The 120,876-nt window shown below is 46.8% G+C and overlaps 3 protein-coding genes and 1 long non-coding RNA gene across 10 annotated transcripts; 3 read left to right on the top strand and 1 right to left on the bottom strand.

The window, feature by feature from the left end:
• Positions 1-12,853: 12,853 nt before the first annotated feature.
• LARP1 (La ribonucleoprotein 1, translational regulator) lies at positions 12,854-71,202 on the top strand. Its single transcript, XM_059062981.2, is given in 20 exon segments — positions 12,854-13,746; positions 46,739-46,800; positions 47,067-47,132; positions 48,074-48,248; positions 49,179-49,307; positions 49,385-49,419; positions 49,421-49,592; positions 49,690-49,852; positions 50,675-50,819; positions 55,390-55,564; positions 55,667-55,836; positions 58,041-58,433; positions 59,219-59,342; positions 59,466-59,671; positions 60,134-60,240; positions 61,101-61,252; positions 63,776-63,920; positions 65,581-65,690; positions 65,865-65,992; positions 67,515-71,202. Coding segments are annotated over 20 exon segments (3,306 nt in total). The 5' UTR covers positions 12,854-13,307; the 3' UTR covers positions 67,725-71,202.
• A 1,277-nt stretch (positions 71,203-72,479) lies between these two features.
• Positions 72,480-100,442, bottom strand: FAXDC2 (fatty acid hydroxylase domain containing 2). The gene is made up of 9 exons (XM_059062948.2): positions 100,228-100,442; positions 87,368-87,415; positions 85,217-85,308; positions 84,982-85,085; positions 81,569-81,690; positions 76,087-76,292; positions 75,495-75,600; positions 74,929-75,095; positions 72,480-74,151 (listed from the first exon to the last, which is right to left on the bottom strand). The coding sequence occupies exons 2-9, from the start codon at positions 87,413-87,415 to the stop codon at positions 73,995-73,997; spliced, it is 1,002 nt and encodes a 333-aa protein (XP_058918931.1). The 5' UTR covers positions 100,228-100,442; the 3' UTR covers positions 72,480-73,994.
• On the top strand, positions 81,412-82,879 carry LOC136794068 (uncharacterized). The gene is made up of 3 exons (XR_010840296.1): positions 81,412-81,772; positions 81,923-81,982; positions 82,823-82,879. It is a non-coding gene; the product is annotated as an uncharacterized lncRNA (long non-coding RNA).
• CNOT8 (CCR4-NOT transcription complex subunit 8) lies at positions 83,827-119,476 on the top strand. 7 transcript variants are annotated; one of them, XM_067032015.1, is made up of 12 exons: positions 83,827-83,942; positions 85,163-85,497; positions 85,977-86,161; positions 93,011-93,095; positions 96,569-96,608; positions 98,295-98,360; positions 111,909-112,090; positions 113,235-113,428; positions 115,487-115,648; positions 116,382-116,526; positions 117,196-117,306; positions 118,983-119,476. In XM_067032015.1, the coding sequence occupies exons 7-12, from the start codon at positions 111,974-111,976 to the stop codon at positions 119,130-119,132; spliced, it is 879 nt and encodes a 292-aa protein (XP_066888116.1). In that variant the 5' UTR covers positions 83,827-83,942; positions 85,163-85,497; positions 85,977-86,161; positions 93,011-93,095; positions 96,569-96,608; positions 98,295-98,360; positions 111,909-111,973; the 3' UTR covers positions 119,133-119,476. The 7 variants fall into 7 exon arrangements, with proteins under 7 accessions (XP_066888116.1, XP_066888117.1, XP_066888118.1 ...); XM_067032016.1 differs by lacking the exons at positions 96,569-96,608; positions 98,295-98,360; XM_067032017.1 differs by lacking the exons at positions 83,827-83,942; positions 85,163-85,497; positions 85,977-86,161; ... (1 more) ...; positions 96,569-96,608; positions 98,295-98,360 and adding an exon at positions 100,476-101,107.
• Positions 119,477-120,876: the final 1,400 nt, after the last annotated feature.

Raw genomic sequence — 120,876 nt, 5'->3', positions numbered from 1 at the left:
TAGAGACACATTCTTTTTCTCACAACCTGACCCCTATATGCCAGTCAGCATCTAATCTGGACCCTCTGAAGAAACAGTCGGCTGTTAAAATGCCCAAAGAAACCATGTCTGAGAGACCATGCTGGCTCCTATGTGCTACCTTTCTAAAGGCTTTTCTTGAGCCCTTTATATTATACATGTATTTTTTTTTTTGCCATAAATGCTGACCTTAGACATTGATCCCCTCATGAAATAGGACTCCGCCATACCATTTTATCATTTTTAAAAATTGTGTTTGGGACCTCCCTGGTGGTCCAGTTGTTCAGACTCGGCGATTCCATTGAATGGGGCACGGGTTCAATCCCCGGTTGGGGAACTAAGATTCCGCCTGCCATGCAGTGTGGCCAAAAAAAAAAAATGTGTTAAATTTACAACAATATACTGTACAGATTTTCTCAGTTTTGCTTTTTTGTTTTACTGTACAGATTTTAAATTTATAGTTTAATGAGTTTTGACAAACATAAACCCCTATGAATTACAAGATTTTGATACACAGTCAGCTAATTTAGAGAAATTGCAAGAGTCCACAGAACTGTTGGAAAGAGTATGGAGTTTGGAGTCAAGAGACCTGGTTACCAAGTCAAGCCTCACATTAACCAGCTGTGTGACTTTGGGCCCGTGCCCTTGCCTCTCTAGGCCTTGGTTTCTGATCTGTACAGTGAAGAGGCTGTCTCTGGGTCCACGTGGCATAACAGGTATTGAACAAAAGTCACACAAGATTCCTGACATTATGCAGAGCTACTGTGTCCTGCTGATATTTGCAAAAGTGAATGTGCATCGCCTGGATCCTGCCAATCAAATTGCTGAAGAAGAGAAACTGAAGAAACAATCATTATAACAATGAACAAAGATGGCAGAAATCAGCCAAACCAAGCCCTACATCTTGTAGGAATGTACCAAATGCTTGTAAGTAAACCCTTCTCAAATTTCTTTGCTCTGGTACATTAATAAAAGAAGATTCTGAAAGGATTAGCTTCAACTTCACAAGTACCCAAAACACATTGTTTGCCAAAAATAGGTTGAGTTTAGTTCTTGTGCTGTTTGGAATCTAATGTGCCTTGCTGAAAGAGGAAAGGGCTTCTCTGACAGCATAAGATGAATCCCTCCCATTTAGATAGCATTTTTCACTTTTCAAAGCCTTCTTGTCTATTTTTTATTTGCTCTGTACATCGGTTCAATGACAGAAAGCAGGACAGGGATTATCCCTCCCCTTTTTTCAGGCGAGGATCCTGAGGCCCGGAAGGAGGAAGTGAATGTTCTTACAGTCACCAGCGAGCACACCCCTCTGATTTCCCAGCCCTGTGTTTTTGGGCTGTGCCCCACTCTTTTGCAAACAAATCAACCAACCCTGAGAACAGAGTCCAAGAAGAACTAAAAACAATAACAAAACCAAGAAGAACATTCATAGGTGGCAGTTAACAGTAACAAACGTTTATGGCCTTCCCACTAGGTATTAACACTTGCAGTTCTCCCAACAGCCCAACGAGTGTTCTGTCTGTTTTACAGAAGAGGAAATGGAGGCACCAAGAGGGCTCCTGGCTTGCTCAAGCTCACAAAGCAAGGAGGTTGTGGAGCTGAGATTCTGCCCAGGCCACCTGGCTCAGAGCCCTGGCCCTTCGCCCCCATGGTACACTGCCTCCTATTTCACTGTGCTGCTGAGTAAAGAGCTTTGATTTGACAAAGCTGTTGATTGACAAGATGAGCAGCTCTGAGAGGGCGCGAGGCCTTTATTCTGGGCACTTCGAGTGGAATCAAGGTGATGGTGATCATTACTGAGCACTGTTTAGGGCAGGTAGGGTTTAGGCAGAGGGCTGGTCAGTTGTCCTGGAAGGTCCCTTCTAACCAGAGAGTGCAGAGTTTGACGAAATCTCTCATAGATCCCAATCTTTCAGTTCATGACATTGACAAGTCCTCCTGGCTCTCAAGCTTCTGGCTTGAACATCCTCTCCCAGCCCGTCCCGCCTGCCAACCATCCCCTCCTCGTGGATGCTGGGATCAGTGAGTTGGGAGAACAGGTGGCCGTGCATGGATCATCCTGGAAATCTGACAGCATGGTCTCCATCCCAGGGACTAGGGAGCAGGGACAGCAGAGCACTAAATTACAGGGTGTCTGCCACCTGATTAAATCAGTGCAAGTGTCCAGTGCTGTGGAGATGCAGCACGCCAGGCTCACTCCTGGTCCCAAGGCCCAGATGTTAGTCACAGAACCATAGAGCGCCCAGGGCCCTCAGCAGCCCCTCATCCAGCCACTGCATTTCACATGTGGGGATACTGAGGCCCAGAGAGGAGGGGAAGCAACTTGCCAGAGACCACACAGCATTCCTTCAGCAAAATATTAAGGGTCTGCTGTGCCAAGCACTGTGCTTGTGACTGGGAATACTAAGGGTGAACAAAATAGCCAGGAGCTCCAGGCTCACAGTTTACATGTTAGTGGAGGAAATGGGAAAAAGCAGAGATTGTGATCTGTGCTATGAAGCACATGAAGTACTTCAGCCAAGTCGATCAAGGAGGTCTCTCTGGGAAGGGGCCATTTAAGCTGAGGCTTGAAGGATGAGAAGTGCATGCTGTTTGTGTGCGTGTGTTGGGAGGATGTGTTCCAGGCGGTGCCCCCAGGCAGGGATGAGTTCCCCGGCGTTTGAGGAGCTGGCACAGGGCAAGGCGGGGGAGAGGAGCAGAGAGGGGAAATTTGAGGTGGATGGAGTCTGGAGCACACGGGGTCTCGTGGGCCGAGATGAGAGGTCTGGAGTTTATATCTGTTGCACTCTGAAGCCAGTGGAGGGTTTTATGCATGGGAGTGGCAGGTGTGCGGTAACATTTCCTGCTTTTCCCAGTGGAGGGGCTCCTTGGGAACCCTGTCACTCTGGAGGCTTGCAGAAAACACGTCAGGCAATGCTCTCAGTGCAAAATGAGCCCGGCTAAACCTTGTCTTTGGTGATCTCTACGCACTTTACCCACATTAGGTAATTAGGCCACTCACGTTATTTGAAGTTCCCTATTCCTACCACGTGTCACAGATCCAGAGACTCAAGTGCTATGGGACGCTGTGGGAATTGGCAAACCTCTCTGATCCAGTGACTGTCACTGAGTCAGGCAGTCAGGCAGCTTCATTAGTTTGCCGCAGCCTTTCCCCGTCTCATTTCTGCGGACCAGCACTCATCTTCTTTGCCATAGAGGTGTGAAATGTTAGAAACTACCATCAAGACTGCTCGGATGGAAGGACATTTAGTTCTAGATGGCCATAGTTAGGAGGTCGTAGTTCATACTTTGGCTCCTGTGACCACACCTCCTTCCTGGTGCCTTGAGCAGTGCAGTGAGTCTTCAAGGATGATGACACAGATCAGTAATCCAATCATCAAACAATGACAATGTGACCTCCTGAGTCACATGACCTCATCTGAGCTAAAGGGCAACTCATTCCTTTCCTCTTCTCAACCAAGGAAAAGGCCTGACGGAAGTCTTGGCTGGGAAACTCATAAACCTCCCTGAAGGTCGCCAAATGCCAAATCAATTTGCCTTACCTCCTACCCTCCCTTTTAATCTAAACAATCCCCACTCTCCAATTTTAAGTCCTAACTCAAGTACAGCCACCTCCAAGTGAAGTCTTCCCTAACTGCCTTTTCCCTGTCCCTCTGGCCCTTGCTCCTCTCTGCCTCCCCTTTAGTCTCCTGAACTTGTCTGTACCATGTATTTAGTGACTGGCATGGCGTCAGCCTGTGCAGGGATCTAAATGAGGGTAGTTGGCTGGGAGTAACAAACACCAGAGGAGGCTGGGACCTGAGGCTCACTAGTGTGTGCTGGGCCCATCTAATCACAGTTAAACTCAATTAAAAAAAAACAATACTGTGTGGGCCAAACAAAACATGCTGTGGGCTGAAATTGTCCAGCGGGCTGGCAGCTTGCAACAGCTAGAATGTTATCTGGAGGAGAAGGCATTGCATTCAGAATCTTTAGAAGTCCTGGAGCTGCCACCAACTAGCAATGTGAGTCAGATAAATACCTAATCTTTCTGAGCCTCAGTTTCCTTATCTGTAATTAGCGTAACACTGGCTCTGCTTTCTTCATAAAATTTGAAGAATGGTTGCCTTGACTCTATGCCAGTGACCACTATCCTTTTTAATAATGACAGACATTTATTCAGCACTTACTATTTGTCAGGCACTGTTCTAAGCACTTTATAAGTATTAACTTACTTAGTCCCCACAATAACCCTAAGAGGTAGGTGCTGTTATCATCTCTATTTTACAGATGAGAAAACTGAGGCAAAGAGAGGTGAAAGAACTTGCCCAAGGTTACAGAGGTGGTGGGTGGCAGAGCTGGGACTATAACACCCTTACACAAATACTGGTTCATTTTATGTTCTCTGAATTTCATCAGGCAAGTATTTCCCTTTTCACCATTTTATAGATGGAGACACTGAAGCTCAGAGAAGTGAAGTAACTTGCCTGATATCACACAGCTTGGAAGTGGGCAAACCTGAGCTTGAACCCAACTCTTTGACCCCAAACTCTTTGCCCTTTTTTCTGTGCCATATGTAAAGGACAGGCAAGTGGTCTGTGAAGAGAACAGTGTGCTGCTTTAGGGAGTTTTGTTCCCCAGGGCAGAAAACATGTCTTGCCCTTTCTTTTTTTTTTTTTTTTTAAAAAAACTTTTTATTTTATATTGGGGTAAATCTGATTAACAATGTTGTGATGGTTTCAGGTGCACAGCAAAGCAACTCAACCATACATAGACATGTAGCCATTCTCCCCCACACTCCCCTCCCATCCTGTCTTGCCCTTTCTTGTTTCTACTCCAGTCCCTAGCTCAGGGCCCTTCTGTCCTGGAGGTCAGTTATGATCATGTTGCCAAGAAAATTGCTTTCTGCCTTCATTTTGACTGCTGATTCCCACCTGCCCCCATGAACTTGGATGTTTCTTGACCCTGGAATGTTTAAACGTGGTTACCTTCGTTTGGCTATGAGAGTTTTGCATTTTCAATGTGTGCTATCTCTGTTTCCTGTGGTGTGATGCAGGGGTCTGGAATGGGAAGGGAGAGAGCTAGGCTCTGATCTTGATTCTGCTGCCCCAGAATCCTGGAGCAAGTCACTGAACTTCTGTGGGGCTCAGTTCTTCAGCTGCCAACTGGGGACAATCACATCTGTCCTCTCTCCGTGAAAGCCCTTTGGGAAATGCAGTGTGGTACAAATAGAAGGTGGGCTGCTGTGAGGTGAGGCATACCATAGGTGCTCAATAGATGACACCTCACTGACTATGTGGAGGGGATTTGCAACGATGTGGAGACAATACTCATAATACATTGTTAAGGGGGAAAAAAGCAAAAAATAAAGCTGTTGCATGGGCAGTATGATCTCAATTATGTAAAATACAAACAGAAAAGAGACTAGAATACACCAACTTGCCTATGATTGCCTCTGGGTTGTGAGCTTATATGTGGGTTTTGCTTTGCTAGACTTAAACTTTTTTTTCTACTTGCAAAAGTTAGCCCATTTTGTATTATATTTTATCATTTGAAAGTATATATATAATTTATACTTATTATATATAATAAATATATTTATTATATACATTATACATTAAGTGTTTATATATAAATAAATATATAAAATTTAGTGCTTGGCCCTTGACAGTGTTGCTCTAGTTACCAAAACATGGATGTGCTCAGGAGTGATCCTGCATCCGTTCACTCATTCATTCCTTTGTCCAGAAAACATACTGAGGGCTAGCTGTATAAAGGCAGCACTGATGGTTACTAGAAGCAACACTAAGAAGAACAGGGAGGGCTTCCCTGGTGGCGCAGTGGTTGAGAATCCGCCTGCCGATGCAGGGGACATGGGTTCGTGCCCCGGTCCGGGAAGATCCCACATGCTGTGGAACGGCTGGGCCCGTGAGCCATGGCCGCTGAGCCTGTGCTCCTCAACGGGAGAGGCCACAACAGTGAGAGGCCCGCGTATCGCAAAAAAAAAAAAGAAGAACGGGGTATAATCCTTGCCCTCAAGAAATATATTATAATCTAGATGGAGGATAAGGCATATTTATAAGTAATCATAATTGAAGATAGAAAGTAGTAAATGCTTTAGGGAAATTGTCACTAGGAGGTAAGAGATGGGAGAAATGTATTCGAACTATGGAGACTAAATAAGATTTTTGTGAAGAAGTTGGCATTTTGTGCTGAGCCTTGAAGGACCAGTAGAATTCTGGACAAGTGGAAATGGAAAGGCATCACTGGCAATAATAAAAGTAATGAAAGGTAATATTTACTTAGCACATACTATGTGTCAGGCATTGTGCTTTTAAATTACACACATTCTCTCATTTAAGGCTCACTGAAGCTCTGTAGGGAAAGTAGTATTATCATCTCCAACTGACAGATGGGGAAACTGAGGCTTAGAGAGAGGATGGATATTTTCCCGAAGTCACGAGGTGGTCAAGCTGGGATTCACGCTCAGGACCTCACAGCTATGTCAGAGTGAGAGAAATAACATGACTTGAGGCAGGAAAGCATGGGACCCACAGGGGATTAGACGGGAGCTTCCTAAAGGCAGGGAATGTGTGTCTTGCCCTCCTTTCCACGTCCAGGGCCTGGACAGTAGCTGGCACATTACAGATGCTTAATAAATATTTGTCGAATGAAAGAATAAAACAAACAGTGAGTGGTCCACTGTTGCTGGAGCGTAGGCCTGTGTGGCTAAAGGCAGCAGGACAGGCAGGGATGTGCATGCGGAGATTTTAAGCAGAGGCAGGGCCCGTCAATCAAAGGGCCACAGAATTGGCTCAGGCAGTGTGGTAGGCTGCGTGGGAGGCAGGAGAATTTAGTTGGTGGGGAAGCTCATCAGGAGACCACGTGAGACAGTACAGGAATACCAGGGAGGTGAGTGGGGCTGGGGGAATAGGCTGTGTAGGTGGAATGGAGTAGAAAGAGGCATGGGATGGTGCCTGTCTCTAACTCAGTGGTGAACGTGTTAAAAGTTGATTTTCTATCAGATCTTCTTTGCAAATCTGTCCTCCTCTTTTACCAGACTCGTGGGGTGGCTTGGGTGGCCTCTGAGCCTACTTCCTCATCTGTAAAATGGGGATAATCACACTTACAGAAAAGGGTTGCCCTGAGGGTTAACCATGTATTATGGGAACAGTCAGTACCATCCCCTACTCCTTAGCCCCCTTACATGTTAACTATTGCTTTTTGCATCTATTTGACAAGAGGAGATCTAGGCTGAGCCTCCTCTTGTGAACTGAAGTAAATTTCTTAGCGTGTGCCATAAGGCCCGAAAGTCTTCAGGTTTTGGAAAACACTCTCTAGCTGATACTGTTTGTTTGGCCAGTACCCCTCCCCTCCCCACCCACTCTTCCATGTTAGTATAAAGAGGCCTCAAGCCCAGAAGCCCCTGGTATCAGAAGAAGATAAGTGATACAGCCCAAGTTCTTCCAGAAACAAAAGGTCCTTTGGAAAACCAAACTCAAAGAGGAATAAAAGTGAATGTCCAAGTATGTTAAATTTTCCTTCCGACCAAGCACAGGTAACAAGCACAGATAAAGGAACCATCCCCTTTTTACATGTGTTCCCCCCAGAAAAATAGTTTCAGGGAAACTGTATCTTTCTTTACACCCATAAGCTCAATGGGCAGGTATTACGCTTCCTGTTTTGTGAACAGAGAAATGGAAGCCCAGGAAGGCTCAGGAGGCTGTCCCAACTCATTCAGCAAAGCCAGAGATGGGACCGGGTTATAAACCAGGTCTCCTGTCTCTAGTCCCTCATTCAGCCTCCTTGTATCTCTTTAGGAAGTTGTCAGCACCGGGGCAAAAAGCACATAATTACAAATAGATATTTGGACCCACTTTATTTATTTATTTTAAAGCAAAGGTTTCCTTTTCTTTTTTAAATTTAAATTTATTTATTATTTATTTATTTTTGGCTGTGCTGGGTCTTTGTTGCTACATGCAGGCTTTCTCTAGTTGCGGAGAGTGGGGGCTACTCTTCGTTGTGGTGCATGGGCTGCTCATTGCGGTGGCTTCTCTTGTTGTGGAGCACGGGCTTTAGGCGCACGGGCGTCAATAGTTGTGGCACGCGAGCTCAGTAGTTGTGGCGCATGGGCTCTAGAGCGCAGGCTCAGTAGTTGTGGCACACGGGCTTAGTTGCTCTGCAGCATGTGGGATCTTCCCGGACCAGGGATTGAACCTGTGTCCCCTGCATTGGCAGGCAGATTCTCAACCACTGTGCTAACAGGGAAGTCCCTATTTTTATTTATTTATTTATTTTATTATTATTTTTTATGATTATTATTTTTAAAATAAATTTATTTATTTTTGGGTGTGTTGGGTCTTCGTTTCTGTGCGAGGTCTTTCTCTAGTTGCGGCGAGCGGGGGCCACTCTTCATTGCGGTGCGCGGGCCCCTCACTGTTGCGGCCTCTCTTGTCATGGAGCACAGGCTCCAGATGCGCAGGCTCAGTAGTTGTGGCTCACAGGCCTAGTTGCTCCGCAGCATGTGGGATCTTTCCAGACCAGGGCTCGAACTCGTGTCCCCTGCATTGGCAGGCAGATTCTCAACCACTGCGCCACCAGGGAAGCCCCATATTTATTTGTTTGGTTGCACTGGGTCTTAGTTGCAGCAGGTGGGCTCCTTAGTTGCAGCACATGGGCTCCTTAGTTGTGGCATGTGAACTCTTAGTTGTGGCATGCATGTGGGATCTAGTTCCTTCACCAGGGATCAAACCCAGGCTCCCTGCATTGGGAGTGCAGAGTCTTAACCACTGTGTCACCAGGGAAGTCCCTGGACCTACTTTATAATTTTTATTTTTTAAATTTGATTTTCTCTCTCTGTGTGTCTGTGAGTTTTAAGCCTAGGATGTGTTGAAGCCACGGGCACAGCACAGGCTGGTCAGATCCTGGGAATTCCCTGGTGGTCCAGTGGTTAGGGCTTGGTGCTTTCAGTGCCATGGGCCTGGGTTCAATCCCTGGTTGGGGAACCAAGATCCAGCGTGGCTAAAATAAAAAAAAAAAGTCTGATCCATGTTGCCTTCTGCCTAAAGTATATCTGTTTAACTTCTTCTTTTTTGGCTTGAGGTCACCTATTGCTTAATTACTTGGTTCCCCCCAATTAGAAATTACCTTTTGGAGAGACAGGATTCAACTTTTTTAGTTTACCCAGTCCTATGTATTTGATGAGTTCTCCATAAATACCTGTGGATATGTCAATGAAGGGAAGAGGGGCAGCCTTACAGTGTGGTATGGGGGGTAAAAACAGGCCTGGTAGTTAGCTGCTGCCTGGGACCCTAGGCACCCACCTTACTTTCTTTTTCTGAACTTTAGGTGTTTTCATTTGTAAACAAAGATAATAACAGCTTCAATGCCTGGCACATAGTAGGGATACAATAGATATTTGTGGAAAAAATTAATACCTATCTCATTGGGTTATTGTGAGGATTAAATGAGATAATGTATGTCAAGTATTTCTCATAGAACTTAGCATGTAGTAGTTACTTAATGAAAGTAGCTACTCTGAACAATTTGGTTGTTAGTAGTATTTAGAACTGAACACATGCATATAGAATGCCACAGCAGGTCAGGAATTATAAAAAACAAGAACTGGACTTCCCTGGTGGTGCAGTGGCTAAGAATCTGCCTGCCAATGCAGGGGACACGGGTTCAAGCCCTGGTCTGGGAAGATCCCACATGCCGCAGAGCAACTAAGCCCATGCACCACAACTACAGAGCCTGTGCTCTAGAGCCCACAAGCCACAACTACTGAACCTGCGTGCTACAACTACTGAAACCTGTGCTCCGCAATAAGAGAAGCCACCGCAGTGAGAAGCCTGCGCACCACAACAAAGAGTAGCCCCACTCACTGCAACTAGAGAAAGCCCGTGTGTAGCAACAAAGACCCAGTGCAGCCAAAAATCAATCAATCAATTAATTAATTTAAAAAAACTGAATTCAAATTGCAATTCCATCATTTCCAATAGAAAAAGCTACTGGGGCTTCCCTGGTGGCACAGTGGTTGGGAGTCTGCCTGCCGATGCAGGGGACACGGATTCGTGTCCCGGTCCGGGAGGATCCCACATGCCGTGGAGTGGCTGGGCCCGTGAGCCATGGCCGCTGAGCCTATGCTTCCGGAGCCTGCGCTTCGCAACGGGAGAGGCCACAACAGTGTGAGGCCCGCATACCGAAAAAAAATTAAAAAATAAAAAGCTACTGGATTTAGGATCAGGAGATTCAGGTGTGAGACCTGACTCTGCCATGGACTAGCTGTGTGACCTTGGATAAGGAACTTGACTTCTCTGAACTTCAGTTTCCTGAAAAACAAGGGGACTGAGTAATCATTAAGATTCCTTTTTCCACTCTAACAGCCTCAATTTAAGATGTGGTCTCATGCAGGTTACCTTCTCTTACCTTCTCTGGCCCCAGTTTGCCCATCTGTAAAATGGCACATGAGTGTTTAGGAGCCCCTCTCTGGGGCACGGCAGGCCCAGTGTGTGAAGATCTCAGTGCCCCTCCAGCCTGCACACAGGGCCAGGTGGTGCTTGTTCAGCTCAGACTGAGTACTGGGTAGCATGAACAAGTTACTTGTCCACGCAGAGCCCTGGTCCCCTCACAAAGTGTATGGGGGCACTTCTCCCCTCTACCTCTAATTACAGGAATATAGGACTTCCCTGGTGGTGCAGTGGTTAAGAATTTGCTTGCCAATACAGGGGACACAGTTTCGATCCCTAGTCCGGGAAGATCGCACATGCCGCGGAAAAACTAATCCCGTGAGCCACAACTACTGAGCCCGCGCGCCTAGAGCCTGTGCTCTGCAACAAGAGAAGCCACCGAAATGAGAAGCCTGCACACGGCAATGAAGAGTAGCCCCCGCTCGTCGCAACTAGAGAAAGCCCGTGCACAGCAACAAAGACCCAACGCAGCCAAAAATAAAATAAAATAAAAAATAAAAGGAATATAGAAAAGAATGACCAACAATGACCATTATGTCCCCTTTTAAAAAGTTCAGAGAGGTTCTAATGTGAATCCTCTTCAGGAAATATTTATCAATAAATAAAATAAAAAATAGTGTATTCTGGTGACAATAATTTACCTTCTGATTAAGGGTATATATATATAATGTAATTATGAAGAATCCTGCTTTAATTCATCAAGATCCCTTTAATCATTTAACCATTAGCTAATGGCCTCAGTCTCTATAACATACACAGCATTTTGACTTACATTGTCTCACCTGACTCCTCACAAAAGCTGAGACAGTAGAAGCAAGTCAAGCTTAATTTACCCCCATTTTTCCACCAGGGAAGCGGGGGGCCCAGAGAAGTGCTGCAAGCTGGCCAAGGTGTGGAGGCCATGTTATGGAAGAGTTGGGATTAAACATCAGACTGCCTGGCTGTGCCCAGGAGCACCCCTCCCCCAGTAGTCCTTGTTACAACAACCCTACAACTGGCCTCACCCCTTGGGGGCAGTTTCAGGAAGCCTTTTAATAAGCTTTATCCTCTATCTAGCAGGTCGGGTGTTCTAATCCTTCTTTTGGAGATGGCCAACACTTTAGGCTGTTATGTCTTAAGCAGGTGGGATCACAGCCAGCCAGAGGCCAGGACTTCTCCAAGTGAAGTGTGGGACCGCAAGCACCCAAGGGGTCTTGCTAGACATGCAGATTTCTGGGTGCAATCCCAGACATGCCTGATTCCAAATGCTTTGGAATCTGCATTCAAGGTTTTCCCTCATCATCCAAAGCAGCTGATCTAGGCTAACCTATGAGACAAGCAATTGTTTATCACTTAAGTTGTTTTACTGTCTCTTTCTCCACCTTAGAATGTAAATTACATGAAGTCCCTGTAAGTCTGGATTATTTCCAAACCCTGTTTCCTAGAATCCCTACAGTAAATATTTAATTGAATGTGTACTAAAATTTGAAACGCCTGTCATACACCATTCCTTCACTTTACACTAGGGAAACTGAGTCCTAACTGCTGCAGAGTTGGTAAGGGGCAGAACCAGGGTCAGGATAAAATCTCAGATCTCCAGAGTCCCAATCGGGCATTTGTTCGTCTCCGCCCCAAGCAAGCCTCGTAAATGAAATCCACTTGAGAAAAAAGACATTTTCTGCCCGTAAATACTCGGTTTCGGAGCTTAGCCTGGTTGGGGTCTGTTGGTAATTCCCCGTTCATTTTCGTAGGCGCCCAATGCCCCGAAGGGTTAAGGGCCCGCCTTCCAGGCCAGGCGTCGAATCCAACTCCGGGCAGTGTCCCGGCCGGGGCCTCCTGGGAGGAGCCGAGCACAGTCCACGGAGGTGAGGCCGGCTGGCCCAAGGTCACTCAGGCGGGGCCTGGAAGGGGCAGGCCCACGGGACGCCAGGGAGCCGTTAGCACCCACCTCCATCATCCTGTAAGTGGAGGGTAACGTTAATGTCTCCTTCCTCGGAATCTAGAGCACCCAACCTAAAGAACGCGAGCAGGCCCGGCCGGCCGCGTGGTCCACTCCCATGTGCTCCACCTGCGGCCGCTCTCACGCGCTGGCTCTTTAAGACACTTCCCCCTCTTTACCATCCCTTCTCTCCTGCCCGGCTCGCTGCCGCTGCCCCCGCCCCCCCCCCACGCTCCCCCCCGCTCCCGAATTGCATCAGGCACGTGCTCGCCCCCGTCAGGTCTGAGTACCCCTCACCCACCAGCCCCGAGGTGCGCCGAGGAATCGGAGGCGAGGGGCGGGGCAAGGGGCGGGGCTGCGAGGCCCTGCGCGCGCGCTCCCGCCGCCTTCGCCCTCCCGTCGCCCACTGCCGGCCCCGGCGGGCGCGGCCCCGTTGCGCCTTCCCCTCCCCTTGCCCGCTGCGTCGCGAGGCGCGCGCCCGCCCGCCGCCTGCCGCGGATCGCGTGGTCAGCTCGGCTCGCCGCGCCTCTCCCCCGTCCGTCCATATTGCTGCAGCCCCCGAGCCGGGAAGCCCGGGCCGCCCCGGCGGCGGGGGGGAGGGAGGGACGGGACGAGAAGCCTGCCAGGCTCGGGGTGGGGACGCCTTGCGAGGAACGGGCGGGGGGGGACGCGCGCCGAGAAGGCCTGGACCGCATAGTGGGGGGCCTTCGTCCCCCCCCCCGCCCGGCCAGCGGGCCTTGGATCTACAGCGGCTGCATCCGACCCGGAGGGGCGCCGCGCCTAGCGTGAACCCCGACCCCTTCGCCGCCGGGACTGGGGCCCAGCGCCCCCCGAAGGAAGGCGTCGCGGGCGCTCGGAGAGCCAAGTTCGAGGCGGGGGAGGCAGCCTCGGGCGCGCCCGGCTTCTCCGGGGGGGCGGGCGCGCAGATGGCCACTCAGGTGGAGCCGCTGCTGCCGGGGGGCGCCCCACTCTTGCAGGCCGAAGAGCACGGGGGGCTGGTGAGGAAGAAGCCGCCGCCGTCGTCCGAGGGCAAGGGCGAGCCCGGGGCGAACGACGTCGGAGGGGGAGAGCCGGACGGCGGCGCCCGGAGACCTCGGCCGCCCTGCGCCAAGCCACACAAGGAGGGCACAGGGCAGCTGGAGCGCGAGAACCCGCGGCTGCCGCAGCCGCCTGGCGCCGAGGGCCCGGCCGTCAGCGATGGGGAGGAGGGCGGCGGCGGCGAGCCGGTCGCTGGCGGAGGAGCTGCCGGAGCTGCGGGCGCCGGGCGCCGAGACTTCGTGGAGGCCCCTCCGCCCAAGGTGAACCCGTGGACTAAGAACGCGTTGCCGCCGGTCCTGGCCACCGTGAACGGACAGTCTCCTCCAGGTAGGTCTTTCTGCTTGGTATCCTGGGTCCGGGGCCTCTTCCGGGGACAGAGGCGTCCCCTCCCCCAGCGGCCTCCAGGGCCCGGGGGTCCGCCACTGGTCGTGGTGACTCGGAATTTATTATGATTATTATTATTATTATCTCCTGGCTCATTCGGGTCGCCGTGCCCTGTCCCCCAACATACTCAGGAAACTGCCCCTGCCAGAGGGCCCGGCCTCCGGGAGGCTACGGCCACCGCCTGGGCCTCAGCGGTTAGTGGGCAACGGCGTGGTCCGGGCCTACCTCGCGGGGAGAGGGTGGGCGCTGGTTTCGGTGAAAAGGGTCCTCTCCCGCTACCGCATGTTAGTGTAAGAGACGGTTTCCAGCCTGAACCTTCCTGGGGAAGCCCCCTCTTACCACCCCGCCCCATGCTTCTCGTTTTGGTAGCGTTGCGATCGTCCCCATGTTGTAAATGTTTAATGAGTATATGTCATAGGCAGCAAAACGCCCGGCGATGAGTTCATACCGACCACACGGATTCGGGATTTAAAAGTTAACAAGTTTTGTTCTCGAGTAGATAGTATTAGGCGGTAGAATGGCCATTGGCGATGGGTTCAGGGGTCGGTTACGGGCAGAATGGGGAGAAGAGGAAACCCAACGTGTCATTGAATGCGGTGCTTTCCCTCCCTGATCCCGGGGACCTTCCGTCTTGAGAGGGAGCCGAATGGAGAGCGTGCGGGGCATCCAGTGAGGGGGAAATGTGAGGCGAGTAAGGGGGCATGCGGCGACGCGAGGGGCGTGTGGCGGCGGGGGAGGGAGTGGCAGGGCCGGGAGGGCGGGCGGGTGACAGTTGGGCGCCCTGCGCCGCGCCGCCGACACGCGGGCTGCTCGCGACCGCTCGGCCTGGGCGTTCGGGGCCCGCCTCGGCGGTCGGGGTGGAAGGCGGGTGCGGGCGGGCGGCGCGGCCGGGAGTGTGCGTGTGCGCGGGTGTGAGTGCGCGTTCCTCCTTCCCGGCATTCCTCCGCAGCCGGGACAACGTGGTGCCACCCCGCGCGGCGAGTGGCATGTGACCGCCGACCGGCGCTCTCCGCGCCCTCCCTCTCCCTCCTCGGCTTTGGGTCCTTTTGGACCCGGCCCCCTGGGGAAGGTGGGAAGTCCCCACGGAGCGTTGTCAGTGGCGCTGGGGGGAGAGAGGCGGTGCAGAATATGGAGGTTCGGCTCCGCCTTCCTTTGCCAAAAATAGATCGTCGGCTTTGGTAGGGGGCGCGCCCGCCCTGCTCCCTTTGCCGGCGCGTAGAGGCACAGTGGGGCTGGATTCTTCGGTTCAGGGTCTTTTTGTAGTGGATCGGTGTTAAAACACACTTGGAGCTAGAATGATGGCCTGTGGCCATAGCCGCATTGCTTTTTCAAAACTCCTCCCCTTCTGTAGTGCTGATTGAGGCTGACTGGTTTAAACCATCAAAATGGGGAAAGGGAAGCTTAATGCCTTCACATTCAAGGGAATAGAATCCCTTGTAGTCCTAGGGGAACCAGAACAGCTAATTCTGAAAATGGCATGTTGTAATTTTTATTTCTTTTAAGGTTGCTTCATTTGGAGGAGGGGACATTTGGCGTTTACTAATAGTACCTCAAACCGTGTTCTCTTCCTTTTGCCCTCCTCCCCTTCCCCCCGTTCCTTCCAGAACCCTGTTATGCAAAGGGCAGTGCTGAAACCTCCATTTTCTTGCAAATCCCTCCTGATCCACCCACAGAGGAAGGAATAGCAACTTTAAGACACTCTTTGGTCCTTCCGCCTCTTAAAACTCGAAGGGGTATAATCATGCCCGGGAGAGAACACTCCTCAGAAGTTTAAATGGGGCTACTCACTCTGACGGCTGCTGCTTATCTAATGGTGAACCTGCCTTGTGGGTTTTAAATCAGCCATGACATCAGGTGGTATTGGGTGCTTGAGCTGGCATTTTGTGCAAGTCCAGGGGCCCTTGATAGGGTGCATCACCGGGGTTATTGATTGTTGGAAGAGGACAGCTTGGCTGGCATCTCGCCTTTACCTCTGAGTTCTTAGAAAAGCCAACTTGCTTTAAGTGCCCACAGCAAAATTCTGAGTCCGGTAGATTTACGCTGTTCTTGTTAGGTAAGAAAGTGTCTTGTCTACTCATTGGTTTTGAATTTGCAGAATAGACTTTGACAGAATACACTCTGAATTCAGTAGCTCCTCTGTTTAAGCCAGTTGTTAGGGCTTGGATGCTTCTTGAGGGAGAATTTTGCGGTCAGGGTAGATGGTGGCACTTTCTTTGAAGTTTACATGGATCACTAAGGCCCTTTTCCAGTCCTGATTTTATTTACAGCTTGGACAAGTTTAAATGAGACACCAATGGAATGACAGTGTGGTCTTGGGAAATTTTGTGTTCTGTGATGCATATGTTTTGGGTGCCTCATAAGCAAGCCAAAAGCTTTCCAAAGCTTGCTGCAAATGCCTATTTTTAGCTCTCCTTTTGGCTCAGATGCTAGTATTTTAGTTCTTTAAGGGACACATGCAGTAACTAGTAATAAAAGATGTTTTGCTATATCCCCTCTTTCTTGTGGGGTTCTCTGGTCTGGTTTAAGCTTCTGTGTCTTAGTAGTTTTAAATCTTGGGATTTGCATTTTTGTTCTTTGTATTTTCTTCCCTTAGAATATTTTGAAAACATTAAATATTTTTTCCTTATTTTAACCACAACTCTAAGTATGAGAGAGGCAAGATGTCTTAGTTAAAGAAGTGATACATAGCAAAGGTTCTGGGGTCAAAACTGCATGGGTTCGAATGCCAGCTCAACCACTTGCTTAGCTGTGCCTCCTTCTGCAGGATACTTAACCACTCTGTGCCTCAGCCTCTCCATTTTTATTCTAGAAATTAAATTATTTATCTGCCTCATGGGACCATTGTGAGCATTCACTGTGATGATATATGTGAAGTATTTAGCTTGGTGCCTGGCATGTGTTTTCTGTTGTACCATGTCTGGGAGACTGAAACTATGGGATTTTCTGGGACTTTTTCTGGGTCTCTGTTTTCTCCACCTGTAAAATGAGGAAAATGAGGGGGTTGGAGAGTGTTGAACTTTCCTTTTCTGGTATTGTATTAGTACTCACTGAAACATATGGGATCTGTCTCCTTAAAAGTGGGGTTTTGCTTATCCACAGACATGAAGGGCATAGTATGGATAATCTTAAAGGTTGATGACCCAAGTAATTGGCTGTTTTTTCTTTGGAATGTGTTATGACGAATGTTTTAAAAATAAGTTTTAATTTATTTGCCTTTCGTCAAGATTACTTTTTGGCGGAGCGTTCATGTTCTCTCAGGGCTGTGGGGAAAGGCGAGCCTTAACTGAACTAAAATTTTGCTGTGGCTGGTGTACATGTAGTAGGTAGAGACTTGAGAGCATATCATCCCCACAAGCTTCCAGCAACCCTAGCAGGGAATCAGTGGGTTGATTGTCTGACACTTCTAACTTTGTATAGTAAGAAAACACCAGTACTGTGATCTTTTTCTTCATTTCTCTTTAGAGGAAAGTCGGGGGCAGGGCCTGAGACTTGAATATTTATATTCTGGGCATCATTTTTTTCTGTGTCTCTTTGAAGTGCAGCTAACTGGTGACACAAAATTAAAAAGGCTTATAATCCCAGCTAACCCATGGCAACCCCAGGAATCTGCCACCACACTGAACTGGCCCCAAATAAACCTCCACTCCCAGTCTCAGTTTTCTTCCTGGGTTTGGGCCCTTTCCCATCTTCCCTCCCCCACCAACCCCACAACTGGTTGTATTCTGGGGCATCCATGTGGATCAGTCAGTCTTTATTGCATGAAGACCTCACGGTGTCAGAGCTACTTCAGACCCTGGCTCCTTCCTTCCTCACCACTAGCAGTGGACTGGGTGGAATTACACAGTCTGTAATTTTGAGTCCCAGCTTTGCTTCTAGCTTGGTGTGCAATCTTGGGCAAATTACTCAGCCTCTCTAAACCATTGTTTCTTCATCCTCAAAATGGGAGTAACAGTAGTAACTATTTCATAGGGTGGTGAAAATCAAGATGTTTAGCATAACCTTTAGCTTAATGCCAGGTACAGAGCATCTAATAAGTGCTAGCTGTAATAAATGATCACCATTGTTAGGAGTGTTCATTTCATTTGTAATTCTGCTTGTGTCCAGCATTGCAGATACCAGCAACCCCCATACTTTCTCTGTACCTATGTTTCTTCATCTGTAAAATGAGGGAATTGGAATATGTCTTCAAAGTTTTTTTAGTATCAAAAACACTTTTTCTCCGATAAACCCCTTCCCCACAAAAGAAACCAAAGCAGAGCCCTTTTAAAAATTATTATGTAAGTTTCAGGTGTACAGCAGTAATTCACGATTTTTACAAAGCAAAGCTTTTTAAATGTGTATATTCATATCTGCCATAGTGGTTAAGAACTCCAGTTTTGAATCCAGGTTCTGTGAGTGCTGGAGACAGTCTTCTGGCTTCAGGAACCTAAGCCAATTGCTTGGGGATTCATATCAGAGCAACCTGTGTAGCAACCAGGCATTAAGTGCCTTACAATGAATGTGGTAGTAGAAAGTACACATGCTGTCTATAAAGATTGCCTCCACCAAATAAAAATTGAGCCCACACCTAATAGAACCATAGATCTGCGAGGTTAGAGGAACACATTGATTGACCATGAGGTAGCAGTTATCCAATTTCTGAATGTGAGAAATTCTACAAGACAGATTATCTTGTCAATAAATAAGTGCTGTTCAAAAAAATACAAAAAACTAGTGAACATAACATAAAGAAACAGATTCACAGATATAGAGAACAAACTAGTGGTTACCAGTGGGGAGAGAGGGAAGGAGGGAGGGGCAGTATAGGGGTAGGGGGCTAAGAGGTACAAACTACTATGTATAAAATAAGCTACAAGGATATGTTGTACAACACAGGGAATATAGCCAATATTTTATAATAACTATAAATGGAGTATAACTTTTAAAAATCATGACTCACTGTATTATCCACCTGTAACTTATATAATATTGTACATCACGTTCAATTAAAAAAATAAACATTTTTAAAAGAGGGAAGTGTTATGGATGAAAAGAGTTGAGACGTCAGTCAGATGCATTGTGTGGATCTTGTTTGAATCCTGATTCGAACAAATAGGCTATAAGAAGAAATTTTGGTGACAGTTGAGGATAACTGATCAGTTTAGATTATATTAAGGAATTATTTGTCAAGGGTGATAATGACATTATGGTTGTTTTTTGTTTGTTTTAAACTCCATAGCTGGTTATATTGTGCACCTCTGGCAAAGAACTGTTAGGTTAGCCTTGATAAACGAAGGCTTGAAGCTCTTTTCCTGTATTTCAAATCACTGTCTTTTGTGAAGAAAGCACACAATTAGGACACTCTTTGAAGGGGAGAAGGGAAGGAGGCCTTCCCCAGGAACCTTCAGCTGCCTGCCCCCTGTTCTGGGCAGGGAGTTTGAGTTTTAACCTAACCGGGAAGAGTGCCTGTTAGGGAGGGAGAGGTGCTTTGGAGGTGGATCTAGGCCCTTGGCAGGTAGGGGGTAGTCTCAGCAGTCCTGAGCTCTGAACCTCCCAGGGCTGGGGGGCGGAGTGAAGGGGGGATTCTCTTGGCTGACCCAGCCCCTGTCTGCAGTGGGATCTAGGCTAGAGTAAGTATTTTAGAGTTGTTACTCAACACTCTTTCCCTCTCTTTGGGAGTCTGTCAGGGAGAGGAGGCGGAGCAGTGGACCTGAAACCACAAAAACCTCTTTAACTTGTAGAGCTTGGCAGATGGGAGTGCCCCTGTTTGCAAAATCCCAGTCAACCTGAAAGGGGGTAATTAGGGTGTTGGGGCGTCCAGAGGGCTCACAAACCTCCCTGGCTGGTCCAGAGTGATCTAAGGGAGTGGCCAGGAGAGAGGACAGTTTTACTTGCTGGGGGTTTGTGAAAGAAAATAAGTTTTGATAACTGGCTAATGAAAGCACGGGAAACAGCGAGGTGAAGGGGCAAAGGGGTAGGTGATGGGATTTAAATCAGAACATGCTGGTTTTCTTGTTCCCAGAATGGGACTAACCCCTATGCTGAGGTTGTTTTGAGGATCAAATGGATACCTCGTTATGGGGTAGCCCAGTTCATGACTTAAAATGCCCCACACAGATAGATGTAAGTGGTTTAGATTCCAGAAGATGCATGCCAAAGCCAGGTTCAGTTGACCCTTGAACAACACGAGTGCATGGGTCCACTCGTGTGGATTGTTTTCCATAAATACTTCAGTCCTATACTCTCCACTGTTGGTCGAGTCCACGCTCGTGCAGAACCGCAGATAGGGAGGAACAGCAGATAGCCCACACAACCTATAAAGGTACACGTGGATTTTCCACTGAGCTGGGGGTTGGTGCCCTAACCCCACATTATTGAGGGTCAACTGTATATGTCGTTTGAGGTAATTACCCATTCTGAGGGGTTATCCATGCATTCCCTAAGTGAGGATGGATAATCTGGAGTTAACTTCATTGTCAAGCAGTACTATGTAATAGTTACCAGGGCCAACTGGCCAATTTTTTGTGGCAGATAGCCTACGGTATCTCCATGAGGGACTTCCCAGAATCAGAGGGACAGTCTTCCCCCCCACCCCCCGGTACGCGGACCTCTCACCGCTGTGGCCTCTCCCGTTGCGGAGCACAGGCTCTGGACGCGCAGGCTCAGCGGCCATGGCTCACGGGCCCAGCCGCTCTGCGGCACGTGGGATCCTCCCGGACCGGGGCACGAACCCGTGTCCCCTGCATCAGCAGGCAGACGCCCAACCACTGCGCCACCAGAGAAGCCCATGAGGGACAGTCTTGATATGGCACTTTTCCTTTGCGCCTTTGGACTGGCAAAGCCGGTGTGGAAGGTGAGGTATGTGGGCTGAGGTATGTGGGCTTTTATGATGAATTTTGTAAAGCCAGCCACATAAATCTGACATACAGTGAGGAGCTTTACCACCTCAATTTGAGGTATTATTGGTAAACCCAGATGGCCCCTCCATCGGAGGCCTGTGTACGGGGTACTTTGTAATAACCCTCCAAGCTTGTTGTGGTAACCACCTTCCCGTCTGAACATACATTCCAGCAACTCCAGGTAGCCTTTTCTTTCCTTCCTTTAAAATGAAGTTCTAGGGCTTCCCTGGTGGCGCAGTGGTTGAGAATCCACCTGCCGATGCAGGGGACGCGGGTTCGTGCCCCGGTCTGGGAGGGTCCCACGTGCCGCCGCAGAGCTGCTGGGCCCGTGAGCCATGGCCACTGAGCCTGCGTGTTCGGAGCCTGTGCTCCGTAACGGGAGAGGCCACAACAGTGAGGCCCGTGTACCGAAAAAAAAAAAAAATGAAGTTCTAAGCTTTTCAGAGGAACTGAATTCAGTCCCACAGTTAACAGGAGCCATCTGGATGCATGGTCCACCTGAACTCTGGTTTTTGCTCTCCTTTCCACATACCCTAGCTTATTGAAGCTCCTGATAACCCCACTATAAGTAATAGTGATATTGCAATTTTCCTGTGTAACCTGCTCAGCAGGTGCTCTTTTTATCCCCACTTCACAGATGAGGAAAGTGAGACTCAGGAGAGATTAATAAGCAGCTCTGTCCTTCTAATTGCTCAGACTAAAAACCTTGGGGTCATTCTTGGCACCTCTATTTCTCTGTCGCCTTACATCTAATTTACCAGTACATCCTTTTGGATCCGAAAAACTGTGACCAAAGCTAAGTGCTTTCTTTTTACCACCTCCTTGGCTGCCATCCTGGTCCACATACCATTACTACTCAGCTAGAAGGTTGCAGGAACCTCTGAACTGGTCTCCTGTCACTCCTGCTTAAAGTCCTCTCATGGCTTTTATAGCGGAGTAAAATTCAGAGTCCTTAGAGTTTCTTGATCTGGCTCCCCAGACGTCCCCTTGACCTGACCCTCAGCTCTGAGTTCATCTTTTACCACTTTCCCCTTCCATCACCACCGGTCCTTGCTTTTCCTGGAGCATGTTGTGTACCCTCCTGCTTCAGGGCTTTTGTTCTGTGATGCTCTTCCCCTGATAGCCGCATGGGCCACACCCTCACTTTCTTCAGGTTCCTGTTCCATTCATTGAGATGGAGAGGCCTTCCCAGACCACCCTATATTAAATAGCAAGCCTGCACCCCATATTGTCTATCCCCATCCCTTTACCCTGCTTCATTTTTCTTCTTAGCTTTTATCACCATTGGATGAGGGTCTTTGGTGTTTGACCACTGCTTTATCCCCAGCACCTAAGCATGCCTGGCACATAGTAGGCAGCTCGGTGAACATTTAATGAATGAATGAATGAATCTCGTACTTTTAACAGCATCATTCACATTTTGAATCTGGCATAGAGGAATACCACAGTGAATAATAAAAATGTGTTGACAAAGAACACACACACTCACAATCCATAATGGAAAGTGCCGTGTAAGAAAGCTGTGGGGGGCTTCCCTTGTGGCGCAGTGGTTGAGAGTCCGCCTGCCGATGCAGGGGACGCGGGTTCGTGCCCCGGTCTGGGAGGGTCCCACGTGCCACGGAGCGGCTGGGCCCGTGAGCCATGGCTACTGAGCCTGCGCGTCCGGAGCCTGTGCTCCTCAATGGGAGAGGCCACAATGGTGAGAGGCCCGTGAACCGCAAAAAAAAAAAAAAAAAAGCTGTGGGATTCTTTGGGAGTGCAGCAGGGAGCACCCGGTTCAGTCTAGGTCAGAGAAGTCTTTCTGGAGGAAGCAGTGGCTAACCTGAAATGGGAAGGACAGGTAGGACTTATCTGAGAAAAGGCCTGGAAAGAGAGCTGTCTTGGTTGAGGAAAGGCCATGATGTTCAGAGAACTGAGTAACTCCCTGTGGCTGTAGTATAAATTCTCATTTTAACTGGAAGGCAGTAGGGAGCTTTTGAAGATTTTAAGTGAGGGAGTGGCATAGTCAGATTTTTGCTTTTGAAAGATTGCTTTTGCCACGTGGAAGAACCTCTTAGGTTAAGAATAGATGATTTGGGGTTTCCTGTCTGATCTTTTGGGGCAAGGTTCCTGGATTACAAAGGGAGCAGACTTCTGAGTCATTCCTGAAGTGTATGTCTAGGACAGTTATCAGCTGTCATCCTTCAGGGGTAGGGAGCAGCTCCAGTGTATGGGATTTCTCTGACCTTTCAGAAGGCCAGATTATCTGGAATGCGTTTCAGTTCCTGGGAGAATCACAATTGCTGATGGACTGGCCTAGGTTGAGTCCATGCTTAAGCCAAGAGCCCCAGCCTGCTTGCGCTGCTGCAGCCGTTTAGGTGGAAAGAGGAGGCGGCCCTGGTAGGGGGGCAGGCTTCCATATGGGAATCCCCACCTCCACCAGGGAAAGCACCCATGTGGTGGGACTTCTAGGTCCACATCTAGGCTGCCTGCCACCAGCCTCTCTGCAGCTTGGCTCTGTGGGCTTTTCCAGAGATAGCTACATGCACAAGGTTTCCTTCCCATCAGAGCTACCTCCCTTCAGCTGAATTCAACCATTTTTACACCTGTGCTAACAGTGGGTTTGCATTTGCCCATAGATGGGCTGCTGTAGTGAGTTCCTGAGAATACTGGGCTTTAGAGAGCCATGCTTACCCTGACCAATGCCCATTTATCAACTCTGTTCCCATTGCTGTGCCCTCAGGGGCTTGGATTTCCTTTCTCTCCTTTCAGAGGAGGAGTATTTAGAGCTGCAAGGGACCCCAGAGGTCATTGAACCTAAACCATTGATTTACAAGTTAGGTACTTCAGGCCCAGAAAGGAAAAAGAGTTGCTCAAGATCACAGTCAGTTCAAAGCAAGGCTGAGACTGGAACCCATGTCTCTTGGGTCTACTCCGATTTTGTTTTCACTCCTCTGGAGGAAGAAATAGCATTGGGTGGTAGAATGTCGACTTTGGAGTTAGTCATCCAGTTTGAGTTAACCCAGCCACCTACCAAGTGAGTGCCCTTGGGAAGGTTGGTAACTTCTGGGCTTCAGTTAAATGGAGTTATATCTGGAGTACCCACGACGCAGGATCACTGAATGTGAGCTATGGGAAGGTGAGCGCTCAGCCAGAGCCTGGCAAATAATTGTAAGTGTTGGTGGTTCTTCTTTCGAGGTCTTGAATTTGACCCAGGTCTTCAATTTGCTAATAGAGCTCAAGTGCTAAAGCCAGGCTTCCTCTGTCTTCCTGGGTCCTCTCTGCCCCTTATCCCTGTTGTTTGGTCCTGAGCATACACAGGAAAGCCGCCCATGTCACTTAAGAGCCAGTTCTTCCCACCCTGCCCTAGGCTGTTACACAACTCCATAGTGAAGGGGAATTTAAGGAATCACTGGGGCTATAATCCTGCATGAGAAGCCCATGTTGTGGCACTTGGGAGTGCCCTAGTGGTAGAATGTCTGTGAGAGACCAGCTCAGGTGCTTTTTAAAAAAATTTTATTTTATTTATTTATTTTTGTCTGCGTTGGGTCTTCTTTGCTGCGTGCGGGCTTTCTCTAATTGTGGCGAGCGGGGGATACTCTTTGTTACGGTGCACAGGCTTCTCATTGCAGTGGCTTCTCTCGTTGTGGAGCACGGCTCTAGGCGTGCGGGCTTCAGTAGTTGTGGCACGCGGACTCAGTAGTTGTGGCTCGCGGGCTCTAGAGCGCAGACTCAGTAGTTGTGGCGCACGGGCTTAGTTGCTCCACGGCATGTGGGATCTTTCCGGACCAGGGCTTGAACCCATGTCTCCTTCATTGGCAGGCGGATTCCTAACCACTGCGCCACCAGGGAAGGGAAGCCCCTCAGGTGCTTTGAAGTGAAACCTTCCTGCTCCATGTTTGGTATCTTTCTGCAGCTTTGGGTTTGCTTGGGGGAGTGGAGGTCTGTGCTTTTCTTGTTCTTTATATATCTTTACAGTGATACAAGAGAGGCCAATTATCTGGATGGAATAGCCTAGTTTAGGTTTTGTCCAAAGTGGAGCCGAGTGTAGGGGTGGAGTTTGGACATGGTTGGATGTGGGAGGCTGGATGCTGCTTCTAGGAGTTTGGGAGGGAGACAGGAAATCAGGTGGCGGCTCACTGGGATGCATGCACCTTACTGTGAAGAGGGAGGGGATGGTTGAATAAACTAGGATAATTTTTCCAGAGAATCAAAGCTTGGGGTGGGTGGAAATGCCGGTTGTTCTGAACTACAGCATTTGAACAGATCTGCTTCAAGTGGCCCTACAGGTAAAGCTCTGATGGCCGGTGGGAGGTGGAGGGTCAGTAGGTTTTGGCTCTGGTCAAGTAGTAATTTTCAGTAGTGGCCCCGACAGATTCAGCTGCCGCAGGAGGTACTGGGTTCCTTGACGTGTAGTATTTAAAGAGTTTGGGTGGCAGTTTCCTGTAGGGCTCTGCAGCTGTAAATTTGCAAAGTACTTTCCTAGATTTGTTCATTCCGAAATTTTTGAGTACTTGTTACGTATCAGGCTCCAGAATTCAGGGGTAAATAAGATACAAAAGCCATGATGGGGCTTTTGTCCTGAAAGGTAGAAGTTACAACTGGGTATCCACTCCCTTTACTGCCTCAATTCCAGTTGAGCCTGCTGACAGCATTTGATTACCCTTCATTTAAAAACAGTTGAAAGTAATCATCTGTGTTTTAAAATCAAGAGAATGTGTCTGGAAACCTGGAGATTTGCAGCTTCTCTTTTAAAAGCCAGACTCTGAATATACCAAAAAAATAATAATAATGAATTGTACACTTTAAATGGGTCAATAGCATGGTATGTGAATAGTATCAGTAAAGCTGTTATGAAAAAAAATACGAAGACCTGGCCACACTGAGCCTCTGTTCCTTTATGACTACTATCCAGTGTCAGGATCTAGCTCCCTTTAGACGAGAATGCCTGCGTTGGGCCTGTGGGCTCAGTCTTGGTGTGTTTTATCATACAAAGGAGAGAGGACAGCAGTCTGTCCAGCCCACAAGCTGAGAGCATCCTTATTTGAGAAGAATTTGAGAGGAAAGGGTGGGGAAAACTTTAACGCCAAGGGCAGGAATTGCATGCAGTCCCTGGAGGGGGTCTCTGTACCCACCTCTCTGAGCGAGAGCGGATGTGATGGGGAGACAGGACACCACTGGGCATTGTGGCCTGAGGCCCCAGAGCAGCAGTAAAAAGCTGTCTGAATGCTAAGGCGTGAGGTAGCGGTTATGTTAGGCCCCAGTGAGACTTCACTCCCCTCCCTGCATCTGTGAAATGGGTGTGACATCCTTGATAGCTATCTCTAAGGCCCTCTCTAGCTCAAACACCCTTCAGGTATGAGAGCAGCTAAGGCAGATGTTACTGTGTTTCGTGTGGAAAGGGGAAAGATGCTGGCTAGAGGCCTTGTGCATCATGATCCTGCTCTTTGGGCAATGGAACTAAGGCTCATTGGAGCACTGAATTCTCTCTGGGGCAACAGACACTGGAAAGAGGCTTCTCCATGGGTGTTAGCTCTAGGACAGAGAACTCTGGGAAGGAGAATTTGGGACCAGCCTTCTAGTCCCAGATGTTCGGCTCAATTGCTCAGACACCTTGGGTGACTGACTGAACCTCTTTGGACTTCTTTCCCTTTTCTGTAAATGAAAGTGTTCAAGCCAGAAGACCTTTCAAGGTCGAGGATTAAGTTCTATGTATCAAATCAGAGGTCAAGACTAGTTTGAGAAAGATTTTATCTAATGGGGATTGCTTTTCCCCACCTGATTGGACCAGCTTTATTTTATTTTATTTTATTTTTTTGTATGCGGGCCTCACACTGTTGTGGTCTCTCCCGTTGCAGAGCGCAGGCTCAGTGGCCATGGCTCACAGGCCCAGCTGCTCCGCGGCATGTGGGATCTTCCCAGACCGGGGCACGAACCCGTGTCCCCTGCATTGGCAGGCAGACTCTCAACCACTGCGCCACCAGGGAAGCCCTGGACCAGCTTTAGAGTGTCATCCCTAAGAGGTTGGCCAAGGCTATGCGATTCTTCTACCTAGGCATGGGGCATTCTGCCCTAGGCTTCTGGGAAGTTCTGGGCCAAGGTGAGCTGCCCCAGAAAGTTGTTGAGTGCCCCCAGCAGTGTGCAAAAAATGGTGGCTCATTCCTTGGCAGGAATGTTGTTGAGGAGGTTCTGTACTTGGTTAGTTTGGGCAGTTGCTGAGAACCCCTTTCTGGCCCTGAGATTTAGAACCTAGGACTGGTGGAGGCCAGGGTCAAAGTATCAACTAGTTCAGTGAGAGGGAAAGCCAGCCCATCTCGAGAGATTGTCTTTTTTTTTTTTTAAGAGGTTTATTTGAGCCAAACTGAGCACTATAGCCCAGGACTATTTCATTTAGAGTCACTGTTTTTGGTGGGGGTGGGGTGAGGGGGTTGGCCACGCAGTATGGAGGATCTTAGTTGCCTGACCAGGGATTGAACATGTTCTCCCTACAGTGGAAGCGGGGAGTCCTAACCATTGGACTGCGAGGGAATTCCCCTAGAGAGATTGTCTTGAGTATTCAGAGTCCTCAGGCTTATCTAGAGAAGCACCAGGGCTTGAGCCTAACCTTTGTTTGCCTGGAAGGAACTAACTTGGCTGCCACCAAAGTGAAAATCATTCATTTAACACATTTATTTCAGTAACCTACTAAGTGTTAGACCATGGGAATACTGATGGAGATAAGTCATAAGGGGCCTACCCTCATAGTTTACATTCTAGCGGGGTGACAACGTAAACCAGCAAGGTAGTTCTGGTTATCTATTGCTGCCTAACAAATCACCCCCAAAACAGCCTGGATCCTGGTGCACATGTGACCTTTTGTGCGCCCTCCAAGAGTAGAGTTTCTATTTCCCCCAGCCCTGAGGAATCCTGAGATCAAACCCCGCTGGCCTTCAAAGCCATATTCGCTGGGGGCTCCTCCCGTTGCCTGACTCCCAGGCTGCAAAGCCTGACTTGGGGTTCAGGACTTTCACTCTTACAGCAGAACTCCTGTGGTATAATTGCTTTCCAGTTTATGAGTCACCCACCTGGCAGGTATGGGATTTGATTGTATCGTGATTGTGCCCCTCCTACCATCTCGTTGTGGCTTCTTTGTCTTTGGATGTAGGGTATCTTTTTTGGTAAGTTCCAGCTTGTTTTTTGTTTGTTTGTTTGTTTGTTTTTGGTCTTTTTTGTCAATGGTAGTTCAGCAGTTAGTTGTGATTTTGGTGTTTGCTAAGACTGAAGATTAACTAGCCTGTCACAGATCTTTTATTTCTTTGCTGGTTGTTGGGCTGTACCCTGCAGGCCTTCAGGGCCTCTGTTGCCCAGCTTCAAGACTGAAGAAAGATCCCAGAGTCAGCAAGAGTCATCAGTGGTTTAATGGATGGGGAGCTTACATGTCTGAAGCAAGGTCCTGGAGCGATACCCCACCATGTATGGTGGATGGGGGGCAGGACACATGGCCATCTTCACTGGGGGGTTGCAGGGCAGGGAAAGGGAGGCTACTAGTTATATCAAAAACAGCCCTTTTATTCACTGATTTATGGGACAGGATTTGGACAGGTCTCAGCCAGGTGATTCCTTCTTTTCTTTGTGGTAGTGATAGAGGTGGCAGGCAGGTCCTGGTCTACATACAGGGCCCACCACAGCTTCACTCATGTGTTTGGAACCTTGACAGGAGTGGCTGGGTTCAGCTAGAACTGGAGTGCCTTCAGGTGCCCTCTCCAGCATGGTGATTTCAGAGTAGTAGGACTTACAACATAGTGGCTTGGGGCTCCCGGAGAGCTGTTCCAAGAGACAGGAAGTAGGTGTGGTCAGTATTCTAAGGTCCTGGGCCTGAGCACTGGTACAATATCACTTTTGGCGTGTTATGTTGGTAGAGGTCACAGATCCTGCTGAGAATGAAGGGGAGGGGACATGGGCCCTGCTTTTCAATGGGAGGAATGTTGGTTTGCCACCATCTGTAGTACTACTTGGCAGTTTCTGATAGTGGTGAGTGCTGTGAAAGAAACAAACTAATAGAGAAGTGTTGGGGGTTGTGTGAGTGAGGGTAGCTTCAATCAGGGTGTCAGGGAATACCTCTGAGGGTGAGCCAAGATGGCGTTGATAAGGAGCCTGCTGATGAGCACTCTAGCCTGGAGGAACAGCAGGTACCAGGTGGTGATGAATTTAGAGTTCTCCAAGCAACCGACACAAGAGGCTTTTGGAGGCCAGCTTAGGGAGTTTGGCTGCTGTTCTCAAAGCAGGGAAGGAGGTGACATGATCCGGCTTCTGGTTTAGGCTTTGTCCATTCTGTGGAGAGTAGACTGGGGTCGGGGCGGCAAGAGGCCCGGTTAGTTGCAGGGATGCCCCTCGGAGACTTCAGCAGGCATCCAGGAAAGAGATGGAAAGGAACAGATGATGGCATAGTGACTTGGGCCATCCAACTAAGTGCCCTGTCCTGTCCCCCCTCCTCCAGACTAGGCCACTTAAAGAGGACGTTTTCTGACTGCTATTTCTTACTTCCTCCTCTCTTCTCATACTGTCCAGAAGTCAGATCAGTTGTATTGTGTCCATTAATCAGAAGGGTGGCCTGAGGCAGGCAGGTATATCCCCCTGGATCTGGGTCTCTTAGCCCCAGAGCCAGGAGGAGTATGAGTGTTTTCTCTGCTTCCCCTGGCCTCTCCCCGGTTCCATGCTCCGGGGTGGAGGTGGAGGGAGCATGTGGGTGAACAGCATGGCGTCAGGCACAGGGGAGGACTGGAGATAGGGAATGAGCCCGACATGGGCTCTCTTGGTCACAGTTTTCCATTCCTGACTTCTTAGTGGAAACTTTCAGGTAAGAACTTCAGGGTGGGGTCAGAGCAAGCTGCCAGAGCTGGAAGTCTGGAGATCCATGTTCTGATTTCAGCCCCGCTCTCACATTTCTCCTGGCTGGACATTGATTTCTCACGACTTGTATGAAGGGATTGGATCCCATGCTCATGAGTGCATTGCTCATCCATTGCTGATGTGCCTTTATCTTGTCCCTGGGCTTAGCCAGGTGTCCTAGAACCTGCCTCATGGGTAACTTGCCTTGTTGAAGACAGATGCCCCAGGGAGCCATGCCAGACTGCCTGAAAGCTTACACGTCTCCCGTGATTAACAAACTTCTGAGCCATCACACACATCTTGTTCATGATCTTGGTTCATTTTCACATCCCTGTGGGATCCAGCTGCTACAGTCAAGATCCTCATTTTACAGACCAGAAAACAGGAGTTCAGAGAGGTTCAGTAATTTGCTCAAGGCTGCATAGTAGTTTGTTAGCAGCTGGGATTCCAGCTCACGGCAGACTGACTTACCGTCTGGCTTTGCATTCTCCCAGACCACAGAAGTATACGTATCTCACCTGAAAAACTTTCTGGGGGAGAGAGAACCCACACAAATCTTCAGACAGCAGGAATCTTGTGTGGGCCCCAGTGTCCCAGCCTCGAGGTCCCAGCTCTGCCTGCCCTGGCCACCCTCAGTGAGTATGAGCCAGGCCCTGGAACTTCTGATCCTGCTGGGGAGCCCTGGCCCCTCTTCCCTCAGAGATGTTCCTCTTCAGCTCTGTCAGGCCACGTGCAGCCTGCTTGAGAGAGCCCTGCTGACCTTGTGGTTTCTCGGGCATGGCCTCTGGGCCAGTGGGAGGGTGGGCGCTGCTCGCTATTGGCATTGGGAGGCTCTCTGGCTCTGGGTTGTCAAAGTAGATGGAAAATACTCTTATGTGTTGGATCTTATTTATTTATTTATTTATTTGCTTACTTACTTGCTTATTGGCTGCGTTGGGTCTCAGTTGCTCTAGGGCTCTGCATTGCAGTGTGCGGGCTCAGTAGTTGCAGTGTGCGGGCTTAGTTGCCCTGTGGCATGTGGGATCTTAGTTCCCTGACCAGGGATCAAACCTGCGTCCCTTGCATTGGAAGGCGGATTCTTAACCACTGGACCCACGAGGTAAGTCCTTGTGTTCGGTCTTTTAACTTATTTCGAAGGGGAAATCTTTTCAGCTTATTCAAGCAGCACCAGTTCATTGTAGAAAAAATATCCAAATGTGTTTTAGCAAAGAGAAAACAAATCCCTTCATAATCTGTTCCACCAGCCACCAGAAATACTGCTAAGCAACCATATCCTTTTAGATCAGTGCTGCCTAATAGAAATACATTGCAAGCCGTGTATACAATTAAAAATTTTCTAGTAACCATATTTTTAAGAAATAAAGACAGGTGAAATCAACTTAAATAATATAACCCAGGATAATCACAATATTATCATTTCAGCATATAGTCAGCATATAAAAAATTATTGTTTCTACTAAGTCTTTGAAATCTGGTATGTCTTCTACACTTAAAGTACTTCTTTGTGAGTCACACACACAGACACATACGTATGTATATTTTGTATATATACACACACCTTAAAAAAAGGTGGGGATCATGATATTTTGTGAACCAAATTTTTTCCCCCATTTAAAAACAGGGTTTCAAAGTCGCTTATAACCCTCAAAGCAGCCTTGGTAAGGAAGGTTACATTTTCCTGGTGAGAAAGGTTAAGGAGCTGGCCAGTACTACATTGCTGCCTGGCAGACGTGCACACCCGCTCTCTACCCGAGGCCCCTGCTCCTCCACTGCACCCTGCAGGCACCTGGAGTTGATCTGAGACCACTGAGCCCGGCCAGAATTCACACGTACCCTGTGCACATGTGCATGCATACCACCCTTTTGCTGAGGGAAGCAGGCCCATGCAGGGGAAGCTACTGACCGAGGCTGTTGTACAGGGGTGCATTGTTTAAAATACAGGCATGTTTTTATGTATGTATATCCGATGCCCAATTCAGTGCTCTTTCCATCACTCTTGGCTGGTTTGCAAGAGCTTACTGTTTGGGTTTGCGACTAGCCAAAGTACAAAGGGGAAACCCGGGAGGGGTGGGCAGAGCCCTCCACTTGGGTTTGTCCTGGGGTACCCCCAAAGGCCACAGCACATCCCTAGTGGAAGCTGGCCAGCAATGGAAAAAAGACCAGCAGGGCCAGAGTGAGTGCAGAAAGGAACATGGGTTGGACTGGGTGAGGTCAGGACTTAGAAATCTCTAAATAATTGATTAGTTTGTCAAACAGTGCTGTCCCCCTAGTGCAGGGACACATGCTTCACACCAGGCGGCTTTTGTGGCAAGAACCTCATTTCTTAGCAGGTCTGAGGTTTGTAGGAGCCTGGTGTCATTTTTGTCCTTCTTTCCCCACACCCAAATCTTTGCCTCAGTTTTTCAGCCTATAGAATGGGGCTGCGTTCTAGGCAAATCACTAGCCTGCTGCTGGCCACCCCCTGCCCCTTCATAGGAGGGCTGGGTTGAGCAGCAGACCTTGGATTGGGCCTCAAGTAAGGTGATCAGATTCCTGATGACTGAGGTTTTGAAGACTGGGTGGATCCAGGGAATCCAGCCTTTCTCCCCCATCACTGTAGCATCCAGCTGCCCTGAGCCAAGTCTCCACAGGCTGGGAGGGGCCTGTTTCAGGTACCAAGGAGGCAGCTGGTTTGTACTCCTGGGAGCTCTATTGCACTAAGGTGGGACACTGCCCAAGGTGGCCTTCCAGAGCTGAGGATTCTAAGCTGCCATCCTTTGATTACTCCTGGGGTCTAGTCTTACTCATCAAGTCCTTAGATTGGAAGGGTTGGTACTGCCTGTACTGCCTTTGGGATAGCCCTTAAGACTTTACAGAACACTTCTTGTGTTTTGTTTTTTTGTTTTTTGTTTTTTGGTTTTGGTGGTATGTGGGCCTCTCCCATTGCAGATCACAGGCTCTGGACACACAGGCCCAGCCGCTCTGCGGCATGTGGGATCTTCCCAGACGGGGGCACGAACGCGGGTCCCCTGCATCGGCAGGCAGGCGGATTCTCAACCACTGCACCACCAGAACACTTCTTTATTCTTATCTCACAGTGCCCTTGAGGTGGGTGGTAATCGGCCCCCTTTTATGGAGAAATTCCTTCTCCATAGGCTCATGGAGATTAAGGGACTGCCCAGGGTCAGAGTTAAAAACTGGTAGAGCCAGTCCCCCTCCCCAACCCCCACCCCTTTAAAGCACAACTAATACGGAAGAAATTAAGGAGAGTAAAAGAAGATAAGCATCAGTCTTCCTTTCTTACTTTTTTTTTTTTGATGTGGACCTTTTTTAAAATTTATTTTATTTATTTATTTTTGGCTGCGTTGGGTCTTTGTTGCTGCGCGTGGGCGTTCTCTAGTTGCAGTGAGTGGGGGCTACTCTTCATTGAGGTGCGTAGCGGTGGCTTCTCTTGTTGCGGTGCTCGAGCTTCAGTAGTTGTGGCACGCGGGTTCAATAGTTGGTGGCTCGCAGGCTCTAGAGCACAGGCTCAGTAGTTGTGGCGCACAGGCTTAGTTGCTCCGCGGCATGTGGGATTTTTTAAAGTCTTTATTGCATTTATTACAATATTGCTTCTGTTTTATGTTTTGGTTTTTTTATTCCCGAGGCATGTGGGATCTTAGTTCCCTGACCAGGGCTCGAACCTGCACCCCCTTCATTGGAAGGCAAAGTCTTGATTACCAGGGAAATCCCAAGCATCAGCCTTTCTATTAAGATATTGCAAGGGAGAGAGACACTTAGCACAGTGACAGATCATACTGAAGGGCTCAACAGTAGCTGCATAATCATTTGTTTAGAAAGATACTTGACTTGATCAAGGAGCTGTGGGGATAGCAGTTTGTCTGCTGAGCGGGAGGTTCTCTTGGGGAAAGGAGTGTGAGGGCAGTGGCAGCCTGGGGATGCCAGACTCCTGGCTGAGAATGGAGAGGTTGGCTGCTAAAGTTCTCCATTGGCTGCAGCTGGGCTTGCAGTTGCTCTGGGATGGTCTCTGCCATTCCAGGTCTTCCCTGTCCCAGCCCCTGGCTTGCATCCTCACTACCATTGCCCCTCTGAGGTGGCAGCTTTTTGCAGATCCTAGAGTTGAGGAAGGCCAGAGTCCAAAGGGACTTTTGGAAGCCATCTGGTCACTTCTCATTTTGCAGAAAGGTGATGTCATCTGTTAGCCAAAGTCTCCCGGGTGGCACCAAAGGAGTCAGGATGCCCATGCTAGTTCTGTCTTCCTTCTGCCTTGTTTCTTCAAGGATAGAGAAATGGTAGGCCCTTTGAATGGTTGGTGCTGTAGGAGTGAAGATTAGAAGAGGACTAGGTCTGGCAGCACGTGCCCCAAGGTGACCCGGTGCAGATGCTGTGACTCCTGTTCCTCCAGACACAAGCTTTCACCTTTCTTCCCTCCCCTACACTGGGCCAGCGGTTGACACACCCTGAGCAGGCCAGGGAAGGCCTGCCCAAATGGAGGAGGTATTGCTCAGAAATGCTCTCAATTTCCCAGTAACAGCAGCACCTGCCCCTTTCCACTCTACCTTACTGATGAGCTCTTCAAGATAGAGCATAAAGAGTGTAAAGCATGGTTCTAGGAGGGGTGAGGAACACTCAAACTGCCAGGATCAAGTAACTAATAGGCTCACCAATGAGTGAGATGGGGTGGAAAAATTTGTCAATGGCCTTAATCAGAGATATGTATAAACTTCCAAATAATAGCTAACAAGTAATGAGTACTTCCTGTATGCTTTCCCAAGCGCTTTACAAATATCAACTCATTTAATCTGCAGAATCCCAGTAGGTTAGAAACTCTATTCCCATTTACAGAAGTCTAGAGTCGCTGAGGTAGGATTGGCAGAACCGGGACTCCGGAGCCCAGGCTCTTTCTTAACCATTGCACTGCCCTGCTGCTGGTAGTGAAGTGGGGTGATCCAGGCTGACCTTGGGGAAGTAGCAGCCAGGTGAGCTTTCCACAGAGGCACCCATTCCGTAATTCTCACTTGTGTTTCTGCAGTTTGTTCTTCCTGAGCCTTGCCTTAATCTCTCTGGGAGAGGCCAGGCCTAAGGGTTGCAGGTCTTACCTGGGGGTGAGGACAGAGTGGTCCCTGGAGGGAAAGTGCATTGAATCCACCACCACCCATGTCAGCTCTCATGTCAGTCATTAGTTTCATGGGCTCGACCCTTGGCAATCTTACCCATTTCTGTATCTACAATACATAGTATGGGCTAAATGGTTGTTGAGATGAAGGGCATTTTTCAGTTGTTACCAAACTGGTATTATAAATATGTTTGTGACTGCTGTCCCTTCTTATGCTCACAAAAGACATTGCTAATTGATCACAGGCTTTTCCTGAGCCTGTTTACTGAGGATCCTCAGTACAGCATCCCAGGCAGTTGAGATCAACCAATTACAGGTGGAGTTAAGATTAAGACTTTATATAAACTAAGCCCTCAGAGGATAGGGACTGTCTTGTTTACCATTACTTCCCCAGTGCCTGGCACACAAAATCCCTCATGTCAGTGGTGACACTTCATGTTAAGAGTGGCAGGAGCCTGGGGCTGGCTGGCATCTTCAAAAACAAGTTTATTTTCTTGGGACAAGCCAGGAAGCTCACTGTGTCTCAGTTCTGTCTTATTGTGTGATATGGGGACAACCATGTCCACCCTTCCTAACCTCAGACCGAAATTGTGAGATTTAGATGCAATGATGGTTGAGGTGGACCTTATGAGCTGATTAGCCCTGGTCACCAACGATAAGGAAGGGTAATTTATCTGAATAGCTGGTTTATGCTCTCTTCAGCTCTCCCCCGTGCCCTGGTGCAGAGCCTACGTAAAATCTCTGCTTTTCTACCCCCCTTTCTCCCACCTGTCTGTCCTTTGTCCTTTGGGGGCTCTGCAGTTTCTTGCATCCTCTCCTTTCTGATCTGCTGGAGGGGGCAAAATTCTCCTGGGCTTGGTGCAGCCAGAGCTCAGGCCTTTGGTTTGCAGGCAACCCTAGAGCGTTGCCTTCGTAATAAATAGTGCTTTGATTCCTGGCTGTGCTTTGCTCCTGTCCCTTATGCTGAGTGGCATTATCCTTGCCTGGCAGGTGAGCTAATAGGCTCAGAGAAGTGGATTCTGGTGCTGATGGCCTCAGTCCCTTGTAGGGTCAGCTTGAGCTGGAGCCCTTTAGGACCTCAAGAACCTAGTGTCGTCTCCTGCCGTGCTGAGAGGCCTAGGGTAGCCTGAACTTTCAGGTCCTTGAGGTCAACTACCTTCTCACTGTGTGACCTTTGGCTAGCCACCTAGCCTCTGAGTCTCCTCTAAAACTGGGATAGCTCCACCCTTGCGAGGATTAGAAAATGCACAAAAGGCCTGCAGCAGGAGGCCTGAGGTAAATGCTTAGTAAGTGGTAGCCATTATTATTTAACAGATCCAGACCTCAGGGCCTTGGGTGCGCAAACAACTATGTGTAGGGGAAGAGTGGAAGCTGTTTGGTTGTAAGGAGGAGGCAGACAGGTCCCTTCAGAGCCTTCATTCTTCTGGCACAGCCATAGTCGGGGAGCTCACTGTAAAACTCAACCTCAAGCTCAGCCCAGACTGAGCTCATGTCTGTCAAGACACTCTGCTTGTGGCTTCTTGGCCTGACCAATCTTTGTTCTTTTATTTATTTATTTATTTATTTATTTATTTTGCGGTACGTGCTCACTGTTGTGGCCTCTCCCGTTGTGGAGCACAGGCTCCGGACGCGCAGGTTCAGCGGCCATGGCTCAAGGGCCCAGCCGCTCCGCGGCATGTGGGATCTTCCCGGACCGGAGCACGAACCCATGTCCCCTGCATCGGCAGGCGGACTCTCAACCACTGCGCCACCAGGGAAGCCCTGACCAATCTTTGTTCTTGATGCTGGAGATTGGATGGTGGTGAGTTCCTCATACATCCCTCCTCAGGCTGCTGTCTGTGTGTGTAATTAAAACACACTCCCTTCCTGCTCTTGTGAGCCGGTTAATTCCTGTCTGTACTTCCTGTCCGTAAATATGAGACCTTGGACTGGGGCTTGGAGACCAGGGGGTCCCCTTCTGCCGGTCTCACTCATTGGCAGCTCAGTTCTCCAACATTAATTGGCACCAGCATTGCACAGGAAACTTGTTAAAAAATGCAGATGCTCATGCTCTGCCCCTCTTGGCAAACTGCTTTCTGGAGCTTGGGAGAAGGCAGGAATCTGCATTTAACCAAGGTCCCCCACCCGCACCTCCTCTGGTGTTCTTAGATTGTGGAAGTGGTGTTGCCAGTCTGCTAGCTTACTGGTCCCAGTTTCCACAGGCATGAGGTGAGGGGTTTCCATGCAGCCTTCTGCCCAGGGACTCAGCTGAGTGGGAGGTATAGTGGGAAGGGGGCTTGGGTTCCATTTCCACCAGAATAGTTCTACAATTTATTTTTCTTTTCAAGAAAGTATTATTTAATACAAAAATGTAAAATAAAAAGGGAAACGTTGAAACAAGGACCCATGTACCCATTACCAGTTCTTAAGAAGCACAGCCCTGATTTTAAAATACTAATTGGGTAGATCAGTTTACCAAGGCAAAAGAAATAAAGCAAAAATAAACAAATGGGACCTAATCAAACTTAAAAGCTTTTTGCACAGCAGAAGGAATCATAAAATGAAAAGACAACCTATGGAATGGGAGAAAATATTTGCAAACAATGCAACTGACAAGGGATTAATTTCTAAAATGTACAAACAGCTCATACAGCTCAATATCAGAAAAGAAACAACCCAATCAAAAAAAATGGCACAACACCTAAATAGGCATTTCTCCAAAGAAGACATACAGATGGCCAATAAGCACATGAAAAGATACTCAACATCACTTATTGTTAGAGAAATGCAAATCATAACCACAGTGAGGTATCACCTCACGCGGGTTAGAATGACCGTCATCAGAAAGTCTACAAATAAATGCTAGAGAGGGTATGGAGAAAAAGGAACCCTCCTACACTGTTGGTGGGAATGTAAACTGGTGTATTAGCCACTATAGGAAAACAGTATGGAGGTTCCTTAAAAAACTAAAAACGGAGCTACCAAATGATTCAGCAATCCTACTCCTGGGTATATAGACAAAACTATAATTCGAAAAGATACATGCACCCCAGTGTTCATAGCAGCACCATTTACAACCAGCCAAGACATGGAAACAACCTGTCCATCCACAGATGAATGGATAAAGAAGATGTGGGATATATATACAATGGAATATTACTCAGCTATTAAAAAAAGAAGAAATACTGCATTTTGCAGCAACATGAATAGACCTAGAGATTATCATACTAAAGTGGCGTAAGTCAGAGAAAGACAAATATTACATGATACCATTTATATGTGGAATCTAAAAAATAATACAAATGAACTTATTTACAGAACAGAAACAGACTCACCAATATAGAAAACAAACTTAGGGGGAAGGGGAGGGATGAAGAAGGAGTATAAAATCAACGGATGCACAATACTATACATAAAATAGATAAACAACTAGGATTTCCTGTATAGTATAGCACAGGGCACTATATTCAATTTCTTATAATAACCTATAATGAAAAATAATTTGAAATATATATATATATATATATATATATAACTGAATCATTTTGCTATAACCTAAAACTAACAATATTGTAAATCAACTATGCTTCCATAAAAAATTTTAAAAATACTAAATGCGGTATTGTGGTTCTGAGTAACCCCTATCAGAATTAGCAGGTGAAACTCATTTGGTCTATCAAGATAACTGCAAGTGTGTCCAGAGAAAACCTCCCTTAGAATTACTAAGCAGATTCCTGGCTCCACCGTTCCTGAGCAAGAATCTCTGGAGGGTGGGACCCAGGAATCTGCATTTTGACAAGCTTCTCAGAAGATAATTTTTTTGCATCCTGAAATCTTAGGGCCCAAGTCCTTTTTAGCAGTAGTTTTAGAGGTAGCTTGTACCCCTGGAAAGCTGGTTTCATCTAAGGTTGTGGTTAGGGTGATCAGTGAGTGTGAGGGTAGAATTAAAGGGCGCTAGGACTAAAGATGACAAGATCCCCACACCCCAAGAACAGACCTCTGAGTAGAGAAACTGAAGGCACCCCGAGGGGAATTCTTCCAAGCTCCAATAGCAAGGGCTGTAGTGCCGGCACCAGGACTGGCGTCAGTCTCCCGGCTACTAGCTCTGGACAGTAGCCCCATGCTCTGGACACTGACTCACTGTCATGGATCATGGGGCAATGGTCCTTCCCTCCTACTGTGGCCAGATTGAGCAATTAAGAATATACCATGCCCAGTTAAATTTGATTTTCAGATAAGCAGCAAATAATTTTTTTAGTATAAGGTGTCCCAAATATTACGTGGGAGATAATCTAAAAAATTAGTGTTGTTTATCTGAAATTCGCTAAATCTGGCAACTATAATCCTTCTTAAAAAATTTTTTAAAGCACCTGACAGATTCAAGAATTGATTCAAGAGATTTTAAAAAAATAACTGTAATGCATTTATGGTAGTTTTCTGTGTAACTCTGCCCATATTTAAGCTGTTAAACAATCCTGTTAGCTAGCAGCCACCCTGAACCCCTATCATAGTTTCAGAAAATGAGAGGTTAAGTCTTGCTCTAGGATCTTACATGCAGGGTGCCTTTCTGCCTCCTGATGAACCTGCTTGCTTGCTTGGCTTTCATTCCTCTGTGGCCCTGTTAATGCCTATCGAGTTACAAGCTGCATGAGGAGTTGGTCAGATAAGACCATCTCCCCTGGTCTTATGAGTTACTTATTTGATGGCAGCTGGTTGTTAGAGCATTCTCATGTGGACTCCAGAGTCTGTGCTGTTAACAGCTGCTCTGTCTTGCCTCTTAGCACAACAGCCTAATTGGGGTGGGGTGGGGAGGGGGGGTGGTAGTGTAGGGGTCACATCCCCTTTACATTTGCTGAAGGGGGAGGGAGTGAAATAGGGCACCAGTGAGCAAGGGCGGGGAGTCTGCTGGTGGGGCAGCTTGTCTCCATATCCATGGCGTCCCACGGCTCTTCTCTTACCCAGTTGGAGTATAATAAGTAGCACTGAAGGGGCCTCCAAGACTTGGCCAAACTCAGCAGCAGGGACATGGGGAGCAAGGCCAATCTGGCTGAACTGGATTGGGGGAACTAGTCTTTACCCAAGAACTCCAATTCCCCATGTGCTTCTGGGACACTTGGCAAGTCTCTCCCATTTCTGCTGGAGTTTTCCCTGTTACCACGTGTCCCCAGCCTGCAGGGCTGGAGTTGTTAGGACCCGGTCATTTGAGAGAGCAGGAAACTGAGGGTTAGTGAGGGTACCCAACCTGTCACACTGGATAGATGGTTGGTTAGGACCTCTAGAGCCTGCCTCCCCCACGTCTTCCAGATGGAGCCAAGAGCCTTCCCTGGAGAAGTGCGAAGAAGTTAAGTCGCTGGTGGAAGTGGGGCCCCGCTCGCAGATCCACTTCAGCCAGAGCACCCCTCCTTTTCTGTTTTGTGTCCCAGCTCCACGTGAGAAGTCGTTCTTAAAAATGGAGACTTTCTGGGACTCTGTTATAGGCACCATCACTGGTTGTGGGGTGTGGTACTTGGAATGCTTGGGTCCCTGAGGCCCTGCCCTCCAGCCTGTGAGTGTGTGTAGTTGGGCATATTTTGTTGAGTGCGAAAATTGGCTTCCTGACCTGTGGGAAAAGCTCTGGATCACTAGGCAGAAACTCGATGTTCAGTGTCAGCTCCACAACAATTCACTGGTCACTTTGGGCACAGCCTGGTCCCTCCTGGGCCTCAGTTTTCCTATCTGTACAATGGCATGAGTTCTCAGGTCCCTTCCAGCCTCTTCACTCCAATAACAGGGATAATCCAAAGTAATTTCTTGGAGATTCAGAAGCCTTATGCAGCAGAGAATGCCTTAGACTTAGGACAGTAAAAATGAGTTTGCATTACCTAAGGTGTGGTGGGTGACCACAGGGACAAGGGAAAACCAGCTTTGATGTCAGCAGCCTCCCACAGAAGGAGAGTGGAGTCAGTGGGGCAGCAGAGCATTGCAGCCTGCCTGAGGATTGGCTCTGAAATCCAGGGCCCAGCTGCTGGGTGATTAGCCTGCTCCTCAGGCAGGGCTTAGGAGAGCATGCAGGAGCCCACAAGCTGGATATGGCTTGAAGAAGGGTTTTGTTTTTTAACGTGAATTCATTAACAGTATTTAGAAAGCAGAGAATTTCCCTCCCGTATCAAATTTATTTTTCTACCTTTCTTGAAAGCTCGGAACAAGCTCTGGCAACATAAGCTTGTGTTCATGGGTGGCATTGCGACTGCTCTTGAGTGGGTGCTGCCCTCTTAGCTGGTGTCTGTGCTTCCCAGCTTGCCATGCCAGCCAGCCAGCCAGCCTTGTGATTTATGGTGTAGCCCGGGGCCTGGCAGCTTAAGTCTGGGACCTCTGGGGAGTTCCTGTGCTGTTTCGTTTGCTGCACACTCTGTTCTGTTTTCCACAGCTGACGTCTGGTGTTTGGGTTGAAGCACACTGATTCCAACTTGAAGAACAGGGCATAAGTCTAGACTCCAAAGGGGTTGCAGTTGCCAGGCTGCAGAGCTGTGCTGTTCAGACATAATGCAAAGGGGTAATTAACCTCTTTTCCCAGAAAAGAACACTCTGGAAAGTCCTTCAAGAAGCACCCATCCTGATGTAAATTTCTTAATTCAGCAAATATTTACTGTGGACCAGCCATGTGTACAGGCTGCAGTCCTGGGTTCCAGTGGCCAATGAGAAATGCAGAAAAGATCCCTGCCCTTGTGGAACTCCCAGTCATTGTCCACACATCTAGCATGTTGCCGGCTGGTGAAGCCCAAGGTAGAGTCAGGCTGTACCTGGGTTTCAATCCATCTCTGCTACCTGCTAGGCAGGTGGGCTCTCTGAGCCTCAATTTCCCCATCTGTAAACTGGGAGTCTTCATCATCTTACCTGCCTCCTAGCTCCTAGTGTGGTTGTGAAAAATAACTGAGCTACTGCATGTGAAGAACTTCGGCATTTTGCATGGATAGTGTGTGGACTCAGCAATTGTTTAGTGGGGTTGAGATACACAAAAATGGAACCATTTCAGGGGCTAATGAGTACTCTGAAGATCCCACATGATAGACTGAATTAGAACTTGATCCAGAGTTGCTAGTTGGGCAATTAGGGAAGGCCTTGAGAAGAATTTATGCTGAGATCTGTGTGTCACACAAAATAACATTGTGTGACCCTGGGCAAGTCTCTTCCATCAATTTCATTTTCCGAACAACTGGAATGTCTTTCTGAAACAATTCTGTGAAATTACACATAGCAAGTTAAACCAGTTTTTGACACCTAGTCAGTACCCAGTAAAAGGTGGTTATTACGATTACCATTCTAACTAGAACCAAATCTGCTCTTCGGAAAGGTTGGGTTAGGGAGCTGGTGCTCGGAGGCCAGAGGCTTCACTGCCTGCTGATATATTTCAGCTGTGATGATGATTAGTTACTTAGCTTTGGGGTAGGACTTCAGGTACCAGTAGTGGAAGTGACCACGGCCACCCCAGGAAAGCAGAGTCCGTGTCTGGGCAAGGAGAGTCACTGCAGGCTATAGATAGTTGACTGGGGCCCGAGCCTGAGCTGGGCTGGGCCAGGTGGTATCATGTGACCAGAGCCCGCTGCCCCTGCCCCTCCTGCCAGGCCAAGGGGCGCAGACTCTTCAAAAGCTTCCTTTGAGCGGAGCCTCAAGGTGATCAGACCTTCCGAAGGTTTCTTCTCTCTGTCCACTCCTTTCCATAAGGACACCCTTCAGCCCCCTCCCGTGTTTCATCTGCAGGTCTGGGGGAACTTGGGTGGGAAGGCTGGATAGAGAGAGGCTTCTGAGAGGTGGTAGCAGCGGTAGGAATCAGTGAAGAAGGTGAGGATGGTTAACACAGCATTTTTTTTTTTTTTTATTCTGTAAAAGAGTGTTCCTGCCGGGGGGTGGGGGTGTGACGTTGGGATCAGTGAGGTTGGGATGAAAAGACTGGGGTCCCTAAACTCCTCCTCTGTGACTCCACCACACCCCCAGGCTGGATGACAGCTGAAAATACATCACGCTTTTCTGACTCTGTCCCCAGGCTGGCCTGGGAGGGACGGGCACAGGTGGGTGATGTAATCTAGACTCCTACTGGCCTCACTCCCTGCCCTTAAATGGTGTCTCTGCCTTCCACAGTGAGGGTCCTGGGCTGTAGCTCAGGCAGTGGTGGGGGCAGAATCCATGTCAGCTGGCTTACCCCAGCCCCCGCCCCCCGTCCTCACTGGGGCAGATGCTGAAGTGGAGGGACTGGGAAGCGGGCCTGGAAGCAATGCCTCTTTCCTCACAGGACTGGGGTGTGCCACATGTGGGGCTTCCTCTGGGCCTGCTTGGTGGCAATTTCCCTTGCCTGTCTCTGGGTGCAGGAGAGGGGATTGATCGTCAGGTTGGCAGTGTCCAGTCCTAGGAGTGTCGCTTGCCTTGCTCTGTGACCTTAGGTTTCCCTGCAGTGGGCCTTGGTTTTCTCCAGTGTGTAGAATGATACCCTGCAGCCCAGCCATTGAGGGCCTGCCCTACTGGCCGTGATGAGGAAGTAATTTGGACCGTCCTCCAAGTGGCTGAGAGCACAGGATTTAGAGTCCGATTGCTTAGCTTCAAATCCTGTTCTGTTGCTTGCTAGCTGTGATCTTGGTACATAACCTTGCCACCATGTACCTTGGTTTTCTCATTTGTAAAATGAGACCAATTAGAGAAACTAACTCAGCATTAGAACAGTGCCTGGCATCTAGTAAGTGCTCACTCCGTTAATATCATGACCGTGGCTTGTTGCTAGCATCTCTTCTGCTTTCATGAGAAGTCTCATTGGTTGAGATCTTTCCTTTTCTTCCCTCTACCTCTAGATGTGAATTCCCTTTGTTCAGTTGAGGAAGGTGAGGGAGGCCCCTGGAAGGGTGGTGTAGGTAGTGTCTCCAAGGTTATATAACTGGTGAGTATTGGAGTCTGGACTAGGACCCAAGACTGATTTCAGGTGATCAGTTGCCTCTGGAGTCAAGGCAGGCCTGGGGCGTGGGTTCCCCTGGGATCCAGCAGTGCCTAAGATACTTGTTTCTCTGCCGGGGGGGGGAAGGCTCCGGCTGAGGGTTGAGGCCATAGACTCAGGAACTAGCACTTGGAAAGCAAAGCTTCTTTTCTTCTCTAGTGTGAAATCCTAGAGATGATGGGTGTTTGAACTCTCCGTTCATTAAACAAACGTCAGCTGTGTTGCCAGGCCCTGAGCTAGACTCTGGGATCACTGCTATGAAAGCACCCTGGTACCTGCTCTTAAGGAGTGGGGTGGGCTGAATGGTACATAAGTAACCAGACAAAGCAGTGAGAGCGCAGAGCCAGGGCACTTCGCCTAGGATCTGGTTGGACTCCTCCGTGGACGTCGACCTAATGACCAGGTATATGGCAGCAGGTGGGTATGAACTCCAGTAATGCAGCCCCTAAGCCCCTACAAATTACTTTGTTATCCAAGGTAGAAGTTCTTTGCAATCAGGGTAAATTCAATCTTTCTTAGGTACTTTGCTCACCTCTAGGAGATGATGCCAGGCCCACAATAAATATTTGGCCTTCGCCTATTCTCCTGGCACTAAGGCCTGAAATCTAGTAGTTCCCTCTGGCCAGCCCCATCCTGCAGGCCTTTTCCCATCTTACCCAGCCCCATCACTTCACCTACACTCATCCCTGTTTCACTTCCAGCTTTTCCTTTCCTCTTACCAGTTCTTTTTACCACAACCCAATGAGTTTGACTCACCCATGTGCCTTCTCCCCCTAAACCTCCCCTAGTTTCCCACTCCTTAGACCTCCTAGATCTGGCTCTTCTAGGTAGCTTTTTTCCCAAAAGATCAGCAGCTTTAGGATCTTTCTGGAACAAGCAATATAGAAAATATAGTTGACCTTTGAACAACACAGATTTGAACTGTGTGGGTCCACTTATATGTGGTTTTTTTCAATAGTAAAAGCAGCACCACATGATGTGCGATTGGATTTTTCGACTGTGTCGGGGGTGGGTGCCCCTAACCCCTGTGTTGTCATGTTCCCCTGGTCAGCTTGGGATTGTGGGGGAGTAGGGAATCAGTGGGCTCTTTCCGTGGCAGTAGGGCTCTCCCATTAATTGGAGACTGAACGTTTAGTACTTCACCATGTCCCTTTGTGATCTTGGTGAACAGAATGTCAGGCAGGGTGATTACAGGATCTGACTCCTCCCAATTTTGAAAGAGTTTTTATTAGAGGAAATAGACAGTGACCTGAAAAACTTTGCTTTAAACCTTTTCCAGTAGTTTTCAGGAACACCTTGCCCTCTGACTGATCCCCCTTTCCACCTTTGTGTTGATGAAGTTGATGTTGCAGGCCTTTTGGCGTTGCTCTTGTTCTGGTAGCATGCAGGCAATGCTGTCGGAGTGTGGAGGCTGGGTCCCTGGAGAAGTGACTGCTGCCACAGCTCGTGTGTAGCCGAGGGAGGTGATCTTCTCGTGGCTGCCCCTGCTTGTCCTAGTCAGGGAACTAGGTGGTATTAGCCTTTTCTGAGCCAAACCAGAATTAGCAAGAAAATCAGTGTGGAGTAAGTAGTTCCCTGGGCCTAAGGGCTTCATCCTCTTGGGACTGAGAGGGGTTTTCTGGTTCTCCACTGCCCAGCACTGGGAATGGGGGGTGCTGTGGGTTGGGTTACAGAGTCCCAGCTCTCCTGTGGCATGTGGGGTGTCTTGAGGGGGCAGTGGCTCCGGTATGGGGTGGAAGCCAAGAATGCAGTGGCCTCACAGTTAGGAGTCAGGCAAGGACTCTCTCTACTCATTAAGGGAATACGCATCTGATCAAGGCGTAGTACATTCCTTTTGAGACCAGCCGGACAAATTTCTCTGCTCACGGACTGGGGGCAGCTCCTGACCCCTGGCATGGCTGGCCAACAATGGAGGCAAAGTGACGGGCGAGCAGTGGGTGAGCAGAGCCCCAGGATATGTATCTTTTCCCATGGATCTCTGGGGGAGGAAGGGTTCAGAAACACTTGGTCTTCAGAACCAAGCTGGAAAAATAAGTGTAGGTGTAGGAAGGATCAGACCTATTAGAGCCACTGCCTTAAAAAATTTTTTTTTTCTTTTTAAAAAGCCCCTGGACTTCTCTGGCAGTCCAGTGGTTAAGACTCCGCACTTCCACTATAGGCGGTGTGGGTTTGATCCCTGGCTGGAGAACTAAGATTCTGCGTGCTATGCGGTGCAGCCAAAAAAATAAAAAATAAAAAAATCGTCTGCCCTTGTTGAAACTACTGGAGAACCCCAAACAAAATTAAATCACTGTAAACATACTACTTAACTCCTGGTAATACTCGGTTATATCTCCTTCTAGAGTTTCTACTGTGTGTATGTGTATGTATACGTTTTTTATTTACTTTACAAAAATAGGGTTATAACTTTTCTCATTTATTGTGTTTATCTTTTCATATCAGTAGAGATCATTATCTTTTTATGACCATTCTGAAAGTTGTTGAACTTTTATTTAGCCACTTCCCTGCTATTGGACATGTATTGTTTTCAGTTTTTTTGAAATTATGAATAGCCCTTTTAACATCTTTGCACATAACCCTAAACGCTTATCTAATTTGTATCATTAGGGTAAATCCCTAAAGGTGGAACCATTGAGTCAAATGGGGGGTCTCACTTTTTCTTTAGAAGCTTGGAAGGCAGGCACATCTTCTCTGAGTGGCTCACTCTTCTGTTGACCACAGGTCACTGAGGACAGGGCTGGCCCTGACATGTGGGGCTTAGAAGAGGTCCTTGGATTGCCCACTTAGGGTTTGTATTTTGCCTTCCTAAGTCTGCTCACAAACAGACTTGTAGAATGTTAGAGCCAGAGAGGGTCTTTCAGATCCCTTTATGGAATCTGGGGCGATTCGGGAGCCCTGAATGGACTCAGTTGCCTTTTTCACAAGAGGGTATAGAGCTGTGCGGGTCCTCCGAGTTGAGTTCTTGGGATTTCGGCCGCTTGCTACTTCCATGATTGCACTTGCCATGATTTCTTCAGAAAGAGGTGTTTGAGCGTGTGTCCTTCCCATCCCCACCGCGTCTTTCTCCTTTGGGAGCCTGCAGGTTGTTTGGTGGAGTGGGGTAGTGATGAGGCTGAGGAGGTGGTTGTGGGCCCCTCCCGTGGGCTCTGCATAACTCTCCCTCCCTTCTTGTTCCCACAGAACATGCTGCTCCGGCCAGGGTGGTGAGGGCAGCAGTTCCTAAACAGCGCAAAGGTAGCAAGGTAAGAAATAGGAGTTGGCAACCCAAGCAGGGACTTGCTGGAGGTGGTAGCCTCTTTTCTGTTGTAGTAAGTCCTTCTGGGCTGCAAGGTACTTCTGAGTTCTCTCTAAATAGCAGGGGCACTTTTTCTGGGTCTCTACATTGTGGATGGTCCTCGTGGACAGACTGATTTTGGCCTCTGATCTCTCAGTAGAGGTGTATTTTGGATGAGGGCCTGAATGGTGGAGGCAGGGTTACCCTGGAGCCCTCATAGAATGTGCCTTGCAGGTTGGTGACTTTGGAGATGCAATCAACTGGCCAACACCTGGAGAGATAGCCCACAAGAGTGTGCAGGTGAGTCTGTGGGGAGGGATGGGCAGGTTTGAATTCTGTCTACATGTTCACATTTGGCCTCAAGCTTTCAGAGCCTCAGGTGTTACCTTTCTGTTTTTTTAATAGGAGTGGTTGGTACAATATGGGCAACATTGAAATAGCTAAGAATCATTCTTTGCACCCTTGCTGTGTGTCAGGGACTGCCAAGAGCTGTTTTTTCATCATTTCATCTAACCCTCAGTGACTCCTAGATGGGTCCTTCAGTAATTCCCATTTTACAGATGAGGCTTCTGAGTCTGGGGAAGGTTAATTACTAGCCCTTGATGGCCAAGTGGGGATTAGAAGTCAGGTGTGTTTTATTGTTGCAAAGCCTGTGTTCTCCACCACTACCCTTGGATTGCCTGTCAGTGGCCATTAGGCCAGGTACCCACCTCCAGACTACAGGTCATGGGGAAGCTTATATAGCTTTCCTGAGCCCTAGCAGAAGGTGGACTCCTGGTCAGTCCTCTCCTTCCCAGCACTGTCGTTCTGGGCTGACAGCTAGGTCCCTTACCGGCTCTGGCCACTGGCCTTCAGTTCACAGACAGGGTTGGTGTGGACAGACCAGGGGCCGGCATCTCCTCCGTCCCACAGGTGACCTGAACTGTGTGGTCCTGTTGTAGGGAGTAAAACAATTGTCCGTTGCAGGCCGCAGCTCCGGCCCTGGCGGTTGTCTCTGTCATTTAGACTTAAGGAAGCTGGAGAGACAGGTTGTCCTCTACCTCCTGCCTGTTTGACTACTCTTCCCAGTGAAAGCATCTCAGGTGTGAAAGTAGGACCTTAGAATACATCCAGCCCAACCTGCCGTCACATGCTCCAGCTCCTCAACCCCGTCCTTCCAGTGACAGAGAGCTCCCTTCTTTCCCACCCCAAGAGGCTCTCAGACTCACATCACCTCCCTCTTCCTCTGCTTCCCGCTGCAGCCACAGTCCCACAAGTCTCAACCTGCCCGCAAGCTGCCACCCAAAAAGGACATGAAGGAACAGGAGAAAGGAGAGGGGAGTGATAGTAAGGAGAGCCCGAAAACCAAATCAGATGAATCGGGGGAGGAGAAGAATGGGGATGAGGACTACCAGCGAGGCGGGCAGAAGAAGAAAGGTGAGTGACTTGGAGCAGGACTCGGGAGAAGGTGGTAGGGCAGAACCAGGAAATGGCAGAACGCCAGGGCTGCTGGAGCAATCTCAGGAGGCCCCCACAAGAAGTCCTTGGGAGGCTGATGGGTGTAAGCCACTGGGTCAGCAAGCTTCACTCCAACTATCTGTCCATCAGTTCCTTTTCTTTAACAAGCATTTGGTAATAAGCCCTGTCCTTAGCACTGGGGCTGTAGCAGTGCAGAAGACGGGGGCGGGGGTCTCTGCCTCAGAGTGTTCTTTGTGTGTCTTGATGTATTGCTGTCCTGTGTTAGACTTCATTTAAAGACAGGAGTTCCCATTGCTCTGGCTGAAATGGCTAGAGTACAGGTTTGGCTGCTCTCATACATATCCAAAGGAACAGTGGTTTAACCAGGATGGAAGGTTATTTCTCTCACCTGACAGCTGGGTGGAAGTAGGCCAGGTGCAGCTCTTTGATTCCATTGTCTTGCTGTGTGTTGTCTCTTCTCATTCCAGATGACTCACTCCACCTAGCAGGATAGGGAAAGGGGGGGAATAGCTCCCTGCCTCTTAGGGACTCACCCTGGAATTGACTGCTTCCACTCAGCTCCCCTGGGCAGAATTTCGGCACGTGTCTAAGGGAGCCTGAAGGTGCAGTCTTGATTCTGGGCTGCCATGTGTCTGGTTCCAGAGGGGGTTCTCTTGACGGTGGAGAAATTGATATTAGGAGTCAACCAAGAGTGTCCATCACAGTGAAGTCCACCACCTTCTTATTTTAGAGATGAAAATGAGGTCCAGTGAGGGAAAGGAATTTGCCCAAGGTCACCAGATGGTGATTCAGGCCTGAAACCCCAGATAGGGACAGAAGTGTTGGGGTTAGGGATGGCCAGGAAGGACCTCTCCTTCGAGCCTTTCTTGTACCCATACTGTCCTCCAGGGAACAAACACAAGTGGGTTCCGTTGCAAATAGACATGAAGCCTGAAGTGCCCAGAGAGAAACTGGTCTCTCGCCCTACTCGCCCGCCGGAGCCACGACACACACCTGCCAACCGTGGGGAGATCAAAGGTATGCGCCTCCCACTATGGAGGGCCTGGTCATGGGGCTCCTCCTCAGGCCTGACCCAGTGCCCCCTCTCCCCATAGGGTCTGAGCCTGCCACCTACGTGCCCGTGCCCGTGGCCCCCCCCCACCCCAGCCTGGCAACCAGAGACCAAATCGGAGCCTGCCTGGCACGACCAGGATGAGACATCGAGTGTGAAGAGTGATGGGGCTGGTGGGGCGCGGGCTTCCTTCCGTGGCCGTGGACGGGGGCGTGGTCGCGGCCGGGGACGCGGCCGGGGTGGCACTCGAAGTACGTGAGGCCCCTTTGGGCTCCGGGATGTCTGAGGGAGTGCGGTGGGGGGCGGGCAGGGGTCTCCTCTCCCTCATGACACCCGTTTCCCCCTTAGCCCATTTTGACTACCAGTTTGGCTACCGAAAGTTTGACGGTGCAGAGGGGCCGCGCACACCCAAGTACATGAACAACATCACCTACTACTTTGACAATGTCAGCAGCACTGAGCTTTACAGCGTGGACCAGGAGCTGCTTAAAGACTACATCAAACGCCAGATGTAAGTGGACAGGCGCCTTCCTCCTGGAGACATGCGTAGGATTGGGGGCTGCCCGAGGATGGTAGCCTGGTAGAGTAGGGCTGTGCAGGCCCTTCTGGTGCTAGCAGCAGTTGCTGCCTCTGGTTGGAGCTGATAAAGGTAACTTGAGAGAACTATACTACTATTTTAAAAATTAATTAGTTAATTTTTTTAAAAGGAGAGAAAATGTCTAGATTCTATTCCGCTTTATCCCTATATTTGTAATGGCAGCATTCAGAATGCTAGCATTATTGGTGAGGCTCAGTGCTCTGTGCTTTATAGGCATTCTCTTTTTTAGTCCTATAGTTGTCTATTTAATTTTTATGAGCTGGGTTTTATCCCCTTTTTATTGATGAGCATACAGGCCCAGTAACTTGCCTAACTGGTAAGTGACAAGGCACAGATTTGAGTCCATTTCTGTCTGATTTGCAAAACCTTAACTCCTAACCTAATATGTTGTTTCTCAGTCCAGTGGGAGAGCCATACAAGGAAATAGATCATTGCAGAAGAGTGTGATAAGTGGCTTAGGAGCAGAAGAGAAAGTGACCAACAGTATTGGGACTGAGTTTTAAAGGAGGATGAGGAGCTTGCCAGGCGTACAAAGAGGCTGAAGGGCAGAGAGAGGTTTGACCCAAGGTTAGGGAGCCATGAAAGGATAACATCATCTCTTTTCAGCCTTTAGGACTGTAAGTACAGTAGGGACAGGGTTGGTCAGAGGCTATGTGAGCTTCCTGGAGTGTACAGAACAAGGAAGGCATATTCACAGATGATGAAGCAATCATACTTCTTCTCCCCTCCACCTAGTGAATACTACTTCAGCGTGGACAATTTAGAGCGAGACTTCTTCCTGCGACGGAAAATGGATGCTGACGGTTTCCTTCCCATCACACTTATTGCGTCCTTCCACCGAGTACAGGCCCTTACCACTGACATTTCACTCATTTTTGCGGTATGTCTCCCTCCCTGGGGCTGGGGTGCAGAGGAAAGAAAGGTCCTTACTTAAGGAGCTGGAATTTGGGCCAAGGCAGAAAACCCTGGAAGAGTCCCCATCTCATTACTTATGCTAAGATTCCAAGGCTTGGCCAGCCTCTCTCTCCCTCCCCCTTCCCATTCTCTCTCCCTCTCTCTCCGTCCCTCTCTCTTCCTCTCTCTCCCTCCTTCTCTCTCTCTCTCCCTCCCTCTCTCTCTCTCTCTCTCTCTCTCTCTCTCTCTCTCTCTCTCTCTCTCCCCCTCTCCCCCCCCACCCATCCCTTTATTATGGAAAATTTACAAAAATAGACGCAGTGGTATAATGAGCCCATCACCCAGCCTCAGCATCTATCAGCTCATGACCAGTCTTATTCCATCTGTCTCCTCATGTTTCCTTTCCCAAATTACTTTGAAGGAATTCTCCGGTAATCTGACATTTCATCCATGTTTCAGTATCTGTCTCTAAAAGATAAAGGCCTGTTAAAAAAAAATCAGTATATGATTATTGCATGTAAAAATATTAACAGTTCTTCAATATCACCAAATATCTGGTCAGTTGCAAATTCACCCCACTTGTCAAAAATGTTTTGTTTGGTAGTTTATGAGAATCAGGATCCAGATAAGACCAATATATTGTCTTATTAAGTCTCCTCTCCCTCTTTTTCCTTGCAGTTTATTTTTTGAATATGCTAGATTGTATATCTTGTAGAATTTTCCATAGGACAGAGTGGTATCATTTCACATGTTCTTCTTTACTCCAAACTTTTTTGTAAATTGGTTATTGAGAGGCCTGATGAGATTCAGGTTTTGGTTGTTATTTTTTTTTTTCCCCCCTCCTCGTCAAGACTACTTTATAGATAGTGATATATTCTCTCAGGTGGCACTTAATGCTTCACTTGGTTCTCTTTTTTGCCATATAAGCGGTAAATCACTGCCTCTGTTACTTCATTAGGGACTACAAAATGTTTATATTCTATCAATCTGTCTTTATTTGTTAGCTGGAATACCTCTTTAAGGAGGTACTTTGCATTATCAACTATTTGGTTCCCAAGAAGTATATACTTTGTACAGGAAGGGCAGATAAGTGTTTGATCTTTGCCTTTGTTAACCAGTTTTCAGAATTATGATCTGATCCCTAATAACCTTCGAAGGTGAACAGTGAGTTTCGGGTTTGTTTTTTTGTGTGTTAGTATCATTTAATATCATTACAAACTTGTAGATTCAAACATTTTGTTTATTTCAACTTACTGTAGTTATTATGCTGAATCAAATTGTTGTGTCTTTGGCCAGTGGGACCCTGGTTTATGTTGTCCCGGATCTGAAATTGGCCGTTTTTTTTTTAAGGAACTCTAGGTCCTCTATTTTGGGGAAGTGGTATTTTGGGTATTTAGATACCACAGTTTGAATTGTAGTGGTGTTTATTGCTACTTGATTGGTCGTTGTTTCCAGAGGTTTTTGTTTGTTTTAATAAAATACATCATGAGATTATACTGATATTTTCTATTAAAATTTCTATAGGGTCTATACATAACCCCAAGTATCTTTTATTTGTAACTACTACTTTCTCCCATGCCAAAAATCCTAATTCCTAACAACATCAACATAACTATTCATTTGTTTTACTTTACAGTTTATACACATTATACTTATAGTGCCTCTCCTACTCCTAAAAAATTTTTTTTCCTATTTATACAGTCAGTGACTGTTTTCAACTTGAAATAATTTTTTTGTGGTTGTTCCTTTAACTTAATATATATTAGTTTCATTAGTTTCGCTTTGCTTTCACGTTTTGGGGATTGCTTTCTTACCCCTTCTTGTTTTACATTTATAGAAAACATTTATGTGGTTCCAAAGTCAGATGGTATGTTCATAGAAGCCTGACTTAAAATTTTCTTACACCTTTTTCCCCCCTTTTTTTTTTTAACATCTTTTTTGGAGTATAACTGTTTTACAATAGTGTGTTAGTTTCTCCTTTACAACAAAGTGAATCAGTTATACATATGTTCCCATATCTCTTCCCTCTTGCATCACCCTCCCTCCCACCCTCCCTATCCCACCCCTCTAGGTGGTCACAAAGCACAGAGGTGAACTCCCTGTGCTATGTGGCAGCTTCCCACTAGCTATCTAATTTACATTTGGTAGTGTGTATATGTCCCTGCCACTCTCTCACACCGTCACCGCTTACCCTTCCCCCTCCCCATATCCTCAAGTCCATGCTCCAGTAGGTCTGTGTTTTATTCCCATCCTACCACTAATCTCTTCATGACATTTTTTTTTTCTTAGATTCCATATATATGTGTTAGCATACGGTATTTGTTTTTATCCTTCTGACTTACTTCACTCTGTATGACAGACTCCAGGTCTATCCACCTCATTACAAATAACTCAGTTTCATTTCTTTTTATGGCTGAGTAATATTCCATTGTACATATGTGCCACATCTTCTTTATCCATTCATCTGTTGGTGGACATTTAGGTGGAAGCAATCCCCTTTCTTTTACTATAAGCAACCTTTTTTGAATCTTTCCCTTAAAAAAATTAAGTAAATGCCTCTGTGTGTATTATATACTCCCCCTTTCGTAGATGACCATTAACATATAGCACATGTATTTCTTCACGGTTTTTTTGCTTTCACTTAATATATCTGGGAGCTGACCGTGTAGTAGTAGTAGTAGTAGAAGAAAGGTACTCCTCATTCTTATTTACAAGTGCATATATTTATATAATCTTTTCATGTTTTAGCCAGTGTCTTTGGTGTAGCTTTCTAGAAGTGGGATGGTTGAACTGAAAGGCAAATGCATATGTAATTTTGCTAGCTGTTAACTGATTCCCTTTCTAGTGGGTGTGCCTTTTGCATTCTTACTAGCAGTATATGAGAGTGCCTCTTCCCCAGCCTCACCAACAGAGTATGTTGTCACATGTTAAAATGTTTTCCTCTTCCATTTAAAATATTTTTATTTTTTATTTTTTTAATTTTAATTTTTTAAAAAATAAATTTGTTTTATTTTATTTATTTTTGGCTGTGTTGGGTCTTTGTTGCTGCGCGTGGGCTTTCTCTAGTCGCAGTGAGCGGGGTCTACTCTTAGTTGCAGTGCACGGGCTTCTTGTTGCGGTGGCTTCTCTTGTTGTGGAGCACAGGCTCTAGGCGCACAGGCTTCAGTAGTGGCTCGCGGGCTCTAGAGCGCAGGCTCAGTCGTTGTGGAGCACGGGCTTAGCTGCTCTGCGGTATGTGGAATCTCCTCGGACCAGGGCTTGAACCCGTGTTCCCTGCATTGGTAGGCGGATTCTTAACCACTGCACCACCAGGGAAGCCCCTAAAAGATTTTTAAAGGGAAACTCTTCTCCCCACTAGATTTTTCACCCTTTTCCCAGAGAGAAACACCTGTAGCACTTTACCTGTGAGTCCTAGAAAAATTTGTGTGCATTTGTATGTTTTTACTTAAAAATTCAAACACCAATGGGATTTTTTTTTTTTAAGTCTTTATTGAATTTGTTACAATATTGCTTCTGTTTTTTTTTTTTTTTTTTTTTTTTGTGGGCCTCTCACTGTTGTGGTCTCTCCCGCTGCGGAGCACAGGCTCTGGACGCGCAGGCTCAGCGGCCATGGCTCATGGGCCCAGCCGCTCCGTGGCATGTGGGATCTTCCCGGACCAGGGCACGAACCCGTGTCCCCTGCATCGGCAGGCGGACTCTCAACCGCTGCGCCACCAGGGAAGCCCTACTGCTTCTGTTTTATGTTTTGATTTTTGGCCTCAAGGCATGTGGGAGCTTAGCTCCCCCACTAGGGATCGAACCCGCAACCCCTGCATTGGAAGGCAAAGTCTCTTTTTCGTTTTAATTAATTAATTAATTAATTTGGTGGCGCCGGGTCTTGGCTGCGACAGGCAGGCTCCTTGGTTGTGGCATGTGAACTCTTTAAGTTGCGACATGCATGTGGGATCTAGTTCCCCTACGAGGGATTGAACCCAGGCCGAGCGTGGAGTCTTACCCACTGCACCACCAGGGAAGTCCCTGGAAGGCGAAGTCTTAACCACTGGACCGCCAGGGAAGTCCCCCAATGGGATCTTAAACTCACTGACCTACACCTGCTTTTTTGTGACTGTTACCACCTCAGCACATTTGAAGCTGATTTTTAAGTCTGAATGGTGTTCCATTGAATGGATGTGCCATAATTGGTTTAAGTTGCTTATGTGGTGGCAAGCGTAGGTAGTTTCCAGTTTTTTCCTTTTACAGACAATGTTGCTGTGAATGGCCTTGTATCCACACCTTACACATATTGTCACCTGTTTGTGCAAGTATTTCTCTGGGGCTGATACCTGGAAGTAGAATGGCAGAGTCAGAGGGCAGCTGTGTTTTTCATGTTGGTACCCTCCTACAAGTTTGAACATCTCACTGGTCCACTGGTCGTGGAAGATGGTACCACTTTTCTTATACTCCTGCCAGCACTGAACTTATCCCTGAGCTCATGGGGCTCAGTCATCCACCAGCTTCCAAGATCTCAGTCTGTTCATGACTTTCCTCTGCATCTTCTCCCTCTTTCTCCCCTGCAGGCCCTAAAGGACAGCAAGGTGGTGGAGATCGTTGATGAAAAAGTCCGCCGGAGGGAGGAACCAGAGAAATGGCCTCTTCCTGGTCCCCCAATAGTGGATTATTCCCAGACTGATTTCTCCCAGCTTCTCAACTGCCCAGAGTTTGTGCCCCGCCAGCACTATCAGAAGGAGACAGGTAGGTACCCTGCTGGCATGTGGATGCCTCCTTGTTGCCCTTGTCCTCTGGCCGTTAGGAGGAGGGCTGGAGGGATGAGGATCTCCCCTTTCTACCCTTCAGAGTCGGCGCCTGGCTCTCCCCGTGCTGTCACCCCAGTGCCAACTAAAACAGAGGAAGTCAGCAACCTAAAGACCCTGCCCAAGGGCCTGTCTGCCAGCCTCCCTGACCTGGATTCTGAGAACTGGATTGAAGTGAAGAAAAGACCTCGGCCCTCCCCAGCACGACCCAAGGTGGGTGAGCCGTGCCACCCACACTAGGTTCTAGGGGCCTGGCCTGTAGTGTGGGGAGGGGTGTTGCAAAGGCACAGAGCTCTGGACTTGTAGGGGCTGGCAGGCAAGCTGGGTGGCTCGGGGTTGTAATGTGAGCTGGAGGTCACCAGTGACTGCAGGAAGGCTGATATGGCCTGTTTCCATTTCCAGTGGGGATCACCCCTCAGGACAACCTTAGCTCCGTGAGATCCTAAATGGCATTTTTCACAGGAGGAGATCATGCAGCCTTTGGCAGCAGTGTCTCATTAAGTATTAAGTGTTTCTTAATTCTTGCCTGTTATTTTTGTTTTTGACCACTCCGTGTGGCATGCAAGATCTTAGTTCCCCGACCAGGGGTTGAACACATGCTCCCTGCAGTGGCAAAGTGGAGTCTTAACCACTGGGCTGCCAGGGAAGTCCCTTGGCTGTTCTTTTGACCCCATCTAAATCCCTGGGGCTGCATTTTTAGTGCCTTCCCCCTGAATTTGTCCTCACTGTCCCATGCATAAGCCCCTCAGACCTTCTGAAGAGGGAAGGGAGAGGGAGCAGACACACGGTCTGTACAGAGTCTCGACTAGAGCACAGGTCTCCTGTCATTGCTGGCTGGTGACCTTGGGAAACTTCTTTAATATATGAAGGCTTCATTTTCTCTGTCTTCAGATGGAAGTGAGGAAGGATTAGACTGCTCTAGAAATAGTAAAGCAATATATGAATAGATCACATTTAGTCCCCCGTTACAGAAGTGTTTCAATCTCAGACTAAAATTACTGCCCCTTTTCCAGGAGCAGACTTTTGCTCCATTCACCTGCCCATTGCCATCCCTTCTTTGGAGACCTTCTTGGTCTGGGGCTTGTGAGGAAGCCTCAGAGGTGACCTTGGACTTTGGGTTTATGGAATTCTGTGCTCCCTTTTCCATTGTGACCACCCCTCTCAACTGCTTCGTCCTCCTCCCTTCCTGTTTATACCCCGACTTCCCAGTCTGTTCTGGCTGCGGTTTTCCAGAAAGTATCAGAGGTTAGGCTGGAGTCATGAGGAGAGAGGGTAGGGTAGTAAGTGCACAAGGACCTGACAGAGTTCAGTTCAGTGCTGCAGACTGCAAAGGCTTTGGAAAGGTGGAGCCGTGCTTAGCCCCCATTCCAGAATTCGAGTCCCCACTCCCACCTGACCTATCGTGAACCTTCCAAAAGAGAATAGCGTTAGAGTTTATACAGAAAGCGCTTTGCATAGCAGGGGATTGACGTTTAGATATATACTATGGGGTAGACAAATGCTTTACCTCCTAAATTTCAGATAAATTCAGCCTATCAACACTCTGAAATACTTTGTTTTGGGTGAAAGCAGTCTTGTTTTCTCTTGCCTTTGGGACATGCTGTGTTTTTGTTTGTTTGTTTTGTTTTTTGCCTCTCACCGTCCTTGTCCCTGCCTTCATCTGGCTTACTTATGCACATCCTTTCATAGTCACTTCTTCTGGGAAGCCTTCCCTGACTGTCCCCACTCCCACCCCCAATTGGTTAAGTGCTACTCCTCATGTACTCCCGCGAGGCCTATTTATAGTCCTTACCATAACACACTGCAGTTGGTTGGTTGGTTGACTTTTTCTCCCACTAAACTGAGAGCTCCATAAATTCAAGGACCTGGTCTTGTTCATTATTCTGCTTTTAGGGTCTTCATACAGGGCCTGGTACCAGTGGGTACTTGCCCATTTATCAAGTAGTTGAACATGTGCTGTTGGTATTTCCCAGTCTAAGTACTGGATATGATGGAAGGCAAGGCAGCTGTGGTTCTTGCCTGGTGAAGCTTCCAGTTTACTGGGAGGTGTTGAGGATGGACAAATGAATGAATCAGCCTGTTGAACTTGTACCCACTGTCAGGCCAGGTGCTGTGGCGGATACATATTTAGGTAAATGAGAGTGCAGTTCCTACATGCAGGGAACTTGTTATGTCAGTGTTTATGAATGACTGATGTGAGCTGTGAGCGGAGAAACCTGGACTCGTATGGGACATCCTTTTTCCATGAGGCTGAATCTGAGGCTGACAGCTGTGACTTACTGGCATTATCAGGGCCGCAGTTGTAACAGTCCCATGTTGAGGGGTCAGGGCTTCTCCTGTTGAGGGGACAGAGACAGAGCCTGGTATAAGGTGATTCCGTGGTGATTCCCTTTCTCCTTGGTCTGCCCCCATGTTAGAAGTCAGAGGAGCCCAGGTTCCTCCACCCGACCACTCTGCCTCAGCAGCTGCCCTCTCAGCAGCTGATGTCCAAGGATCAAGACGAGCAAGAGGAACTGGATTTCCTGTTTGACGAGGAAATGGAGCAGATGGATGGGCGGAAGAACACCTTTACCGCCTGGTCTGATGAGGACTCTGACTATGAGATTGATGACCGGGATGTCAACAAGATCCTCATTGTCACCCAGACACCACCTTACATGCGCCGGCACCCGGGGGGGGACCGCACAGGCAACCACACCTCACGTGCCAAGATGAGCGCTGAGCTGGCCAAGGTCATTAACGATGGGCTCTTCTACTACGAGCAGGACCTGTGGACTGAGAAGTTTGAACCCGAGTATTCCCAGATCAAGGTGAGTCTTGGGCATAGCAGTGGTGGTGGGGCCTGGGGTGCCTGTCACATGTGGAAGAGGAAGGCTGACAAGCCGTGTGACCTTGGGCACAGAGCCTCAGCATCTTCATCTAACAAAAGGGGGTGATGCTCGACCTGAACGCTGTAGACTGTGTCAGTGTAAGAGGTGGTTATTCTGCTTTTTGAGCATCCATGTTTAATGTCTTAAGTTGGCTAGACACTTTGGTGAGGAATAGAGTAGGGATTGGATTGTCATTTCTGTTCATCAATATTTAGGCATATATAAAAGTTTAAAGGCCTTTTGAGGAACTTGCTTTGAGTGTGAAATATGGAGGAAAGATAAGTCTTTTAAAAAAATCACTGCTACCTGGAAACAGTCAAAACTGGTGTACTAGGTGTTTGCAGAGTGGGTATGTTGTGGTGGTCTGTTGGCCTTTGGTGAGCCTTTGTTGTGAGTAGTAGTGTGTTTGGTGGAGATGAGGAGAGAATTACAGGAAGAGAATCGGGGTGGGGGAGTCTATAGCACGTTCCTGGGGAACCGGAGTCCTGACCTCAGTGCTGCTGCAGAGAGGGCTGGGCAAGTACTCCCCCATTCTGGGTTAGCACACTCATGCCTGGGTACCTGGGGTTGAGGCATAGTGACGGGGCAGCTGAGAACCTGGGGACCAGAATTCCATGTATGTGGTCGCGGGAGCTGCCCTCTTCAGCTTCCTGCATATCTTGATCCCTAAACAGGCTAGGGCAGTCTTCTTACCAGCATCTTGCCTCATCTCGTACCCTCTGCAGCAAGAAGTCGAGAACTTCAAGAAAGTCAACATGATCAGTCGGGAGCAGTTTGACACACTAACCCCTGAGCCCCCTGTGGATCCCAACCAAGAGGTCCCTCCTGGACCACCTCGCTTCCAGCAAGGTGAGAGGTGACACCTGCCACCCTGGCCTGGGTGGGAGGGTCTGGAGCCGTCCGGCAGGGCCTTTAGAGGGACAGGCATTCACAGGCCTACCTCTGCTTACTGTCCCCACTCTGCCTCTGCAGTTCCCACTGACGCCCTGGCCAACAAGCTGTTTGGTGCCCCCGAGCCCTCCACCATTGCCCGCTCTCTACCAACCACTGTCCCAGAGTCGCCAAACTATCGCAACGCCAGGACCCCTCGCACTCCTCGGACACCGCAGCTCAAAGACTCAAGCCAGACGTCACGGTTTTATCCAGTGGTGAAGGAAGGTCGGACGCTAGATGCTAAGGTGAGGCGTTCCTGCTGAGCTGCTAAGAGTCTTGGGCTCACTTCATTGCATTCTAGAGCTCTGCTTCTCTCTCTTGCCTTGAGCCAAGAAAGTGCCACATCCCCCACCTGCTCCGTATTCTTAGGCTGGTGGGCCCACCAGGGTTGAGTGACACTTCTGCAAGATGGACTGGGCATGGGCGTGGTGGCTGCATGTAGCCATGGTAAGGCCTAAGGAGTACTGACCAGGTGTGGGTCTTTGAGCAGATCATGTCACCAGCAAGCCTCGATCTCCTCACCTGTGAAATAGGTGTGTCAGCTCCTAGCTTACAGCTGTGGACATTGTGTGAAAATAGACATGAAAATGCTTTATAAATTGTGAGATAACTCATACCTAGGAGGGAATCTTAGTCCTACAAATGCTTGATGCTCCTCACTGTTGGATGAGTACAATTAGTAACAAGTCCCGGACTGACCTTTGCAGATGCCTCGGAAAAGGAAGACCAGACACAGCTCGAACCCACCCTTGGAGAGTCACGTGGGCTGGGTGATGGATTCCCGAGAGCACAGGCCCCGGACCGCTTCCATCAGGTATGGGACAGTGGGGAAGGGAGGTCAGGCTGACTGCAGGGCGGGCAGCAGAGCCGTGACATTGATGGGACCAAGAAGAGAGAAACTCTTTGGTCTGCAAATTAAAGAAACTTTAAGGAAAGGGCCCTCATCCAAATCCAAAAAAACAGGCGTAGTCTAGAGAGCTTAATCCAGATCCCAGGAAGAGGAAGGCTGTCTTCTGAAGTGTGGTGGTCACATGGCATTCTCTCAAGAGGATAGCTCAGTTGATTTCAAAAGTGGGTGTCTGCTGCCTCCCTCAAGATAGCTAGGGAGTTGAATAAAGATACAGATTCCTGGACCCCACCCTAGATCTCCTGACTGAGCTTCAGGAAGTAGGGCCCAGGTTCCTTTTTATTTTTTCTCAGAAAAACTACCCCAGTGTTCTCAGTTTCAAAGCAAGATTTGGGACCCACCGACCTATGCAGTCTATTCCCTGCAAAGATAGGCATGGTTTTAAGAAAAATATGTTTGGGTTAACCCATTACAGCTCATTAAGGAAAGTTAAATGTTAACACGGGATAAGTAAATGGCTAAAAGCTCAGGTTTGGGCATTGTACAGATATGGGAAGTTAAATATTAGCTCTGTGACCCAGGGCAAGACTCCCAGTATCTGTGAGCCCCGGTGACCTCTTTGTTAAAAAAAGCATCCAAAGGTTGGTACAAAGAGTGAGACCCATGGATATAAGTTACGGGCCTAGCACAGTACCTGGGCCTCTTTGTTTGTTGCACTGTGAGAGGCTGGATCTTGGCTGCTGGAAGAGACCAGAGAGGCCCCTCCTATTTGATGGCTGGCAGCTCTGAGGAACCAGGTGACACTATCTGTTTCATGGTCTCTATAGCTCCAGCCCCTCAGAAGGCACGCCTGCGGTTGGCAGTTATGGCTGTACCCCTCAATCGCTACCCAAGTTCCAGCATCCTTCCCACGAGCTGCTCAAGGAAAACGGCTTCACACAACACGTCTACCACAAGTATCGTAGGCGCTGCCTTAACGGTAAGAAGCACAGAGGGAGAGGGCTGAGCTTCCTGGACCACTACTTAGATCCAGTGTAAGGGCTGGTGGAGCAGGTGACTATTTTCTATAACCTCAGAGCAGGAAGTGACATGACATAATAGCCAGGTAGTTTTGGAATACAGGAGGCAAAAAGAGTCTGGTGCTTAGAACATTCCTGTTCCTTGATCTTTCTCTATTGATATAAAAAATACCAAGAATTTTCCTGTGTCTGGCAAGACCACCAGTGTCACAAAAGGGTGTGCATGAGACAGCGTATACTGTCTAGAACAGTGACAGCCTGTGGACCAATTCCAGCCAGCAGCCTATCTTTGTACGGCCCTGGAGCTGAGAAGAGGTTTTTACATTTTTGAGTGCTTGTGGGGTGGGGAGGAAGAGAATTTATGACAGAGACCATACGTGATCTGCAAAGCCTAAAATACTTACTTTCCAGCCTGTCACAGAAAAAGAGATGGCTGACCCCTGCTTTAGATGAGACTGCAAGGAGAGAGCCTCTCTAGATGCTCTCACATGTTACCTTTTATCACAGAGGAGATAGCTTTTAACTGTAGCTTTCTGTCAGGTTGTTTCTAAAGATGCTCAGAGTCTATCTTAATGCTCACTTAGAGTTATTAAGTCACTCAGCCCCCTTTTATTCAGCAAAACAAGGCTGCTAAATGCTTGGTTCATCTACCTTACTTCCTCTTCGTGTGTGTGTGTGTGTGTGTGTGTGTGTGTGTGTGTGTGTGTGTGTGTGTGTGTGTGTGTGTGTGTAATCTATGGAGATAACAATTTACATACCATACAGTTCATCCATTTAAAGTGTACAGTGCAGTCAGTGGTTTTTAGTATATTTAGGAGTTGTGCATCCATCACTAGAATCCGTTTTAGAACATTTTCATTACCTTAGAACTAAACCCTGTGCCCCTTACTAGTTACTCCCCATCCCCCCGCCTCCCCAGCTCCTCCCAGGCCTATGCAACCACCACTCGGCTCTCTGTCTTTATGGATTTGCCTGTTCTGGACTTTTCATATACATGGAATCATACAATATGTAGTCCTTTGTGACTGACTTCTTTCCCTTAGCATAATAATTTCAAGGTTCATTATATGTTGTACCATGTATCAGTACTTCATTCCTTTTTATTATCAAATAACATTCCACTGTGGATGTACCACATTTTGTTTATCCATTCATCAATCAGTGGACATTTTAGGTTTCTGCTTTTTGTCTATCATGAGTAATGCTGCTTTGAACATTCCTGTACACGTTTTTGTGTGGACATAGGTTTTCATTTATCTTGAGTGGAAGAGGTGGGATTCCTGGGTCATATCATAGTGTAACTCTGCGTAACCTTTTGAGGAACTGCAAGACTGATTTCCAAAGTGGTAGCACTATTTTATATTCTTAACAGCAGTGTATGAGGGTTCTGATTTCTCCACATCCTCACAAAACTTGTTAAAGTCTATCTTTTTGAGTATAGCCATCCTAGTGAGTATGCAGTGATACCTTTTTATGGTTTTGACTTGATTTGATTTGATACGGTTTTGATAGCTAATAATGAGCATTTTTTCATGTGCTTATTGGCCATTTGTAAGAAGTGTCTTCTTTGGAGAAATGTCTATTCAGATCCCTTGTCTACTTTTTAACTGGATTGTTTGTCTTTATTATTAAGTTGTAATGATTCTTTATATATTCTAGGTACAAGCCTCTTATTAGATAACATAATTAGCGAATAGTTTTTCCCATTCTGTGGGTTGTCTTTTCACCTTGTTGATCATGTCCTTTCAAGAACAAAGGTTCTGGGCTTCCCTGGTGGCGCAGTGGTTGAGAGTCCGCCTGCCGATGCAGGGGACATGGGTTCGTGCCCTGGTCCGGGAAGATCCCACGTGCCGTGGAGCAGCTAGGGTCATGACCCATGGCCGCTGAGCCTGCGCGTCCGGAGCCTGTGCTCCGCAACGGGAGGGGCCACAACAGTGAGAGGCCCGCGTACCGCAAAAAACAAACAAACAAACAAAAAAAACAAAGGTTCTTAATTTTTTAATGGTATCAGATTTTTCTATTTTTTTCTTTTGTTTCTTGTTCTTGGGTGTTTTACCTATATTTTTTAATGGTACCATTTTTACTCATTAATATTGTAGGACTGCTGAAATAATCGGTACTGATGATATAGTGAAGAATATAGTTTGTTGGAGTGCACAACTTATTTGTTCATGCTTTTCCTTGTTATATAACCACGCTGAGAGCAGTAACCTTTGAGGTGGAGAGCTAGACCAGGATGACCTGGTTCAGAAGCTGATGCCACCTACTTGTGGGGGTGCTCAGGCCCAGTGCCCAGCAGCAGAGCCTGATGCAGGGTAGTTAGTCCTCAATAAACACTTCCCCAAAGACTTAAGGGGGCAGGTGATGAGGAAGGGAATTGGGAGGAGCAAAGACCGATGTCTTTGAGCCCCAGGATCATTTGTCCCCTGAAGCACAGGCAGCCTGGCTCTAAAACACATCTTTCCTCCTTCCTCTCCAATCAGAGCGGAAACGCTTGGGCATTGGCCAGTCTCAGGAGATGAACACTCTCTTCCGCTTCTGGTCCTTCTTCCTCCGAGATCACTTCAACAAAAAGATGTATGAGGAGTTCAAGCAGCTGGCTCTGGAGGATGCCAAAGAAGGCTACAGGTGAGTGGGATTGGGATGAAGGCTCTGGCTGGGGCTTGGGGGCATGGTGAGGGTTCTCTATTGGGTCTACTTCCAGAACTGTAATTGGAAATCTATTGTGTATATATTTCATGTACTTTGTAAAAAATTATTACTGTGAATGAGTAATATATTCAAAATTCGAAGAAGTTGGAAGGTTATATAGCAAGTGAGGAGTCTCCTTATCCTAGTTTACAGCCGTCTAGTTCCTTTCCCCACAGGCAGCCAGTATTGTTAGACTCTTGTGAGTGCTTCCCAAAAATACTTTGCTTATGTAAGCAAGAACAGACCTAGGTAGTCTCCCCACACACCCCTTTTGTTTACACAGGAGGTGGCCTCTATTAGATATTATTTTGCACCTGGCTTTTTTACTGAAGGCGGTATTTTAGAGATCATTCTGTATCCATTTATAAATGACTTTCTTGTTCTTTTTTTATAGCTTGTATGGTCTTACACTGTATAGATGTACCATAATTTATTTAACTAGTCTCCTATTAATAGATAATTCGGTTGCTTTCAAAATTTTTACTATTCAAAAAAAACCCAAAAAACTTTGAAGGGACACTTTTTCTCCCAAGGTAAAATGTTTTCTCTGTAAGCAATTTGAAGAGGACAGAAATGTTTAAAGAAGCTGGGGGAAACGTCCTTCAGTACAGAGACAACCAGTGTTAATGTTCTGCCATATTATATATATTTAGGTCATGCAAGGAATGCCTTTTTATGTCTTATTTATCATTTATAAGCATGAGCATTTTTCCATGTTGTTAAAATACTTAACCTTTTTGCCATGTTACAGAAGTTGTTACATGAGACAAGGTCATTTGAAAATCCCAATTCCCAAAGATATAACCAGTGTCAATATATTTAATATATGTAGTCTGTGCCCTTCCAGACTTTGTGTGCATGTATAGATATAAATTTTACATATTTGTTTACAGCAGTGGGTTCATTCTACATATAACAGTTTGAAACGTGTTTTTTCTACTTTATAATATATTGTAAACATCTCTCAGTATCCATGAGTGTATATTTACATTATAATTTTTAATAGATTATATTATTCTGTTGTACTAAGTTACCATGATTTTTCTTAATCGCTTCTCTAAGACATTTAAATTTTTCAAAATAATGCTACTATGAACAGTTTTGTACATCTATACAATCTAAGTCTACATTTTTGGTCATTTCCCTGGTATATGTTCCTAGAATTGAAATTTCTGAGGTAAATGAAGAAACCTACTAATTGGCATGGTCAAATGGCTTTGCAGAGAGTTCATGCCAGTGATTGACAAACTTTGCATAAGGGACAGACAACAAATATCTTGGGCTTTGTGGGACATAAAGTCTCTGTTTCAACTACTCTGCTCTTGTAGCAGAAAGCAACCAGTGATATTTCATAGGCAAATGGGTGTGGGCAGGATGCTGTCGTTCATTCGGCCTCAGTTTGCTGACCCTTGGCAAACATTTAATGCTGGACTCATTTAGACTAGCATTAAATGTTAGCCTTCTCAAAGTATGCTTACCATTTTCTCAATAATCCATGTGTTTAAACTGTTTCATAGTTCATCTGGCATCCAGGTGCATTTCCTGTTTTACAGATAAAGAAACTGTCCCAATTTCACTGGCTTGTGTTCTTCTACAGATATGGTTTGGAGTGCCTTTTTCGATACTACAGTTATGGCCTGGAAAAGAAGTTCCGGCTGGACATATTTAAGGACTTTCAGGAGGAAACTGTGAAGGACTATGAAGCTGGTAAGAGTCAAGAGTTGGGGCTCTGTGAGCCCTGGTCATCTCAGTCTTCTCTTCTCGGCCCCTAGCTCTGCCTGGCCTTGTCTGTATCATGTCATACCTCCCTCTCCTGAGCCTCTCTATTCTCAACTTCTCAGCAGCCAAGTCTCTCTACCTCTGTCTCCTCTTTCCCTGCAGGTCAGCTGTATGGGCTGGAGAAGTTCTGGGCCTTCTTGAAATATTCCAAAGCCAAAAATTTGGACATTGACCCCAAACTTCAAGAATACCTCGGCAAATTCCGACGTCTTGAAGACTTCCGAGTGGATGTGAGTGGATATCTCTCGTCTTTCCCACCCTGATTGTCCTAGAAAGAAAACTGGACCAGACATCAGGATACCTGGATTTTGATCCCAGCTGTGCCACTAGCTCAGGGACCCTTCCTGCCCCCATTTGGGCCTTAGTTACTTTGTTAAACAGAGGGTGTGAGAAGTTGGGCAGTGAAGGCTAATTGGAGGGTGTATGGTTGCTCCTTCCTCCCTTTCCCATGGTGGATGTGGCTAAACCATCATAATGCTCTTTCCCTATTATCTCTAACCCTCCTTGCTTCTGTGCCCTAGTTAGAGGTGATCAGGATGAGTACCCAAGGTCAATGTCTTTCTGGGAGAGGTCAGTTCTAACCCCAGAAGTTTATAAAATATGTCCTGTTCTTCCCTGCTCCACCCACTTCATCTTCTTGGAGCAGTGACTCAACAGTGACATCCAGTGGTGGGTCAAAGTTATTACTGCTGGTTCCTCTTCTGTGCTAGGTGCTTCAGGGACTCCAGAGATAAGTAAAAGTCTTTTTCCTTCAGAGAGTTTATAATGTAGTAGGGATATGTCAGTCATCTTATTCCCTTGAACCCTTTTAGCAAAAGGGAAAATAGAAGTAAATAATAGTCCTCACATTTATTTAAAAATTAACACTCATTGTGCTAGGCACTTACACTGACCTCCTTTAACCTTTATAATATGAAGCAAGAAGGGTTACTGTTTTCATCACTATAGCAGTGGATGAACTGGAGCCCATGGCCAGCCAGTGAGATAGTGGCAGCGCTGCTCAGGTGTCCTGACAAAAAGATGAGTCCGTTGTCTTCCATCCTTAAGGTCTTCCTCCTTTCTGGGCCTGGAGTGGGGAGTACATGTGCAGAGAATAGGGAGACCTGTTGGGAGTAGAGCAAGAAGGGCTCCACCCTTGGTGCCCAGAAAGGGAAGGAAGTGTCCTCGGGGTTACAGGACCTTTAGCAGTGGTGAGGCTAGACTGGATCCCAGTCTGACTCTTAAGATCAGTGTCCTTTTTAGGCCCTTGAGGGGCATGAGGCAGTCCCCAGGAGCATCTGGGCCTTCTGAGCGGAGGCATTGCAGCATATTGCATGCCACGTTCCACGCACCATCTCCTGAGCAGTGACCTCTTCTCAGAAGGGGAGCAGAAACTTGTATGGATAAAGGACTGGGCGTCAGAGGTAGATGGGCCTGGTCCAGATTTTGTCTTTACCAGTTAAAAGCTCTCGGACCCTTGGCAAATTATTTTTCTATGCTTTGGTGTCCTCATCTGTGAAATCAGATGGTCATGTCTACATCAAAGGGTGGTGTAGACCACAGGAGTGAATGTGCATAAACCAGCACAAGTCTGGGCCTCTTGGCATGGAGATGTGCTTAATAAAACGGGTGACTAGTTTTTAGGGTTATAAACCTACATTCATCATCTACACTGGGAGGTAGGAAGTTAGGGGTCTCTAGACAGCTCTGGCAAGGAAGGGGGTGTGGGCAGTAGTGCTCCCTCATCACCTCTGACTCCCTCCTCTGTTGCAGCCCCCCATGGGTGAGGAGGGCAACCACAAGCGACACCCAGTGGCAGCAGGAGGTGGCAGCGGCGAGGGCAGGAGGCGGTGCCCCTCCCAGTCTTCCGGCAGGCCCTCCGCCGTGGTCAGCCAACCCCCCACACCAGCTCCCGGCCAGCCCATCAGAGAAGACGCTAAATGGACAAGCCAGCACTCGGACACACAGACTTTGGGAAAGTGAAAAACCCTTTAGCCCTGGGGTTTGTGGGGAGAAGGGATGGAGGGGGTAGGTGAGAGTCTGTGGGGGTGCCCAGTCCCAGGAGAGGGGACAGAGAAGGGACAGGCCTGTAGTCGTTAGGATGGGCCTTCGTGCTGAGTAGCAGTGTGTACACCATTTGGGCTATCAGAGGTGCCCCTGGGCAGGAGCCTCCACACACCCCTTCCCTCTTCTCTCCCCATGGCTCTTCTTCACATCCTAGCTTCTTCTGGGGGGTGGGGGGAGGGTAAGGGGGGAAATTTTATATATATATATATATATACGTATATATATATATACATATATATATATATATGTATATATATATATATCTCAAGTTTTAAATTATTGATAGTTCGTCTGGATTACCAGAATCACTCTGCAGCCCTGCCCGCGGCTGGTAGGCCGCAACCCTGGTCCCCATCCACAGCTGCCTCCTGCTCCCCCTGCAGCCAACTATGCAGCCCACAGAAAGGCCCTGTGGGCCCCATTGCCCAGCACTGTTTCACAGAAGGCTCTGGCAGCGTCCCTGGGCCCCACGAGCACCAGCTCCTTGATCATCTGGGGCTTGCCATCACCTTATTCTCTCCCTGCTGTCCCTACCACGCCCTCCTGCCATCTTCCGGGAGAAGGAAACCAAAGGATCTAGAAGTGGGGGTGGGGAAGGTTTCGACCTCTCTCCACTCCCCTCCCCCCATGCCCCTTACTCCCCAGCCCAGAGAGACGCTGCTCATACCAGAAGAGACTATTGAAAGATGATTTATTTTATTTTTCTCTGACCTTTCCATCCTTGGGAAAATGGAAAAGGAAAAAAAAAAAAAAAAAAAAAAAAAGACAAAATCGACCATAAAAGACCAAAAAAAACCATCAGAAAACCCCCACCTAATCCACAGAAAGTGATGTCTTTCCCCTACCCTTGGAATTTTCTTGTTTTGTTCTTGGAAATAGTATTTTTTTAAAAGTTGCCTTATTGTGGAGTGGGAATCTGAAATACCCAAATGCCTGTTTTCCTCGGTGGAGTCAACTCGAAGAGCTCCCACCTTCTCTGGATGTGCCTGGGCTGGATTGACTAGAATCTGTCTCTGGATTGTTGCATGTACAGTGCCTCCTGCCTGTAGGCAAGAGAGTTGGGGGCGGCTCACATCGGAGCCGTGCCCAAAATATCTCCGCTGTTGCATCATTTGAAGCTGACGTCCCGTGTCTGTACACTGCTGCCACTGTCGTGTCCTTGCTCTGCTTGCTGTTGCCTCACGCCAGGGCCCGTCCTGCCGTGACACCCTTCATCCTACCCTTGGAACGCAATGGCCAAGTTTGCTTCAGACTGTTGGAGGACAGCATTGGCCTGGATCTGGGACACACTTGTCCTCAGCTTGACTGTCTCCCCCACCTCAGAGGGGAAAGGTGAACACTTGGCAGCTGAGGCTTGGAAACCTTTCTTGCGTTCCCTTGATAGATCTGAGACCTCAAGGAGGATTTGTCTCTTAAAAGGTGGAGAGAGACGCCGTTGTCCTCGCTTGGGCCGGGTGGGTATCCCAATCTTGCGTTCCCCCTCTGCAGCTATCTCTGCCCACCCTCCAGTTGACCCCGCCTGGGAACGAGAGATTGAGGAGGCTTTGAGGGTGGGGGGGTCCTGCCAGTTGGAGAAGCCCTGTGGCAGGAAGGTATATGTGGACATAGAGTATACCTGACTTCTCCGGCCACTGACTGCTTGACTTGGGCTGTGAATGACAGTGGAATGGCTGGAGTCTCCTGGCATCCAAAGCTAGGGAGGGTGACCCAGAACTGACCCTCACAAACGGGGCTGGGTGCGGTGTGCCAACACACTCACCACAGGGTGGTGGTGGTCATGTGCTCATGCCTCTTGGCCCTTTTCAATTGCTTCTTCTGTCGGGCCCTAAAGTTGGGAGTCGGAGACAGTATCTCAGGCTGGCTAGGGCTTGCCCTCTGTCTCGGGCACCTCATTGCTTTGGCCTGTGCCCTCCCCCATCTCTGCCCTCCCAGCAGTTAGTATGGGGAAGCCCATCTTAGTTCCTGTGAGCCGGTTGTCTCAAAAGCCAAGGATGAGTGTCTGGTCTCTGCTCTGACAGTGGGCTTTGAGGCCTCTCCCTGCCCAATCTGGTGCCTGCCCCACAGTGTGCCAGACACTGGACGCCCTCTTCCTTCCCTTCATTGCCTCTTTCTTTCCTTTGGGTTGCTCGGGCCTGTACTGTATCCAGCACCACAGAAACCTCAGTGTTTGTCCTCTGCTGGGTTTGGGGGCACAAGGAAGCCTTGGGAGTGTGGGGAAAGGCTGTTCTTATCTAGAGTTTACTCCCAGGCCAGGAGGCTGCCATCCTCTCCCTGATCCTCTGCACAGACACCCCACAAAGAGGAAGCCCCTTTTGGGTGGGGAGGTGAGGACATCATCTCAACACAGGCTGGGGTTGGGGGGGCTTTTTTCTTCCTTTTTTTTTTTTTTCTTTTCTTTGTTTTTTTTTTGTTTTTTTTTTTTTTTTTTTTGTAACATGTTCGGAGTTAATGTTGCAAAGAGTAGTTTACATCTTCACTTTCTGAAGACACTTGAATTTAGGACCGATGTATCTGTGACAAGCGCCATCCTCCATGGGGATCCAAGATCAGAGACACAAAGCAACAGCCTGTCCCAATCCTTCTGTTCGTCCTGTACCCTTCCAGGATTGGTCCATGCCAACACAACCTTTGGGCCTCAAACATCAGAGGGTCTGTGTACCTCGGCCCTGCTAAGGGGCAGGTTTCTCTCGTGCTCTCCTGAATCTGGGAGTAAAGGCACTACCAGTAGAGAGGGGCTGCCCAACCCTGCCCCAGCCTGGACCCCTTGGGCTCAGATCCAGGTGCAGAGCCCCCGTGTCAAAGTTGTTATGTTTTTGTTTTGTTCTGTTGTAGCTCTTTTTTTCCTTTTCCTGATGATTGGTTTTTTAAAAGAAAGTTGCTCAGAAAGCCCTGGCAGTGGGGAGGAGGGGCAAGAAGGACGACTAGCTAGGGAGGGTGGTGGTTTTTTGCCAGAAGCCTGGGTAGAGCGGTCTGGATCGCCTGGTGCCTCCTGAGTGGGGCCCCAGGTCTCCTGTGTGCGCGGGGCCCGGGATGTGCCCCAGCCCCACCCTCTCCTTCAGCCGTGTTGATAGCAGAGGCAGAGAAGATCAGAGCATACAGCCCATTTCTGACTGGAGAGGAAAACGTGTCACCGGCTTTGCGGAGAAGGTTCCACCTTATGCTCATAGTACGTTATCTTTACCATGTGCTAGGATATCACACAAGGACAAAAAAATGTAAAATACTTGAATGAGCTTGTATTATAACATTAATATTATTGAGAGTATCTGCTTTCCAGGCTGAAGTGATTCATTCATTATTCTAGTCCTGCTTTAGTCGTTTGTAATTTGTGGTAATTATGCTTTTCTTTTTAATACAAAAAAATGTATAAAAATAAAAACTTGAAAAGGCACAAGCCTGGCTGGTCTCCCGTGAGGGGTGCACCTGTTGGGTGTGTGGGGTGGAGCCTGGTTCGCCTTCCGACCGCAGATCCAGAGGAGCCTGCGCTCGGGATGTGCACGTGAAACCTCTGCGGGGCTCTGCCACTGTGCTGTCGGGGAGTCTGCCCAGGGCAGGGGCTCCCGACACAACTTCTACGGCTGCTAGTGCTTCCAGGTGGTTCCTCGGAGATCTGGAGAGCTTCTGCCAGCCTTGAATTCACGTCTGCCTTGTGTCTCAAGTGAGATGGGGGAGCTGTAGGCAGTGCCACAGACCAGAGCGACACCAGTCCAGCAGCTGAAATTCCAGGACTTCAGGCACTGGCTGTGGCTTGGCGTGGTGTCAGGGCACAGCCAGGAAGATAGAAGTTGCTGTGACTCCTCACTGGACAGACTTCCCTGCAGGGTATAAAGGAGGGACCAACACCCTGGCCCTATGGAATCCAGGTTGGCTGCCGAGCCCTGAGGATTGACGCCGGGGAAGGAAGGATGAGCGCTCCCACCGGGACTGGCCTCTGAGCCCCTGGTGCCTTTCCCTGGCCCATGAGGCCAGGCACCAGCAGTGATAACAGTCTGAATGCCGGCCTGGCCTTAGGGTGTCATTACAGAACTAAAAATGAGCCTCGTTTACTCATTCACTGACAGCTGTTTGTTTCCTGGGCCTGGCACTTGAGCATCCCATCAGAAATGGTTTTCCAGACAATTCCACCTTGTGTCAGGTGAACAGGAACTTTAACAGCACCGATGGCCTGCAGGGGCCAAAGGTGAGGCTAGGAGACAGTGGGCAGGGCTTCTGCAGGCCGCTCTGGGAAGAGGAAGACATTGATTCAACCTTACTTCCATGGCTTACTGGGAATACTCTGAAAGAAGCCACAGAGTGTTTCCTTGTGCTGCTGTGGCGCCCAGACACCATGTGGTCATGATGCCGGAACGACTCACGTAGGGAGAGAAAAACCCAAGTATCCACTGCAGTCAAAGGAGACCGGTTTGTTTTCCATGCTTTCTCCTTTCGCATTCACATTTTCTGCTGCCAGTGTTGAAACCTCGACCTTTCCTTGAGGCTATTTGGTAACCAGTGTCGGGGCCAGACCCAGCGACCTGCCTAAGAAAATGCGTGAGAGAACGAGGCCCCTCGTCCCTCTGCACCCCAGCAGTACCTCCAGGTCTACAGATATTAAAAGGAGAAAGACCGCCATTCTTCCTCTTTCTCCACACTCCTCATTCCCGACCCTCGCTCAGTGCACTGAAGAGGGACTGGTTTCCAACTGTTTGTTTATTCGTAGGACAGGTTGTGGGTGCAGGTCAGCAGCTATGAGTATGTCCAGCACTGATGCACCAGGAGCTGTGCTCAAGTGAAGGGTGTGCGGTCCCAGGGAGGGGGCTGGGCCCACCCAGGCCCAAGGAGGACGCTGCCTGCTAAGCGCCTGGTCGGCCTCCTGGGCAGGTCCTCTGGGGAGCTAGGGCCCGTGGCAGGAGGTTGTCCTCTTTGATAGCTGTGCCTGGAGATGTGGCCCTATCAGATGTTAAAAGTATTTTACAAAACTACAGCGGGTGGTTTTCTGGGCAGAGGAGAACTGAACGTTCAGGAAAATATCAGACTTTGGAAAATAATTGTGGCCTTGCAAGTCAGAGTGTCTTCACATTGATACTGGGAGCCACAGGGTTCCTGGCAATGTCAGAAGCAGCTGAGCGAACCCGGGGTGGAGACTGCTTCCACCTGGGCAGCTCTGTGGTTTTGTTATAGACAATAAGGTCTCATTGGAAAAGGCATCACTGCTAAAGTCATCCTGTAAAAATGGTGCTGAAACAACTGGTTCATCATTTGAGGGGGAAATAAGGATTTTACCCTCTGTTCAGCCGTGTATTTCTTGCCTTAGTGGAGGAAGAGGGTTCTAGCTCCTTTGGTCCTGCTTCAGAGAGCCTAATAAGGGGCCTCAGTTGGGTGTCCCCAAAGGTCAGCAACTCTGACCCTACCCTCTGTGGCTAAAAGGGGGCCCCAGCTGAGCGGGCCCCCAGGATTTGGCCTTTGGTTTCCGCCTGTGGCTGAAGGTATTGGGGTTTGGTCTGTGCCTCTTTTTGGTATCTCAGTTGTAATCCCAGGAAGAGCTCCTGTGATTGGTATTTTCCTTTTCAGAGAGGGGTGATGTCCAGTTGCAGTGGGGCAGAGTTGAAGTGGGGTCTTTATCACACTGTGTGTCTGTGCGTGCGCGTGTGCGTTGGGAAGCAGTGGGGACTTGATCCCAGAACCGTTGCCAGGGTGTCCTGGCCCTGGCCTGAGTAGAGAATGAGACAGGCTTTGGGGGACAGGAAGGGGCAAAGCAATATCTTCTGGTTCTCCCACCCCCTGGCATCAGGAGGACCTATGGCTGGAGCCACGTGGCCTCCTGCCACGTTTGTCATTCTGTGTCTTGCCAGGGCTACCAAGGAGTCATCTGGTGTCCCTCTCCCTTTCCACAACAGAGGACCAGAGGGACCCCCCAGGTGCCCTCTCAAAGTGGCTTCTTCCTTCTGACTGGCCTCCATTCCAGGGAGCTATATTTTTCGTTAACGCCAATCCCTGGTCCCCTTTGGGATGATAGGGGTAGTTGGGGGAGCCCTGGTCCCCTCCTTGGGCCTGCTTTTCCAGGAAGCTGACCTCCCCCTTGCCCTTGTGGTTTGTCATCAGAGTGCGTGGCTGAAGGAGCGAGTTGGTCAGTGCGACCAGGAGACCTCAGGCCACCTTAGCAGACCTCTGCAGAGGACACGGCTAGGATGGCACTCAGGCCGTGTCTTAGTTCATCTTCTTCGGGGGATCAGGGATGCTCTCGGAGAGCGGGGTGAAGCCCAGCAGGATCATGTGTCTCTCGTAGGCCTTGGTCTGCTTAAACACAGTGTCAGTCCCGTGGAGGTGGTCCAGCACCCCCAGCACCCCATAGCACTGGTTGAACCTGGAGGAGAGAGGAGGGTGCTGGAGGCGGGCGAGCTCACGTTCATTTCACCTGTGCCAGCCTCGTACACATTTCTGAGCCCTCCTATCCCACACCCGTCCCCACCATGCTGCCTTCCTGCTTCCGAGTAACCCAGGCGGTGGTGCACATATTCCTGGGGCCATTCCGGACTGAAAAGCTATGCTCTTTCTTTGGAAAGCTCTCTGTGATTTTGATGCACACAAGTCAGAACGCGCGGCAAAGCCAGCTTGTTCAGGTTGGTTCTGGGACCACCTCCAGCAGAATCCCCTGGAACACTTAACTGAATGCAGATGCCAAGGCCTGCTCCCCCAGATGCTTTGATTCAGTGTATTTGGAGTGGAACCCAAGAGGCTGCATTTGAGGAAAGCATCTCAGGTGATTCTGGTGCAGGAGTTTCCTAGACCACACCGATGAGCCTGGAGGCCTTCAGAGTGCACACAACTTCTATTGAATTGCCTGCAGGAATTCTATGCACGTATGCATCTTCCTGGTAGTGCCCATAGCTTACGCTAGATCCTCAAAGGGTCTAGGACCTAAATGCAGGTTAAAGACCCATAGTGGCAGGAAGATCCAATATCAGAAAGAGAATGGCAGGGTGATCTGGGTCCCAGGATGGTCACCTTTGTCCCCACCTGCAGACCTCTCCCTCCACTAGACCCACGTTTGAACTGAGACACCAGTGTCTGCTGTTAGGACCTCTAGGAGTAAGCGTGGGGGTTACTGCCCAGAGACCCACAGTGGGGAGGGGTGCCTTACTTGAGATGGTGGTAGTCATGGAATTCAGGTGAAGGCAAGAAGGGTAGGTGGTAGCCACAGTGGGAGATGATGGTGATGATGAGGACCAAAGAAAACCAAATGGTGATGGAGGACAAGTGGGAACCCATGACTATTGGACCCACCATCGCCGGCAGCATGTTGGAGACCTGCAAGGAGAGGGCTGTTTGAAGAGGGACCCAAGGGGATGGAGGGGACGCAGGTGGGTGTCCGGGAAGACTTCTTGACACAGATCTGGGGAAGCTGAATGAGTTTCTGGACTTGATTTGCTGGACTCCTTCAGACATGAAACTTGGATCAAGTTATTAACTGTTTGAACCTCAACTCCCTCATTAGCAAAATGAGGATTTAAACAGTTGCTGGGAGGATTAAATGAGATAACTTATGTTGGGCATCTGGCATCACCCGGCATATGCCAACAACAAATGGTAGCTGTTGAATGGGCAGAAGAAAGAGCCAGTGTGGTCCCGTTCTGTGCAGGAGACTAGCTCAGGGAAGGGGGTTGGTGCCCTCTGCCCTTTCCTCTGGGGGCGCCGAGCTCTACTCACCACATGCTCAATAGGATGTGCATAGAGAGAGATGACACCAATGGGAGCTGTCCACTCGTGGTGTTTCTTGTGGATTTTCTTGTAGAGTTTTGGGTGGTGAAGGAGCCTGGGAAGAGAGTTAGCAATCGATAAATCAGCCAACCTCCCTCTCCCCTTCCCCTACCAGAACACGAGAAACCAAAGGTAGGAACTGGGCTTGTATCCATGGAGCAAAGTTTCACATCCAGTGAAAACACACTAGATGGGTGCTCTGACAGCCCTGCCTTGTGAGTTCTTCTGGTGATGTTGTCTCTCTCTACCTCAGTTGTATGAGCTGTAAAATAGGGATGATGGCCAGAAAGGATTCAATTAAGGGAATGAATGGGAAACTACCCTGCCCACACACATGAACGGAGATTCCGGACACTCATGGGTGGTCTCACATTGTCAGCTGTGGAGCGAAGGGTCGTCTTCGTGTTAACTAGTTAGCAGGAGCCTCTTGATGCCAGGTGCTGTTGGTCGCACCCCTGCAACTCCAAGGAGGCCAGGTTTCTCCCCCACTGGTGGGTGAACCTGGGAGGAGCTGGCTGTGCTCAGGAAGGAACGCGCTCACCGGTGTGAGTAGTAGAACAGCACTTCCTCAATCAGCGTGAAGACCGCCAGCTCCAGGAGGAACCAGTGGAAGGTAGGTAGCTCTCGGCGGCAGGGGTCTCCCCGCAACTTGAGGATGGGATAGAGCCAGACCATCATGGGGAAAGAGATCACCAACTGGTTGAAGAGAACCGTGTGGATAGACTGGCGTAGTTTCATGGGGTCCACCTGCCCGGGGGAAGAAGGAAGAAAGGAGGTGGACTTGAGTGTGGGAAGTAGGTCTTTCCCTTCTCGGAACCAGGCTCCTCTGTGACCAGCCCTCGGGAGGCCCTCGCTCGGGGCTGGGTGCTAGGAGTGATGTCTGGCTGTAGCCAGCAACCCCCGAGTGCTGCCCAGCCCAGGGGTGGAACCACCTGGTAATGCCCTGCCTTGGGAAACTCCCCTCCCCCAGCCTTAGTCTCTGCCTGAAGCCGCCTGCTCCTTCCTGCTTCCAGCTTCCACCGCCGTCCTCCCCATTTCTCTGGCCAGGCCCAACCCCACGTCGTCCCGACAGGCATCTTGGGGAGCCTCCAGGGTGCTTGGAGAAGGCTCCCAGCCTCGTTCCTTCTTCAGCCTTTTTGTCCCTGCTCGTCCAGAGAGCCTTGACCAGGATCAGGTGCAGAGATCAGGGTCACCTGCCTCCTCATGTGGTCCAGCCTCCCTGGATGGGAGCCAGGGAGCTGCTCTCTGGCCTCTTGTCCCACTTGCTGTGAGCAGGTCTTGCTGGTTTTCAGGGTGGGGCTGTCAGGATGAGGGGCTGCCTGCACATTCTCCCCAGAGCGCTGTGGGGAGCTGGCCCCCCGTGCTCACACCCCTTCGAGCCTCAAGACTACAGCCAGCGTTTCCTTGGGAACCAGTAACCCCTGACCCTTCCATTTGTCAGAGCCCTGGAGCTCCTGGGAATTGCCCCATGACCACAGGTCACTTGCTGGTCCTGATGAACTGGTTTGGCATTCTCAAAGGGGATTCCCTCCTGAGAAATGTCTGCAAGCTGGAGGGTTTCTGCTCCAAGGTGAGGCTGGGTTCAGCGTGGTCCTCATACTTCAGGCCTGCCTGTTCCTCTGGCACTTCCATGTCCTGCGTGTATTGATGGACCAGAATTCACCCTCTAAACCTTCAGTTCCATCCCATGGTGAAGCCAGGTCTGGGCAGCCTTGGTTTGAGAGCACCACAGAGGAAGCCATACATCTCTTCTGGCAGCCTTGACCAGGAGGTGGGTGTGACATATGATTATTCATTCAGCTGATATTTTTTGAGCACCCTCTATGTTTCAGGCAGTGTTCTGTGTGCTGGGAAGGAAGCAGTGAACAAAGATTCCTGCCCTCACTGAGTTTATACTCTTAATCGTTTTAAATAGAATGGTCAGGGTAGGCTTCATTGAGATGGTGAGATTTGAACAAAGAAAGATGAGGGAAACAGATATCTGGGGGAAGTGTCTTCTGGCAAAGGGAAGAGCTGGTGAAAAGGCTCTACGACAGGCCACACTCCTGGCGTACTTGGCTGGAGAAGAGTGAGGTGTGAGGTGTGAGGTGGGGAGAAGTGAGAGGGTAGGTCAAAGAGGTAGGGAGGAGCCAGTGCATATAGGGCCCCCTAGGCCACTTTGAGGACCTTGGCTTTTATTCCAAGAGAAGCGAGGGTCATCCCAAGGTTGTGAGTGGAGAAGTGACAGGATCTTACAGGGTTACTCTGGCTGCCGTGCTGGGAATAGACAGTAGGAGACCAAGAATACACATGGGAAGGCTAGAAGTGCTAAAGTACGTATATAAGAGGATGGTGGCTCAGACCAGGGAGGTGGCGATGCAGGTGGTGAGAAAGGGCTGGATGCTGGATCCATTTTGGAAATTGCGCCAATAGGGTTTCCTGATAGGTTGGATGTGGTGTACGAGGGAAAGACAGTCGTCAGGGGTGACTCCAAGGCCTCTGGACTGAGAGGCTCCCCAGCTGGGACCGGGGAGGCTGTGGGTATCAAAGGCTTTGGGGGCTGGGAGATCAGGAATTCTCTTTGGGTCATGTTGCATTGGAGATGTCAAGGAGGCATTTGGATGTTTAGTCCTGGTTCGGGAGAGAGTCCTGAGCTCGAGAGGTAAATTGGCGAGCTGTTGGCGTTGAGGTGGTTATTTAAAGTCATGATGCTGAGGGGATGAGGACAGAAGACGACAAGGCTGTGTCCTGGGAGTCAGCATAAAGAGGGTGGGGAGGTTAGGCTGAGGAGGAGCCAGAAAGGAGACTGTGAAGGGGTGAGTGGTGAGCTGTGAGGACACAGTGCGGCCTTGGCAACTGGTATAAGAAGCTACAACAGGATGGGGCACGCACGAGCAACTTGTGGAAACAGCCCTGGTAGGTCTAATGAGACAAGCCTGCGACAGGAACGCTGGTGACCTTGCCCAGGACAATTCTGGTGGAGCGGTGGAAGTGAAGGCCTGATGTGAGGAGGTTTCTAGAGGAGGTGGGAGGATTGTTTTGTGATTATTTTAGGAGGTGCAGGCTGAAGGATTTAGAGTTTTATGATGTCTGAACTTAGCTTCAAATGATGAAGCAAAAAATTATAGATGCATAGATATTTATATTTTTATATACAGAAAAAGCACATATTGTAAAGTGTTTAAGACTGGAAAATCTAGGTGGTATATAAGTGATGAGTGATCAGGGTACTACTTACTACCTTTTTAACTTATGTATATCTGTTTTCAATTTTTCATAATTCTGAAATTTTGGGAAAAGACAGTGGACAGGGAGAAATCAAAAACTGTATAGACAACACTTTAAAGAGCTTTGCTGCAAAGGGGACCAAAAAATTTGAGTGGGAGTGAGTATGGGAGATGGATGCAAGGTTTTTTGTTTTGGTTTGGTTTTAAGCTGGGAAAAATTATAGCAGGTTTGTAATAAGCCAGAGAGTAACATCCAGAAGAGGAAGAAAAAAAAAGGACAAAAGAAAGAGAAGGAAGAATTGCTGGAGCAACTTGCTGGAGTAAACAAGAGGTGGTGGGTGTAGCGTGCAGACAATAGAGAAACGGGCTGGAGCAGAGAGAGGCCATGGGCTGCAGCAGGTGGGCAGGCAGAGAGTGTGCACAAGTGCTGCCCCCAGGCTGCGGTGGCGCACAGCTGTGGGAGCTGTCTTCTGCTAGAAGGCAAGGCCACCCTCTGGGAGGAGGTGACGGGAGGAGGTGTTGAGGCTCTGAGGAGGGAGGAGAGACGTGAACTAGCCATCCAGTCTGGGAGAGTGGGAGGGTAACCAGAGTGGGGCGGCGGGGGTGGGTGGTGGTGTCTTATGAATGCCGTTGCGTTCAGGTCCCACTCGATGACCTGTTTCTGATGTCTTAAGTCAGGGGTCAGACCTTCTTGGAATGGGCCAAAGACTAAATGGCGTCTGGGGCTTCCTTCTTACTTGTGTGACTACCTGAGGGTGCACACAGTGTAGTAGCAGATAAGACGAGCCCTGGCTCTCTTTCCAAGAACGTTCTAACCTTGAACTAGTCAGTGCACCTTTCTGAACCTCAGCTTCTGCCAAATGCCACGAGACCTTCCCTGTGTGGCCCTCCATTCATTGTAGACTGTAAAGTTTATTGCGCTAGGCGATTCTCTCGAGAGCTGATGTGGCCTAGTGGTTCAGGGCACAAGCCCTGGTGTCACAAAACTTGAGTGTGAATCATGGTTCCAAGCCATGTCACATTTCAAAGCCTCTGTTTTCTCTTCTGAATGATGAAGATGTTTACAGTACTTGGCCTTGAAGACGTACACAGTTAGTCAGTGGTGCCTGGTAAGGAGACCTCCGTGGTCTAACAGGTGAAACATTCTCAAGGAACAAGGCCTGCTTTTAACCCTTTGGCTCTGGTCCCTGCCTGCTGAGCTGGACATGGAGGAGGCCCCTGCCATCTCAAGTGAGGGGAACTGAGCCAGGCCAGTAGCTCTGGTTCAGGAAGGGACTGTTCTGAAAGCCTGGACCAAGGGCACTATTTCTCAGCCACTCTGCTTTCTAGAGTGCTGGCCTGGGTAGAATTTCCTGAGAGCTGAGGTGACTCACCACCTGGGCAGACAATTAAAAATGATTGTCTGGGCTTCCCTGGTGGCGCAGTGGTTGAGAGTCCGCCTGCCGATGCAGGGGACGCGGGTTCGTGCCCCGGTCCGGGAAGATCCCACATGCCGCGGAGCGGCTGGGCCCGTGAGCCATGGCCGCTGAGCCTGCGTGTTCGGAGCCTGCGCTCCGCAATGGGAGAGGCCACAGCGGTGGGAGGCCTGCGTACCTCAAAAAAAAAAAGATTGTCTGGGCTTCCCTGGTGGCGCACTGGTTAAGAATCTGCCTGCCGATGCAGGGGACACGGGTTTGAGCCCTGGTCCAGGAAGATCCCACATGCCGCGGAGCAACTAAGCCCGTGTGCCACAACTACTGAGCCTGCGCTCTAGAGCCCACGAGCCGCAACTACTGAGCCCATGTGCCTCAACTAGAGCCCGAAGCCTGTGCTCCGCAACCAGAGAAACCACTGTAATGAGAAGCCGGCGCACTGCAACGTAGAGTAGCCCCTGCTCGCCACAACCAGAGAAAGAAAGCCTGCACACAGCAACGAAGACCCAATGCAGCCAAAAATAAAAACAAATAAATAAGTAAATTTATAAAAAAAAAAAAAAAAAGAAAAAGAAAAAAAAAGAAAATGATTGTCTTGTCTGGGAAAGAAGCCAGGATGTGGTTTTGGTGGAGCTGGGGTAAAAAAAAATCTGGGTTTAAGAATCAACTTCTTCCTTGTTGTGTAAGAAAAGGCTTCTGAGGTTGTCAGAGCACTAAGCAGGCAAGCTGGGCTCAGGGAGCAGTGAACAGTGGGGCTCAATTCCCCCGCCTGTGTACATCCAAGATATGTGCATGGCTTTTTCTCTCCTTCTGGGCGAGGAGTTCCTTGTCAGCAAGGTCCAGGCCTTGTTTACCATGGATGACCTATGTACTATTGGTGGTACTGAATAATCGGGAAGGAGGACCTGCTTAAAAAAACACCACCGACACATTCACAATTAATATGATAGTGGGGTTATCCGATGTTTCAGCAGCTGTGTCCCTCCCTCACAAGGGCAGCTGTTATGCGTGTTTTCAGCATCTAGTTATTGCTGTCCCTCCTCCCATGGATAGGTGGAGACATACCTGACATATCTGGGACTTGGTCCAGTGCTGGGCCGAGACAATCATTTCGAAAGTTCCTAAAATGCTGACCACAGCGCCGTAGGCCAGCACGGGCAGGTAGGGAGCCAGGCCTGGGAGTCAGAAGATTAGTCTTGACTGACATTAGTCTTGGCTGGCTGGCTCTGAGATTTGGGGCATATTATTTCCTCTCTCTAATCTTCTAACCTGGGGGAGCCTTGTACAGAATCACTTGGCTCGCACTGGCCCCAGTCTCTCCTGGGCCAGCCAACAGAATTTGGAGAATGTGGCTTTAGCCCCTGCTTTCTGTGCTTTGACCAGGAGAAGCTGCAGCAACACTTACAGGGTCATTCTTGCCGACCTGAATTCGGTAGCGGGAGATGAAGTTAGGCTTTCCAGTTGTGTCAACCACCAGTAGAAGTCCACTGACGGTCCAGAAAAACAGAAGGGGCACCTGGGTGGCACCTAAGGTTGGGAAGAAGAAGGAAACCATCAGGACAACTTCAGGAGCTGGCGGCGCACGTATTCCCTGAACACATGCTCGGTGGTAACTGAGGCTGCGTTGTAGGCAGGCCCTTGCCAGGGCCGTGGTGTCTTGGTGCTCGGGGCTGGGGGCCTTCCTTCAGTCTTGGGGTGACAAACCAGCTGCGAGGACTGGGATGGGTCACTTAAGGAGTGTCTCTATTTCTTTTCTTAGCTGTAGAACGGGGACAACAACCTTCTGGGTGGTTGGAGAAAAAAACAACACAAAATTATGGTAAGATGTATGATACACTGCAAACAGAAATGAATTTTGGTTGACATTTGGGTGTCTGTGCCCACTGAGCCCTTTAAGAATAGCCAAGGAAGGGAGAAGCAGAGGAAGAGTTTGGTATGGTACAGCTCACCACGGGCACTTGGGTTCCCCAATCCCCATGACTCTATGATGACATGAGCAGGGGTACTTCAGGCGTCCAGTGAGCATTTTCCAAAGTGGAAAACCTACCTCTCAAGGGACTCCTTGGTTAAACCAGTCTTCACACCCTACCTTCTTGGAGAGTCAGGGTCCAGACAAGTGTGGTCACAGCTCTGAGAATTCCTGTTTGACTGTTAAACTCAATCTTTCTCAGGCTTTTCTTTACCCAGCACTCTGTCTTCTCAGAACATCTGAGAATTGACTGGCCATTCGTCCCTGTCTGCCCAGGACAATTTCAATATGTATCCATCATTCCAGCATCATTATTAATAACCCCTCCTTTATTCTCACAAATGTCTCATTTCGATGATAAGTCCTATGGTCTCCCCACCCATTAACCTCTGATAGAACTGATGTTCTGCAGGGTATTTTAGAAAATACCGATCAACACAAATTTAGACAGGGCTCTTTGCTCCATATCCCACTTTTCCATGAAGTCATCCCAAGTATTTCTCTTCTCCTCCTGTGAACAAATAAGCACTTTGTCCACCCCAGTTGGCAGTAATTCAGTGACATTGTAGTGTTACCCAACTCTTGTACTATTAACTTTATTTTTCCTTGATTTGCTGCCTCCTCTAATTTCAGTATTCCAAGGAGCAAGGGTGTTTTACTTAATTCTCTGTTTCTGTATTCTTCCTCCAGTACCCTTCTTGCTCCATCAATCACTGTGCTGTGTGGCAGTTGATACCTGAAAAATACTTGGCTCTAGCACTGTGAGCAAATGTGACTGGCTCAAACATCCTCAGGGCAGTTTGGCAGTATCTGAAGTGAGGAAAAGATCAGAGTGACAGACTAAGACGAGACAGAGAGACAAAGACAGAAAGAGGGGAAGAAAGAAAAGACATACACACACTCATGCACATAAATGTCCATCTCAGCAATTGAAAAAAAAGCACAGTAGAACATTTAAGTAGCCTAAATGTCCTGGATCTTAGTTCCCTGACCAGGGATTGAATCCAGGCCACGGCAGTGAAAGCACAGAGTCCTAACCACTGGAATTCCCAGAGAATGGACTAAATTGATTAGAATATTTCCACATAATGGAATAGACAGGACAGCTTACAATATTGAGCAAATCTATATCAGTTGGTATGGAAAGATGTCCATAATCAATTCAGTGAAAAAAAAGTTAAAAAAATAGTAGATGTCGGGACTTCTCTGGTGGCGCGGTGGTTAAGAATACACCTGTCAATGCAGGGGACACGGGTTCGAGCCCTGGTCTGGGAAGATCCCATATGCTGCGGAGCACCCAAGCCCGTGAGCCACAACTACTGAGCCTGCGCTCCAGAGCCCGCGAGCCACAACTACTGAAGCTCGAGCACCTAGAGCCCGTGCTCCACAACAAGAGAAGCCACCGCAATGAGAAGCCTGCGCAGTGCAACGAGGAGTGGCCTCCGCTCTCCGCAACTAGAGAAAGCCCGCGTGCAGCAATGAAGATCCAAAAAAAGCAGCCAAAAATAAAATAAATTTTTAAAAATAGTAGATGTCTTTTAAGTTTAACAAATATGCAGTATACTAACAGTGGTTATTTCGTGGATATGAGAGGTAGGTAATTTTCACCTTCTTTATGCTTATTTGAATTGTGTGATTTTTATTTTTAACAGTGAGCATGTATTTACTTTTATCCTCAGAAATAAGAAACTTCATTTTGAAAAAAAAAAAAAAACAGGTGGGTGGTTGCCCAGCGGGCCACCCTTCGAGGTGCCTGCCTACGTGTCAATCCAAGGGCTCCTTGAGGAATACCAAATGAAAATCACAAGAGGTGATCTTGAACTGTTTTCCAGTTCTAACATTTCAAATGGCAAATATTTTTTCTCTCTGGTATTTGCTTATCACTGAGATGATAGGTGGTTTTCCCATCATCATAACAGAAACATATAAAATGTTTTCCCACCACCCTCCCCATGTATATTTGCAATCTGCATTGTTCTTTTCAATGAGTGCTTAAGATTCCATTAACCTGTCATGTTTAATATTCAGCCCATTTTCGGAGTTCTCTTCCTAGAAGAAAACAATCATCAGAAACATTTTATTTCTATGTTTGCTTTGTGACAACTGACACTTTTTAAATCTCCCATTCTAGACTGTGACAAAGTGTTTTTGGTTGAGGTTTGTTTGCTTTGTAGTTATTAATTTTCTTCCAGTCAAACGGTGACATAGTTTTTTAATAGGGTAGACATTTTACCTTAATACTTTATCTTAAATATCTCTATATCCTACAGATGAGTTTGGCACAGAGTAACTTAATAAATATTATGTGAGTGAATGAATGTGTGACGGAGGACAGTCACTATTGTAGATAATGCTGTCATAAATATCTATGTTAAAATAGGTTTTTTCTTCTACTGTGTTTTGAGCTTGCTTTCAGGCTTTGGCACTGTCAGTAAATACATTTTGAGTGAACACTTGCTGTCAAGGCCCAAGAGTTAGCTAGATTGCACCAGGTCCAAGAACACAGCCTCACATGAGACAGAACAGCCCTTTGCACTTGTGGACCTGACATCTAGAAGCAGGATTACTGCCTCTCACAAGCATTCATTTTCACACAAACTATTTCTTTTTTTATTTTTCTATTTGGGGGGATGGAGGAGGTGTCTCACCTTCTTTTCTTAGATATCCTTAAACATCCATTCCAGATTAACCCCCAAATTTAGCACTCTGGGGTTACCACTGCCTTAAACTTTAAGTCCTCTTTCCTTAGAGTAATAAACTGAGAAGTCCCGAAGTAGAGAACAAAAGAAAAAGAATTAAGCTATAACCATGTACCCAAACCCTAAGTGCTGGTGGTCTGGGAATCTCACCTAGAATGTAGAGGAGCCACTCCTTCCCTTCGAATGTAGACAGCAGCCTCTCCCACTGGGCTTGCCAGAAGTAGCCAGAAGCACCCCAAAATCTCTGAAGATGCCTTGAAAGAAAACTCATTCATGTTTCTGGGTGAAGACTGGTGGGTGGACAGCTCCTAAATCCATGCTCTGCCCACAGACCGGCACCGCATAGCCCCCAGCTCCCGAATTAGAACCGGCCGAGAAGACTCACCATGTGACTGAGTTCCAGAGGGCCACAAGCAAGAGAAGGCCAGAGCCCAGGATGAAAGCCGTCCTCCTCATGGAGCCCCAGATGTGTCCCTCCTAGGGGAGGACAAGAAAGCGTCAGGTGCCAACAAGCCTCCTGCCTTCACACGCAGCTCACTGCTGAAGCCCGGCAGGAGTGAGGTGCCATCAGGATCTCAATCGTGCCACCATGGCACATCTGCTGACCTTTTCCCAACTTCCGTGGAAGGCTCTTCCTTATCAAGAGCTCTCAGGCTGTGTGCGGAGGTGAGTATGAAAGTTAGAGCTTAAGGTTGGGGGAGGGAAGAGAGCAAACCTGATGCAGAGAATCTAGCATGCGATTTCATCACCCAGAGGACAGATGAGCCTTCCAAGAGCCATGGGATTTCATGACCAGTCTTCTTGTTGAACAGAGATGCAGATTATTTGTACATTGGAATCACCTGGGAGCTTTAAAAAAATCCCAATGTCCGGTTACTCCCCAGCCCGATTACGTAAGAGTCTCTGTGGGCAGGGGAGGTGGGGTTGGGCCTCCCTGTCTTTTAAAGGTCCCCAGCTAATTCCAGTGGACAGGCAAAGCTGGGATGGCCATTACAGAAGGATCTGCAGAATCCTTGATGAGGCCACAGGGACTTCAACTGTGTTCCTGAGCCAGGCCTATTTTCCCATGCCATCACCCTTTTGCCCTTGAAGAAAAGAGTAAATAAATATATTTTCTGACTTGTAATATGTCCTCTGCCTTCCAGAGATATTAGTCTGGGCTGCCAGCTGAACGGGACAATGATGGCTTCTAGGGGCAAAGAACAGACCGCTGGCCATCACTGGGCGGTCCTTACGTGTTCTCCCCCAGAAGCCTGAAACGGTGGTCATTGCGAGCTCGATGGTCAACCAGCAGGTCCCAGATTTGCAGAAGGAAAACCTTGGCTGCCAGGTGTGTCACCAATTTCTATGGTACCTTGGGCAGGAATGACAAATGTCCATTACAGCCTATGTTTCTACGCCCAGATGCAGTCAGCTAATATTCTTTCATGGGAGAGGACTGGAGGTGGTGGTCTCTATAGGTGTGTGCAGTTAGTGAACCAGGTCACATACACTATTGTAGGGGAAGCTGATCTAATAGGGAGCCATGTTTTAATCCAGCCTTTGGAGATCTAAAGGAGCAGACCGTTCTGACTGACTCATTCAGAGCAACCTGAATCTGCACTGACTCTTTTCTTCTCTGATTACCCCATCCCACTTTTGATCAGAAGACCAAAAAGAAGTTAGTAAGTCATTTTCCATGGCTAGTGAAATGTTTTTAAAGGTCTAGTACTCCTCGGGTCCTGAGGTTTGAAAAATGACCTTCTCTCTCTCTCTGAGCTCTGAAAATGACCTTCTATTTCTCTCTCTCTCTCTCCCCGCCCCCCCCCCCCCCCCCCCCCCGTTAAGGGCTGGATCGCCAAGAACACAGAAACTTGTTCTTTTATACAGGCTGTTCAAAGGTCACCCCCAAATTTGCCAGACAGTTCATCTTGGGCTTTTGCAATTATTCCTTTTTTAGGATTCAAAGGACCCTTTTCATGAGCTTTCCAGATTCACTAAGAATTTTTCATTTGAGTTTAATCAAATCAAGCCAAGTCAAATTTAAAACCTCAATTTCACATGTAAGATTAGATGTGTTTTCAGGGATCCTGGTATTTTCTCTCTCTAGCAGCCTGAGGGCCAGGTAAATAGACAGGACAAAGGTCTCTGTGAAGGGCAGGAGCACACAGCACAGAAGTTATCTGAGGTCAACAGCTGGTTCCCACCCCCAGTTCCCAGCCCCCAGTGGGCCTCTCTTGTCCCCAGAGCAGCTATAGAAAGGGGTGGTTCCAAAGGCCTGAGCCTGGGGCATTCTAAGGGCCAAGAGACCTTGGTGGGACAGCTACGGGGCTCTTCAGCTACCTCCTTGCAGGCAAAGGGGCTTGAGTTATAATCAAGCAGCTGGAGTCAAGTGATTCTGCTCAGCTACTAAAGCGAGCACTTCACTAATGTGTCAGCTATCCCCAAACCTTGGCGGGGTGTGGGGGGGTGTTGTCAGTTATGCTGCAGGTGCTGATGTGGAAAGGGTCACTGGCTGCATTCTCACCAGTTTGGTGGGTGAGGTGCTCGCATTTACCTGCTTTTGCTTCTCATTGTGTGGCACACTTCCAGCTTTTCCCTTCATCTGGAATAAAAAAGCACAGGTGAGCCTGGATGTCATTTTCACATGCAACCAAGGAAGTAAGGAATAGAGAGTCAAGGTAATGCTGGCAACTCATTAAAATCACCTGGGAGTTACAAAAAAAAAAACAAAACCCACCAAAAAAACCTCTGGCAGACAAACTGATTCTAAAATTTACATGGAGAAGCAAATAAGCAAGAATAGCCAGGAATACAGCAGAAGAGTAGAGGAGGGAGGTCTAGCAACTCTTAAAACGCATTATAAGGCTTTTAAAAAAACTTTATTATGCTCTTCTCATTTCTTCAAGGTATTAAAGAGTTGTTCCTGTGAGATAAAAGAATATCAATGGACTCTTAACCAGGATTTAAAGAGTAGCTCTAACTTGAGTTGGCTCAATTTTGTATTCTTTGTTGTTATTTGTCAGTTTAAAAACAACAACCAAGGTTTTTCTGAAACCAGTCAACAATTCTATGGCCAAGTAAATGGATAGGAATGCCGTGCATGAAGCTCCTTCTAAAATGCAGTCAAACAAGAACTGGCTAGAAGGAGAATAATTAGGAATGTGTTTGAGATCTCCATTTGAAAGTGTGACAGGGTAAATCTTTCTGGAAGTCTTAATAAAACCAGTATTTAAGAAGTGGAGAAATTAAGGTTTGATCATTTTTATTTTCTAATGTGATGTTGAAGAATTTTCCTTGTTATATAAAGATAATGATCAAATGAAAAGTAAAAGTTAGGGCTTTCCTGGTGGTGCAGTGGTGACAGTCCGCCTGCCGATGCAGGGGATGTGGGTTCGTGCCCTGGTCCGGGAAGATCCCACATGCCGCAGAGCGGCTGGGCCCGTGAGCCATGGCTGCTGAAGCCTGCGCGTCCGGAGCCTGTGCTCCGCAACGGGAGAGGCCACAACAGTGAGAGGCCCGCGTACCGCAAAAAAATAAAAAAATAAAAGTTATTTTAAGGGTTCCAAATAGTAGTTATTAGACAACTGAATAAAAATTCTGACGTCAAAAGGTGGTGAACACAGATTAAAAACCAATTGCATCTCTACTTAGCAAAATGAAACAAAAAGGATAAAAAATGGCATTGTCCATAATACATGCTGAATGAGATATTTTTGGCCATGTAAACATATATTTTTTAACATCTTTATTGGAGTATAATTGCTTTACAGTGTTGTGTTAGTTTCTGCTGTATAACAAAGTGAATCAGCTATACATATACATATATCCCCATATCCCCTCCCTCTTGCGTCTCCCTCCCACCCTCCCTATCCCACCCCTCTAGGTGGTCGCAAAGCACCAAGCTGATCTCCCTGTGCTATGCGGCTGCTTCCCACCAGCTATCTATTTTACATTTGGTAGTGTATATATGTCAATGCTACTCTCTCACTTCGTCCCAGCTTACCCTTCCCCCTCCCCGTGTCCTCAAGTCCATTCTCTACTTCTGTGTCTTTATTCCTGTCATGCCCTTAGGTTCATCAGAAGCATTTTTTTTAGATTCCATATATGTGTGTTAGCATACGGTATTTGTTTTTCTCTTTCTGACTTACTGCACTCTGTATGACAGACTCTAGGTTCATCCACCTCACTACAAATAACTCAATTTCGTTTCTTTTTATGGCCATGTCAACATATTAAGTGTGCTTTTCCCTGCTTTTACTTTTATGCATCACAAGTCAATGCATACAGAGATGAACTTTTTTGACTTAAAAAACCTTTATTCTAAAGATTATACAATACTTTCGTACTAGAGGTTATTTTTTTTGTTTTTTTTTTTGCGGAACGCGGGCCTCTCACTGTTGTGGCCTCTCCCATTGCAGAGCACAGGCTCCGGACACACAGGCTCAGCGGCCATGGCTCATGGGCCTAGCCGCTCCGCGGCACGTGGGATCTTCCCAGACCAGGGCACGAACCCGCGTCCCCTGCATCGGCAGGTGGACTCTCAACCACTGTGCCACCAGGGAAGCCCAGTACTAGAGTTTTCTTTTTTTAAATTTATTTTATTTATTTTTATTTTTGGCTGTGTTGGGTCTTCGTTGCTGCGTGCGGTTTTTCTCTAGTTGCAGCGAGCAGGGGCTACTCTTCGTTGTGGTGCATGGGCTTCTCATTGCGGTGGCTTCTCTTGTTGCAGAGCATAGGCTCTGGGCACATGGGCTCAGTAGTTGTGAAATGCAGGCTCAGTAGTTATGGCATGTGGGCTCAATAGTTGTGGCTCGCCAGCTCCAGAGTGCGGGCTCAGTAGTTGTGGCGCCCAGGCTTATTTGCTCTGCAGCATATGGTATCTTCCTGGACCAGGGCTCAAACCCATGTCCCCTGCATTGACAGGCGGATTCTTAACCACTGTGCCACCAGGGAAGCCCTCAGTACTAGAGTTTTGATCTAGGTTTTGAGGATGATATTCCTTTTACTACAAGCTAGTTCTATACTGTCAAAAACATCTACAAAAGTATATCTTCCACACTTACACACATACTGTACAGAACTATAAAATCTGGCAAGGTAGAAACTTTCTGGAATTTTCCAGTGTATTTTCAAGGTACAGCAAGCCAAAAGAAAGCATTGTAGACAAGTATGCATGCTGACTCAGGCAGTGTTTCCAATGTAACTCTAGTGTAACACATTCACATACATATACACCCAGGGAATATTTCAGAAGCATCAGTTCTTTACACCTTACACTTGATCACGGATGTGGGTACATCTCTGACAGTTCATCCTGTTCTTGTGCCAACACCACCTGACTGACCCTGCGGTGGCTCCACAGTGAGGTCAAGGCCAGTGCCATCTGCTGTTTCTTTTTGTTGTTGTTGCTGTTGGTGTGTTTCTTTTTTTTTTTTTTTTTTTTTTTTTTTTTTGTGGTACGCGGGCCTCTCACTGTTGTGGCCTCTCCCGTTGCGGGGCACAGGCTCCGGATGCGCAGGCTCAGCGGCCATGGCTCACGGGCCCAGCCGCTCCGCGGCATGTGGGATCTTCCTGGACCGGGGCACGAACCCGTATCCCCTGCATCGTCAGGCGGATTCTCAACCACTGCGCCACCAGGGAAGCCCTGTTGGTGTGTTTCTTGAAGAGACATAACCTCTTGGTTTTGTGGTGTTGTTAGGGTTGAAATGCTATCCATTGTGTCTTCCATTTGTTGCATTTGAACATCCAATGTTTCAAACCGGTGTTCAAATTGTCCTTCAAGGCAGAAGTCTTTGTCCGTGTTCATACTCCTCAATGTAGCATCCAAAGATCTGACTACACCTGCCAGACTTGCCTTTGCTTACTACTACTGCAGTTTGGTCTCCAGCTGCCACAGCATTTATGCTAGGCTTTATTCTCACAGAATTAAGTGCTAGGTTTTTCTGATGATTTGTGTCTTTGGAGTGTGTTCTTGTGACTTCTCTGTGTCAATCTGAATGACCTTTTAGATCTTGGCCTTTTTCAGTCTCTTCTTTATCACATTTCTTGGCATTGCTATTAAGTGTTTTGCAACAAACTTTGTGTTTCTCCATATTTGAAATAAGGCCGTGACTTCTCTATGAAGGTGACAGCCTGGGATGGTGGCTGGGTTTGGTGGGAGGGTGCTTGGGGATTGCACTTACCCTGAGTTGCTGCCCAGCTTGGCTTGGTTGACTATCCCCCTACTTGTATTACCATAAATTTTTTTAAAAAATAAATTTATTTATTTATTTTAATTTTGGGTGTGTTGGGTCTTCGTTGCTGCACACAGGCTTTGTCTACTTGTGGTGAGTGGGGTCTACTCATCGTTGCGGTGCGCGGGCTTCTCATTGCAGTGGCTTCTCTTGTTGCGGAGCATGGGCTCTAGGCGCATGGGCTTCAGTAGTTGTGGCACGCGGGCTCAGTAGTTGTGGCTCACGGGCTCTAGAGCGCAGGCTCAGTAGTTGTGGCTCAGGGGCTTAGTTGCTCTGTGGCATCTTCCTGGACCAGGGCTCGAACCTGTATCCCCTGCATTGGCAGGCAGATTCTTAACCACTGCACCATAAGGGAAGTCCCACCATAAAGGTTGTTTTTTTTTTTTTTTTTTTAATTTTTATTTATTTATTTAATTTATTTTTGGCTGCTTGGGTCTTTGTTGCTGCACACAGGCTTCTCTAGTTGCTGAGAGTGGGGGCTACTCTTCGTTGAGGTGTGCGGGCTTCTCATTGTAGTAGCTTCTCTTGTTGCAGAGCACGGGCTCTAGGCTCATGGGCTTCAGTAGTTGTGGCTCATGGGCTCTAGAGTGCAGGCTCAGTAGTTGTGGCACACAGGCTTAGTTGCTCCATGGCATGTGGGATCTTCCCGGACCAGGGCTCGAACCCGTGTCCCCTGCACTGGCAGGCTGATTCTTCACCACTACACCACCAGGGAAGTCCCACTGTAAAGTGGTGGTTTTTTTTTTTTTTTTTTTTTTTTTTTTGCGGTACACGGGCCTCTCACTGTTGTGGCCTCTCCCATTGCAGAGCACAGGCTCCGGACGCGCAGGCTCAGCGGTCATGGCTCACGGGCCCAGCCGCTCTGCGGCATGTGGGATTTTCCCGGACCGGAGCACGAACCCGCGTCCCCTGCATTGGCAGGCGGACTCTCAACCACTGCTCCACCAGCGAAGCCCCCACCATAAAATTTTAATAGTTGAAATTGTGTTCTAGCGCATGAGTAGGCAGACATATACAACACATTAGAAAGTCTGTAAATAGACCTTAAAATATACATGGGAATTTAGTATATAATAAAAAGAAATCAATATCAATGGACTCTAAACTGAAAAGATGCTGAACTTGCTCCATAATAAGAGAAATGTGAATTAAAACTATAATAAGATATTATTGCTCACCTGCCAGTGTGACAAAAATCCAAAAGTTTGGCCACATGCTCTGCTGATGAGGCTGAGGAGACTTTAAAATTGCATTTGTTCTTTCTTTTTAAAAATATCTTTATTGGTATAAAATTCACGTGCAATACAATTTACCCATTTAAAGTGTACATGTATGTGGCTTTTAGTTTATTCACAGAGTTGTGCATTCATCATCACAGTCAGTTTTAGAATATTTTCATTATCCCAAGAGAAATCCTACACGCTTTAGCCATGAATTTCCTGTCTCCCTATCCTGCCACCCCCCTCTAGCCAGCGATAATCACTAACCCACTTTCTGTTTCTGTCGAATTGCCTATTCTGGACATTGCATATTAATGGAATCCTACAATATGTTGTCCTTTGTGGTTGGCTTCTTATACTTAGCATAATGTTTTCAAGGTTCATCCATGTTGTGGTATCTATCAGTACTTCATTCCTTTTTATTGCCAAATAACATTCTGTCATATGGATATATCATATTTTGTTTATCCTTGCCTCTGTTGATGGACATTTGGGTTGTTGCCACTTTGTGGCTGTTATGAATAATGTTATGAACAATTTTGCATAAGTTTTTGTGTAGACCCGTTTTTATTTCTCCTGGATATATGCCTAGGAGTGGAATTGCTGGGTCGTGTCGTAACTATATTTAACTTTTTGAGGAATGTTAAGTGGTTACACCATTTTACATTCCCAACAGTAGTAATGTTTGAGGGTTCCAACTTCTCTACATCCTCACCAACACTTATTATTGTTGCTATCGAATAGTGTCATAACCTGGCTGAAGAGGAGCATTACAGATCATTGTCCCGCCATGTGACAAGGGTGAAGGAACCCAGAGAAGGGAGGCCAGGTGAGTTTATAGATGGCAGAGCCAGGATCAGGCCCAGCTTCCAGTATCTCTCAGGATGTTTTATTCTTTTGTGGATGATTATGCTTGGTTTTATTATTCTAGATGCATTTTTACCAGCTTGACCTTAGGAAATACAGCTTCCCCTTGACCCTCATTTCTTACAGAATACTTAGGTTGGAGAAGGGAAGAGAGGAATGGTGACTTATAAAGTGCCTCCAGGGGTTTGAGAAGTTACCACAGCTGAGGGAGGTGATAAGCTCTTGCTCACCAGCTCCACTGTGAATCACATCACAGCAGGAGGGAGGCAGTCAGCTCAGGAAAAGCCGGTCAGGGAGAAATACCAGGAGGTTTGATTCCCAGTCAGGGAGAGAGCATCTGGTTTAAGAAAAGGCACCTGAACGTTTGGTGCAGTGTCAGCCCGGTCTCTACCTCGAGGCAGGGGAATGGATTTCAGCCACACTCTAGCCCACCCAGCCCCATCCCCCCAGGCTTGCTTCTCTGTTACCTCCACTCCCTCCTCCAGCACCCTCTGTTGCCTGGCCTGCAGCAAGAGAACCTGCTGTAGCTTGGAGGTGTGGCCCTCCACCTTGTGCTGAGTTCTCAAGACAAAAGAAAGAAAAACACCAGGGAAGAGAAGGAATAAAGTGAAGCTGCAGGCATTCACGCCATGTTCTGACCCAGGAGGGCAGTCAGGATTCCTTTGCTTACCTGAGTGTTAGGGGTGCTCTACGGTCATATTCTGTACCGCCTGAGGCTTCCAGAGGATAACTGCACAAGCGGTTCAGGATGACAAGTCTCAGCCCCAAACTATGGTAAACAGCCCTGCCCCACATCGGGGACAACAGATGTTACTCAGTAACCTGAATTCATAAGGATTCCCAGGAATTCTCCTTTTAAAAATTTTTTAAAAATTGTATATTGGAGTATAGCTGATTTACAGTATTGTGTTAGTTTCAGGTGTACAGCAAAGTTATACATATACATACATCCACTCTTTTTTTAGATCTTTTCCCATATAGGCCATTACAGAGTATTGAGTAGAGTTCCCTGTGGTATACAGTTAGGTCCTTAAGAATTCTCCCTTAAATAGTGATTTTCTCCACCTTCATTGTGCTGAGCAATTCCCAAGTTTGGCCCACATCCTCAAGATGGATATGGGCCCATTCATGAAGTTACCTTTTACACAGTGGTAGAATTCTGGATTGAAGCAGGGTCATTTTCAATCTGCCAGTTTGCCTTCTGCCTGGATTCCCAGAAAGCACAGATCTTTAAGTACCTAGTTGTGCTAGGTACTTTGGGGGCTAAGCCTGTAAAGTGTCTTAATGACAAGGAACCAAATATTGAAGGAAACACCTCAAGTTGGAAACGACTTGGAGATCTTAATGTCTGCAAACCATGTGCAGAAAGGTAGAACCATCACATCACTGTGGATTTCCCTCCTCAGTGCTTGTTAGGAAGTGTGAAAGGCTCTGTGGACCCTGTCGAGATATCCATCTTGTTTGGGAAGGAAGCTGAGGGGATTTTTGGTTTGTTTGTTTGTTTGCCTGTTTGTTTCTTTAGCTACCAGGACTCTTTTTGCCATGCCATGCCACAGGAACTTCACTTACAAGTCAAAGTCTCATCTAGCTTTTCCACCGATATCTTATCATCACTGTTATCTTTGCCAAGAGCTTGCAAAGCTAATAAGACACGGTCTTTGACCTTTTAAAGCTCATCTATTCCTTCCAGGAACATTTACGAAGAACTTACTATGTACAAGAATTCCTGGAGGTGCAAACTCTCGGTCTAGGTACATGAGCCCATCATGTACCTAAATCCATATGAAAAGTGCTAGACTAAGTTCTGCTCCAGAGCTAAGACAACACTGAGTAGGGCAGGAGATCTGGCCCAAGAAATCTTTAAAGGAGGACAGTGTCCTGGCTTTCTTGTGGTCTCCAACCTTACAACCAAGCCTTTTCCTCCTAAATTGCATTGTAGCTTATCCAAGGAATGCTGGGTTTTAGTTATATCATACTTTAAAAAAAAAAAATCAAGATAGATGTAAGAATCTGCCACATGACTATCAAAACTGCCATCGAATATATTCCTTACCCCATTATTTAGTTCCCCAAATGAAGTAGTGCACTTTTTATGAGAATACAGCTGATTAATTCTTATATAGAAATTAGTGCACAGGAGTTTTCCTCTTTGGGAGCAAACTTGTGGTTGCTAAGGGGGAGGAGGATGGGGAAGGGATGGATTGGGAGTTTGGGGTTAACAGATGCAAACTAATATATGCAGAGAGAATGGATAAACAACAAGGTCCTACTGTATAGCACAGGGAACTATATTCAATATTCTATGATAAACCATAATGGAAAAGAATATAAAAGAAAGAATGTATACATATGTATAATTGAATCACTTTGCTGTATAGCAGAAATTAACACAACATTGTAAATCAACTATACTTCAAAAATTTTTTAAATTAATTTTTTTTTTTTTTTTTTAAAAGAAGTTCTCCTCTTTGGAAGAAGTGGTATGCTTACTCGTGGAATGCAAAAAGGCAATCCATTTTGGTCCTTCTCACCCCTTTTTGCTTTGGTTGCCTGTAAGTTCAGAGTTAAATTTAATGCTCAATTATACTTCTTGGGATTTTTTTTCCTTTTATATAATCCAGTATATAAAAAATGATGTGTGTCCAAGGATGTTCATTGTGACATTGTTTTTAATGACTAAAAATTGGAAACATCTTGAATTCCATCAATAAAGGGTTGGTTAAGTAATTATAGTACATCTAGTAATGAAATATTCTATAGCCATTAAAGGAATAAGGCAGCCCTATGTGTACTTTCCAGAACTCCTAGGTGAAAAAGTTATGTGTGGATCATATGTGTGTGTGTGTGTGTGTGTGTGTGTGTGTGTGTGTGTGTGTGTGTGTGCTGTTTATGTCTACATAGAATAATACATAAAATATTAGACTGTTGCTGGAAGAATATATAAGAAATTGGTTACAGTGGTGGATTCTGGTGAGGTGAATTCGGTGGCTGGGGGACAAGGCAGAAGGAAGGCTATCTTTTTACCATGGGCCTTATTTTTTGCCTTTTGAATTTTGTACCATGAGTATATTTAACCTATTCAGAAAATTACAGAAATATTTAAAAATTTTAAATGAATTCAGTGCTCATTCATAGGAAATATTTTATTGAAGATTCACAGAGTAATTCGTTTTTACTTTACTCTTCATCATATTAATTGCAGTTCCTTAAGGGCTTTGAGAAATCTTTGTCTCCCCTGAAATTTTATGCTTATTTTTCCATGTTCATTTTTCATATTCATAGCATTCATTAGATTATTAAAGGTAACTATGACAAGGACCAGTGCCCTGTTTCTTCTTCTTCTTCTTCTTTTTTTTTTTTTTTTTTTTGGTAATGATTTTACATGGTCCAAAAGCAAAGCAATAGCAGTAAAGTACCTGGTTCTTTTCTCTACAGATCACTGCCTGCCCCCGCCCCCATCAAAACAGTATAAAAGGTATTTATTGAGTGCCTGATGGGTTCTAATCAGTTTTTATTTTTCTGCAACTGTTCTACTGCATATATACTTTTATTGGAAGCTATCTCAAACCCTTCTGAGATGGTGGCTGGATGTAAAGTATTAAGTAGGTATTAAAATTAAACACTTAAGTGAGACTAGGATGGCTGTCAGTACAATAAGACCCTGGGAGGAGGTGGCTCTGTTGACTCCACAGGCAGGGTGCTGATGCCTGTTGCATCCATGTCACAGAAACTGTTTTGCTGAGACTGAGTGATTAGAAGCTGATACATAAGCTTGACCTTGGAACATCAGCCTTCTGGTCAAAGGGCAAGTGACTCTATCTTTTGGTGGTAGGAAGGCCCTTTGGCTTCAGGAGTCATAGCATTTATCTGTTGACATCTGACTTCATTAGAAGCAATGAAACATTTCCTGATATGCCATTTTTCTTCGGCTGAGCCAATAGGCCCATATGCTATTTCCTGAGATGTTTGTCTAGGTAGCTGACTCCTCTAAGCTACACAACCGTATCATTCTTCTGAATATTTTATGACAAAGCAGCTTGTTTTCTGTGCCTCTCTACATCTGTAGACTTGTTTTCAGTTTTAACTGAACAGAGTCAGTCAGAAAGGTTCCAGGGGGGACCTCAAACATGGTGGGCTGATGTGTCTTCACCCAAAGAATTTCCTTGACATTGTTTGCCAGTGGTATTGTTCAAGTTAGAAATTTTGGAAAACAAAATCAACAACAATTATTAAATATTTACTATGTTAAGGTACTATAATCATTATATTTTTATGGTACCTCCTCTCATTTTCTCTACCTTTTGAAGTCTCACATCTGAGAACTAGAAGTTGTCTTAAGCTCATCTATTCTGATGCCCCCATGTTCCATTTGAAGAAATGGAGGCATAGAAATCTTCATTATTCTGCTTCAAATTACAGAGTTATTTAGTAGCAGAACTTGAATTCAGTGCTCATTATACCGATTAAGTCTACGAAAGGTATAGAAAGTGCTGATGTCAGTGAATGCAGGGTGGGCATTTGGATTGTAAAAGGACACAAAGGAATGAGATCAGCCTCTATCAGCCACAAATAATGGATTAGATATTGTGTGTGTGTGTGTGTGTGTGTGTGTGTGTTTTAATACAAAAGGTAAAAATAGACCATGGTTTTTCTAAGATAATAATCATTCTTTCAAGGAATATTTATTGTGTGCCAGATGCAATGCTAGCTACAGAGGATATAAACATGAATAAGAGATGCTTCTTTGTCCTATTTAATAATGTAATACTATATAACTTTGATTTTCCAAGTGAGAAAGTATGTAGGAGGAGGATATGAAATAACATTTCATGATGAGAATGCATTCAGAGAGAGAAAGAAATTAAATGCACTAAAAGTAAATATTCTAATAATAACAATGAATTGATTCTCCCTTAAAGGGATTTCGATAGATATTATAAGATTATCCAAATTAGATACTTTTTAGTGTGGTTGTTTTGAAAGAAGATGATTCTTACTGTTTTGAAAGCAATGATTTATTGCAGAATCCCCAATCTAGGTAAATGGCACAGTCAGGCTACAGTGCATGTTCACAACCTAAAAAAATGTGAAGACAAGGCAGGGGAATGGGATGAGGGTGGGAGAAGTAGACAGTATAATTTTTATTTTTATTTGTCTGCAGCCTGATTCTTTCAGATTCTAGCTTCCTGGATATTCTGCATGGTTGATGAAGGTTCCCATTTTACAGGTACAAGATATATTATCTTTATGTGAATGTGCATGGTTTCTTTGTAAATATCTCATGAAATTATTAGGGGAAAAAAAAAAAAAAAAAAGACCTGATGGACCATCTGGTCTACTACCCCTTCCATTTTTTTTTTTTTTTTTTTTTTGCGGTATGCGGGCCTCTCACGGTTGTGGCCTCTCCCGTTGCGGAGCACAGGCTCCAGACGCACAGGCTCAGCCGGCATGGCTCACGGGCCCAGCTGCTCCGCGGCATGTGGGATCTTCCCGGACCGGGGCACGAACCCGTGTCCCCTGCATCGGCAGGCGGACTCTCAACCACTGCGCCACCAGGGAAGCCCTACCCCTTCCATTTTTAGAGCTAAAGAGATAGGCTTAGATAGCAGAACTGACTTGTTCCAAACTCCACACAGTTTCTGGCAAAATCCAGGCTTCCTAATACTTTGCCTGGTGCCACATGTGTTTTCAGAATAGCATAAATTCTATTTCATACGGGAGAGGACTACTCTCCCGAGGACTGAAACTCCCATTACTTCAGCCTCTGTTCTCAGGCTGTTTGTATTCTTGGGAAAAGCTGAACAGTCTGCCTCTAGCTTAAAGCCTCTGATGAAGAGGGTTTCGAGGAGCTGCTATGACCAAGGTCTGTACGTACGTGAGACTTTTACAGAAGGGAAAGATATTCATTCAAGAAGGTAAAATGCATGAAGGAAAAGGGTGAATTTTGAGACAAAAATTACTCCCTTTGGACAGTTTTAGCAATGCTCCCTTCACTGCTTTTGCCTTGGGTACTTATACCCTTTATGATTTACTGCACCACTTGACTGCATGCCCGTGAGGCTGAAAGCCTGCCTATTTTGTTTACTATAAGATTCACAGTACCAAACACAAACCTGGCATGTAGCAGATACTCAGGAAATATTTGTTGAATAAATGAAAGAAGGGGAAAAGAATTAAAAGCCTTATTTTTTGCCCTCAGAATGTGTCCAACATTTGCTCTTGAACATTTCAGCACCTTTTCCTATACTACACACTTACCTTTCTAAGGTCAGAAGCTAATGCTCAGAGCATTTGTTTTACCAAATTGAATTGATTCTTTATATCCCAACCAGAGAAAGTTAGTTGGAATTGCATATGAAACTGAAGCACCCTACAAGTCTCTGTCTTGTCTTGCTTGCCTTATGCCCCAAAAGACCAGTATAGCATCCTGAAAACCAGTGGCCCATTGTTCACACCCATCTACACACACTGTATTCGTCTCCCTCGGTAACCTCTCTGGGAATCCTTCCTGAGCTACTACCAGGACATCAGCAAGTCTGAAAGTAGAGCATCTGTTGATAAATCCCAGTATGTCGATCAAAACAGCTATGACATGGTTTTCCACCTTCTAGTCCCCACATCGACGTGTGGGGCCTTTGCAATTTTAAGACTGTTGTAATTGGCCCCATCCCTCTTCCAGGTGACCCTGGCAGGTTAGAGAGGAGAAGCAATTCAACCCCAGTTGCTTCCTGGCAGTGTTTTTCCAGTAGGATTTTCGAGTTCTGATTTGGGATTTTCTCTTTCATGTGGTTTTGAAGCCAAAGCGAGTCCGTGTGACAGAATTACCTGTCAACTGCTAGAAAAACAAGACTACGGAGGAGGTAGCTTGTACAAACATGGGCAGAGGACGGCAGACATTAGTGAGACAGGAAGGGACTCTGTGTACTAAGAAAACATCCCAGGACATTGTTCAGAGGCAGATCTCACCTGCCCAGTAAGTAGAGAGGACAGAGAGGTGGCAGAGGTGAGAAGGGTATGCTTTGCCTTTCTTTAAGTGAACTTGGACGCATCCTGACCTTGGCGACCAGCTTCCCTGCCCAGCAGCTCCCGCTCACCTCTGCAGTGGGCTGTTTCCCAGCTCCTCCAAGGTCCTGGCACAGCTCAAGACCGCTTTCTCTTCCTTCAGCCCCGACGTCGGCAGCTGCTATCGCTGTGCTGCCGCCTCACCCTGTTATTACTCTGCTGGCTGGGAGGCTGGCCAAGGTGATCATGTTACAGAGCAGCCGACTGGCTCCGGCCAGGCACGTGACGGGAGAAAGAATTTGGGTCTGTTTTGACGAGAGACAAAAGCGCCCTTCTTGCCAAAGGACATCTGAAAGCTGAGAGGAAATGCGCAGTTCAAGCCAGAGCTGGAAAAAGCACATTTGGCTGACCTCTGGGCTTGTTTTTCTTCTTTTTAAAAACTTCCCACATCTCCCTCAACTTAAGAAAATGTCGCTGTCCCCTAGGAGGCAGTTTCGATAAGAGGCATGGGTGTCCGATCATGTTGAAGGCAGAAGATGGGCAGTTCAAGTGGATAAAAAGGTGACATGGACCACAGGGCCTCATTTTCTCTCTCTTTTTTTTTTCTTTTTGCGGTACGCGGGCCTTTCACTGTTGTGGCCTCTCCCGTTGCGGAGCACAGGCTCCGGACGCGCAGGCTCAGCCGCCATGGCTCACGGGCCCAGCCGCTCCGCAGCATGTGGGATCTTCGTGGATCGGGGCACGAACCCGTGTCCCCTGCATCGGCAGGCGGACTCTCAACCACTGCGCCACCAGGGAAGCCCATTTTCTCATTTTTGATTGCTTCTGTTGCTGCTGAGGGCAGCCAACGGAGGAGAGATGTATCAGCTACTACTATTCAGTCTAGATGCAGGAAAGGAACCCCTGGAGAGGTGAAGTTTACACTTTGGAACAGGTGAAATTAGAATACAGGATGACCCGTGATGTAAAAAGGTGAGACCTTTGAAAAAGAAGTGAGCTTTTATTTTTAAATTTCTAAAAATTATTTTTGAATAGGTAATAGGTATGTCTAATATAAAAAACAAAAGGGTCCAAAGAGTGTACAGTAAAAAGCAAGTCTTTTTTTACTCCTTCCCAGTCCTCTACTTCTCCCAAGAGGCAACCCCTGGCACGAGTGTTTTGTATATCCATCCAGAGTTTGTCTCTGTAAACAAACATATATATCTCCCCATCTTTAGAAACAGCTTACCATATACGCTTGTTATGCTCCTTGCTTTTTTCACTTAGCACGCACATATGGAGATTGTTTCATATAGTACCTTTAAGAGCTACAATGTTCTTTTTAAGGCTGAGTGCTGTCCCGTTGTCTAGATGTGTCATACTTTATTTGGCCAATAAAGGACCATATCTTAGTCATCTTTCCCTGACTAAGTCCTTGCACAGCACAAAGCTCAGTAAACATTCAATGTTACAAATTTTATTTTGTACAACTTGTTCCTGTTTTTCATCATCCCTCCTTTTAGAGGTACCAATATTTTTTCAATATTCCAGATATTTGTATAATGTATATATTCCTGGCCATCCAAGTCTGCCTTGTGCACTGATCAAACCTTTGCTACCTCACTTCCAAGGCCCGCCTTAATCTAGCTCCTCTCATATAACATTATTCCTCACTACTTCCTATTTTCCTATGCTCTAAGCATCACTGTCATGTGCAAATATTTATTGATCGCTATGTACAGAAAAATTTTTTCTCTTTTTCTGTCATGCCTACCTCCAAGTAATTGCTTATACTAATCCTCCCACCCAGAATTTCCTTCCTTGTCTTGACCACTACTCTGCCTCTGGTTCTTTTTTTAATATATATAAATTTATTTATTTTATTTTTGGCTGTGTTGGGTCTTCGTTGCTGCACGCAGGCTTTCTCTAGTTGCGGTGAGTGGGGGCTACTCTTTGCTGTGGTGCGTGGGCTCCTTGTTGCGGTGGCTTCTTTTGTTGCAGAGCCTGGGCTCTAGGCGTGCGGGCTTCACTAGTTGTGGCACATGGGCTCAGTAGTAGTGGTGCACAGGCTTAGTTGCTCCACAGCATGTGGGATCTTTCTGGACCAGGGATCGAGCCTGTGTCCCCTGCATTGGCAGGCAGATTCTCAACCACTGCGCCACCAGGGAAGTCCCTATTTATTTATTTTTTTAAGGTAATCTTTAAAAACATAGATCGGGGGACTTCCCTGGCAGTCCAGTGGTTAAGACTCAGTGCTTCCAATGCAGGGGCCACGGATGGGTTCAATCCCTGGTTGGGGAATTAAGATCCCACATGCTGTGTGGCCAAAAAAACCCCAAAAAACAAAACAAAAAACAAACAGATTGGATCAGGTCATTCCTGTAAGTAAAATCCTTCTGGGTTTCCTGATGCACTTTTTTTTTTCTTTTAACATCTCTATTGGAATATAATTGCTTTACTATGGTGTGTTAGTTTCTGCTTTATAACAACGTGAATCAGCTATACATATACATGCACTTTGAACAGAGTGCAGTTTAAAACCTCCCAGGCTTTAGGCTCACTGGGCCTCTGATTTCCTGTGGAGCCACTCTGCCTTTGCTCCACCTCTTGGCTGCCCTGGCCTTTCACTACCTCCAACACAGAAAACTCATTTCTAATCCTTTTACTGCTCATGTCTCTCTCCCTCTCTCTCATTTCATGCTTCTTGTCCTACTCATCTCTGCCCAAATGCCACCTTCTCAGAGAGGTCTTCTTTAAGTAATTGCCTATATCTTCCCCCAATCCAATTATTCTCCATGACTTTTACCTCATTAGTTTCCTTCATGATGGCTATCAAAATTTTTATTATCCTTTTATTTCTTACTTGAATGCTTGCTTACTTGTTTTATTGTCAGTCCCTGCCACCAAATGTTAAGCTCCACCAGGCCAGGAACCATATCAGTTTCATTCACCAGTGCATCCTTCAGTGCCAATATGCAGCCCTGCCCATAGCAAATGGACCATAAACAAAACTGGTTGGATGAACACCCAATCCCATACTGGACTGGAAATCAGAAGACTCAAATCCTGGTCCTATCTTTGGGAGCTGGGTAACCTAAAATTATTTAATTAATGTGAAATTAGGGGAATGTATTAGTTAGGACACCTTGATGGACCCTCTCAGCTGTGGAAATAAGTCTTATGATTACTATTGGTAGATTTTGAAATGTTGTTAGTTTAGTAGACTCCAAGGGAGAAGGAAAATCAAATGAGATACAAATAAAATGATAGCTATTTCTGGATTTTAAAAAATGAACTCTGATCTCTGATCTAATCAGAGATCAGAAGGTTTTTCAGGTTGTAATAAAAAGATCAAAATAATACTCAAATGCTTAGTCATGAAACATGATCTTTGCTTTACACTTAGGGGAAGTTTGAAGCTCTGCTGATAATTGTCAAGAGTCAGAAGGTTTTTCTATTATGTAGGAAAAGCAGGGACAACACACTTCAAAAGCAGGAAATTTATCCAACTATACCAAGGAAACCAGACAGCTGGATGCATCTTCAGTTGAATGTAAAGATATATATATGTTATCTGATAAAAAAACAACATTATACAAAGTGACAGACCTTGTCTAAGCTTGGGGCAGTGGGTACTGTAATGGAATGGAATTAATCAGCTGACAGGCATCTAGGTGTGTCAGCACTCTATAAAGGTTTTTTTGATATTGGGGCTCATATAGCAGTACTATATGCCTGGAGGCATTTACCTTTTTCTCCATGTTCAAACTATTTCAAACCCAAATATTTATTTTAGATTTTATCTGATTCACTTTGTTGTAAAGCAATAAGAACAGCATAAAATCCATTGTTTGCAACAAACACTCCAAGGTCTCTGGAAACACAAGCCATCATTGTATTTGTGTTACCCTTGTTTTCAGTAACCTGAGAAATGAACAATCAGTTCTGGGTGAGGGGGCATTGTTTTCTGCTTGATTGTTTCAGTGCACAACAGGCCCAGTGCTGCAGGAAAAAACAGGCTGCTCTTCCTGTGACTAGCTGCTGATAGGCCTACGCTCTCCTGAATCTAATTACAGAGTGGATTATAGGATATTAGAAACTCACAGGACAGGGGGAAGGGAGCGGCTTACCTGCTTTCTCCATCACAGTATTGCTGAACAGAATGACAAGAGTGCTAAGTCTGCAGCAGAGCTAACAAACACTGAATATCTTGGCGATAACAAACTGAGACAGGCCAGAAACAATTATTTATTGAATACACTTATATATCTTCTACAGTGTGGGGTGGTTTTTCCATTTATTAACGCAAACATCTGCTGAGATAGTTATTCATAGCCGTATGTTACAGATAAAGAGACAGACACTCATGTGAAGGGGAGAAGGGGAGGAGTGTTCAGAAAATGCATTTGATGCGGGGTGGGGGTGGGGGGGGTCGGTTCACGTCCCTGGAGACTAGCTTTTGGGAATCCAGGTTGGAATTTGCCGCTGAAGACTTGCCCTGCCTCCAGTCTCGGAACTGGAGGTAGGATTTTGGAGAGCCTCTTTAGGGGGAAATGGTTAAAGGTAGGAAGGTGCAGGGACTTGGGGGTGAATTTGCTATCCACTTAACAGCCCCCTTCGAGGGAAGGCATCAGAAGTATGACCACAGCCATTCTCTGGGGAGTCCGCACCTTCTCGTAGGGACAGGGTGGAGGTCTTGCGACTGACTAGGAGGGCGGCCCGGAACTGATAGCTGTGTGCGGGAAGTCAGTGCTTTGTCTTCTCTCCCACCACTGGAGAACAAACGCTGCTAAGGACAGGCGTTGGCAAAGAGCTCTCTTTCCAAACAGTATTCACAGAGAATAGTAGGGCCGGTGGGAGCTTTGAAGGAACCTCCTAAGCTAGGCCTGTACCCCACTGGTCTCGCAACGAAGATCTGGCGAGCTCGCTTAGCGTCCGCCAGGTCTCGGACCTTCTCGGGAAGAGGCAGGGCGCCAACGCTCGCCCTGCGTCTCCCCAACCTAGGCTGCATCTTCTTTGTAACTCGAGCGGACCCTAGCGGGCTGGTTGCTATGGTAACGCTGCTCGCTCAGCTCCCCGAGGCTCGGAGGGGGGAGGCGGGCCTTGGCTGACGTTACCCAGAATTGGTGTCGGGGTGCTGCCCCACCCCCAACCCACTGTTTGCCAGAAAGGAAGCCGTATGGTAGAGGTTTTGTAAGTGAAGGGTCCAGGGGGCCGCATTAGTACAGAAAGAAGCGGTCAGGATCTCCCCCAGCGAACCTCCTCCCAGCTCAGCTCCCGCCGATTTTAATGGCCCTTCAAAGAAGGTAGACGGGAAGGTTGTAATTTGGAGGATTTGGTCTGACGGGCCACGCCCTTTACTCGGCCTTTGGTCTAGCTAGGCCACGCCCACCACGGGGGAGCTCGTTCTATACCACGCCCCCTCTGAGCGCACAATAGTAGAACCTAAATGGAGGAGCAGTGATCCTGGTGAATTGAACCAGCGAAACTAACCCAGCGAAGGCCGTAGGGGGCCGTATTTCACTTGCGTCGTCTGAGGTCGCCCCGCCCCGCCGTTTTCGCGGCGCCCTCTTGGTTTTGTGCCTGCGCGCGGCTCCCGCGAGCTCACAGGTTGGGCGAACACGCACCGAGTCGCCGAGGCGCGCAGAAGGGGAGGGGCAGGCAGCGTCAGGCGCGCGCCCGCCTGGAGTGACGCGAAGGGTGCAGGCGAGTCGGGAGGATCGAGTGGGTAGAGCGGTGCGGTCAGGTTGTTTGGAGGGCTGTGCGTAAGGTCGCTCTGGGCATGAGGGCGCTCATCTCACTGGGCCGCTCGGTTCTAGGAGCCGATCCGGGGCAGCGGGCGGAGAACACCGGGTCACGCCGCTCCCGGGTAGTCTGTCCGCCAGCTCGTCTGCCCGCGCTTCGCGGGCCCTGCCGGTCAGGGTAAGCGGGCTCCCGCTTATCAGAAAGGAGCGTGAGATGAGAGTGTGGGGGGCCATCGGGGGCCTGCGGGAGGAAGGGGAGTGGGAGCGTGCGAGAGGGACAGGGTGTGTGAAAAGAGAAAGAGGTCCATCGAATAGTAGTCATAATAACCACCACTACCACACGATGTTAATATTCTAGTGATATGTGTCGGCACCTTATATGCTTCATTCTGTTACCCCCTACAGCAGTCCTCCGAGGTGTGCACCACCATTAGACGACCCATTTTACAAGAAGGGAAAACTGAGGCACGAGAGAGCTGAAGTAACTTATGCAAAGCCACACAGCTCGTCCATGTCCTGGCTTCGAACTTAGGTCTCTCTGGCCCTAAGGCATGCAATTTAAAAATCTTCGTCTTACAAAAATAAAAGAGAAGAAAGGGAGTTAGGAGGGGGAGAGGGATGAGGGTGGTTTGAAGAGGGAGAGTGATCCTGAACAGGAAGAGAAGGATGACGAGAGACGGTATGAGTAAGAGGACCTGACTTGGGAACCTTGCGGGCTTACCCCTTCTTGGTTCTTGCGTCCCCGCAACTTTTTCTTGCTATTCGGTGGCTTTATGAACCCGAGCTCTTGGCTCTGGAGGAGCCAGCTCACAGACCTGGGCCACATGGGTGGTTTGAAGAACTGGTTGAACTGCGGTTCGGTCGAGGGTGGTGTCTTGGGATACTGTGTTTGGCGGGGACTGAGGACTGTGGCCCCCGCGGCAGTGGGTAGAAAGAACCCTCTTCCAAGCGGCTGCCATTTCTTCTGAAGTGCTGCTACTTCCTTTTCCATCTTACCCATGCGCGGCAAAGCCTTTGTCCGGTCGTCTAGAATGGGGAAGTGATGTTTATTGTTTCTTTGCACTCTTAGCCTTAAACAAAACACAATCAGAAAAACCAAAACATGCTTTTCTCCAGCAAGGTCTGGCACTCTGGATCGCCTGCAGAGAAAGCTTTCGGTTGCCTTTATCATTTACTTGCTCTTCAGAGCCTTCCTGGGTTAGTAAGGAGCTTTGCTTTGGAGAAGTTTACACTCTAGATCATTTGGGGGCGAACTGCACAGTTTGTTCTACAGATGGGCGCAGGGCAGAGACCTCAGTAACTCCTGGGTGACCTTCTTATACAGTCTAGTACTGGAAAACAGCAGGTATCAGGGCTTGTATTTTGCTTTCATGTAGAGTAGCTCATGTGGCAGTCAAGTTTTAAAGTCAGCCTGCAAGGCAAGCAGTGCATGCAACCAATATTATCCTTAAAATTTCCTTAGGAAGGTGCGGAGTTGGAGGTGGCCATAGTGTTTCTCAGTAAATCCAGCACAGTCGTTTTTCCTTCTGTTTTGAAGCTTGTTACTATTAATTTGGTTGTAACCCCGGTAGAGTAATTAGGTTTACCTTTAGGGGCCGTGTTGCACAAATAAACATAAGTGAATGGCATAGAGTCATTCTGCACTGGGAGGTGCACTGTGCAGTGCTGGCTCAGAGGTTTAGAAGGAGGAAGACTAATAATCAAGGGGAATGGTATGTTTGTGATGCCCATTTTAGGCTCATACTGGAGCATGTGCTCACTGAGTGGAAAGTGGCAGGCAGAATTGCTAGTATTATTATTATTTCTTTTTTGGCTAGCATATCCAGTAATTTATGCTAAGTCAAATGTGTTCAATGTGATTCCTTTTCAGTGTTTGTGTGGCACTACATTTGGGGCTTGCAAGTTTTCCTAGGTAAGGGTTTGGTGGAAGATTCGTCTTAAATGTTTTGCCACTGGTCTGATTTTGACTTCCTTGTTTGTCAGATATGTATAACAATGGTTAGCTTTTAAAAATAATCCAAAAAATTTTTAAATTATAGTTGATGTACAGTGTTATATAAGTTACAGATGTACAACATAGTGATTCACAATTTTTAAACGTTATACTCCATTTACCGTTACTATAAAATATTGGCTATATTCCCTGTGTTGAACAATATATCCTTGTAGCTTATTTTTTACATAATAGTTTGTACCTCTTAATCCCCAACCCCTATATTGTAAAAAGAATTTTCTTGGAAATGGAAGCCATGGACACTACCTTTTAAAATTAATGTCTCTGCATTTCAGTTTTCTTATCTGTAAAATGTAGAGAAAGATAGTACTGTACAAAGTTACTGTGAGTTTTCTTCACTGTTATTTTGAAGTAAACCCCACATTTCATATTGTATCACTTATAACTATTTTTCATTATCTCTAAAAGGTAAGAACTCTTTTTTAAAAAAACTCTTTAAAAAAAAAAAAAAAAGAACTCTTTTTTTAACCACAGTATAACACCAGAAAGAAAGAAAAAGCAAAATAAACAAAACCCTGAAACAAAAAACCCAAATCAGGCATTGTTCAGACTTCTACTTGTTTCAAACATGTTATAGTTTTTTTTGTTTTTTTTTCTATCACTTGTTTAGAGCAGGGTTTAATTTAGGTCTGTATGTTTTGATTGACTGATAGGTTGCCTGAGAGTCTTTTACTTTTATTTCTTGTAATTTATTTGTTGAAGAAGCTGGGTTCTCTAGTTTCCCATAGAAGTTTCTGGATTTTGCGGATTGCATTGCTCTGATGTCTTTTAATGTGTTTCTTTGTGTTTTCTGTACATTGGTGGTTAAATCTAGAGGCTTGGTCAGATTCAAGTTAGACTTTTTTTTTGGTCAAGACTATTTCATAGTGGTGATGTGTTGTTTTGAGGCACATAATACCTGATGGTCTCTTTTTGTGATGATTACAGCCCTAGTGATTATTTTAACAACTTTACTGAGATATAGTTTACATACTATAAAACTCACCCATTTTCTTGTAAAACTCAGTGATTTTTAGTAAATTTAGTGAGTTGTGCAATAATCATTTTAATGGAGTTTGGGAACATTTCTGTCACCTCAGTAAGATACCTCATTCCCATTTATATAACTCTCAGTCCCATCCCACCGTGTAGTCTTCTGCCTTTATAGAGTTGCCTTTTCTGGAAATTCCGTATAAATGCCATTATGATTATTGCCCAGATCTCTAAATTCATTAGGGGTTACAAAACGGTGATAGTCTGTCATTCCCTATTTATTTTTATTTATACAACTTTTATAAAGAGAAACTTTCCTTCAACTATTTGGTTGCTTGGGGTTACAGTTTATATAGGAAAGACAAGATACATATTTTAAAAAATAAATCCATTCATTAGCATTCTCCAGTGGTGGCCAAGTAAATTTATTTTCTTAGTTCATTATGAACTCCTGGATTTAAATCTCTATCTGAAAAGTCGTGATGCATCGTAGTAATTATCCATAATGATGTTCATATCATATTTTATTTGATGAGAGGGAGCCTCTTCATATTGTTTCCTGAGTTCTTTTGATAAAACCTTAAGAGCTTCTTAGCTGGGGATCCTTGTTCTAAGGGTTTAATGTAAATATCTAATTGCCCTCTTTTTAAGTCTGCACTTTGCTGCTTGGAGGCCAAAGACGTTTTTTGCTTGAGTCCCTTTAGTTGCTTTTGCTTTTATGGAAATGTTTCAATTAGTGATACCCACTTCCCCTAAAGTAGTTTATGGTTGTGTTTAAAGTGACACCAAAAAGGGAGTGCATTGTTTCAGTTAGGGAAATAAGGAAGCGAAGCGGTACTGATTTAACGTTCATGGACATAGAAATGGTTTGGTGCCCTTTTGCAGGGGAAAACCTTAAGCATGGTTTAGAATTTAAAGTTCTGAGCCCCAACGTTTTCTTTTTTGTCTTTTTGGCCTTGCTGTGTGGCTTGTGGGATCTTAGTTCCTCGACCAGGGATTGAACCTGGAGCCTCCCCAGCAGTGAGAGCGCTGAGTTCCAACCACTGGGCCGCCAGGGAATTCCCCCAACATTTTCTTAATTATGGTCAGATAGTGGAATTTACTCCATGCTCAGTCGGAACTTCTGCCATTTTCTGATGTTCTTGATTTCTTCATCTGCATGCCTTTAATTCATGCCCATTGTGTATAGAACAAAAATGAGAAGAAATGGATTCTGCCTTTAAGAAGTGTTCACCCGTATTTGTTAGGAAGCTACCACAGTCTACTTAAGTTTCAGAGTAATTACAGTAAGTCTACTATAATTTCAGAGAAGCATCTGTAAAAGTGTAGAATAACTTGAATAAATGGAATCTTCAAGGGTTGGTGACAAACCAATAGATTGTTTTCTCAGAAGTGTCTCAGAGAGATGATGACACTTGACAATGCCAATTTTGTTTTGATCCAGATTCTTATTGTTGTATTTGCCTATCTTGAAAGTAGAAAGCAAAGGTTCGTTTTACTCTTTCTAGGAATTGTCCCTTAAATATATGTGCTGGAGCCCACTCTTACACTGTGTTGAGGATCTGTGCGTGGGTTTGCGTTTTAAGTAAATCCCCTTATGGTAGCTCCTTTTCGTCTTTTTATAGCTAAGTGTATCATTGCTATAATAACAGCATTACTCTGAGGCTGAACCATGTTGAGTTTTATCGTGTAGAATACTGTTGCCTCCCCAGTTTCCTCCCAGAATATACACTATAAATCATTCTGCTTCTGGTTGAATTATTTACACCTGCTGTCTTCTCTATTTTTATTGTTGAATTGATACTTAGTTTCTTTATGATATTGTATGTTGAAAAGCAGACATTAATAAATTCTGATTTTCATTGTGGTTGTTCAACTTGGGATTGGTTTTTACAAGTTAAATCTCTCACTTCATGATCTATTTGCCTCTAGTTGTATTTGACTTGTGGATTGTCGGGAAAAAGAATTTCCTTCTTTGGGGGAGTGGAGGGGCAAGTCGCATGTCTATATTCATCATACGGTGTTAGGACTTCAGTGTGAGAGTTCAGGTCCACATTCTTTAAGGCTTTCGGAGATCCCAGTACATTTAAACTGGCTAAAGTGACTCCTTTAGATATGTTTCCATGATTTGGTCCCTGTGCAAAGTGATGTGAAAGTCATGGTAAGGGCGTATTTGTGTTAACAGGGGACTATTTTAGTCTTTAGGTCGTCTGGAGAGGGCTCAAAAACTGGTTTAGGGCAGTGGTTTCATTTCTGTACTAAAGGGCAGCTCGGGCAAAAGTTTCTTCATGTTTCTTAAGTAATTTTATTTTCTTCAGGTTAAAGAACTGAGGGAGGGAGTGTGTGTGTGTGTGTGTGTGTGTGTGTTTTGTTTTGTTGTGGTACGCAGGCCTCTCACCGCTGTGGCCTCTCGTGTGTGTGTGTGTGTGTGTGTGTGTGTCTTTTTTTTTTTTTTTTTTTGTGGTACGTGGGCCTTTCACCGCTGTGGCCTCTCCCGTTGCGGAGCACAGGCTCCCGACGCGCAGGCTCAGCGGCCATGGCTCACGGGCCCAGCCGCTCCGCGGCACGTGGGATCCTCCCGGACCTGGGCACGAACCCGTGTCTCCTGCATCGGCAGGCGGATTCTCAACCATTGCGCCACCAGGGAAGCCCTGTGTGTCTGTTTTGACAAAGGCAGGTTCCCTCATCATATAAAATGGGTAATAAATATAATAGTCCTGGAGCTACCCTGGTGGCGCAGTGGTTGAGAATCCGCCTGCCGATGCAGGGGACATGGGTTCGTGCCCGGGTCCGGGAAGATCCCACGTGCCGCGGAGCGGCTGAGCCCGTGAGCCATGGCCACTGAGCCTGTGCTCCACAACGTAAGAGGCCACAACAGTGAGAGGCCCGCGTACCACACACACACAAAAAAAGTATACACATATATATGTATATATATATAATAGTCCTAATGTTTTAGCTTAAGCTGATGAAGTGATGGTAAAATACTGTTTTGATGTCTTTGTTAATGTCTTAATGCCAGTATGTAAATTAATGTGATTTCAAAACATGTTTTTGAATGTAGATCAGATCAACCATTGACTTGCCCTCTAACATAGTCAGCTGAAAGCGATTTCAAGTTTCTTCAGGATGCCTGCGGCACTTGTGGAGAACAGCCAGGTCATCTGTGAAGTCTGGGCCAGCAATCTAGAAGAAGAGATGAGGAAGATCCGAGAAATCGTGCTCAGTTACAGTTATATTGCCATGGTAAAGAGCTCTACTCTGTTTGACTCACCTTGTGGTATGGACTTAGGGAATATTTAATGTGAGATTTTTGAAAGAAATGATTACACGAAAGCCATGGTAAATTAAACATGATGGAAAGTTATGTTGCTTTTATGAAACGTCAAGGTAGCCTGTGTGTCTGAAAAGGATGTAATCTCTAGTATCTAGTGTTTATGATGTTACTTTTGTTTGCAGGTCTTTAAGCAGAAGTTGTCTCAGTCCATAGGGCACATCTGTTCCATAGGTATGGTGAATTTGACAGTGTTAAAGCAGTTTTTAAAAAGTAGTTGCCAACATTTAAAAATGAAGAGACCTTACTTAAATTCCAGATTTCTGGTATCTCTGGAAGAAATGGACAGATCTGGCATTACAGGGTCTATATTCCTGCCTGACACTGAGTGGCTGGAGGGAGACACGTATCATAGTGATGTCAAGAGCCTGTTTTAGGGGAGGCATGTACCCTTTAGTTTGCTCCAGTCCCCGTTACTCATAACCATTTTAATACCCTGCACACTTTACTCTGTTATATTAGCTGCCTGGAGTTTGCAACTCCTGCTGTGGAGGGTGTAGAATTATGTCTTTAGCCTGGTATTCAGAACTCTCTCTGATCCAGGCTTTTTACTTTAAGCCAAATGTGGCTATTTATTACTTTTGTTGAATGGCTGTTTCACTTTCCTGTATTTGCATTTTTATTTATATAGTGTTTTGTTCTCAACCTAGGCTGTTCCTAATTAACTGTATATGAACCTAGAATGTTATTTTTTTTTGGTGGGGTGGGGGGCGTGCTGCGTGGCTTGTGGGATCTTAGTTCCCCGACCAGGGATCGAACCACTGGACCACCAGGGAATTCCCGAACCTAGAATGTTCTTAATAGACCTAGAGTTAGTCAACTACTTCTATTCACATGCTGCTTAGGATCTCCAAGTTGTTGTGTAAAGCTTAATGTTTCTAGTGCTCCTTCTGTATAGATCAATGAAATCAGTATTTTAAGGTGAATTTTTGTGCCTGAGCTTGGGGCTTCTCACATAACTTTTATAAATTGAGGTAAAACTTTTATTTATGAATGGTCAAGTCAGCATTCAGTGTTTTGTGAAACCTTACGATGAGAGACTTTTTCCTTTTCTAGGACACAGAATTTCCAGGTGTTGTGGTGCGACCCATTGGTGAATTTCGTAGTTCCATAGATTACCAGTATCAGCTTTTACGGTGCAATGTTGACCTTTTAAAAATTATCCAGCTGGGCCTTACATTCACAAATGAGAAGGGAGAATATCCTTCTGGAATCAACACTTGGCAGTTCAACTTCAAATTCAACCTTACGTAAGTGTCTGCGACACTTCTCAATGTTATTCTTAGATTTGCTACATTTGTACAGACTGATTTCTAACTGATCTTATTAATTTTAAGTTTTGTTTCCACCAAACCCAAGTAGGGGTTGGAGAGAGTAGTCAAGCAGAAGATGGAGTAAGGAATCTCAAAAAGTCTCAAAAAGTAAAGTCCCTCTTAGAGAACTCTTACAAGTCAACAATAAAAAGACAGGCTAATTAAAAATGGGCACAAGGACATCCCTGGTGGTGCAGTGGTTAAGAATCCGCCTGCCAGTGCAGGGGACACTGGCTTGAGCCCTGGTCCGGGAAGATTTCCCATGCCACAGAACAACTAAGCCCGTGCACCACAACTACTGAGCCTGTGCTCTAGAGCCTGTGAGCCATAGCTACTGAGCCCACGAGCCACAACTACTGAAGCTCGTCTGCCTAGAGCCTGTGCTCCGCAAGGAGAAGCCACTGTAGTGAGAAGCCCGCACACTGCTACGAAGAGTAGCCCCTGCTTGCCGCAACCAGAGAAAAGCCCATGCACAGCAACGAAGACCAAACACAGCCATAAATAAATAAATAAATAAATAAATAAATAAATTTAAAAAATGGGCACAAGATCTTAATAGACATTTCTCCAAAGAAGATTTAGAAATAGCTAATAAGCTTATGAAAAGATGGTCACCACCATTAGTCATTAGGGAAATGCAAACCAAAACCATGAGATGCTACTTCATACCCACTAGGTGGCTGTGATCGAAAAGACATAATAACAAATGTTGGTGAGGGTGTGGAGAAATTAGAACTCTCATAGGGCTTCCCTGGTGGCGCAGTGGTTGAGAATCCGCCTGCCGATGCAGGGGACATGGGTTCGTGCTCCGGTCCGGGAAGATCCCACATGCCGCGGAGTGGCTGGGCCCGTGAGCCATGGCCGCTGAGCCTGCGCTCCGCAATGGGAGAGGCCACAACAGTGAGAGGCCCGCATACCACCAAAAAAAAAAAAAAAAAAAAAGAACTCTCATATATCGCTGTTGGGAATATAAAATGATGCAGCCTCTTTGGAAAACAGGCAGTTTCTCAAAAGGTTAAAAATAGAGTTACCGTATGACCCAGCAGTTCCACCCAAGAGAAATGAAGACATACATCCATGTAAAAACTTGTATATGAGTGTTCATAGCAGCATTATTCATAAAGTCCCCAAATTGGAAACAGTCCAAATGTCTATGATCTGAGAAATGGCTATATGTGGTATACCCATGCCATGGAATGTTACTGCACAGTACAGAGAGATAAAGTACTGACATATGCTGTACATGGATGAGTTTTGAAAACATTATGCTAAGGGAAAGAAGCCAGACACAAAAGATCACATTCTTAACCACTGCACCACCAGGGAAGTCCTGCTTTTCATTAAATAATGAGAAAATGTGAATCTTTCATAATTAAGACACTTATTTTGTGGGGGAACAATCCCATTTTTCTTTCTGTCACAGGTAAGATTACTTTGTGTGTTTGCTAGAATACTGGAAGGAATGAATTGATTTATTCTTAAATTATGAAAGTATTTCAAGAATACTTACTCTAGGGACTTCCCTGGTGGTGCAGAGGTTAAGAATCCACCTGCTAACGCAGGGGACATGGGTTTGAGCCCTGGTCCAGGAAGATCCCACATGCTGCGGAGCAACTAAGCCCGTGCGCCACAACTACTGAGCCTGCGCTCTAGAGCCTGTGAGCCACAACTTCAGAGCTCGCGTGCCACAACTACTGAAGCCTGTGTGCTGCAACTGCTGAAGCCCCTGAGCCTAGAACGTTGTGTTCCACAACGAGAAGCCACTGCAATAAGAAGCCCACGCACCACAACGAAGAGTGTCCCCCGCTCGCCACAACTAGAGAAAGCCCACATGCAGCAATGTAGACCCAACACGGCCAAAAATAAATAAATAAAATGTAAAAAAAAAAAAAAAAGAATACTTATTCTGTAATTTATAAGGTGATGGTAATATTGTTGCCCACTACTTCTGTTACCTTAACCACCAGCTAAGAAGTAAACACCTTCTCTTTTTAGAGAGGACATGTACTCCCAGGATTCCATAGATCTCCTTGCTAACTCAGGACTGCAGTTTCAGAAGCATGAAGAGGAAGGGATTGACACATTGCACTTTGCAGAGCTGCTTATGACATCAGGGGTGGTTCTCTGTGACAATGTCAAATGGCTTTCATTTCACAGGTCAGTCTCAAGAGTGTTTTTCTCTTCCTTTGGAAGCAAGGAATTGAATTCTTATGTTATCTTTGCAGTCCTCTTGGAACTCTTTTGTTGCTCACTAGCAGTTATAAAGTTGAAATGGTAACAGTTGCTCACATTTCAGTTTTTAAGAAAACACTTTGGAGCGCATACTGGTTTATTTCACACAGTACTAGGCTGTATCGTGGCTGCAGTGGGCATATGTCAAGTGGAAAGATGGAGGGTGGGAAGGATGGAAGAACTTGGTCATCTTTTTCTTGTCATTTAAATGGCTGGCCTGGAGTTTCCTGGGTACTCAAAAGCCAAATTCCCCTTAGGAGAAGTTATTTTACCTTTCAGTACCTTTTCTTTTTCTTTTGGTCACCCCGCCTGACTTGTGGGATCTCAGTCCCCAACCAGGGATTCATCCTGGGCCACAGCAGTGAAAGTGTTAAATCCTAACCACTAGCCCACCAGGGGACTCCATCCCTTTCAGTACATTTGAATTCTTGATGAATAAACCCACATTTATAAACCCTTGGGTTCTCTTATATATCTCCCATATTAATCTGTTATGTGGTTATTTAATGGAAGGTTCAGAGTACAGGCTAAACTGCTTTGGAAAACTGAAAGTTCCTAACATGAGGTAGCATCATAAGCTCTGAGAAATAAAGCAGTTGAATGCTGGGGCCTGTTAACTCCGGCTCTTTCACCTTACTGCCTCATTCTCTCCTCGTAGTGGCTATGATTTTGGCTACATGGTAAAGTTACTTACGGATTCTCGTTTGCCAGAAGAGGAACATGAATTCTTTCACATTCTGAACCTTTTCTTCCCATCCATTTATGATGTGAAATACCTGATGAAAAGTTGCAAAAATCTTAAGGTACACAATATTTTCCTTAATAGTAACGACAACAAGACAAAAATGCAGCCATGTCATTTTGCTTTATTGCGGTTTGTTCAGCATGTGTCCTTGAGTACCTGCTAGGTGCCAGCATGTGCTAGACAGGGCATATGCAGAGCTGATGGGCACACGGGTCTGTGTGGCAACTGCCTTTAACCTGTGCACGAAGGAGGCCTTCTGTTCTCCTCTGAGGGCCCATGAACCTCGAGAAACAGTTGGAGACATGAGGTATATGTATGATTTGTTAGGAATGGGGTCTACCGTGTGCCACACTCTCAGAGGGGTTCTTAGCCTTAGACAGTCGAAGAACTCCCTTTAATAAATTGTTGATAGAAGAGGTTTGCCATCTAGAATTGGATTGGTATTTACTATTTCCCCAACCTTGTTTTACAGCAGTGAGGACTTTCAGGGGCGGAGGTCTGACAAAATTAACGATACAGAAAAGAACGAATGGAGTGAAAAGTGGAATATAACACAGTGTATCATTTGGAGGGCTAAAAAGGGGATACTGCTGGGGAAGACCTGTTAAGTAAATGGCCTGTTCCTACTTCCTTGTCACCACAAGAAGTAAACTCAAGAATAGACATAGTTGACTACAGTAGAGAAGCCGGGTCTGTAATATTATATTTGTTTTCCTTACATCTCCAGGGAGGTCTTCAGGAAGTTGCTGATCAGTTGGATTTGCAGAGAATTGGAAGGCAGCACCAGGCAGGCTCAGACTCACTGCTAACGGGAATGGCATTCTTCAGGATGAAAGAGGTAAGGCAAAGGTTTTTTGGGCTGAGGTTTGTTGAAAATTTATAGTTTTTCTTGGAAGTTGGTGATCACCTTGAAAGCAGCGGGTTTTTTTTGTTTTTTGGTTTGTTATGCATATGTTCAGTATAATAGATGTGATTTGGGAGGCAAAGAAGCATTCTGAAATGGAGGTCATCTGAAGTGTACTTGGTATTCCTGGCACCTCTCATCCTTGCAATTATTTGCTTTTCTTCTGATTTCTATAATATGAACACATTTGTGAAACCACCCGCTTATTTTATGCTAAGTTCTATTAATTATCAAATGTCCTACAGCTAACATCATATTCAGTGGTGAAAAGCTAAAAGCTTTTCCTCTAAGTTCAGGAACAAGACAAGGATGCCCACTCTCTCCACTTTTACTCAACATGTTATTGGAAGTCCTAGCTGGAGCAGTTAGGCAAGAAAAAGAAATACAAGGCATCCAAATCAGAAAGGAGGAAAACTGTCACTATTTGCAGATGACATATATAGAAAACTCTAAAGACTCCACCAAAAAACTGTTAGAGCTAATAAAGGAATCCAGTAAAATTGCAGGATAAAAAATTAATATAAAAAATATGTTGTTTCTATACACTAATAGTGAACTATGAGAAAGAGAAATTACGAAAACAATGCCATTTACAATTGCATCAAAAAGAATAAAATAACCTTGGAATAAATTTTACCAAGGAGGTGAAAGACCTGTATACTGAAAACTCTTAAGACATTGATGAAAGAAATTGAAGAAGACACAAATAAATGGAAAGATATTCCGGGCTCATGGATTGCAAGAATTAATATTGTTAAAATGTCCATACTACCCAAAAGTAGTCTACAGATTGAATGTAATCCTGATCAAAATTCCAGTGGCATTTTTCACAGAAATAGAACAAATAATCCTAAAATTTGTATGGAACCACAAAAGACTCCAAATAGCCAAAGCAATCTGGAGGAAGAAGAACAAAGCTGGCAGCATCATGCTCCAAATTTTGCCCTCTGAGCTACCTTTGGCAATGTCTGGAGACATTTTCGGCTGTCATAACCTGTGGGAGTAGGGTTGTGTGCTACTAGCCAGGGATGCTGCTGAACATCCTACAGTGCTACAATACACTGGACAACCTTCCTCACGCCCCAGCAGAGAGTTATTCTGCTCAGTAGTGCCCCAAAGGGTGAGATACCTTGCTGTGTATGTGCTTCCTGTTCATTTTCTCACTCCTAACAACCTATTATTATATTACCCATTTTATGGATAGGAAACCGTGGCTTAAGGAGCGTTGAAGTAGTTTTTCTAAGATCACACAGTGAGTCAGTCTGAGTCTAGAGCTCGAGCTCTTCACCATTGCACTGCCTGTTAAAGAGAAGGGAGGAGATAGAGGCAGTTGTATTAAACAGCAACAGCAGCACAGGGATCCTGGCAGTAAAAACTCATGGAAAGTGGAAGTCTGTTCAGAAAGGGGAGCCTATGTAGAGAGAAAGGAGCCTGAAAAGACTGTGTAGGAAAGGTTTGGAGCCTTTCTTTATGCAGTTAGTTTCTAGTTGGCTAGGTTTTCAAGGCTTTAAGAGAGCTGGGAGGTGCCGATGTAGTGTTGCGACTTGGCCTGATTCTTGGCATGACTCTCGGCATGATTCTCACCAGGGGTTCTCTGTCCTATTCTGCAGTTGTTTTTTGAGGACAGTATTGATGATGCCAAGTACTGTGGGCGGCTCTATGGCCTAGGCACGGGAGTGGCCCAGAAGCAGAATGAGGATGTGGACTCTGCCCAGGAGAAGATGAGCATCCTGGCGATCATCAACAACATGCAGCAGTGATGGCAGCGAGGCTCTGCAGGGTGGGCCTGTCCCACAGTGGTGCTTCATGGGCTGACTGTGTGTACTTATCTTCCTCCCCAAGAGAAAAGGCTTCTTTTGAGCAAACTGTACCTACCATCTGCGTTGACAGGAAGACTTTTGTTTTACTGAAGACAAAAGATGTCTTTATTTTAGATCCAGAAGAACGGAGTTTGCTCTGAATTTGTAAACACGTCTTCCCTATTCCTCATCCCTAAGCCTCTCTTCTCCAGTTGCCTCCTGCCACCAGCATCCATGGCTCATTTGACACCTTCTAAAATCCAGGACAAGTCAGAAACAAACTAGTAAAATGTATATAACTCTTACCTGTGTCATTCTTTTTCTTTTAAATTTGTTGCTAATCTCTGAGGATGAAGACTTCTTGCTGTGATTCTCAGCTGAGCTGAGGGCTTCAAGGGAAAGTGGAACCAAGTGGTGGTCTTGTGAAGTGGGTTATAGATGTTGAGCCTTTCCTTTCCTTCCTTTCTTTTCGTTTATTTTGACCCTTCTCGAGGACATTTGCTTTCCTCACACTTTGTTGGTCTTTATGTATTATTCCATGGAAATGAATTACTCAGTGCTGAAATATGAAGACCAGATAATGAAACCTTTCCTTAAAAACAAAATTCTACTGAATCTGTCTACCCTTTATTCACAAGGAACTCCAGAATGGGTATTAAGTTAACCACTTTCTTTAAGGTCTGTGTTCCATTGTGCCACTGAGATTTGCTGTCACATGTGCATCATTTGAAATCATTTTAAGTTTTCATTTCATAAAATACCTTGGATTTATTTGATCCCGAAGGAAATTGCTAAGAGCAGGTTTTTGGATCATAAGTCTGTTACATTTTCAGTAATGTGATTTCAGATGGTCATCTGTATTCTCCTGCCTCTCTTCTGTTTTCCCTGCCTTTCCTTTTCAGCAAACTGAGAAGTTAGGGAGATGGATTATGGTGAGTACCAGAAATGTGAGTCTTTTAAAAGTTATAGTGGTTACATGTAATCAGGACAGTAAGGAATTTGGCTTATAGGGTTCTCTTGGAGTAATATCCCACAACTGGGGTAGGAAGCTCAGGACTGTGATTTTGTTTTTTTTTTTAAACTAGTCACTTAAAAAGTACACTGTATTTTTTTTGGAATGACTACAGTACGGACAATTTCAAAAAACCAAAAACTCCTTTGGAATAGTGGAAATGAAAACTGATAACTCACTAAAGTGGTTGAATAGTCTTGCATATTAAAAGCTTATGGAAAACTCAATTTAAAATGATTAAAAAATGTCAAATATTATAAGCTGGTATTTAAGATGCTTGTAAATATTATTTATGTTTTTAATTTTGTAAAATAAAGATTTCTTTTTAACCACTGGCATGAAGGTTTGGTCTTTCAAAGCTCTGAATTGCTGGCTTTAGAAGACGGTTGTTCGCTGTCAGTGACGTGGAAGCATCTTGTCTGTTCCCTAACTCTTGCCTCCATTTTCCACAAGTTGGCTTGCATACAAAATGTCTCACTTTGTAGGAAGCTTTTAATGAGCAGCTATGTAAACGGAATTGTCTCTTTACTTCATATGCCTCGCTGATTATTGGGCCTTACTAGGAAATCAGTTTTAATTCTACTTCCTGGTGCTACTCCATTATATATGGCAGATTCACTTATTAATTAGTAGACTTCTTTTGGATAAATTGAACGTCTGATATCCTAGACTTGGTTCAGGACTTTGTTTCCA

The sequence above is a fragment of the Kogia breviceps genome, chromosome 4 (assembly GCF_026419965.1).
Source record: "Kogia breviceps isolate mKogBre1 chromosome 4, mKogBre1 haplotype 1, whole genome shotgun sequence".
In the NCBI taxonomy this organism is placed as follows: Eukaryota; Metazoa; Chordata; class Mammalia; order Artiodactyla; family Physeteridae; genus Kogia; species Kogia breviceps.
The sequence above is the reverse complement of the archived record's forward strand: the minus strand, read 5'-3'. Positions and strand labels throughout refer to the sequence as shown.

What these genes read in the sequence shown, in the direction of transcription:
- CNOT8 (XM_067032016.1), top strand. Translation starts at nt 111,974, where the DNA reads ATGCCTGCGGCACTTGTGGAGAACAGCCAGGTCATCTGTGAAGTCTGG. An exon ending in AACTTCAAATTCAACCTTAC is followed by an intron (nt 113,429 to 115,486) that starts GTAAGTGTCTGC and finishes TTCTCTTTTTAG; the next exon opens with AGAGGACATGTACTCCCAGG. An exon ending in CATTCTTCAGGATGAAAGAG is followed by an intron (nt 117,307 to 118,982) that starts GTAAGGCAAAGG and finishes CCTATTCTGCAG; the next exon opens with TTGTTTTTTGAGGACAGTAT.
- FAXDC2 (XM_059062948.2), bottom strand. Translation starts at nt 87,415, where the DNA reads ATGAAGGGAAAAGCTGGAAGTGTGCCACACAATGAGAAGCAAAAGCAG. An exon ending in AGGTCGGCAAGAATGACCCT is followed by an intron (nt 76,293 to 81,568) that starts GTAAGTGTTGCT and finishes TCCCCCGGGCAG; the next exon opens with GTGGACCCCATGAAACTACG. An exon ending in CATGACTACCACCATCTCAA is followed by an intron (nt 74,152 to 74,928) that starts GTAAGGCACCCC and finishes TCTCTCCTCCAG; the next exon opens with GTTCAACCAGTGCTATGGGG.